Source organism: Mus caroli, unplaced genomic scaffold, assembly GCF_978045245.1.
Source record: "Mus caroli unplaced genomic scaffold, Mus_caroli_1 scaffold_3, whole genome shotgun sequence".
NCBI lineage: Eukaryota > Metazoa > Chordata > Mammalia > Rodentia > Muridae > Mus > Mus caroli.
Window position 1 is genome coordinate 151,110,048 of NW_028227258.1, and position 143,367 is coordinate 151,253,414.

General features: G+C 43.5%; 4 protein-coding genes and 1 pseudogene across 10 annotated transcripts; all 5 read left to right on the plus strand.

Moving 5' to 3' along the window:
* Positions 1–4,512: 4,512 nt before the first annotated feature.
* On the plus strand, positions 4,513–16,501 carry Zfand1 (zinc finger AN1-type containing 1). Of its 3 annotated transcripts, none has more exons than XM_021158054.3 (8): positions 4,513–4,606; positions 7,402–7,444; positions 8,224–8,263; positions 9,243–9,370; positions 9,454–9,545; positions 10,581–10,702; positions 14,244–14,399; positions 14,488–16,501. In XM_021158054.3, exons 1-8 carry the CDS (start codon positions 4,552–4,554, stop codon positions 14,656–14,658), a joined length of 807 nt encoding a protein of 268 aa, XP_021013713.1. In that variant the 5' UTR covers positions 4,513–4,551; the 3' UTR covers positions 14,659–16,501. The 3 variants fall into 3 exon arrangements, with proteins under 3 accessions (XP_021013713.1, XP_085692151.1, XP_085692150.1); XM_085836025.1 differs by having other exon boundaries at positions 14,248–14,399; XM_085836024.1 differs by lacking the exon at positions 4,513–4,606 and adding an exon at positions 6,847–7,274 and having other exon boundaries at positions 9,243–9,545.
* A 3,805-nt stretch (positions 16,502–20,306) lies between these two features.
* On the plus strand, positions 20,307–24,278 carry Slc10a5 (solute carrier family 10 member 5). Its single transcript, XM_021158182.3, has one exon. It carries the CDS (start codon positions 20,465–20,467, stop codon positions 21,767–21,769), a length of 1,305 nt encoding a protein of 434 aa, XP_021013841.1. The 5' UTR covers positions 20,307–20,464; the 3' UTR covers positions 21,770–24,278.
* A 235-nt stretch (positions 24,279–24,513) lies between these two features.
* Impa1 (inositol monophosphatase 1) lies at positions 24,514–43,504 on the plus strand. 2 transcript variants are annotated; one of them, XM_021157720.3, is made up of 9 exons: positions 24,514–24,751; positions 26,951–27,016; positions 27,468–27,601; positions 29,485–29,589; positions 31,466–31,511; positions 32,538–32,646; positions 33,792–33,900; positions 39,169–39,320; positions 40,113–43,504. In XM_021157720.3, exons 2-9 carry the CDS (start codon positions 26,954–26,956, stop codon positions 40,226–40,228), a joined length of 834 nt encoding a protein of 277 aa, XP_021013379.1. In that variant the 5' UTR covers positions 24,514–24,751; positions 26,951–26,953; the 3' UTR covers positions 40,229–43,504. The 2 variants fall into 2 exon arrangements, with proteins under 2 accessions (XP_021013379.1, XP_021013377.1); XM_021157718.3 differs by lacking the exon at positions 24,514–24,751 and adding an exon at positions 24,800–24,994.
* Positions 43,505–54,370: 10,866 nt separating this feature from the next.
* On the plus strand, positions 54,371–120,061 carry Fabp12 (fatty acid binding protein 12). Of its 4 annotated transcripts, none has more exons than XM_085835361.1 (5): positions 54,371–54,433; positions 113,447–113,567; positions 116,092–116,264; positions 118,278–118,379; positions 119,923–120,061. In XM_085835361.1, exons 2-5 carry the CDS (start codon positions 113,495–113,497, stop codon positions 119,971–119,973), a joined length of 399 nt encoding a protein of 132 aa, XP_085691487.1. In that variant the 5' UTR covers positions 54,371–54,433; positions 113,447–113,494; the 3' UTR covers positions 119,974–120,061. The 4 variants fall into 4 exon arrangements, with proteins under 4 accessions (XP_085691487.1, XP_085691488.1, XP_021014519.1 ...); XM_085835362.1 differs by lacking the exon at positions 54,371–54,433 and adding an exon at positions 104,043–104,060; XM_021158860.2 differs by lacking the exon at positions 54,371–54,433 and adding an exon at positions 111,676–111,781.
* Positions 76,639–77,121, plus strand: LOC110291750 (large ribosomal subunit protein uL23 pseudogene; annotated as a pseudogene).
* Positions 120,062–143,367: the final 23,306 nt, after the last annotated feature.

A 143,367-nucleotide genomic window follows, 5' to 3' on the forward strand; every position in this document is an offset into this window, starting at 1 on the left:
CCTCCCTCCTCAGGAATGCTATCTACCCTCCCCCCTCACCTTCCTCCTCAGGAATGCTATGCCCCCTCACTTTCCTCCTCAGGTATGCTATCCACACACCCCTCACCTCCCTCCTCAGGAATGCTATCCACCCTTCCCCCTCACCTCCCTCCTCAGGTAAGCTATCCCCCCCTCACTTTCCTCCTCAGGAATGCTATCCATACACCCCTCACCTCCCTCCTCAGGAATGCTATCCACCCTCCCCCCTCACCTCCCTCCTCAGGAATGCTATGCCCCCTCACTTTCCTCCTCAGGTATGCTATGCCCCCTCACCTCCCTCCTCAGGTATGCTATCCCCCTTAACCTCCCTCCTTACCTCCCTCCTCAGGTATGCTATGCCCCCTCACCTCCCTCCTCAGGTAAGCTATCCCCCCTTACCTCCCTCCTCAGGTATGCTATGCCCCCTCACTTCCCTCCTCAGGTATGCTATCCCCCTTAACCTCCCTCCTCAGGTACACTATTGCCTCCTCCTCACCACACTCTTTTTGTGGCATCCAGTATATCTGTTTTCTTGATCTTTCTTCATAAGGAAAATACGAGATACCAGTGCTTAACCAATGAGGCGATACCTGTTTTGGATAAGTGGAATGACATATATGCATTCTTTGGCTTTTATCTTTCCATTCATTGTTACATTTTTGTTTCATGAAAATTCTTGCATGTGGCTGTGGTTAACTAATTTTCACTGTGGTAAAAATGTCTGTATGATGAGTCATTCATATTTTCTGTTGCTAAGAAAGGTTGTTGTTTTATTTTGTTTTCTAAATTTGAACTGTTAATAACAATTCAGAATATTTTTCTTTGCCTCTCCTCTGTTTACAGTCCCTTCAGCATTACTCGTTCAGATGGTTAGGTTGTGACTTTTTTTTCTATTCTAAAACCTAAGAACAATGGCTCTACCCTCATCAGCAATAAAGAAAAATGTAAATGTCACAGGTAGAGAACAAACGTATAGTGCGTACAATACCAGATTATAACCATATTGTCTAACCTAGTAAATGATGAGAAAGTCATAAAAATAACCATAATAAACTGAAAATAACTGTAGAAGCAATAATGAAATGAATACATTTGAAAGAGGTTTGTGAAGACATTCCAAAGCAGAGGGGATAAGGCCAAAAGGAAAGGAGAGTAGGCACAGGAACCTGTGTCAAGATCACTTGGGCAGGCGCATAAAAGAGATTCAGTAATCCGCTCAATGTATTTTATTTAACTCTAAAGAATAGACGCAAGGTAATTTTAATACAATGGGCAATAAAGGGAGCCAAATCTGACTTCAGGAACCTTGTAAGTTAGAGGGAAACATTACAAACCAGTAATTACATATTAAAAATGAAAAATCAAGCCTGGGACAAAAGCTTAAGATAAGACACACAATGCGTATAAGAGCGAGACAACTGTGTATGATTAAGGAAAGATTTCCTAAACAACTGATTATGACAACTGGGAGGTAGAAATGGACCAGCCACAGCAAGATGAGTGTTCCAAGTAAAGACAATGGCTGTGCGAGGGCTGGGTGACCGGCTGCAGAGCGCTGAGGCTTCAGAAGACACCAAGGGAAAGGCAGGCTGGGCCAACATTTAAAATAAGTTAAATGACAAAGACATCCCTTAGAGATCATGAGTTCAGTGTAGTTGTGGACTATGCTGTATTTAATTCTGTATCAAATATAGAACAGTAAGTACCTCAAATGTAGGAGATGTTCAGATTGCTTGCTGAATTGACCCAAGAACAGATTTTATGATGTAAATAATAGAATCCAAAGCAGGGTTTGGGGTGGGGCAAGAGGAATGGAGAGCTGGAGTCAAGTAAATTATAATAGGATCTGGTTAGAGCTAATCAGGAACTTACATAGTGCTGCTAAAGGAGATGTCTGATGTCCCGAGGGATAGATCTATACCTGCACCTTCCTTGCAAGATGTGTATGCTGAAAGCAGAGTAGGGGACAAAGGGTTTCCTAAATGTACCAGATAAGGACCAACATATAGCCAATTACAGTTTTGTTGTTGTTGTTGTTGTTGTTGTTGTTGGTTTTTTTTTTTTTTTGGTTTTTCGAGACAGGGTTTCTCTGTATGTCCCTGGCTGTCCTGGCACTCACTCTGTAGACCAGGCTGACCTCGAACTCAGAAATCCTCCTGCTTCTGCCTCCCAAGTGCTGGGATTAAAGGTGTGCGCCACCACGCCCGGCCAATTACAGTTTCTTACAGCCATTCCCACCCTTTAATTGGACTCCAGGAGGAGGATGGCAGCTATATTTATTGACAAACATGCACATGATTCATAGTTTGAAGGAAATTTGGGAACCCTTGACATAGAAAACATTCTAGAGAAAAGAAAATGGCATCTGCCATTTAAGAGCTCAAAAGTCTATTGGACAGGAGGGAGACATTGTGAAGCTGGAGATGGGGTAGAAGAGTCGAGGATGCAACTGAAAAACTTTACTGAACAAACTACAGAATGCTGTGCCTAATGAGGAACTGAAGGGGTATCTTGGGCGAGGAAATGACTTTTTACTCGTAAAAATAATCCAGAGAATAACTAGAGAATGAAGAATGTTTCTAAAGAAGACTCCATGGTGTTTGGGGGGCATTTCCATGACACACATAAGAAAGGGCAGGTTTGGGCATGTCCATGACACAAATAAGAAAGGGCAGGTTTGGGCAAGCATTTGAGCTTCCTAGTGCAGTAGACTGCTTTAGTTAGAAAGGGAATGGTACAGAAAAAAAAAGCCTCCATTTTGCACTTAAGTTTTATTGTCAAATAACACAGAGCATGTACTCATAACAGACTGCTAGAAATGGAGAGCTCATGTTTTTAAAAAAAAAGTTGTCATGACTAAGTATGGAGGTAGAGGAGTTTCTGATTCAGATATCACTGGAATTTCACCAGTGAGGATATATTTAACAAAGGGGTTGAACACAAATAGATGGAGAGATAGATTTTTGTAAATAATATCTAAAGAAAAAAAATCAGAAAAGAAGGAGATTCAGGGATAGGAGTAGCTAAACTTTAGTCTTGGGCTGCTATGAGATCTCCAAGAGCTGAAAAAGAAATGTTCTGATTGGATTGGTGAGATATATATTTGCCATCTATTTAGAACATTCAGTCACGGTAACATTCTGGAAAATCTACTGTTGCTTGACTGTACCAACATTAATAAAACGTAAAGTTGCTGAGCCTTAGATTCAAGAAATCACAAGGGCTGGGAGTTAACTCTCTGAAAAAACTGTTTGCTGCCCAAGCTTGTGGCCTCTGTTCGAATATCCAGAATGCACTGAAAAAGTATGGTGTGTGGCAATTGTATCCACTTTACTCTCTAGGAGAGCATTTGAGGACCCTTAAGTCACACGGGAGACTATTCAGGTTCCTGTCATGAGTGCAGCTGATTGTCACTTATCCACTCTGATTGTGGCCAGTGTCTTGTCAGTAGAAAGACTTCCCTTCCTACCCCACCTACAAGGCAAGGCCTCCCCTTAGTTCTAATGAAGAGGATCGTCAGACATCAAACAGCTCCCTTCATCCTAAGTCCCAGGAGCTTGCCTCCGCAGTGTGCTCTCCTAACCGAGGAGCGATGTACACTTTAGTTGCATGTATTTTTTTTTCCTTACTAGAATTTGACAAATAATTAAAAGAAGCCTTTAAATTAAAAACAAAAGCCTAATGCTTTCGTGGTGAGGGCATTTACTTCAAACTAAAACATCAAGACAATAGTAATCAGTGTCCAGGTGCCTCTCTTGATCGCTATAACATTCTTTTTTTTTTTGCTAGCATTCTTTTTTTTTTTTTAAATTAGGTATTTTCTTCATTTACATTTCCAATGCTATCCCAAAACTCCCCCATACCCTTCCCCCACTTCCCTACCCACCCACTCCCACTTCTTGGCCCTGGCATTCCCCTGTACTGGGGCATATAAAGTTTGCAAGACCAAGGGGACTTCCCAATGATGGCCGACTAGGCCATCTTCTGATACATATGCAGCTAGAGACACGAGCTCTGGGGAGTACTGGTTAGTTCATATTGTTGTTCCACCTATAGGGTTGCAGACTCCTTTAGCTCCTTCTTGCCAGGTCTTTGTTGGCTCCTGGGAATACAGTTACTTAAGAAATCAAGAAATTTTCATGAGGGCGTTCTCAATTTTGGAGGCTCAGTGTAGAGAACAGTGAGTGCAGTTTCCAAAAGAGGAGCTGGGTTTTTCTCAATTTTGAGCCCGAGAACCTCAGCTACAAGAATTGAGTTCTACTAAGTCTCTTCTCTTTCTGGAGAGTGCTGGAACCTCCAGGGAGCGCGCAAGCGTCTTCAAGGCCCAGCTTCTCCTGTGGGCCCCGCCCCGCCTGCTCGCCTCGCCCCATCGCGGAGTCCCGCCCCACCCCACCGGGGGTCCCGCCCCCGAAAGCTCTGCCTTGTCCCACTACAGGCCCCGCCCACCTCACAGGAGCCCCGCCCCCGGTCCTGCCTGCTCCGGACTGACGTACGCAGCGCTGCCCCGCCCCCCGCCCTTGCGGCGGTGGAAAGATGGCGGAGTTGGACATTGGGCAGCACTGCCAGGTGCAGCACTGCCGGCAGCGAGGTGACGCTGGAAGCCCCATTTTCATCCGCGGGAGACCTGGGCCGGGTTCTGACGGCCGGGGCGGTGGCGGCGGGTGAGGGAGGACGCGGGGCGTGAGCGGCCTTCCAGGGTGATAGTGGTGGTGTCTTTGTTACTGTTCCTCGGTTTAGGGGCGAACTTTGTGGCTCCCTTGGTTTGCACGCAGATCCCGAAAGCACACCTTGCAGACTCCTCGGGGTATCCAGATGGCCTTGCTCAAGAAGCCTTGGTCGGCGAAGCGGCTTAGATCAGGACTCCCACTTCCCCTCGGTCCTTACCATTGCGACCGTGGAGCATCCACTTTCCCAGGCTTTTTCTTGATTGATTTTTATTTTTTTTGTCCGACAAATGAGTTGAACAGCATCAGTTTTCAGCTGTGTGTTCGTCTTGGTGTTTCTAATATTCACTTAAGCTATTAGTTGCAGATCAGTAAACCACATTTTAGGAAGGTTTAATAAATACTATGGTGATGGTAGACTTTGTCATAAACATAGGCCCTGGTGGTATGCGTCAAAGTTCAGGATGTTTAGACTCCTATAGCCGGTAAGTCCTTCAAGCGTTAGGCTCACAGTCTGCTAGATCGCACTCCAAATGTGAGGAGAGGGTTTCCTTATGCTGCAGCTTCTGTTAGTTCCCAGCAAGTTCTTGAATGCAGCTCTTGGGTTTGGCCTGGATTCCTGCAGTAGGTGATGCCTGCAGTAAGCAAAGGCAAGACAGGACGTGTTGTTGTATATGTCCTTTACCTTTCACTCAGCAGATCAATTTTGGTTTTTTTGTTTTTTTTTCCATGTAGTCTTTCCTAGGGAAGCTTGGCTATTTGGATTTGACTGTTAAGCTATATACATCTTGTCAGGTCAATTTACTAGTATGTCTAAACATATCTACCATCTGTGATATAGCTCATCCTTTCCAGTTTCACATATCTGTAGTGTTATTAAGATGAGGCCTATCTCTTGGACTAGCAGAAAGGGGGTAGAGTTAAGTAGGGATATCTGATGCTAAGGAATTATTTTAATCATAACTCCTCCTCCTGGGCTACCTTGAATGGCATATAATACTTGCTTGAACCCTCTAAGTCTCAAAATAGCAAAATTGAAAGTGACATAATGGGCCAGTGACAAAGTCTGTAATCCAAGCCTCGGCGTGTGTCTCAGACAGGAGCATGGCTGTAGGCAGGACCCTCATTCAGACAGACCCTGCCTCAAAATCACAGGGGGAAGATAGAACTGATTCCAAAAAAGTTATCCTCCACCCTCCATTTGTGTGTCAAAGTACAAGAAAACACAACACACACACAATAATAAGAAAAATAAATCTAAAAAAGTATAAAAATTCTGCAGATTATGTGTTTGAGTTTACATATTGACACATATCTCTAATTTCTTGGCATGAAATTGAAGCTCACAGTATTATGATTTATTTAATAACAATAGTGATAGTTCACTAGGCACTTCTCACTCTAAGAAAACATTCGGGCCCTTAGTCTGCAAGCATGATTACCTAGGGAGACCCTTTTGTTTACATACAACCTCTTGGCATTTTGGATTAAGATACCCTATAAGGTATCTTTTCTGGATTACTAAAGTTTTCTGTAAAGGACTGAGCTGTACTGTCTGGTTGCTATTGTGAAAGCAGTGTGACTGGGTTTGTGTAGCCTATGTGGCCACTTGCTGGAATTTATATATGAGATAGATTGAAGTCAGTTAGAAAGTGATTGAGCCAGGTATGGGGGCTCACACTGTATTTCCAGCACTCTAGAGTCTGAAAAAGGGGGAATCAGGAATTTAAAGGCCAGCATTGGCCATATGAGACCCGTGTCAAACAAAATAAACACACAAAAAAAGTAATTGTTTTTAATAATTAGTTTCTATAACTGAGGATTGATACTTGTGTGAACTTTACAAAGTATATGTATATAGACAGCATTAGTATGAATTAACTAATAATATCTATGTGAGAGATAAACATATATACAGCATATACTACATGTATATCTGCGGCTTTATTATTAAGTAAACTACTTAGTATTGCTAGATTGATGTTAAATGGAGTCAGAATTAAAACCCAGAATTTTGACACCAAATGCATACATTCTGCAACACACTGTTCTAAAAAAAAATACCTAGTAAATCTTGGAAACAAAACAATGGAGAAAAATACCACCATTGTTTTTTTTTTTTTTTTAAAGATTTATTTATTTATTATATGTAAGTACACTGTAGCTGTCTGTCTTCAGACGCACCAGAAGAGGGCATCAGATCTCATTACGGGTGGTTGTGAGCCACTATGTGGTTGCTGGAATTTGAACTTCGGACCTTTGGAAGAGCAGTCGGGTGCTTGTACCCACTGAGCCATCTCACCAGCCCCTTGTTTTGTTTTAAGAAAGTTACTAAGTAACATCTGCCTCCCATTGGTCTAGCCACTTTCCTAGAGTTGAAGATTTGGTACTTTTTGGTTAATAATGATTACATAGTAACTTGATATACAGGGTCATTGGAAAGAAAATTTTTCTTAGAGTTGGCAGCAGATGTTTTGCTTAAGAAAACTAAATCAAGCCAGGCAGTGGTGGTGCACACCTTTAATCCCAGCACTTGGGAGGCAGAGGCAGGATCTCTGGATCTCTGAGTTGGAGGCCAGCCTGGTCTACAGAGTAAGTTCCAGGACAGCCAGGATTACACAGAAATACCATGTCTCGAAAAACCAAAACAACAAACAAACAAAACTAAAATCAAAATCAGACACTGACCAGGACCTACTATTTTTTCCTCCAATTTTAGATTTTCTTCCATTTGTGTGTGATGGTTGTTCAGGAATATTTTGGTAAGTTACATTTGTATGTAGGATGTGAAAAGAATTTTGGTGATTGTCAATATGAAGTTAATTCTGACAATTATGATGTAGAAGAGCGTTGTAACTTTAGCCACTGACAGTTAATATTCAGCGTTGTAGTCACTTGTGGAAAAGACTGACTGACTAGTCACAGTTTCTAATTGGCTACACGTGTATGTCCTTAAGCATTAAGTTACCAGAAATGTATTCATAAATGTGCACTGTAAGATTATGTGTCGTAATTACAGTGAGAGAATAATACCCATACTTTAAAAAAGTAGCTTTTAAAAATCTAGCCATAATTATTCTGTGTATTTTTGTGAACATGCGTAAAGTGTCCAACCTATAATGTTCTAAAAATGGATAGTGCATGGTATTTGAACACAGACCTTGCAAATATGACCTGGGTTCCACCCAAGGATTTGGAAAGTCATGCCTTGACTTTGCATCCCTTCCTTTACTGATTCATTTCAGAAGAAACTGTGAGACCCCTTGTTTGCATGCAGTTAAAGCACTCCAATTAGACATAGCTAGAATGGTGCATTGTTTATATTCGATTGCAGGTGAACACTTACGGTGAGAACATTTGAGACTGTACACACCCCTTCATTCTGTGGCTTCTGCTTGTTCTTACATGAAAGTTACTACTGTAGTGTGCAGAATGCACCATAAGGATGTGAGAAGTTAAAACAGCCTGAGTTACTTCAGTTATCATTAAATGTATTTGCTGATTGCATGTAAATGAATTTTTTTTTTTGTAATTATTTAAGCCTTGAACACAGAAGCAAGGACTCTCATGGTTGTTCTGAGGTGCGTTTATTTTCTCTTATTACATAATTTATATGGCTTTAGAATTTGATTAGATTCACGGCTACTTGGTACACTAGATGTGACATTCAGAATCTTTTGCTGTATTTTGTTTTTTGAAGAAAATTTGCTGTCGTTGGTGTTTAGGTTTTTATTCTCATAGCTTCCGGTCCTAGCCCTCCTCTCCAGGCTGAGCTGTGTGTTCATATCCCCCTTGGCCTCCGTGCTGAGGTCCCGTCCGGCAGGGCTCGTTTTCCCTGGGGTGTGGGGATAGGATTCTGTGGCAGTAAAGTTTTCAGACTCTTCAGCCTTGGACCACCACGAGCAAGTCTAATTTTACGTTTAAGTCGTTACTGCAAATTTGGAAGACCATTTAGGTTTTGCATTATAATAGATGTTCCTGGTATTATGTGAAGGATTTTCCTGTGGTTACAGATTTTAAAGTAGTCATTTTCTTAGCTTTTCTTAACTCTAAGAATCTACCTTCTCTATGCTCAGTAATATGGTTAATCTGTTTATTTCCCCCATCCCCCATTTTAGTTCTTTATTTCCAAAAACTGGCCTAAAAAGTAGGTACAGCTCCCCATTTGAGGGTTGATGAGTTAAGTCTCTGGACATATTCCTTTAAGGGCACCTCTGTGTACCGCTGATACAAACCAGAGAGTAAAACGCTAGGCAATAAACTGGGCGCAGTGCAGTGGTCCACCCTTGTCATCCCAGCCCTCAAGAGGCAGAATAGAAACCCTGCAAATTCAGAGCCCCCGGGGTGTTACAAAGTAAGAACATGGAGAGCGAGAGGGAGGGAAGGTAGGAGAGGGAGAGAATGGTCATTCCACTTTAACTTAAGATATAATTAGAACACATTAGAAAAGTTAGAGTAATCAATTTGAACTGGAACAATATGGTTGCTGCCTTCTATTGCTGGCTTTTGTGCTGTTTTAAATGGGAACCATAGCGACATTTTCCCCTCTTGTGGTTTTAGGTGAATGTAATCAAGGAGAGACCAAAGGCAGATGAACACGAATCTTACTCATGCTCCTTCAAGGGCTGCACTGAAGTAGAGCTTGTGGCAGTGATCTGTCCTTACTGTGAGAAGAACTTTTGCCTGAGGTAATTACTGAACCATGCAAGCTTTGGGTACCGCTTAGCTGTATCTACTTCATGAGCCAGAGCCAGCTCTCTGATCCTTGTAGACACCGTCATCAGTCGGACCATGACTGCGAAAAGCTGGAGGTCCCAAAGCCTCGAATGGCTGCCACGCAGAAACTTGTCAGAGACATTGTCGGTGAGTTCCACAGGCTTCCATGGCTGCTTTCATTCCTAGAGCACATCTGTCACTCCCCAACTCCTGCCCCCTACATCTCATTCCCAGTTATGGAGGCTTTGCTCACTGCCCCGGTGTAAGAGCTTGCATTCTGTTCTAAAATGTTACTATTGATTTACCTGTAGGTTCTGTGGATGGTGTCTTGCCTGCGTGTATGTCTGTGCACCACTTGCATGCCTGATGCCCTTGGAGGCCAGAGAGGGTGTCAGATGCCCTAGGACAGCAGTTACATACGGCTATGAGCCATGTTAGTGCTAGGAGTTGAACCCAGGTCCTCTGGAAAAGCCTCTTAACAGCTGAGCCACCTCTGCAGTCCCAAGAACTTGCATTTTGATGAGTCCTTGTTAAAAGTATTTTGTACAAAGCCTTCTGACCAGTGAAAATCAGGAAATAGTAATAAGGTTCTCATGGGATAGTCTCATTTGTTGAGCAGCAGAGATGTGTTGATTGAGTGTTAACAGTTGTGGTTGGTATGTTGATGAGGCTGGCATGGTAGACTGCTTTGTTTACACAATATGTCCTATTAAGCTGTTTTATAAATGCTACTAACCATACAAGGTAGTTCCAGGACAGAGCCAGTTGCGATTTAGCTTAGCTTCTCTGGCAATGTATTACTTTAGTAGACGTTTTTATTCCATATTAAAGGTGGTGCCCTTGTTCAAACCTAAAGTGTTACATAAAAGGGTCAGTGGTTGCTTTAGATTAAATAGGTTAAATAGCATGTGCCTGTGCACTTTCTCAGGTAGATATTGTTTGGATCGACCATCAGTAATGTAGAGCTCTACTGTATAATTTGTGTATGCCAAAGGCCATAATGGTTAAGCTGGGCATGGTGTATACTTCTTTAATCCCATCAGAGACAGGTGTATCTCAGTATCAGTGTTACATAGGGAGGCCTTGTCTCAAAACAAGAGAAAAAAAAAAAAAAGAAGGAAGGATGGAAGGGAACTCTGGAAACTGATGGGGAAGCCTCACTTGCTTGCACTTCTTCCTTAGATGCCAAGACAGGAGGGGCAGCAAGTAAGGGACGGAAAGGCGCAAAAAGCAGCGGAACAGCCGCGAAGGTGGCGCTGATGAAGCTCAAGATGCACGCTGATGGGGATAAGTCCCTGCCGCAGGTGAAAAGGGCAATGTGTTAAACATCCTTCACATCTCCTCTCTTCCTCTCGTTAATTGAGTACAACTTAGCCCTCGTTTGCATCATTGCGGAAGATCATGTGCTGTCAAGTCTGTATAAGTACTACATCTTTTCCACTTTATAGAGATGGCGGCGAACCATCAATGTCGGTCTTCACTATTTATCCCACTCTGCATCATGATTTTAATATTTTTTCTGTACTCATATTTTTCTGTATGGTCTAGTTCATTCAGAATATTCATTTTTCTGTTGTATGACTGTAGCCTACTTTATTTTTCTAAATAAGCCCAGGTTATTCCGTGTATTATTTTTAACAAATGTTTCTCCAGTGAAGGTGCTTGTGTTTAGGGAGGAGAGCTTCTCTCGATAGGCTCTTTAGAATCTGACACTCAGGACACTGAGGTAGGAGATGAGGAGTTCAAGATAATGGAGCTACAGAGTGAGCGCCAGGCAGCCTGGGAAAAACTCAGAATATACAAGCATACCTAGTCACATGCCTTACTACAGATTTGTTAATTAACTTTTAGCCAACGTATGTGTCCCAGTTTGCTTCTCTGTTGCTGTGATAAAACACTGACTAAAGCCAGCTTGGGGAGGAAACTGTTTATTTCAGCTTCCACATTACAGTCCGTCATTGAGGGAAGTCAGGGCATGAACTCAGGCTGGAACCATGGAGGAACATTGCTCACTGGCTGCCTGCAAGCCTTGCTCAGCTTGCTTTCCTATATAGCTCAAAACAACATCCTGATCAGGGATGACACACCCATATGGGGCTGGGTCCTTCTCCATCAGCTAGCAATCTAGAAAATGCCATATAGACAAGCCAACAGCCCAGTCTGATGGAGGCAGTTCCTCAGTTGTGGCTTTTTTTCCCAGGTGTCTCTAGTTTGTGTAAAGTCAACAAAAACTGACCAGCATATTATATGCTCTCTCTATATTATATATGTGTGTGTGTGTGTGTGTGTGTGCGTGCATATACATATACATGTCTAGTGGTGAGGGCTATAAATTCAGATGGATAATGTCATCATCTCTCTGATTTATATCCCATTGCTTAGTAGAAAAGACCCTCCAGTGTGCCCACATTTTGCTGATGTGTCCTTGAAAGTGTGCGTCATATTCCATGGAGTATGTGACTTTTTGCCATTTTCCCATCGATGAGTGTTGATTCTGTCTCCTCTTATGGCCATTGTGGTGTTTGATTGTTTTCTTTTTTTGAGATAGGTTCTTGTGTAGTCCAGGCTGCCCAAGGAGTCTGAAGTTCTCAGTTCTGCTTTACGCTGCCCTCTAGATGATGCTCAAATTCACCATCATTAATTAAGCTTTTTTTAAAAATCGAGGATGATAGAAATTTATCTGGTTTGAGTTTCTTAGTTTAGAAGCCATGTTTTTAGCTTTTGCATTTCTTCTTGGATATTTACATCTTGTTTTACTTCCACTTGTTTTATAGTGTGTTCCTTTTTGTGGGTAATGTATCTCACTGTACATCCCAATGACATTCTGTCTTTAGATTTCTGCTGTTTGTTGCTTAATTTTGAATTTTAAGTGTATTGATTCTACAAGTTCATCTTGACTTTGAAGGGTTTGTAGCTTAGTTTCTACTTCCTTGCCTTAAGCTCTGGGCAAACCATGCTACCAGCCACCGCTCAGGTTCCCTTAGTTCCACAGATGTCCTTACCTTCCACCTCAGCTCAACACCTCTAAATCTTCTCTCAGCTGAGTTGCCCAGTTGCTCAGCATCCGAAATCTGCCCTCAGCTTAGTTGTATTTCTAATCTCCCGCCTGCTACCCCAGGCCCAGTTGAGGAAGCGGCCAATGGCCACTCCATCCGAGATCTCATATGGCTAGTGGCTCTCTTTCCCTCAGAAGCATGGCAAATCTTTCTTCCTCCTGCAACTCCTAGCCTGCGTGCTGGAACCTGGAAGTCCCGCCTCTTCCGCCCAGCCATTGGCCACTAGCATCTTTATTGATCGATCAAGAACCAATTGAGGAACAGGACCCTGATGGTTCACAGGTAGATTCCCGACCGGTCAAAGCACATCAGAACCACCCCCTACAGGGCTTCTCGTGTATTTCTCTGCCCTGACTTCCCATCCCCGCCCTCTCAGAGCATCAGCTGAGGGAGCTGAGTGGCACCTGTGTGGTTCTGAGGCTGCTGCAGTTGAGCCGGACAAGTTCGCTGTGCTTTTGTGCCTTTCTCTGTACTGATGTGCTTAGGGCAGCACTCAGCACTCAGGAACCTCCTGCTCCAGCTGCCTGTTAGTCTGTTTTTGATCCTAGACATAATTTTAGAGTCTGGGAGCTTTAGTTTTCTCTTCCTGCCTGTTCTTCCTGCTTTCCTTTTAGAACAGGAACTGCTGGTTACAGACATGGACCAAAGCTTAGGTTTACAGTGATTTTCTTTTTCTCTGAATGCTTTTTAGCTATGATTCACTGCACTGACCCTCAGCAAATCTAAATTCCTTTCTGATTAGACAGGAGTTGTTTTGACTGTATTTTTCTTAAGATAACTTCGATTATTTCCCATCATTTCCATTAGAAACACCTCACTTAGGGGATTCTTATTGTACAGGACTTGACCTGTGAAGATGCCTCCCTAACGCAGTGTTTAGGAATCAGGAAATATTCTATTCCCACTTATTTTTTATTTTATTTAATATATGTGAGTACACTGTAGCTGTCTTCAGACACACCAGAAGAGGGCATCAGATCCCATTACAGATGGTTGTGAGCCACCATGTGGTTGCTGGGAATTGAACTCAGAACCTCTGGACGAGCAGTCAGTGCTCTTAACTGCTGAGCCATCTCTCCAGCCCTCCCACTTATTGTTTAATCAAGATAGATAACAATGCAGCTGAGGAAGACAAGCGAGGCACCGCTTATGCTGGAGAAGCTGTTTCTAAACCCGTTGGGTTACTAAACTCTCTGGGGCTTTTTTGTACTTTAGTTTTTCACTTTCTTTCTCAAAAAATCTCAATACCTCTGACATGCCTTTTATGTCTTTCACATAAAATAAATGTTTTTGTATCAAGAAGCCTGTCTCTCAAGTGACAGGACTTTGATTCCAAGGAGTACAGTTGAAACAAGTTTAATTCCTCACAGAACGAAACAGAGGGAACATGTTTAGGGATTCTGGTGTTGTTGAATGAGCCGTCAGTCTTCTTGATTTCTCTCTGTTCACGTTGAACTCTTCTTAACTTGGGAATGCATGGGAGATGTGAGGGAAGACTATGGTCCAAGTCTGAGTCTCTGGAACTCAACAAAGAAAACAAAGAGTTCCTCTGCACCCAGTCCCTGGACATAAAAAGGCCGTACAACTTGGTTCCGCAGATAACCTGGCTAGGGTTTTGAGTCTTTGGGACATGCAGTTAGGTAGGTAGGCTACATGATGGGTTCTTCTGACCAGAACTGACGTCATAGGCTATTCTATGTTGACAAAAGAAGAGTTAAGGTACCGCTAGCTGAATAAGGAATTATTCTCGTGTGTGTCTGATCCCGAATGGTAACTTTTAATTACACAGACAGAAAGAACATACTTCCAGGTATACTTGCCAAAGGGGAGCAAGGAAAAAAGCAAAGCCATGTTCTTTTGCCTGCGGTGGAGCATCGGGAAGGTCGTGGACTTTGCAGCTTCTCTCGCTAATCTCAGGAATGAAAACAACAAGCTGACGGCGAAGGTAATGTCCCGTGACCCCTTTTCCTTCCAGTGTTGGGATGTGTCTGCAAGTGTGCCTTACCCTGTGCACCTTCTCTCTCTCTCACCAGAAGCTGAGGCTGTGTCACGTCCCTTCAGGAGAAGCCCTGCCATTGGATCACACATTGGAAAGGTGGATCACGAAGGAGGAGTGCCCTTTATATAATGGAGGAAATGTTATCTTGGAATATCTTAACGACGAAGAGCAGTTTTTAAAAAATGTTGACTCTTACTTGGAATAGTCATTCAAGGATTCAAGCCAGCAGAATCTTTATAAGCAGAAATCACTCTCAGTAGACAGTCAGTTGTGTTGTGTTTGTTTTGTTTGATTTACTACAGATACTTTTTAAAAACTCTCCAAGTTGCTGTCTTAGAATTTACTTCCATTAGGTCCTAATTTACACCAGTAGTTTTCTACTAGGTTCCATGTTGGTGTTTAATTATGTGTTGATAATTATTGGCAAAGCATTTTTATTAGCTGTTTCTGGGTTAGGCTGTAGAAATATCAGCAAAAGTGTCTTTCCTGGTAGACTAATGGCAGCCATTGACTGGCTGCTGTGTCACAGCCTGTACTGCCTTCCCTCCGAGATCCCGCTCACACAACACCCACCTTTTTGTGATTTTGCCATTCTACGGCAGAGGAAGCCGCAGATGGCAGACTAGCTGCAGATGGCAGACTCTTTGGAGGGGTATAAGTGGTACTTACCAACATTATTTAAAGCAAGTCCTATGATTAAGCGTGATATTACGTCCAGAATACATAGCCTTACTGGATACCTAAATCATGATGCATGAATTGCAGAATCTTGCAGATCCTCTCATTCAGTCTTCCAGAATAAGGTGTGTGATAGGACACCACATACCTAAGAAGGGAACGTAATTTTCTTGGTATCATGTAATTGCACTGGATATACTTCTGGTAAGGAGTTTTCTCTAGTAGGATTCAACTTTTTGTGGGTGTGAATGTATTACAAATGAGAAGAGCAATGGAATAGACTGATTTTGTTACAGTCTACGCTTGCTGTACCAAAGCAAGACAATTATTGCATTTTATCTATAAATTGAAATAAGTCCTCTTGGGGAATGCCTTCTGTCTATCTGAGGAGAATGAGTGTCTTCTGTCTGCACTAGATGAAGGCCTGCATACACTGTGGGAGGGAGTGGTAGGTTAATTAAAGAGTAAGCTGAGCATGCTCATTTGGTCTTTGTCAGCTCCATCTTTTCATGTGCAGACCATAAACAGTGATAATTTCTTGCTTTTATCAGACTCTAAATTCATTCCTTTATAGTTACCTGTGTGCCTACTTAAAACAAAAGTGTCTGATTGCCAATGTGGGCACAAGAAGCCACACTTAGGCAGAAGATAAACTTGGAACTAGCAGATAGAGTTGTAAGGCAAGTTGCGGATAACTGAATAGGGAGACAGGATTTCTCTGTAAAGCCTGGCTGTCCTGGAACTCACTTTGTAGACCATACTGGCCTCAAACTCAGAAATCTGCCTGCCTCTGCGCTGGGATTAAAGGCGTGTGCCACCACACCTGGCAGAAATCACCTTTTTAAAGCTCATATACAAGATTTTTTGGTTTGGGGTTTCTTTCTTTCTTTCCTTCTTTCTTTCTTTTCTTTTCTTTCTTTCTTTCTTTTTTTTTTTTTTTTTTTTTTTTTTTTTTTTGAGATACCAGAAGTTTTAATATCAAGCAGTACTTTAATCTCCATGCTTGGACCTAGTTGGTGGCCAGCACCTCTAATTGAATGAAAATTGAATATGCCAGAAAAATAATACCTACTGAGAAGATGGCAGGCGAGGCTTTGTGATGGTTTGTCTATCCTTGGACCAGGGAGTGGCACCATCTGAAGGTGTGGCCTTGTTGGAATAGGTGTGACATGGTTGGAATGGGTGTGTCACTGTGGGTGTGGGTATAAGATCCTCACCCTAGTTGCCTGGAAGTCAGTCTTCCACTAGCAGCCTTTGGATGAAGACAGAACTCCTGTGCCATGCCTGCCTGGATACTGCCATGCTCCCACCTTGATGATAATGGACTGAACCTGTAAGCCAGCCCCAATTAAATGCTGCTTTTTATAAGACTTACCTTGGTCATGGTGTCTGTTCACAGCAGTAAAACCCGAACTAAGACAGGCTTGTTTCAGGAAGTATTAAAAAATTCAATTCACACTACACCAGCAGGCCCTGGAGGGCTGGCAGGCCTGACACAGGCAGGCATGGGCGGCCTGTTCTCATCTCGTGGAGACTCTGCCTCAGAGCTCCGAAATCTCTCCACCCAGCTTGCTAAGTTCCCACTGGTGGGTTAATACCACGCCAGCCCCACACTTGAAAATTCCCATAGCCTTTTGGAGTGCACTTCTTGCAAACCCACACTTTGCTGCCATATCTTTCTCTCTGGAACCCAGTTGAGCCACCTTGTGAAGGAAAACACCACACAAACTTAGTTCAGAATCAATGCTAACTCAATCACTGGGCGCAACAACTAGCATCCTAATCTTGTAAGCCATATTCTAAATCCTCCAGGGGTCACTTGTAGCTACATCTTGCCTCCCACTCTCCCTGATCAAAAGCCCCTATCTCTCTTCTGCCTCTTCTCTTCCTCTCTCCAACCCGGAAGTCCCGCCTACTCACCCAGTGATTGGTTTCTTTATTCATTAGAAAGGTCACATGAAATCCTGAATACACGATTCACTCCTCCAGACAGCCCCTCTTAGAGTAGTTGAATTAACATCAAATTTCAAATAGCACCAGGGCTACTCACAACCGAGGGGCTGGCTGGAATTGACACCTAGAAAGGATGAAAAATGTCTTTTCTCAGTGAGCAGATGAGAGACAAGTCTATCCAGAGACGGACCTACGACAGTGAGTACACGGTCCATAAGCTAGGCCCCATCCTAGGGATGGAGCCCACGGGGCTGGAGGATGTCAGGATGAGCATCCTTGGTACTAAGGATTGGTAGGTTCATAATCTAAAGAGAACAAGGTGTGGGAGGAATCTCAGTCCCCTACCTCCCCGTGTCCAAATAAACACTCGGAAGGGCAGAAGTCTCAGGTTCACATTAAGTGTGTCTGATGAAATGGTAGGGTTACAGTGTCCCTATCTTACTTGGTGTTCACGTGCGGCATGGGAAACCATGAAGCATAGGAGAGGAGTGTGGATGAACTGTTGAAACAATACTTTGATACTATCGATCACCAGTCTAAAGAACAGAAAATACATGAGAAAACTGGATAATCGGATTCGTCTTATCTACATTTATTGGGTGTTTTGTTCTGAAGATGGGTTAGGAAACAAAAACTGATAAAGTGCTTGGGGGGAAAGGCATACACTTTATTTCTTAAGTTAGACTTAGTTTTGGTGTAGTCAGAGGACAACTTGTGGGAGTTGGTTCTTTCTTACTATGTGTTCTGGGGATCTAAGTCACGTGTTCACCTTGGCAGCAAGTGCCCCTACCCACTGAGACGTCTTCCTGTGGCTCTTAATTCATTTGACAAGCATTTACTCTGTACCCCAGGCTGGCCTTAACCATGTGGCGGTCCCACTTTAGCCTTCCCAGGCTTAGGGGTTTTGTCTCTTTAAAGCTCCTTGGGAAGCAGGCTGTGGTGCTGCACTAGGGGCAGAAGCAAGTGGAACTCTGAGTTCAGGACCAGCCTGATCTCAAGTGAGATCCAGGACAGCCGGAGCCTTATAGTCAGACTGTGTTCTAAGGGGGGGTGGGGGGGGGGTCCTGGGAATTTAACCGGTGTCACTGAGTAGTCTTATTCCCTGTTCTCTCTCACCGTTGGTAAATGTGTGTTACTCGCTTACCCTACGTGGAAGTAAATTCATGATACTGAAGTCTACCATATTTGAAAAATTAACCTACAAACACAGCCATTAAAAAAAAAAAAAAAACAAAACTGTCCAATTGTGAAAATGCCATGATGAAACTCATTACTTTTTATTCTGACACACACAGACACAGACACACAAACACAGAGGGGCGGGGGAACTAGAATAGCCATTTTAGTAGTGGTAGGTAGTAGAGGGTTTATTTTGTAGCATCCTCTCATTTCGGAAATTGCTTGCTTTCCCTCATTCATGGAAGCTGAGGCACAATCGAGTCAATTGACTGCTGCCCATGACCCAGTTGCGCACAGTGAGTCATGTTACAAAGAAAGACTGGGCCAGTACCTTTCCACCATCAAATTCCAAATGCCCAATTGCAGCAGCCACTTAGTTGGGCTAACCTTTGACAACTTTATGTTCTTTTTGTTGTTGATGTTTTTTTTTTTTTCCCCGAGACAGGGTTTCTCTGTATAGCCCTGGCTGTCCTGGTGAAAGACTCCAAAATGAGCCCCTCGCTCAGGCCTCAGGACAATAGCGGACACCCAAGAACTCACGACAGACCGAGCTTGTTGCAAACCACATGAGGCGCTTTATTCGGGGAAAGCCAGAGCTCTGGGGACGACTCATATCCCATGCAGGGGTAGAGGAGTCGACCTTGAGGGGAAAGAGGTCCCACTTTTTATAGGCCCTCAGGGGGGGGAAGGAGATGGGGGAGAGTAGGGGATTTCCAGATCTAAACAATGTCTATTCTCAAGAAATGGGTATGGGAGGGGTACAAGGAAAGAGTCTAATGAAGGTGCAGCAATGGGCACACACCTGGTCAGAACATTGGCAGACACACAGGTTCAAGGAGTGGCCAAAGCATTGCACACCTCTATTTTTCTAAATCAGTGAAGCTAGTTCTGCTAACACTGAAGTCTATCTTGCCAATTTCAGGGCTTCTGCCAGGATCTTTCACTGGAACTCACTTTGTAGACCAGGCTGGCCTAAAATTCAGAAATCCGCCTGCCTCTGCCTCCCGCACTTCATGTTCTTAAGTTACCTGGTGACCCTGCATGACATTTTCCTGCTTACAGCCACCAAGTGTTGTTTTGCCTGGGAGAATTGCTCTAGAACTCTAGAACTATTAGCATCCAGGGTGCTCTCAAGGCCAGCCAACATAGATAATGATGACAGCCACATGACTAACCTGGGTCACTGAGGCTCTTACTTTAGGGGCCCAGTGTTGTAGGTGTGAATTAGGGTACAAGGGGCACCTGCTTCAATTTTTGATTGTACCCCTGAACAAGGAAGTGGAGCAGGAGTGGACACAGAAATGCTGGTAGGAAAAGATAGTTTACTAAGAAATCAATCCCAAGGTGGAAGTGAGCTTAGACTAACTAGACAAAGGTTAGAAGTTCAGTGGTGGGGCCTGTTGAGAGCAGATTGGCACATTTGTCACTGTAGCTTGGAGATCAGGATGACTGGTCCATCAGATCAGAGTCAAAATGACCTAACCACGTGCTGATGTGACAGGAGAGAAAGTGCAGAATGTGGTGGGGAGGGGGACACATTTATTTGTTGGTTGTTGCAGGCTTTGTTACAAGACAGCCTTGGTAGGAAGGGACTTCAGTCTTTCAGCTGACTGGCTTCTTTCATATACCAATTTCACTACTTCCGTCTTGCTCCCTCTTCCTGTCCCCCTCCCCATCCCTTTCCCCCTCTCTCTGACCACACACTCTCCTGTCACACCAGCATGTAGTTAGGCCATTTGACTCTCACTTGATGGAATAATCATACTGATCCCCAAGTTATAGTATCTATCTGACTTAGGGGGGTTGTTTGTTTTGTTCCCCTGGCTGCTTTTATTTTATAATTTCCTGAGGACCAAAGAGACCCAAAAAGTAATAACTCTAAGTGTTTATCCTTAGTTAATAAGGAACTCAGGAAGAGAGATTAGGTTTTTGTTTGTGGTAAGTGACACCTGTTAAATACAAGGGTTTATTTTTATGTTTTCTTAACTACAAGTTAAACTGGTTGTGTCGCTTGCTCAGTAGACAGTTTTATACTGGTTTGAAGTACAACGGTCCCTCCTCCTCCTGGACTTTGACCGACCAAACCCAGCTGTTACCTAACTCACACTTACGTCTTCAGTGACTGAAGAACTGAAAGAAAAATAGTCTTTTGGTTTTTACTAAAACTGGGTAGGCACACATGGTTTGTTTAAACTTTCAAAATGTCTGGCAATTTTTGTATAATTCTACTTTTGTTGGTGACCCCAGGAGAAGCGAAGAAGTCATTTCTCAGTTTTCTGAATATACAAAATACAGAAACGCTGTCCTTTACAAAGACGGAAGAAAACATCGTTGTAAGGTCCAGCTATAAAGACAAACAGCCTCACTCCAGCTACCTGCTCGTGAAGTTAGGGGATCCTAAAGTGCTGCAGGTGGTGAATGTGACCAAGACCTCCCTGGGTGTCACAGACTTTACCGTCAACCTGAAGACTTTCCCAGGGGAGACCAATGTGACCCTGCAGCTCTGGGAGTCTGAAGGTAGGCAAACAACACTCATCGACGAGCTAAAGAATGTCAGAGTGAGAGTGTTCACACAGACGGACGACAGCCTCCTCCAGGCACCAATCCATGTCGATAGCTCCATCTTCCTGCTTGTCTTATTGATGATCCTTTTAAATAAATGTGCCTTTGGCTGCAAGATTGACTTCCAGGTGCTTCAAACAGTGTGGAAGAGACCTTTGCCAATACTTCTTGGAGCGGTTATACAGTTTTTTCTTATGCCATTCTGTGGCTTTCTCTTGTCTCAGATTTTGGGCTTGCCTAAGGGACAGGCTTTTGGATTTGTAATGACCTGCACATGCCCAGGAGGAGGTGGGGGCTATCTCTTTGCTCTCCTTCTGGAAGGGGATGTCACTTTGGCCATTTTGATGACTTGCACATCAACGTCCCTGGCCCTCATCATGATGCCTGTCAACTCATATTTTTACAGTCGGCTGCTGGGCTTAGCAGGTGCTTTCCACGTCCCTGTCTTAAAGATTGTGTCTACTCTTCTTTTCATACTTATGCCAATGTCGACTGGTGTCATCATTAAACACAAAATGCCTGCGAAAGCACTCTGTCTAGAGAGAGTAGTGCGGCCTCTGAGTTTGACTTTAATGTTCGTGGGCATCTACTTGGCTTTCAGGATGGGACTAGTGTTTCTGAGATTGGCTAACGTAGAGGTGTATCTTTTGGGGCTTCTGGTTCCTGCACTGGGCCTTTTGTTTGGCTATTCCTTGGCTAAAGTCTACTTGCTGCCTCTTCCTGTTTGCAAAACGGTTGCTCTCGAAACTGGGATGTTGAATAGTTTCTTAGCTCTGGCCATCATTCAGCTTTCCTTTTCCCAGCCCAAGGCACATGAAGCCTCTGTAGCCCCCTTTACAGTAGCCATGTGTTCCAGCTGTGAAATGTTACTGCTCCTTCTGGTCTACAAGGCTAAGAGAAGGCCATCCCTTAGCACAGAATATGAAAAAACTCCTCTAGTTTAAAATGTACAGCAGGTGCACTATAGTCACCTTCAAGCTGGTTAAAAGCTTGACATGGGAGGTGAGGAGATTATTTCTTCTAGTACCCGTATGTGTATGCTTTATATGTGTGTGTGTAACATACAGATGCGTATAACATGTTACATATGTGCACGTGTATGTGTTTGTGTGTGTATTATACATTACCCTAACCTAGCCTAATCCAAATGGTTTAACATTTTCCTGTCAGTGTTCTTGCCTATAGTGTTTTGGGCTGATATAACCAAATCTGTTCTTTCTTATGTCACTAAGTCCAGTGTACAAAAACCATGATTTACAAAAGACCTGATGGTGTGGTGGTGGATGTCTATCCTGATCAAAAAAGAGTGGTTACCTCCCTGGAGCATTTGACTTTTCAACAGAAATGCCCGTTCAGAGGCTCAAACTATAAATGCATTTACATAACACCAACCTATTGAGGTGCCTCTAAATGACCACCGTTTGCCAACCAAAGGCCAGGCTGCTCCCTTCTGGCTGTGCTTGATGGCACCGAGAATGTGTCATGTCAGCTTTCAAATCTGTAAAACACAGACGTCCACATAGGTTTAAGACACAGGTTAACCCGACATGTGCTTTATGGGGTAGCGTTATGCATCATTAAATGTATTAAACCAAATAAGGATTAAGTTACCCAAATACCTTGCTCTGAAGAGCAAGAGGGATGCCAGGCAGTGGGACTGCTATGAGTTTGAACCTAGCTTAGTCTAGTGAGTGAGTTCCAGGAGAGCCTACCTCGATTAATCAAACAGTAAACAAACGCAGAAAGTATTGATGGACCAGGTTTTAAATTTTGATTTTAGTTTTAAGTTTGTAGCTCTGAGGAATGATAAGTCTACTCCACTATGCATAGAATAACAATTCTATGATGATAATAATAATATATATTCTAATGATCTGGAACCTGTTAACACTACAGAGAATGTTAGCTATTTTGACCAGTGTTTGCAGCTCCTACCTTAGTTCCATCAATCATGAAACCATACTGAATAACATGGAGATAGGCTCTACTCCTGAGTAGCTCACCTGGCTTATGGAGACTCCACCATTTTAATCTCACTCAATAATTCTCCAGTGAGCTTTGGGACACCACATAGGTTTTAGCATTTGCTTAAGTGAGTGGAACAGAGCCCCTCCCACCCCAGTGTATATGTGTGTGTGTGTGCAGTCACGCACATGAGTGTACATGTTTGTGTGTGCATAGAGTTTTCTTCTTGTCATGTATGGAGGTCTCTATAGACATCAGAGCCACCTCCACACACTCAGCAACAGGGTTTTGTATTGTGTGACACCAGCCTGCAGTCAGTGCTGCTGTAACGGAATCAGAACATCAGACTCCTTTGTGCACTTGGCTTTCAGCAGGCACTTGGCAGGAGAATGGACTGTGCTGACTTACCTGACTATAGCACGGAAGAAGCAGCAGAGGCTGCAATGAGCCCCATGGAGTCCTGCTCATCTGATGGAGGAAGCTATCGATCATTTAATGTAAAGACATCTGATTCCTGGTCCCTCATCTGTCCTGCTTTGCAATGTCAGGGGAGGCACTTTCACTCATACAGCATGCATTTGATAAGATTTTTATTTTCAAACAACTGATAATAGAGGACCCCAAAACCAAGTTCTTGAAGGCCTTTTGTGGAAGAGCAAACAACCATGAGTATGTGATAGACTCGCACATCAGTGTCTTAAGGCAGCAGGCTTCAGGAGAGTAGACTCATTTTGTCTTTGTGGGTTTATCAATCCGATTTGCTGTCCCTGCCACTCATCTCTGAGACATGTTTCATGTCGTTGATAATTTCTTGTCTTGATTCCTGAGAACCAATCACTTCACAAGTAATAATGCAAGGACATTGTGGTCCTCTTGTGGGTAGGTCATCTGGATAGAGTTCCACTTAAAAGTAACATACCTACCATGGTACTGTTCCACGTGAGGAAACATTTTAAGAACCACAAACTAGCCTTTGTTGGTCATCCAGAGCAACTGGTTGAGCCATGAAGATTCTCTGTGGATTTTGGAGTCAGGGTGCTATGCTCTTGTTGTGTGAGTTTGGGACAAATCCCGACTTCTCCAAGCTTCGGTTTCCTCATCTGTATCGTGCAGGGACTCTTCATGAAACCGTTTTAACACTTATGTTTAAGCACGTAAGAGCACAAGTGCTGTCTGGTGTGGTGGCAGGTGCCTGTAGTCCGAAAGTGAAGGCAGGATACTCAAAGACTTCAGAAGCCAACCTATGCTACTTAATGGAACACTGCTAAAAATCGATGCCTCGGAAAGCGGCTCAACGACAGGGTGCTTGTATAGTATTTACAAAGCCTACAGCTTCATCCTTCGTACTGAGGGCTGCAGGTGCAGAGAGCAACTGCCTGCAGCAGTCAAGTCCACAACAAACAACCTGTATCTAAGTGAATTATGGAGAAGAGAGTTGGTGCAAAAAATAAAAATAAAAATCTCCTTTAGGCTTACAGGTTTAACAAATGAGAGTGCCCAATGACAGTCACAATTCCAATTTATCTGTAGCCGAAGAGCAGAATGGGAAATGGGAAAATATAAACTAATAAAGAAATTTAACTAATATATAATTTATATATATATAATCTAACTAATATATAATATAATATATATTTAATTTAACTAATATATAACATATATAATATAAACTAATAAAAAAATAAACTAATAAAGACAAAAGTGGAGATTTGTAAACAGGGGATTCTTAGAGAAGAAAGGGTATGCAGGAGAATGCCAGAACACGGTAATTCAACCGGACCAGCCCTTACAAAGGCAAATTCGGCCCGGCTCACACCTCCAGACTGAGCGAAGACATGAAGGCGGGGTTTTAATGGGGCGGGACTTCCTGTCGGAGCAATCCCCGTTACCTCCGGAAGAGCCGAAGAACCGAGCCCTCGGACGCCGGCGGTTGAGCATCGATCGCGGTGCGCTCGCGCGAGGTGAGTCGGTTCTGTCCCTGCCTTCCGTGCAGCGTTATTCGGTGGCCGAGGCGGGGGGCTGTGGCGGGCTGCAGACAAGCTCTCCCCATGCTGGGCCGGGGCGCCTGCCGGGCCCTCCTCCGGGCGGTGCTCTCCGTAGCGCTCCGGAAACAGCCGAGCGGGTTCGCCAGGCGGTCCTCGATCTCTGAGGTTCTGTGTCGCAGAATGAGCCCGACTCTACCCAAGCCCTCAGGGCTCTACACGGCAAGTTCCCTGGCTCACGAATTTACAGGGTTAGGGGTGAACAAGACCAGGTCCGGTGATGTCCTGCGTCGGGAGCGGGGCCTGTACAGGATAGAAACAATTTTAAGTCTGTATGATTTTGTTCCCAAAGTGAGGGTGATATAATATGACCCCGGTGAAAACAAGTCTTGAAGCAAAGGTCTTTGAAACAAAAGGGTTTATTGAACCATTAATATATAACAGCTAGGAAATGGACCAAGACTTGGGGCACATTTTGTAAACTACCAGCAGCCTCTGATGAGCTAACGCAATAATTGGATTTCAAGGCACAGGCTTTTTAAGTCTCCATTCTTGCCCCCCACCATGCTCCACAAAACCCGAACAAACCCCAGAGAACTGTTACCTAATTAACTTCCCTTGTCTCTTCCCTCTTCTGGACCTCTACATTTTAGGGCACCTCAGAAATTTTTATTTATCAGCCTCCTTTCCTCAAGGAATATTAGAACTCAAGCCATTCACACTTTACCTTGTGACAACATGAACAGAACACCTCCTGAGTGGCTTGAGGAAGCAAGTGGTGAGGAGGCAAGCCCAGCCCAAGAATGTCCAGTTGTGACAGATGAGAAGAGAGCAGTAAGAACAAGTGTGACCAAGTTTGGAAAGCATTCTTGAAGAGCTGTAAGGAGTTTATTCTATAACTCAGAGCACCTTTTATATGCTTGCTTGGATGCTTGGATCACAGGAAAAGGCGCTTAGGCATGAGGGCAAATGTCTGTAATCCCGCCAGCATTCTGAAGACTAAACCAGGATGGTCAAAGCTTGAAGCCCACCTTATATCAATAAGAAGGAAGATGAAGCCGCAGCCAGCAGCATCTGGTTGTGTCAGTCTGCTCTGTGTCCCTGCGCTTCTCCGTGTACCTGAGGGTAGAGATTTCAGACACTCTTACAGAGGAAGCACAGGGTGTGACTTGTCCTGGGAAACAGGCAGAGCAGCCACCTTTCCTGGGCATGACCACTTCCATGCTTCCCTGGGCTAGGAGCCCACGTTAGTGTTAGTGTTGTCAAGCCTGGGGTGAGTCTGGAGAGGTCAACAGAAAGCTGTCTAGCCACTTGCTCACGCTTCCCCTGCCTGAAGTCTAGGAGGTCAATGGCACCTTTGCTTTTAGACCGAGTTTTCTTCTCTCAGAACGTTGTAAGGGAAAGCAGGGAACTTTCCCATCAGAATTGAGCATTCGTTCTGTAAAATCTGCTCATATAATACGGGGCAAAGTACTTGTAATCTGTGACCCTTAGAATCTTCACCTTTATCTTATTTAATTCCATGTGCAAAGCACTGAACTCCCTGGAGTTGAGTTAACACAGGCAGCCCTTGTTCCTTTGTCTTTAAAAGTGCTTTGATTCCAGCCTTCCCACGTTCTTTATCTTGCTCCCCACCCACTCCTACACCTACCCGTTAGACCATGTCTTAACCTCATCTGAGCTTGACCTAAGCTTCGGGGGCATCCCCACGCTACCCCACCCCCACACTATGATATAGTATAGCTACAACCCAAAATGTGATATTGTGTGGTCACTTGGGAGACAACTTCATAGAGCATTGTTTGCTATGATAATAACTTCTGTTAAGTTGGTATAATAATAGCTCATGCCTGTAATCGCAGTGCTTGGAAAGTACAGACAGGGGGTCAGGAGTTCAAGGTCATCCTTCGCTTTGAGACTAGCCTGGGCTATGAGACTGGCCTGGGCTGTGAGACACTGACTCAAAACAACACTAATAACAAAAAGGTTTTACTATGAGGTGAAATATATAATATTTCAAAATGATTTTTTTACCAGGACTATATGTGGGGAAAAATTGAATTATCAACCAGGGAAAGGGTGAATCAAAATCAAACTGTTGCTAATTGAGATGCTGTGTAAGTGAATGCCTGCATGGTTCGTAACTGTTTTGTGCTGATCTCTGTTGGCTGTGTTTAGATAATGGCAGACCCTTGGCAGGAATGCATGGACTATGCAGTAATCCTCGCAAGACAAGCTGGAGAGGTATGAACTACCGTCTGGGTGCCATAGTGTGTGGTGTGTAGATATTACAGTGCAGTCTTGGTCAACAAAGCATGCTTTGAGTAATCTACATGTGCAGTTTTATTAAACTGTAAATACAGTGAAAATGACTGATTTCTTGTGTGCGTGTGTGAGGCTGGGGGTGGAGCCTAGGCCTGTGCTAATCTGAGGAAACCATGGGCATGGCGCTTCCAGCTGGATGTTTCAGTTTGTAGTGTTAACCTGTGCCACGACGGTCATGAATCTAAAATAAGATAGGAAATTACATAATATTTCTCTAAAGTGTTTTGTTTCGTAGACATTTTTGAAAGAAAACATTTAAGAACATGTTAAGAGTGGTTGAATGCTTGAAGTTATTTTTGTGATTGACTTTCTTGTTTGGTTTAAATTACTTACATCTTTTTTTACTTGCTTACCCAAAACTTCTTTTTAGATGATTCGTGAAGCTTTAAAAAATGAGATGGATGTCATGATTAAAAGTTCTCCAGCCGATTTGGTAACAGTTACTGACCAAAAAGTTGAAAAAATGCTCATGTCTTCTATAAAGGAAAAGTATCCATGTCACAGGTACCTCTTCTGCACGCTACAGTGATAAAGCCAGGTCCAGGGTGGGATAGCCTACGTGTGAGGCAAATATCTGTAGATCCAGAACTGTAATAGGTGACTCTGACTTGCAAAGGAGCTCAGTTTGAGGGTGTGGGGCTGCTCAGGCCAAGATGACGGAAGGAAGACCCCTGTGGGTGACATCTGGGCCTCTTTGGATAGTGTGTGTGTGGTCTTGGTCCTGACTGATGGCTTGGCTGTTTCCGACTAATCTTTTATATATTTTTACCTCATTGGTTAAGATTCCAAATCCTGCCAGGAGCCCCTGTGCTGACTTAGGGTGATTGCCTGTCCTGTGGTTGTAGGGTCAGGAGAGGGGTCTTTGAGAAGATAGTGTGGATAGTGGAAGAAGCTTCTACTGCCGTCAGCCCAGCTGGAGAGCTCGGTTAAACTCCCTGCGCTGCAGGTTCCGTGTGTGTGAGAGAAGTGCCAGCGTTAGGAGGGTCTGTAGACAATCCTAAATCAGACCCACAGTTAGCAAAAACATTGTTGTCAGCCAGGCAAGATGTCAGATGCCCCTAATTGTAGCACTCAGGAGAAGGAGCTAGGAGGCACGGCATATGTAGCCAGCCAGGCTGCACGGTGACACTCAGCGTCAGGAAACTGCAGGCTTGAAATGAGGTCAGCGGTAGAGCACTCTTTGCGGGTGCAAGTCCCCAGAACTCAAGAAATTAAAAGCCATCCTTTGAAAGGCTTATGCTACAGTCTGTTATGTTTTCCTCCCTGTGACATTGGCCACTGTCAGTCTTTTAGTCGATGAGATGGGAAAATATTTAAAGTTGTGACTGAACATAGGCTTAGAAATAAGAGAGAAAGGAAAAAGAGGACAACTATGTATTAAAGAGTTCAATGTCAAACAATAAAAAGTAGAAAAAAGAGAGCAGGCGAGAAGAAAACCAGGGAACTCAGACACCATTTATAAAATTGACTGTGACAGTTGTACACAGGCATTTCAGCGGGTGCTGTATATTCTCGGTAATTTACCAACTCTTCTGTTATGTACTGCCCTCTGAAGTCATTCCACATGGCAGACTAGTGTTTCCCAGTTGGCTTGGCTGTGTGGGCCTGGCTGAGCTGTCTGGGAGTTCTCGTCAGTGGGTCACCAAGGCCCCAGTAGGACTGAGGGACCCTTTACCTCTGTAGCTGCTGGCAACTCCAGCTCCCTGTGGGCCATCTGCTGGCAGTGTCCCCGTTCCTCACTTCTGCGTCATTCTCAGAGCTGCTTGGAAGCTGGCCTCTTCTAGGATCGGGAGGGAGGAACAGTGTGAACATTGGAAACTACCAGACCGGTAACAAAGCTGCACAACCCGGTCCTGCTGTATTCTTTGGACTAGAAGTCAGTTCACACTCAACGAAGTGATGTATGCGCTCTGCCTCTTGCTAGGATCTAGAGAATGTGTGGTCTTTTAGTATTTAAGTTTGCTTGATTTTAAGGCAGTCTCACTCTTGGCTAGGCCAGCCTGATTCTTGCCTCCTGTACCTCCCGAGTGCTGGGATTATGGCCTGTGCAGCCTCACCCTCCCCGCGCTTAGTTTTAAGATGGCTGTGTTTTCTTATTTTCTCATTTTAAGAATGACCTCTGCAGATGTGTATGTTTCCCCTGCATTTATGCCAGTGTTGCATTTAGAATATAGGACTCGGTACTGCTTTACACACCTTTGCTCTGAGGCAAACAGAGCTTCGTCGTGTTTGTTATTATTATCCTCTCTCTCTTTCTAGCAGAGCAACAACCTAACAGAGCAATAGTCTAGACTTGGCTTGTGCTTCATGGTAGCCCCTGGAGCTTAAAGTCCTGAATCTGAGTTAGATGTTAGATGTTAGATGGAGTTTGTGTTTCCTGCTTTCAGCTTCATTGGTGAAGAGTCTGTGGCAGCTGGGGACAAGACGGTCTTCACAGAGCAGCCCACGTGGGTCATTGACCCTATTGATGGAACGACTAACTTTGTGCATCGGTATGCATTGAATTTTAGTGTGATTCCTGTTGTGTGTTCACTGGGTGAGTCTCTGTTCAAGGCTTCCTTCTTTGAAGAAGCTGTGTATGAGATGGGTGGTGGGTTAAGTGTATTGTGCAGATCTTTTCTAAGAGGTGGAGCAAGGGACCAAATGGTAGAGAATGGACTTGGGACGTGATGTGCCTGCTCACTGTTGTTTTTCTGTCTGTGAAGACCATACAAAAATGACAGAGTAACATGGGCCCTCTGGACCAGTAAAGAAGTTGCTAAGTTCACTGGTGAGATGTTCTCTGTGTGCAGTGAGCTCACTCAGAGAGAAACAGGGATGCTAAAGGGCGTGGCATTAGGATCTGCACACAAATCTGAGATTTGAATCCCGCAGCTTGTTTATTGCCTTTGTGACATTAGACAAGCTACTCTTTTGAAAACCTTGGTTTTAAAAATACTTAAGGCCAGTCATGACTGGAGAGCTGGCTCGGGGTTAAAAGCACTGGCTGCTCTTCCATAGGATCCAGGTTCAATTCCCAGCTCACACATGGCCTCTCACAGCCGTTTGTAACTCCAGATCTGGGAGATCCAATGCCCTCTTCCACAGTCCCTGCATGAACATGGTGCATACACATGAAGGGAAAATAAAGGTTAAAAGAATGTGTAAGATTCTAGTTTTATAGTGTTCTCGCTTTCTTTCTGTTGCTGTGATAAATGATGACCACAAGCAGCCTGGGAAGGACAGGGCTGATTTTATTTCAGTCTTTACAGCATGACATTGAGGGCAGCCAAGACAGGAACTCAGGGCAGGAGCTTGATGCACAACCCATGGAGCACTGCTCACTGGACACGGAGCACTGCTCACTGGCATGCTTCCCCTGGCTCACTCTGCTCCAGTTCTTCTATAACCCAGACCTGCCTGCCCTGGATGGCACCACCCACAGTGGCTAGCTTTCTTACCTCAGTTGGTAATTAAGACAGTGCCTCACAGACATTCCCACAAGCCAAATCCTCACCTGAGATTTCCTCTTCTCAGATAGGTCTAGGTTGTTTCAAGTTCACAAAAACTATGGCACCAGGTATAAGCGTATAATGTTAGCACTTGGGAGGTAGAGGCAGGGGGATCATGGATTTGAGGCCAGCTTGGGCTACGTATTGAGCTCTCCAGGGAAGCTTAAACTACTAGTAATATCTTAAAGAAAGAAAAAAGATGTATAAAATGGCCACATATTTTTTTAGACTTATTTATTTATTATATGAAAGTACACTGTAGATGTCTTCAGACACACCAGAAGAAGGCATCAGATCTCATTACAGATGGTTGTGAACCACCATGTGGTTGCTGGGATTTGAACTCAGGACCTTTGGAAAAGCATTTGCTGCTCTTAACCGCTGAGCCATCTCTCTAGCTGTAATGGTACCTGTTTCATAGAATTATTTTTTGGTGGGCTTCACGGAGTTGTTCACTTTCATAAGAAGTTAGTATAGTACCTGACATGGTAAGGATCAGTGATCTTGTAGCCGTGTGTGTGTGTGTGTGTGTGTGTGTGTGTGTTTGTGTGTGTGTCTGTGTGTGTGTTTGTGTGTCTGTGTCTGTGTGTCTGTGTCTGTGTGTGTGTTTGTATGTGTGTGTGTTTGTGTGTGTGTGTGTGTTTGTGTGTCTGTGTCTGTGTGTGTCTGTGTGTGTGTTTGTGTGTTTGTGTGTGTTTGTGTGTGTGTGTCTGTGTTTGTGTGTGTGTGTTTGTGTGTGCGTGTGTGTGTTGATGGAGCTTCGTCCTTCCATCCATATTCCATCTTATAAAAATTGGTTTGAAAACAATTGGATACATACTTGTTGAAATTCAATTCTGTCTTGGTTAGTTTGTGGATTTTGTCTCTTTTTTTTCAGGTTTCCCTTTGTAGCTGTTTCAATTGGCTTCCTTGTGAATAAAGAGGTATGTCTTAAATATACTTTGCTTTCCTTCTCTGAGAAAGAGTTCATCTTTTGTATTTGGTTTGTGCCACCTGTAAACGTTTGCTTCAAGGCTGGGGACATGTTTACGCACATTCCCAGTGGATAAGGCTTGTTTCCTGAGAAGCCAGCGTTGGAAAAGGAAAGTGAACGCAGGGAGGAGACAGGTCCCTGTCATCCTCCTGACACACACAGCCATGTCACGAATTAGTGTGGCTTTACAGTTCCTCAGATGAAGTGGGACATTGCTAAGCATGTGTCAGGGGCCGAAGGATGGCTGGAAATGTGGCATGTACTTAGGAACATAGACATAAGTGAATGAATACATGCGAAACCCAGTAGAATAAGATCTGTAATCACTGCCGTCCCTTTTGTTGGTTCCCTGCTGTTTGGCTATTTGGCCGCTGTATTCAAGGAGCTTGAGTGCTGCATTTTGTCAGTAGGAACATAGCACTTAGACATTTCTGAAATAAAAGCCCAAGGCGAAGTGGTAGCATGTTCACCTAGCGGATGTAAACCCTAGCAACCCAGTTGAATCCCTAGCAACACAAACACATATAAAACATAGGTCACAGGCTGTACTGGTCACTTGGCATACCACCTGGTCCTAAATAAGCCTTTAACATAGTCAGCCTAAGCAGTCGAGTGCTCTCTGCTTTTGAATCCTTAGTTTCAATTCTCAGGCAGCAAAAAAGTACTGGAAGGAAAAGAAGGATCCATGGGTGCATGGATGGCAGGAACCCAGGAGGACACAGTGTACATCGTAGAAAACTCAAAAAGCCCTGTGTATCTGAGCGAGGAGAGGGACACATTCTCCCCGCCTAGACTTGAGTGGGAGCCAAGGATGGAGCCCTGATGACCTACCGTGTTTGGGCAGTAGCTCCCCACAGTTCAGCTGTTGGAATCTATCTTACAAATAAAATAGATTTTCTTGCTGCTTTGTTCATAAAGTGATACCAGTTAATGGAAGAATACCCAGGTTTGCTAAGAGACTTGCTTTCCTCTGCAGATGGAGTTTGGAATTGTGTACAGCTGTGTGGAAGATAAGATGTACACCGGCAGGAAAGGGAAAGGCGCCTTTTGTAACGGTCAGAAGCTTCAGGTCTCACAGCAGGAAGGTGAGTTTGTCTTCCAGTGCTGACACCACCTTTGGGTTAGCAAGTATTGGCTGACTCGAGATTGTCTGATTTCCTTCTTGCCCACTCTGACCCCAGTTTTTAGCATGGTGGTTGGGGCAGAAAAGCAGATACCATTGAGCAAGTGCACCCCAGAATGTCAGCAGGAGTGGGCGTGGCTGTGGGCACCCAGGCCTCGGTTCCAACAGCTCACATCTTAGTGCTTCAGTTACACCACCTCAGACTTCTTAGCATTTCTTGATCCCATTATTGGCCAGTAAACCATAAATAACGCATGTCAACGCTGAGATCAGTTGGACATGGTGCCATCTTCCTGGAATGCCAACACTCAGAAGGTGGAGGCAGAGGGATCAGGAGTTTGAGGCTAGCCTGGGTAAAGCAAGTTCTAGGGCAGTCTATGCTCCCAACAAAGAAAATCACCTGAGAATCCTTAACAAGGATACACATGGTTTCTCAGTCTCTATATGAGGGTCAAATCCCTCCTATAAAATGATGTATTTGCTTATAACCTGTCCACATACCCTTGCTTTCTCTGTCTCTAGGTTAGTTATGGCTACAGTGTCAATGCTTTATAAATTGTCTACTCTCTGGCCTTTAAACTTGCAAACAGTCTTGATTTTGGGATCTTCACAGACTTTCATAAACTAGTCAGCAAACCTACCTACCTACCTACCTACCTTCCTTCCTTCCTTCCTTTCCCTCTGGCTTTGATTTCCTTTTAATCAGGGTCTCACTGTAGCTCTTGCCTGGAACTAGCTATGTAGACCAGCTTGGCCTTGAACTGAGAGGTGCCCTGCCTCTGTCTTCTGAGTGATTAGATTAAAGATGCACAGCACTATGTCCAGCCCTAACCTTTCTCTTAAAGGTTTCATTTGAGGGCATATTTTTTGTTCATTTCCTTTGTTGTTTATTTTTAAAAATGATTTATTATTATGTTTTAATTGCAGTCTTGTGTCAAACACCACACCTATTTTTCAAGTATTTTAACATTTGAAGATTGGGAAAAAATTAGATAAAGTAGGAAAGAGGATTAAATGTCCCCTTTTATCCTGAATTGTGTGATTTGCTGTCCTAGAGTTTTGGTTGGTGAGGGCTAGTGGTTTATTTGAAATAGCGGTTTTTTCCAGACATTACCAAATCACTCTTGGTGACCGAGTTGGGCTCGTCCAGAAAGCCAGAGACTTTACGGATCATTCTCTCCAACATGGAAAAGCTGTGCTCCATTCCCATCCATGGGTAAGGCCTCTCCTTCCCACCCAGACTTCAAGAGGATTTAACTTAAAGGGATTCATTGTTATTTTTCTCTGTGTGGGAGTGGGTTGGGGCGTTTGTGTGAGGCTAGAGTTGACCTTGGGAATCTTTGTTTGAGATGAATTCTGTTTTGATTTGATTTTTCCAGCAGAGTTTTGCTATGTATCTGAGGCAGGCCTCAGGTTCATAGTACTACTGCCTTGTCTCCCCTGTGCCTCAGTGTCCCTCTGCCTTAGCCTCCTCGGGGGGTGGACTTAGAGGTCTGTGCCACAGTTCCTAACGTCCTCAGCTTTATTTTAAGTATTTCTCTCAGATAAAACAGAATATGGTATCAATTTATAAGTCAATTTGTGAATGTTTCTTAATAGATATAATTGTTAATATATTAATACTTCTGTTTTGTATTACAGCACAGTAATTTTTTTGGTTTTTGTTTTTCCTTTGAGACAGAGTTTCTCTGTGTAGCCTTGGCTGTCCTGGAACTCACTTTGTAGACCAGGCTGGCCTCGAACTCAGAAATCCACCTGCCTCTGCCTCCCAAGTGCTGGGATTAAAGGCATGTGCCACCACGCCTGGCCAGTACAATAATTTTATGTTGTGCTGTCTGTATTATTTGTAGTTACTGTGTTTATTTCATGAGTTCTTTGTTTTTGAATTTTTGTGTTTATAAATGCTTATATTTTTAGCAGATTTTTTATTAAATCTTTCTATAATGTTCTGATATGTATATGTTCATATATGCATATGTATGTGTATGTATATCTGTGGCACAGGCTGGCCTGGAACTTGAGAGCCTCCTGCCTTAGCCTGTTGATCAAGCGTTAGTGTTGCATGTTTTACACCCGTAACACTGCTCTCCAACCTCAGAGTCCCTCAGTAATGACAGGATGTAGGAGAGGATATGCCAGAAGTGAAGGCGTATGTTGGTACTGCCGCCTCCTTAGGCAGCCGAGGCAGGAGGATTGCTTGATTCCAGAAGTTAGGGTTTAGTCTAGAAAACACAGTGAGCCCCTAGCTGAAAACGCTTTGTTTGTCTTTGAAGCAAGTGTATATCTTAGAGGTTTTAGGAAAAGCTAGCAGTTTGATGTTCCTAAATTTAATACAGGTATTGGTTACATAAGTAGCATTTTTCTGACCTTTATTATGGTTGTTTCAGTAAAAATAATCCTTAAAAAGCCACTGAAGCAAAGATGGTAGAGCATACCTGTAACCTTGGCCCGTGGAGGCTGGACAAGAAGATTGTAGAGAATAGTTCAAGGACAGCCTGGCTACACAAGAAGAGCTGTCCCAAATGAACAAGAAGCCATGGGGAAGCCAGGCTCTGTAGCACTTGTCGGTCGGTCATGCCAGGTACAGACCAAGCCGAGTCAGGAAGACTGGGTGTTTTGGCCAGCCTGGGCTACACAGTGAGAACTCATGAATAACAAGAGAATTCGCTACCTTTTTTCTCCTGAAAATAACCATCAAGGATAGACTTTGATAATACTTGAAGGATCATCTAATGTAGGCTTGTTTTATGGATGAGTTCAGAGGTTCAGGCACATGAAGTAGCTACAGGAGATGTGCTGATGGAGATACAGCTACAGCCCTGGCTTCCCGGTCATTCTCTTTCTTTAATAGTTAATGTGCCTTTTAGGAGTTAAGACGTCCCAAGAACATTTGACGTGGTACAAACTGATTTGTGAATCCGTGGTCTGTGCAGTGATGAGTAAGGTGGATGAGAGTCTCTGTCACCTAGAGTCTCTGTCACCTAGCTGCTGAACCTCCCAGAACACGGAGCTCCTGAGGCCCAAGGAATAATGTCCTTGAGGCAAGAACAGGTACTTCTTAAAAGCTGCTGCTGCGGTTGGCTGTTTAAAGTTTGGACTTTAACCATGGCAGTAAAATGGCTACAGAATAGCTTCCGGTGCTTTATACTCTAGCCTTTTATTTTGCTATTAGCTGAAGGAAAAACATGGTGTTTTGGTTTTGGTTGAAAGAGGAAGGAAAGTGTTCCCAAGGAGAAGAGCTTTCGTGCTCAGCCGAGTGAGTTGTCCCTGACATTTCAGAATTGCTCATACAGAGCACCATGAGACAGCAGGTATGAGGCAAAGTCAGTAATAATTAACCAGTTGCATAGTTTGGGGGACTTAATGCAGAGGTGTCCAACATTCTGAGATTGACCCAAGAAGATTCACACTTAAGAACTGCACACCCAAGTTACAAAATAATCACATGTAGTCTCATTGTTTCCCTTAAGTCTACAGTTTTGTGTAAGTCCAAATTGGACAGGCCTAGTAAAGAACAGATTTATATAAACATGGTGCTCTTTACTAATACATCATCTTTGTAAGCATTGCACTGTGCCCTAAAGTAAGGCACCCCTCCCTCTCTTCAGTGTGAAAGTTTGAAGCAAAGCCGGAACCAGCCAAGCATGAGAACAGACCCAGATCTTTGATGTGTAGTGCAAGCTCTCTTCACTCTCAGGCATACTTGGACTCTGGAAGGATCAGGTGAAATTCCAGTTCAGAATCTGGGTCCCTGCCTTCATTGCTTGCTAGCAGAGTAGAGCACCCCAGAGGTCAGTAGAAGTCTCCCTGTAGAGATGCCTATTTGAAGGGTTCTGAGTGGCAGAGCACAAGAGCTTACTTGTGAGCAGCCTCAGTCATTCTTTCTAGAACTTGAGCTCTCAAGTACCCCATGTCCCGTATCTCACGTAAGAAGTAGGGAGATAGACTTTCTTGGGTTTGGTTTCAGTTTGCTCCCTTTCAGGCAGGGTCTTACTGTATAGCCTGGGATAGTGTCAGATTTACAGTTCTGGGATTGTCAGCATTACCGTCCTGCTCGCTGTGCCTTTCTCCATAAGCTAAAACTTGTCATGTGGAGTTAAGTAGATGGGCTGTTCTTGCTAGTGCTTCATTTGATACGACACAAAAATATAAGTTGTGAAACACATCTCAATCAAGGATGTTTTATTGGGGCAGGGTGGCAGGGGTGGGGGGAGTAAAGAAAGTGCTGATGTGACCTCTCCATTGTATAGTTAAGGTTTCTGTTCTTGATACAAGAGAAAGAACAGCCAAGGACATCTGGGGGAGTCCGGAACAGAGAGAAAGAAGAAGATGAGTGTGGCCAGGGTGGGGAAGGAAGCTGGGGTGAATAGTGATAGGAGACATGGAGAACAGAGCTTAGCGAGAACAAGAAGATAGCAAGGGGTGGGGGCAGCGATAAGAGCACAGAGCCAGATTCCTGGTGAGGAGAGCGAGTAGTAGTAGAGGGACGGCCAGGAGTCTAGTGGGAAGGCTCTGAAGTGTATATCTAACGAGTACGTTGGTGGGGACTGAGGGATCCTGGAAACTGGTACTGGCTTTGATACATAGCTACAGGTATGTGTCAATGGTGCCATGTGTCTCTTCTGCACAGGTAAGGGAAATGATGCCTTTTGGCAGATGGGAACTGGTTTTACAAGTTCCCGAGGAATTGTGGTTTTTGTCTAACCACCTGACTTCCTGTAGTCCAGGTCAAGCTGGGCCTACGCTCAGTTGTGGAGTCAGTGGGTTTGCCCTTTTGGGGGGATGTGGGACACCCTTTGAAGCTGGCTGGTGCCCTGTCATTCCTTTCCTTTTTAACACGTTGGCTTTGTGAAAGATGGTGTGCAGTCATTGTTTTTTAGATAAAGGGAATATATATATATATATATATATATATATATATATATATATATATATATATAATTCATTAATTTTCCTGTACTTTTGAAAAATATATTTTGAGGGAATGGATCTCTGCCTTATTTCCAGAGATTTAAGTATTTGACACTGAAAGAGTTTAAAGCAGATACAGTGGTACGCACGCACTGTAGCTTCAACATTAGAGGGGCTGAAGTAGGAAAACAGAGCTCCAGCCCAGTCTGCAGCATTTAGTGAAACCCATCTCAACAACAACAAGAAACGAGAAGTAAACAAATACATAGAAATGTTATAGGAAATTTGAGTGCATTGTTTGAAAGTAACTTGCAGACATTCTGTTCCCCTGCTCCTTGGCTCCTTTTTGTTGAGGTTGCTGCCGGGTGATTAATTTTTAGACAAGGTCTAATTCTGCCCAAGCTGACCTCGAGCTCTTGGTCCTCCTGGCTAGCCTTTCAAATGTGGGGTTGCAGGTGTGAGACACCACCCCTAGCCTCCCCATTCTGCCTATACTCGGTATTCATTAACATAACCACAGCCAACACAAGTGCCCATGGTTTCTCCGTATTTTTTCTTGAACTCATGAGCTTCCTGCTTTGGCCTCCTGAGTGCTGAGTTTAACGTTTGTACTGCCAAACACGGCTTGATTGTCGTCGCTCGTCTGTTTCCTGTAAGGTGGCTTCAGAGTCTTTTATTCTGTTATGTGCTTGACGCTTTCGAGCATTTTAAGGCTCCTATTAATTGTAGAAAACAATAACATTTTTAAAAATTAAAGACCAAATGTTCCTGCAGAACCCAGGTAGCCTGTGTGGTGTCAAGCAGGAGGTTTTCCAACTACTGCCCAGTAAGTAATGTGGTGTTTTCTACACCGACTACTCACACAGTACTGTCTGTGTGAAATAAAGACACTGGAGTTCTGGGGTCCAGGCACAAGAGCCTACACAAGAATCCTCCTCCTTCTTTGTTTGTCCTGGGGTGGTGGTGGTGATGGTGGTGGTGGTGGTGGTTGTAGTTGTTCTTGTTTGAAACCACAATGATACAGTGTACTCCAGGCTATCCTAGAACCCACCATCTTTTGCTTCGGCCTCTTGAACACTGTGATTACAGGTGTGTGTGTGTGACCACATTTGGCTTGCATTGGGGTGTTTTTGTTTGTTTTTTTTCTCTTAAAGTTTTTATTGTCATGTTTATCTTATTAAATGATTGCTTTGTGAAAAATTCATGAATTACATAGGATGTAGTGATTAGAGTTTTTAAAAAAATATTCATATTTTATGTGTATGAGTGTGTGCTTGCACATATGTGCGTACCACATAAGTACGGGGACTGCAGAAGATAGAAGAGGGCATGAAATGCCCTGGGACTCCATCATGTGAACCATCATATCCTTGCAAGAGCGGCAAGTGCTTTACCAGCCCTGACATTAAATGTTAGATACTTCATTTGAAAATTGGAGACCGCTTTCACTCTCAGTTGTTCTCAAGATGAAGGAAAACAGGCTTGGTCGGTATTGGAAATGAAATGACCTTAGAGAGGGAGAAATATTTCTTTTGAGAGTATTTTATTCCTCCGATCTTGTTTACCATGCTAGAATCCGGAGTGTTGGAACAGCTGCTGTTAATATGTGCCTTGTGGCAACGGGAGGAGCAGATGCCTATTATGAGATGGGAATCCACTGCTGGGACATGGCGGGAGCTGGCATCATTGTCACCGAGGCAGGCGGAGTGCTCATGGATGTCACGGGTGAGATCATGCCACCACAAAGCATGCAGGGCTCTCTCCTTGATGTGTGTGAGTCTCTGCAAAATCAGACGTTAGCAGATGGAGACGGTGGTGTGGCTAGTGCGACTACAGAGTGAGCATTGCTTGAGAATTCCTTCATGCCTTCATCGTGAATAGCGAGAGCTCCTGAGAGGCCTGGAGAACTCCGCACCACCCCTGAGGCTTGGACCATGAACTCTGGACAGGACCATAGTGATAGTGAAAAATGGGCTCTGTCCTCCCAACTATTTGGCTCTGGCCTGGGTCAGTTAAATATTAACTCTGAGCAGAAGGTGAAATTAAGGAGAATAAACTGGGGTTCAGAGAGTTCAGAAACCATGAGATATAGCACACTGAAACAGGAAGTGGGAAAAAAAGCAGTGTGGCAGTGCGTGGGGTAAGTGTAACTGTCTCGCACATGTGACAGTGCATGGTGTGAGTGTGACTGTCTCACACCTGTGACAGTGTGTGGGGTGAGTGTGACTGTCCTCAGACATCAGAGAGATGAAGTAGAAGAGCGCCCACAAGAAACAGAGGACCTGCATGTCCAATTGGAGATCGCCAGCATTGGCCTTTACTCAGAAAAGATGCTTCTGTTCTGGAGGCTGAGAGCTGACCTGGGGGGGGGGGGGGGGGGGAGGGGTGAAGCCTTTTTTTTTTTTTTTTTTTTTTTAAAGAAAATTTGAGCATTGCCAGAGGATATAACTGTGTACTATCGTTTCTGGTGATTGTTTTTGTTCAGGTATAACTTTTCTATATTTGATTTGATTTCAGGTGGACCATTCGATCTGATGTCTCGGAGAATAATTGCCGCAAATAGTATAACATTAGCCAAAAGAATAGCCAAAGAAATTGAGATAATACCTTTGCAAAGAGACGACGAAAGCTAGTCACAGAGAACAGTGTCCAGCTCCAGTGTCATCTTTGCTGTCCCTGGGATGTGTCAGATGGATGGGGTCACTGATTTAAACTGAACTTTGAGGTCCTGATTCTAAAATGGAAACTTTTTTTTTACAGATGACATATTCAAAATTAGATGGATTATCTGATTATTGAAAGAAAATTTGCATGTAGTAATATTCTTGGGGAAAATATACAAAAAGTATACTTAATGAACTAGCCATTGAAATTGTCCCTAGTCCTTATGATCCCCTTGAACTTAATATAGTGTTCATATGCATAATTCTCAATTACAAAGTTTTCTTTTTGTAAGTGGCTTTCTCTATGTTCCAAAAGCCATATTTGATTAAGTCTAAAGGCTGTAACAAGCTGGCTCTCCCTGTGCAGAGGGCCTTTGTGTTTTATTAATCACTGTAAGATAGTGCCTGGCACAGTGCCTGTCAGACAGTAGGCAGTCTGAAGTCCACACCTCACAATGCCTGCTCGAAGCTGCAGCTGCTGCTTCTAATGTGTCACAGTAAGATAACCACCCCTGTTGCTTCGTGTTTCGAGGTAGAAGTTACCTCACTGTCCTTTTTATATTTCATATTGCTATGCCATTTCACAGGATCGTGCTGCCAGAGACGACTGCCTCTAGTGGACGTCTCTGCAGTTAGTACACTGCTGTATGTTGTAGGTTCTGCTTAAAGCTCCCGTGCTGAAGAGATTTTCACAGACATCTCCCATGTACCTGGTATAGTTAGTGGCAGTGCTATGTTTTACAAAATGCAGCATTCTCATTCAGATCCACACTCTGGTGCTGGCTGTGCTGACCTGTGTACTGTGGCGTTAATGGTGGACTTTTTGATTTCCTTGCAAACTTACTGAATTTCATCACTGCTAACTCTAGATACTCTCTCTATAAGGTCTTGGGCCTCTCAAACTCAAGAAAATTTAATGGCTCCTATTCCGTTGTTAAAGGGTTAATTCATTGTCTAGCCCTTGGCATATGAACAGATGTTTTGTTCTTAGTATGTTTGACCCTTGCATTTGATACAATGAAGTGTTTTTGTAAGTTTCAAGGCAGTTATCTTGATTTGGGGGGATTTAATATATTAAATCTATATAATACTCTGATCTGGGCACTGTAATGACTATATTTGTGCTGTTAATTACATGTATTTAGAACATCACGTACCATGTAAATTCTATTACTAGACAGGTTGCTTTGCAATTAAATGTACTTTAGTTAAGACGTAGGAATACCATTTCATTTCATTGTATTCACTTGTGTATCCCAGGCTGGCCTCAGAACTGTCGCATAGCTGAGGATGAACTTGAACTTGTGACGGTTCTGCCTTTCTCTCTTAAGTTCTGGGATGCAGAGAAGATGGCCATAGCCACCACACACAGTTTCTGTGGTGCTGGAGACTGCACAGGGCCACACGCGTACTTGTTAGCGGAAGCACTCTGCTGTCTGAGCTGCACTCCAGCCCATGAATACATGTGGAACTAAAGGTGTAATTAATGATATCAAAGTTAATAGTCTCACCCTTTTTAGGGGTTTTGAGTTTAGTTACAGATATTTGAAGCTAATATTGGTTATGAATATTCACTTTTTGCATATAGATTTTCCCACTATAGATAAACACTTAATACTTTCCCTATCTGTTTGTATCTTTGTATGCTAAGTGCAGGTGAGTATTATCTGGCTAAACATTGCATCGGTGTGGAGAAAAGATGATCAGAAAGTCAGTTACTCCAAATAATTGGAAACTCCTTCCTTATGTAGCAGAACCTCTCACCCTCGCCGTAGCCCAGCGTTTATCTCGTGTTCCCGTTTTCCGAGGCTTCTTCCCGGGTCTCCTGAGGACCTTTGACTCTCACATTGATGATCCTTTGTTATGAAAATATGTTAAAGTTTGCGTGATGCCGCTTGAGGCTCTGTGTAAGGAGATCTATAAGCTTATGTGCAAGCCACTGGTTGTAGGACTAAGTCTAGTTCATGTTCCTATAAGAATGAGCAGCAGAACTCTGATGTCTCTGGAGGTATGGTGGATACCCCTGTGTGTGTAAGCGGCAGTGCACGGGATAGCTCTGCACATGCGCGCCACCTGCTCAGCGTAAGGAGGGGTCGGAGATCGGATCCTGCTAAGGAAGCTGTGGAAGAACTCTGCACAGAACAACTCTAAAGTGTTAATGAGAAAAAGTTGTATTTGTGTATGTATGGGGTCAGGCGCATGTGTGCATCACTGTGCCTGTGGCTTCCCTACCAAGCCATTCCTCCAGCTTGAAGATCTTATAAGTGCCATGTCTACTCATGCTTTGGAAGTCTTGGTGGTGTTTAGATATAATGCCTTCCTGATCAAAATCCTGATGGTATCTGGAGGAGGAAGATGTCGGCTTTCTGTCCCATTGACAGTTTGAGGGGATTAATAAGAAATGTGTTGCTTTGGTTCAGCTTGGAGTTATAATGTCATTGGTTGTCCCTGTGGCTTTGTCCTGTGGCAAGACTGTGCATCATGGGTGTCTTATAGTTTACAATGACCTCACGTAGGCCCCCCTTTTTCTCTGTCTCCCCAAACTATCACCCTAAAGCCTTTTTGATTATTTAGGGTTTGGGGTGTTTGTTTGTTTGTTTGAGTCGTGGTTTTGCTATGTAGTCCAGGCTGGCCTAGAAGTCTTCCTATATCTGCCTCTATACTGCTTACAGTATAGGAATGTACTACTGCAGTGGCTGGGCCAGCCCTTTACCACATGGGCCTTTGGGCATTAGCCAATTTTCAAACTATGAAAAGAAGTAAAGCTAGAAATGAACAACTAACACGGAATGGCAGAGAGCCCTAAGTAGCTAAAAGCATCAGAAAGCAGAAGGGAAAGTTAGAATCTGACTGTTCACCAGGTAGGAACCCAGTGCCGTAGTTAAAGCAGTGGCGTTTGCCCAAGGCCACGCAAGCAGCTCTGCGAGGTAAAGAGTCCGGGTAGACAGGCTGCTCTTTGCTGTGAGTGGCAGAGTTGGCTGCCCCCCACGGCAGGAGACATACTGACCCCATCCCGTCAGGTTCTCAGATCAAGTTGTAGAATTGGAATCGGACAGAAAGGAGGAGGCCACACAGATGAGTCAGTGAGTAAAGGTGCTCGTCTTCAAGTCTGACAACCTGAGGTTGATCCCTGGGGTTCACGAGGTAGAAGGGAAAACCTGACAGCTGGAAGCTATCCATCGATCTAAACTTGTACCATGGTTTGTGGAATGTTTTTTATTTTAAAGTAAAAGTTTCTGAAAGATAGCATGTTTTTCTCACTTTGGTCAAAAAAAAAACTTGGTCAGTAGTGCACATTCAGTCAACCTAAAGAAAAGTGGATAAACTTCATAACTTCATGACCACATCACAATTTCAGAAGGTGAGGCGTCCATGGGCCCATAACCCCGACACTCAGGAGATGCAGGGAGGAGGGTCACCAGTCTCAAAAAAAAGAAAAGCTCGTGAAGTTTGCTCTACAAATACCTGTACATTAGAAATTGTCTGTATAAAAGCTCACAGGACAGTGCATTTGCAAATGTAAGCAAATATATATATATATATATATATATATATATATATATATATATATTTTTGGTTTTTCGAGACAGGGTTTCTCTGTGTAGCCCTGGCTGTCCTGGCACTCACTTTGTAGACCAGGCTGGCCTCGAACTCAGAAATCCGCCTGCCTCTGCCTCCCGAGTGCTGGGATTAAAGGCGTGCGCCACCACGCCCGGCTGCAAATATATTCTTAAAACAAGCAAACATAACCTACTTGGTACAGACATTCACTCCAGAAATGACATGAAAACAATACCCCACCACCAGAACGGCTAAAACTGAAGCTCGGAAAAGGCATACACCATAAGTCACCTGGAAGGTAGCACAGGTGGATCCATCAGGAAGTATCCAATCAGATCATGTCCTAGGTCCCAGTCTCCGCCCCTCTGCCTCACAGACACATACCTCAGATACCTACCCTGCGTGGCCAAAGTTGCTTTACATGTAAAACAGTCTTGAGAGTCTACCAACAGAATGGCTTTAAAGGGGGTAGAAGAGTCCATTGTGAGTACTATACAGCACTGAAAAAGCAGGGGCAGAGGTGTGTGGGGGTTGATAGTTACACAGCCTGGCTCAGTCACTCCTTCTGAAAGGCATACCCTTTCTGAAATTGCCAGTGATGACCTAATTTAAAGAAGAGAAATTACAGCTGCTTTTAAGGTGATCTACATTCTGCCCCCATGTTTTCAGAATCACCTTGAAAATGTACTGTCTGCTTCTCTGTTTCTTTTTCGCCTTTCTTACCATGGCCTGATACCATCCCTAGGGTGCACCCTCGATCCTCTTGTTTCCAGCCAAGGGAGTCATACATGTCTGTGGATTTGACCTTCACACCCTTACTATGGACTCTTGAGTCGCCATGTTTACCTCCTGGAAGTTCACCCTCCGGGGCTCCCCTCCAGAAGGTCCTCTCGTTTAGTTGTTTCTTGTGTACTGGGTTTTCTCAGCTTCATGCCAGGCTGTATGTTCTCCCTCCCCACTTTCAGACTGGAACCAGTTTATTCCATCGTTACTTTCCCAAAGTCTACTTTCCAGCTGTCATTGGCACATGTCCATGGAAATTCCCGTCACACTCCACAGCCACACATAACACCACTTCCTGGACACTTCGGTCATCACTCCACCCGCCCAAACCAGTTGACTCTCCATAAGTCTTCCATGATTATAAAGACACCTATACACCACAGTGGCTCTTTTTCTTCTGGGCACTACCCCTAGCACGCAGGCTGTGCCTACATTTCCCACTCGTAGGTAGTGCATCTGTCTGTAAGAAGTCATAAAAACAGCAGACCCAGGAAGGATAAATATAATTTGCACGAGAATTGAAAGGTTAGGAATGATTGAGTGCAGTTAAGTCACAAAGTCACTGGGTCACATACTTGGATGTGGTCCTAGAATGTAGGACACTCAGGCAGGGGCATTTCCATTTCTGGGCCAGTAGGGGCAACATCAGAAGACTTAGCTCACACTATCAACAAAGCAGAAGAAATTGCTACTTCTCAAGAGTGACAAGCTGTCATCTTGGGTTGGGTCGGAACGTTCAGTCTCACGGGTCAGTCTGTTTAACAGTGGTTCCCAACCTTCTTAACGCTGCAGCCTTCAATACAGTCCCTCATTTTCTGGTGACCCCAACCATAACATTATTTTTGTTGGCACACACGTTTAAACCCAGCTTGGGGAGGGAAGATCAGGTGTATCTCTTGAGTTCAAGGTCAGCCTAGTTTACAGAGTTCTAGGACAGCCAGGGCTACATAGAGAAACATCTTCCAAACAAAAATTTAAAAATTATTTTAGTTGCTACTTCATAAAATTGTAATTTTGCTACTGTTATGAATCATAATATAAATATCTGTGTTTTCTAGTGCTCGTAGGTGACCCCTGTAAAAGGGTCATTCATCCTCTCCAAAGCGGCTGCGTACCACGGGCTGAGAACTACTGGTTTAGGGGGAACAACGTTGTGTTAGGGTTGTACTGCTGTGAAGAGACACCATGACCAAGTCAAGTCTTATAAAGGACAACATTTAATTGGGGCTGGTTTACAGGTTCAGATGTTCAGTCCATTATCATCACGGTGGGAACATGGCAGCATCCAGGCAGGCATGGTACAGGATGAACTAAGAGTTCTACATCTTCATCCAAAGGCTGCTAGCAGAATACTAGCTTTCAGGCAGCTAGGATGAGAGACTCAGAACCCACACCCACAGTGACATGCCTACTCAAACAGAGCCACAACTTCTAATCCTGCCACTCCCTGGGCCGAACATATATACACACCATCACAAACAGAAGATTAAGGATGCTCTGCCTCCACGGTTACATATATGTCCACTTGTCTTAAGTACTTTATCCTTTCAAATCTTCTCAGATCCCTTTTATTAATTCATACACAATTATTTGTATTCCAATTTGTTGAAGCAGTAAGTCAAATAATATATTTGCAGATAATATATTTGCTAATAATGTCTGTCAAAGTGGTTGGCCATGGAAACTCTAGTGTCTTGTTCGTTGTAAGGGGGCTAATCTGGCCATTTTCATGCTCTTTGGAGTATTTTAGGGAAGTGTGGTATATTCTTCCTCCACAGGGTCGTCATGAAGTCTCCACCCCCATAGAGTGGACTCTGGGATGCTGTAGTCAGCTGTCGTGATGAGGAGGATCCCTTCCTTATCTTGGACCTTGCCCTTACATCTTTTATAGTGCCTGGATGCTCAACACTGAGTGTGATGCTCTTTTCAGTGAGGGTCTTTCTGAATGAAATCTGCATCTTGGCTGTGGTTTCACTGCAGATGGTGGGTGTAGAAGGAAAACCAGCCAGGGCCCAGGGAATTTCAAGGTCAGAAGCCTTTAACTTTCAAGGTATTTTAGTTGATAATAAATGTTTTTAACATTTATTGAAGCAAGAGATTCCTATGTTCAAGCCCGCTCTTCACTTATATTCTAGGCTAGAGTCATCTAGGTGACCTTGGGCTTCCTAGAGAAACATTGTCTCTGAAGGTTTGCATTTTTTAAAGATTTATTTATTATATTTATATGAGTACACTGTAGCTACTTTTAGACACATCAGAAGAAGGCATCAGATCCCATTACAGATGGTTGTAAGCCACCATGTGGTTTCTGGGATTTGAACTCAGGACCTTTGCAAAAGCAGTCAGTGCTCTTAACCGCTGAGCCATCTCTCCAGCCCAAAGGTTTGCATTTATAGAGCACATTTGTATCATGCATTATGGGGAACGCTGCATAGTCAGCCTATTGATTACTCATAAACTGCCAGGACTAGTGGTAGTGTACACTTGTAATCCCAGCATTTGAGAAGCCAAGGTACGAGAATTGCCATGAGTTCGAGGCCAGCCTAAGATAATGAATACCCACCCAGCCAAGGCCTCCAGAGCAGGATCCATCTCAATAAACGACAACAGTAACAGCAAACAGTAATTCTAAGAGAGGCTGTGATCTCCATGGAAACAGATGCTTTTCAATTGGCAGACGTTCCCTGTGCAGGTGACCTAGCTAAGCCATGAACTCCTGAGGAAAATCCTGGCTCTCTCTCTCTCTCTCTCTCTCTCTCTCTCTCTCTCTCTCTCTCTCTCTCTCTCTCCTCTCTCTCTCTCTCTCTCTCCTCTCTCTCTCTCTCTTTCTGTAGCCCTGGCTGTCCTGGAACTCACTTTGTAGACCAGGCTGGCCTTGAACTCAGAAATCTGCCTGCCTCTGCCTCCCAAGTGCCTCCCAAGTGCTGGCTCTGATTTCTTACAAGTAGCTAGATTATGAATCCCTCTGATTCTCCCTCCACAAACCAAGAGTTGTGTGGTACCCTTTGAAACCTTCCTGTAAAAATGTTGCTGGGTCAGCTCTTTGCTTGGAGGGGAGGGGGGCAGGGGGCAGGGCGGGGGGAGGGAATCTAATTAACTTTTTTAAGTTCCAAAAATGAACACTAGATGGCAAACAACTTACAGGGAATCGTGGTATTGTTCCAGCATGCTTATTTCTGCACTGTTTTATATCTCATTCAAATAATAACAAGCCAACCTTTGACATTAATACAGTATTCAAGCCAGTAGTGCTGGTGGGTATAGTGCTGGTGGTATGGGTGCTTAGCAAATGTCAGGCCCTGGGTTTGATTCTCCATCCCTGTAAAATTAAATTAAAATTTAAAAAACAAATAACACAAGGGAAATCTTTCTGAATTGTACTCACATTCCCTTAACCAGAGCTGGAGTACCCATATATGTGATTCACTTTTTAAGGTAGTTAATTTTTCATGAACATATGCAAAATACAATAGCTGTCATTTGTTATCGTATTGAGAATGGTTTCCCCATTATATATTTTAATATCCATCCCTCCTAAGTAATCGACCCACTTTGGAAAGATTTACAGGGCTAGCTTTCTTTTCTTGGGTCTTTTGTGGCAACCCCAGCAGTATACAGCAGAGGGCGCTAGTGCACCATGCTCCACCACTTCATGGAAGAATGAGGCGGTGAATACAAAAGAATACTAAAGAATACTGGAGTAACATCATCACTTCTCTGGTCTAATAACATCCAGGCACCCCAGGTCCCACACCGCCAGATGGCTGCAGCTTGCAGAGCCACCCTAGCTGTCGTCAGGGCAGGCAGGCTGTGCAGTGCATCAGGTAGAGTGGGGGTGGGGTGGCAGCAGTGGGGGTGGTGCCTGTGGCTCTTCTACAAGCAGGGAAAGAGCTCTCCTTCCGTGTTTCTTTACTGTCTTCTGTTTTCACATCATACATCAAAATGATTTCTCACGAGGAAGGGCAAGGTCCCCCGTTCTCCTAAAATACAGTCTAAACTTACTAATGTGGACTGCACGACCATTGGAGATGGTACCTGCACCAGACAGAGGTGGGCTGGATGCTTTTAAGCTTCAGCTTTCTTTGTGAGCCCCACCTGAACTCATGTTCTACCGACTTTCCCGTGTCTAACTTCTGCTTACACATTTTATCTCAGTTTACCCGTTACTTCTTCCAGGAAGCATTACTTTCTCGTCTGAGAGGTCTGCCTTTCTCCGTCAGTTGTAGACTATGTGCTGAGCCCTCACAAGGCCCTGGGTTCAATCCCCAGAAGCCAGAAGAACAGTCAAACATGGTGAGGTATGTGTGTAATTCCAGCTGTGAGGAGGTATGCTACATCCACTCCAGTAGTGACAAGCCTGGGCGCTGTCGTGAGGCAAAAAGTTCACGGAAACTTAGTCTCCTGGAATCGTGGCATCCTGTATAATGAATGCTCCAATGTCCTTGCTTTAGTTGGTAAATGGATCTGTGTGCTTTCCCTTAATATTGCTTTATTACAAGTGCTCCTAAGGATTGGATTTTTTTTTTTTTTTTTTTTTTGACATATAGCTAAGTTAGATTCTAGGCAGTCCTTGATCTGACCCTGAGCATGGATAGCTAAGTCACTGCCCTACACAGGAATTTACCATTATCTAGGAAGAAGGAAGTTTGTGATCTAAAGAGGAACCAGAGTAGACACTTAGAACTATGGATAGCCGAGTTACACCCATAGACAAGCATTTGCAATGGCCTAGGGGGAAGGTGGACTATACAATAGCCTAGAATAGGAACTGTGGCAAGGGCATGAAGCCCTTGCCCCTGGCTTCTAAGATTAAGAGGACCTTAGGTGGGGCTGCCTTTGATTCCCAGTTGTTGACATTGAATTTTACCCCAGGTGGTTCCTGCCAGTCCTTCCCTGTTTGCATTCCTCTGTTTTGTGTAAGTATCCTCTTTGTACCTTGCCGGTGTATCACCTAACTTCTCTATTTTCTTCTGTATAAAAAGTTTGATGCTGGATTTGACACATTACATTAGATCCAGCATACTCTCTCGTTCTGTGTCTGTCAATTCCCGCTGACTCTATGCCCGGCTGTCTGAACCCCTAATTCCCACGAATTGAGGGGGGCCGACTGGGCCCGGTCCGTGGCAGAGGTCGAGGCAGGAGGAGCAGGGAGTCAGGGTTATCCTTTATCATATATGTATGTAGCAAGTGTGGGGTCACCTGGGATATAGGAAACCCTGTCTCAGAAAAAGAAAGAGCTAGGTGTGGTGGGAGGCAGAGGCAGGCAGATTTCTGAGTTCGAGGCCAGTCTGGCCTACAGAGTGAGTTCCAGGACAGCCAGGGCTACACAGAGAAACCCTGTCTCGAAAACAAAAAACAAAAAACAAAGAACAAAACAAGAAAGAAAGAAAGGGAGGGAAGGAGGGAGGGAGGGAGGGAGGGAGGGAGGGAGGGAGGGAGGGAGGGAGGGAGGGAGGGAGGGAGGGAGGGAGAAAAAAGTACAGAAGCCCATGTATAGCCTTCTGGCACTGCAATTCTGATTGTCTCTGATTTGTGACTATTTACACATTGCCACAGTTGCTTATTTGCATTCTCGTTATCTAAACACAGTTCTTGGAAAACACCAAAACTATCAGTATTTGTTGACTAGGAAGGGCTTCAGTCTTTAATGGTATCTCTTATGCATTCTAAGACTTGAGATCAGAAATTTTAAGCATGCCAGCAAACTAGTTTGCTTAGAATTCCAAATTGTCCCTCTCCCAGAAACACTAAGACCATGGTGCCATTTAGTACTCTATATGTAAAAATTCCAAAGCCAACAAAACTTTATGGGAACCTCCAGAGCCTTGCAGATCACTTCAGCTTCAAAGTGAGAGGCAGGAGATGTAAAGATTATAACGATCTTTCTCTTCTGCTACAAAACTGAACCACACTATGTGACTGTGTAACATTCATGGATACTGAGAATTTCTCTACACCAGAACTTTGGGTGATCAGGACCCTAAAACCCAGTCTTTGATCCTCCCAGGGAGCAGTCTGCATAAGCCCCATCCCATCCTGACCCTGATTCCTCCCTCAGATGCAGCTCAAGGAGGGAGGAAGAATACACTTTGAAGATAAGATTAAACTGGATTACATGCCTCCAAAACAGTCCTGAGGCTGCCCAGCTAATCCTCCCTCCGTGCTGACAGGCTCTGAAGCCTGGCTGCTTCGTTGACCTATTTACCAAGAACCTCCTCACCTTCTGTTTGATGTAAAGGCAGCCAGGTCCTTCCTGTCCTAGCTCAGGCCAAACTGAAAGCAAGATCTGGAGACTTTTTATTATGGTTTTGCTTCACTTTCACCCAGTCTCAGCAAAGCACATAACAGTCTGAAAGCCTGACCTGATGTGTGTGTGTGTGTGTGTGTGTGTGTGTGTGTGTGTGTGTGAGAGAGGGGGGGGGTGGTTGAGAGAGAGCTCTGCTGTAAAACACATTCTTGAACCTAGTCCAGAGGTCCTGTGCTGGTGACTCTGATACACTGATACACCTTCCTGGTCATTTTAAGGCAAGGATGGGGGTGGGGGGTAGAAGGGAGAGAGTCTGTCTCTCTCTCTCTGTTTGTGTGTGTGTGTGTGTGTTTGTGTGTGTGGTGTGCTTGCAACTCTTGCTGCCTTGCAGGGAGAAGGCAATTGGACATGTGAATGAATAGACTACTTATTTATTAGTTATTTTTAAATTTCCCATAGAAGGACAATGGTACTGACTGGACATGGTGTCAAACACCTGTAATGCTAGCCTTCAGGAGTCTGAGGTAGGAATGGCTTGAGTTCACAGGCAGCCTGGGTTACATAGAAAATTCTAGGCCGGTCTGAGTCATAGGGCAAGATTCTGTCTCAAAACACTAACCTCCAAAACCTATAGCAGTGGTAGGGGGATTGTATTTCCCTATTTCTCTTCACTGTGCTAATTGTACATGAAGCACCTAGAATGCTTTCACAAATAGAGGTTTAAATGTTTGGGGAGAGCATGTACCCTGTTTTGTGCCCTTTCTTAGGCCACAGACCTTTTCACCTTAATCCTGTATTATTGTTCATCCCCTGGCCACTAGTTCCACGAAAGGCATTAATTGTGGGTGCTTCATTGTGTAGCCCTCAGGTTTTAATACACTACTATGAGGGAAAATTTACTCTCCCTTCCATGGCGCTGCAATCATCCAGCCTTTGAGAATTCCAGTAAATGGACCCAAATGAGCTCAGGACAGTTCCATACAGTGTCTGTATCTGGTGTGTGTGTGTGTGTGTAAAATAAGACACAGATATCAATTACTCAACTATGAAGAAGAAGAAAACAGGGAAAGCAAGCTGGAAGTACAGTGAATAATGTAGGAGCTTGGAGGCTAATTCTCTCAAGAGACTGAAGGTGAAGTATCTAGATTCCAAGGTCAGCCTGGGCTACATAGTGAAGCCCTGCCTCAGGCACACACACACACACACACACATATATATATATATATATATATATATATATATATATATATAAGCTAGACACATTAGGTATCATCTATTTACACACATGTACAGAGTGGATTGTGAGAGCTCTGCTGTAAAACCCATTCTTGAGCCTAGTCGCTTTCTCCTTTGCTGGTGGCTCTGCCACACCTTCCTTGTCATTTTAGGGCAGAGCTATGACCTGGGCAAACATTTGTTCCAGCCAGAAGCACTACAAATGGCGAGATTACGCCTTCACAAGGACTATCCCACCACTGGCAAACGGGGCTAGAGTGTTTCAAATACAGAAAAGATGTGAGGGACACCTGCCCTGCTCTTGGGTCACCTGGCTGGTAGCAAGGGATAGGAATACCATGATGGGGAAGAAAGTAGCATCCATCCAACAAGGACAATCTTGTGGAGACTGCCTTCACCGGCCCTGGAATAGGTTCCTGGGTGCCTTGGTGCCAAATGTCAGGCACCTGAACTCTGTGGTTCCCACTGTCACCCCACAGTACCAATGCACTACGAGGGAAACCCAAGGAATTCAGGAATGACGGCAAATGAATACATGCTGAAAGAATTTGATTTTCCTCAGGAATCAGGTTGTTTCCTTTACACTCATCCTTCACATTATGAAAACAGGAGTCTCGCGCCTCTAAAGTGATGTCTTTCAACAGCTGACATTTCAAAGCCTGCTCCTTTTTTCCCCCCTTGCTTTCCAGTGCACAGCGGACTTTGTAGTCAAATACACCAGCATTTAGCTCGGCATTGATTTACTTTATTCTCTAAGGTCATTTGGGGGGATAGGGGGTGGAGAGATGACAGTGTGGGCTTTGGCTACTGGTGCTGTGGGGAAGACAAGCTTGCTGCCCCTTCTCATTACACTTGGAGGGACACAGTTCTAGAAAAGGCCATGGTGATGCTCCAAGCAGGACCCCAGCTCAGAGCGCTGGGCAGTCTCCTTGACCGAGTGACTGTGGGGAAACTCCTGATGGAATTTTTGTCTTTCTCTGCCCTGCATGGTCATCTTCCTCAGATTCCTGGCTGTTTTGCACCTAGTGTTGGTGGCTTGCTTCAACAGTAACCAGTGACATCACAGTGTGGCCAGTATCAAGCGAGGAGGATGAGGTCCTCTGATGTTTCAGGCTCCCTAGAACAGAATTTGGAATTGTTTTTCTTCACCTGCATCTCTGAACTTCATTAGAAAGACACAACTTAATTAGAGACAGAAGTAAGTACTTTAATGACAAAGAACCATCTTAGAAAAAGGACAATAATGCAAGTAAAATCAAGTCACAGAAAATTCACAAGCTGATAGGACCTCAAAAATTAAAAGCAACAAAGTAACTTTTTAAGGGAATCTAATCCATGAAACAGTCAATGCTCTGAAGTTATAATTCTATCCTCAGAGGAGGAATCAACTGTCCCGCTCCTCCTTTCTCCACGAGAGGGAGCATGGTGTTCACATGTCAGCTTTTCTCAAGTGTTTCTGAGCTCCTTTGAAGGATGAGAGCTGGGTGTGGTGGCTGACTTTGGAAATGCCAGCAAGGGGGAAACTGAAGCAGAAGTCCTGAGTTCCAGGCCAGTCTGGCTCTGAAAACCAAACAGAATGACCAAAGAGCATTACCGTCCCTGCATAGTTTTCCTTAGACAGTTTAAATCATTGGAAGCAATAGGCAAAAGAAATGATCCACACGTGAGTCCTATCGTTACCAAACTTCGTAACACAAGAATCAAAATCCAAGCAATGGGGCTGGCGAGATGGCTCAGTGGTTAAGAGTGCCAACTGCTCTTCCGAAGGTCCCAAGTTCAAATCCCAGCAACCACATGGTGGCTCACAACCATCTGTAACAAAATCTGATGCCCTTTTCTGGAGTATCTGAGGACAACTACAGTGTACTTACATATAATAAATAAATAAATCTTTTTTAAAAATCTGAGCAATGAATTTGGATTTTATTCAAAAAGAATAACATATGTCACAAGCAAGCGTCTGTGGATTTTAATCCCTCTGCTCTCAGATTATGAGATCCTGGAAATCACATAGAAGTGTTAACACTTCCCTGTCTTAGACTTCTGCAGCCAGCGGTCACTTTGCTTGGTGGCACTGGGTGAAGGGCCCAGTGCGTGGCGGCCCTGCGTGAGGAGCAATGTTTGCAGTTCACTCTGGCTTACTTCTCTCTGTCGCGTACTCCTCTTTGTACTTTGTAAGCACACTTGTCCACAGTGAAATCTGTGGGGCACCTGCTGAGATGATGAGGTGGCGCAGAAGCAGGGCAGTAATCCTCTCATAGTGCACGGAAATCCTCTAACCCCGGAGCGCCGGGACTGCCTCTGAACCAGGAGACACTGGGACCCAGGGTCCTTCCTCAGACTCTCGGGTAGGAGACACTTGTGCCTAAATGCAGATTACTTTGTCATCATGAGAGTAATTGTTGAAATGCCTGTTAACTTGATTATATAGAAACGGCAGAGTGGGTGTGGTAGCAGAAGCCTGTATCCGACACTCCGAAGGCTGGAGCATCAGGAGCTGGAGCTTGAAGCCAGCCGGGGCCACAGAACCATAGCTAGCTCTAGACCAGCCGCGGCCACAGAACCATAGCTAGCTCTAGGCCAGCCTGGGCCACAGAACGCCATAGCTAGCTCTAGACCAGCCTTGGCCACAGAATGATATTCTATCTCAAAATACAAAATAAAAAATAGGAAAGGAAAAAAGAAAGGGAGAGAGAGGAGTAAGAGATAAAAGAGAATAAAGGCAGCAGGAGGAAGAAACGATGAGGGGCAGGAAATAAGGAAGTCGTATGGAGTCCAGTTTTCCAGGTTGTTTGACACTCAGCAATCTACAGAAGTCATGCTATGGTTCAGATTGAAGGCACTCACTTCCCAAGTACCCGGATCACATCAGACCTAGATAACTTTGAAACAAATAGATGCTCCTTCTTAGTATAACATTTCAGTTTGTACATTAGCGTCTATTTTCCCATAATTCATTGTTATCATGTGTACTTATGCTTAAGATTAGCTTGAGTTTGTCACGTGGACGGGAATCTAAGTTTGGCCAACTTAGCACATCTGTTTTGACATCCTTTTCCTTGAACATATGGACCAAGTTTTCTGAGAGTTGCCTTTAACCCTGACCTCTGAGCTCTCTCTGGGCTTTTCACTCTGGTTGCTTGGCCCCTCTAATAAAATGGTTTGTAATCCCCTAGTTAACACAAGGAACACATGTGTTTCAGGTTCTGCTCTGTTGAGGAGACAGCCACTCCGAGGTAATCAGATCAAGGGTTTGCTGTGTACACCACTTATCTTTTGGATTCTTTTAGCTACTTAGTTCTCCAAAGGCTTCTCTTTCCACCAAGCCCCTTTGTAAGCTTTCTTCTCTTACATTCCACTGAAGTGTGTGTGTGTGTGTGTGTGTGTGTGTGTGTGTGTGTGTGTGTCTGTCTGTCTATATGGTGTGTGCCTGTGTGTGTGTTTGTGTCCCTGTGTGTGTTTGTATGTGTGGAGGGGGTGTCTCTGAGTGTGTCGGTGTGTCTGTCTGTATATGTGTCTCTCTGTGTGTGTCTCTGGTTTGTCTTTGTGTCTATGTGTGGGGGTGGTGTCTGTGTGTGTGTCTCTGTGTGTGTGTGTATGTGTGTGTGATGTATCTCTGTGTGTATGTCTCTGTGTGTATATCTGTGTGTGTGTGTGGTGTGTGTGTCTGTGTGTGTGGAGGGAGTGTCTCTGAGTGTGTCTGTGAGTCTGTCTGTGTGTATGTTTCTCTCTGTGTCTCTCTGTGTGTCTATGTGTGGGGTTTGTGTCTGAGTGTGTCTATGTGTGGTGTGTGTGTGTGTACAAGTTTTAATAAACATTAGATAATCTGTTTTAGTCACTTGTGGTTCCTGTAGCAAATTCTATTAAACTGTTTGAGTCAAACAGCCAAAAGTCCAATCATGTAATTCTGAAGACCAGAAAACTGAAGTGCATTATTATCACTAAAATTTAAAATAACAGTCTGGTGACTGTGTTCTCAGTGGGGCCTCCATGGGAAGCTGGTCTCTTGCCTCCTCCCACTTCCACTGGCCTCTGTCTATTCTCCTTGGCTTTGGGTTCAGTAGCCCAGCCTCTGTTTTCACATGGCCTTCTTGGTTCTGTGAAACTTTCCCTCCATCTGTCTCTCTTTTTTTGTTTGTTTTTTTGTTTGTTTGTTTTGTTTTGTTTTGTTTTTGTTTTTTCCAGACAGGGTTTCTCTGTGTAGCCCTGCTGTCCTGGAACTCACTCTGTAGACCAGGCTGGCCTCGAACTCAGAAATCCACCTGCCTCTGCCTCCTGAGTGCTGGGATTAAAGGCCTGCGCCACCACGCCCAGCTCCATCTCTCTCTTAAAGGGAGCCCGTGATGACCTTTAGTGCAGCTCAGAAAACCCAAGAGTGATTACCTCATTTAATAACAGCTTATTCTCCTGAACCCTGTGGAGTGTATGTGTGCATGCCTGTCTGTCTGTGTCTCTGTTTGTTTTGTGGTGTGTGTGTGTCTGTGCCTTTAGTGAATGTTGACTAAGTCTTGATGTGTTTATACAGTGTAGTGGCTGCTAAACCCTGTGTGCTCTGTCCCCCACCATAGGCCAGTGGACATGCCCCTCAGGTCTCTTCCTTTGAGTTGCTGTTCCCTCTGTGACCCTGAGTTCACCACGTGTTTCGTTGTTGGACTAATCACCATTGCACTGTTTGCCCAAAATACTTGACAGAAACAACCTAAGGGAGGAGAGGTTTAGTTGAATTTCAGTTTTCATCCACAGAGTTGAAGAAGACACGGTGGGCTTAGTGAGGGGGAGAACACGGTGGAGGAACCAGGGCCCAGGAAGTAACCGCCAGTGACCCACACAAAGTGACCTAATTCTCCAGCCAAGTTCTGCCTCCATTGCCTCCAAAAATAGTGACACCAGATAAGGAACAGAGTTTAAAGCAGGAGCCTGTGGAGAGGTTTTTGATCAAACTTGTAACAGCTGCTTACTTTCAAATCGGAAAACCAAACAAAAATTAATTTTTGTTGTGAAATTTTCCGAGTGCAGAGAGATCCTTTCTTATCTTACAGGGACCTGTCGAGCAGGATTTCAGTAACCGCATTCACAAGCTGCTCATGTGCCAAACCAGGTGACAAGGACTGAACTGTATTAAAATTGCAGAAGTAGAGCCACTGTGGTGGGGCATGTCTATAATCCTGGCACTGGGAAACTGAGGCAAGACAATCATGACTTGGAGTCCACACTGGCCCACAAAGTGAAACCTTGTTTCAAAAGTCTGTAAAAGAACCAGTAGCCAAGAACTCTGCAGCATGGCTTCGGGCATATGGTGACGATAAAAGATCCAACCTTCCTCAAAGGCCACTGTGTAATGAGTGCCAAAACAAACACAGTTCAGCCTAAAGTTCAGGTTATAAGTGGCCTGACCTGCACATAACTCGTGTCTGTGGCCAGCCCACACATACCTACTTCTAAAGTCCCACGTAAGGAAAATATAAGCAAGATATACTATACCACTAAGTGCCTGAGGGCTGAGAGAAGGTGAGGTAGGGCTCAGGGCCCAAGACACAGGCAGATCCAAGAAATAACCTCTTTCCAAGGTGACAGACACACGTATAAGCAACTATCTTAAGGAGTGTGTTTCTGTTCTCATGAGGCTTACATGATTTCTAGTTGCTCCACCAACTCACACCTGACATTGTCTACTTTGCTACTTGGAGAGGAATGGTAGCTTCAGAAGGAAAGCAGAAGAAAGTCACAGGCTTCATTCCAATCTCCTCTGGACATGAACGCTTCAATTCTTCCCCGGTTCCAAAATGTCTACAATTTTTTGTTTGTTTTGTTTCCTTTTTTTTTTCCCAAGATAAAATTATCTATGTAGTCTTGGAACTGGCTTTGTAAACCAGGCTAGGCTTGAACTCTGAGATCGATATATGTGTTAAAGTCAGATAAGAACAGTATTGTTTGTAAAGGGCAGAAATCATGGTTATAGATAGGCATAAGATACTCTGCTTTCAGGAAGTGAAAGTTCATTGTGAGCCAAGCATGAGTGACCACAGCCTGTAAACATGGATTTAAATTACCTTGTGTGGCATGTCCCTTCATGGAGAAGGTAACACAAACTCGATATGCACAGGACAGGAAGCAAGGACTCAGTGTGTAGATGAATATGTAGGTGGCTCATCACGGGTGTTCACATTAAGGCAGAAAACCTCTGGGATTAGAAGTCCTCTCTGTCACCTTCTACAGGGATGGTGAAGGCCAGATGAGTCAAATTTAGGGATGCCTTCTGGGAATATTATGGGAAAGCTAAGAGGATATTGCATCAGGTACACAGGTTCGTAGCAAATAGCTATTTCAAGTATTGCTATTATTCTGCACAGGCAACCTACCAGCTGCATGCATAAAAGTTGTCTAAGAAAGTCTGTATATATTCTAAATAAAACACACTGAGAATAGTATTACAATCTCATTGTAAACACAAGGAAAATGCTTAAGGGAGAAAACATGGAAACTTTACACATCTTCTAGTCACTAAAATCACATATTTAAATTTTTGTAAAGTTTTCTTCCTAAGTCCAACCATTTGTTTATCTTTGGAACATAAAAGAGAAAAATGAGTTTGCTTTTGAAATTGATACCTGCTCTATTTCTGCCTTTCCAGTAAGTAAAAAGATCAAGAGGAAAACAAAAAATCATGAGGTCTTTGTTGGATTCCAGGTATGGTGCTAGTGGCCCGTAATCCTAGTATGTAGGAGGCAGAGGCAGGAGAATCACTATGTCCATGGCAGCCTGAGCTTATAGGACCTTGGAAAGGTGTGATTTAAAACTTCTCTGGACTTCAGTTTCTTCGTATACCATATACACTAGAACAATAAAGATCGTATACAGTTAAAGTGCAAATTTGAGTCACAGAGGCGCTTAGTAATTCTTAATAACACTTTCTTTTAGTTTATAACAGTTTTCTTTGTGTTATATGAATTGTCCTTTTCATTTAATTAATTACTCAAAAAAAATTGAGACAGTATCTCCATGTAGCCTTTCTGTTATGCCTCCCAAGTGCTGGGATGTTTGTTTCACCACCCTCGACTCCCATTAAGTTCGGAGCTCCTCAAGGCAATTGGCATGGTTTCCCTGGGTCTAGCCTTGCACATGGTAGATACTTAAGAGGGATCTGTAGGGGTTTTTCTTCTGCGCCCAGAGTTGCTCTGGGAGAGAGCTGGGTTCCCAGGGGAGCAAAGGTAAGACGACCACTGCTGCTCAGAGGGACAGGCCCAGAACTCTCAGGACACAGGAACCAAGGAGTGTCCTGGGACAAGAGCCTTCTGTTTTCCCTCTGTGCCCGGAGCTGATCCTGTGCCACAGGAGAGAGCTGTGGAGTGCTAACACATCTGTGAGCACAAGTAAGACCACTACTGCTGTTCAAATTCTTGGCCACATACAAACACTCAACCACCAACATCAAAATAATAGGGAGTAACAATCATTGGTCATTAATCTCTCAGCATCAGTGGATTCAGTTTGCCAGTAAAATGACATAGGTTAGGATCCTATACCACAGAGCTCCATACCCAAATACCACCAGGAGAGAGCAGGTCTCCCAGGAGTGCCAACACATCTGTGAGCACAGGTAAAACTACCACTTCTACTCAAATTCCTGGCCCAAGAGGGACCCACCCAGAGGCACCAGGACACAGGGACCAAGAAACAGCTGGGGACAGGATCCTTCTAGTCACTCAATGTACCACCAGAACTGAACATGTGCCACAGTTCTCCATACCCAAATTCATCCAGGAGAGAACTGCCTTCCAGGAGTACTGACACACAAGCTTGTAGGAGGAACAGGCCACTGTCAGAGACAGCAAAACCAGGTAACACCAGAGAGAACCAAATGGCAAAAAGTGCAATAGCATGAGCAACAGAAACCAATACTACTTTGCATCATCAGAACCCAGTTCTCCCACCACAGTGAGCCACGGATACCGCAACACACCAGAAAATCAGGACTCTGATTTAAAATCACATCTCGTGATAATGATAGAGGACTTTAAGAAGGACATAAATAACTCCCTTAAAGAAGTACAGGAGAACACAGGTAAACAAGTAGAAGACCTCAAAGAGGAAACACAAAAACCCCTTAAAGAATTACAGGAAGACACAACCTAACAGGTGAAGGAATTGAACAAAATGACCCAGGACCTAAAAATGAAAATAGAAACAATAAAGAAATTACAAAGGGAGACAACTCTGGAGATAGAAAACCAAGGAAAGAGATCAGGAGTCATAGACACAAACATCACCAACAAAATACAAGAGATAGAATAGAGAACCTCAGAGAAGATACCATAAAGAACATATTGACACAACAGTCAAAGAAAATGCAAAATTCCAAAAGTTCATAACACAAAACATCCAGGAAATCCAGGACACAATGAGAAGGCCAAACCTAAGAATAATAGATAGGTATAGAAGAGAGTGAAGATTCTCGACTTAAAGAGACAGTAAATATCTTCAACAAAATTATAGAAGAAAACTTCCCTAACTTAAAGAAAGAGATGCCTATGAACAAACAAGAAGCCTACAGAACTCCAAATAGACTCACTCAACCAGAGAAGAAATTCCTCCTATCACATAATAATCAAAACACCAAATGCCCTAAACAAAGAATTTTAAAAGCAGTAAGGGAAAAATTTCAAGTAACATATAAAGGCAGACCTATCAGAATTACACCAGACTTCTCACCAGAGACTCTGAAAACTAGAAGATCCTGGACAGATGTCATACAGACGCTAAGAGAGCACAAATGCCAGCTGAGGCTACTATTCCAGCAAAACTCTCAATCACCATAGACAGAGAAAACAAGATATTCCATGAGAAAACCAAATTTATACAATATTTTTCCACAAATACAGCCCTACAAAGGATAATAAATGGGAAATGCCAACAGAAGGAAGGAAACTACACCCGAGAAAAAGCAAGAAAGTAATCTTCTTTCAACAAACCCAAAAGAAAATAGCCACACAAACATAAAAATAACATCAAAAATAACAGGAAGCAACAACCACTATTCCTTAATATCTCTCAACATCAGTGGACTCAATTCCCCCAATAAAAGGACAGCAGACTGGGTATGTAAACAGGACACAGCATTTTGCTGCATACAGGAAATACACCTCAGTGTCAAAAACAAACACTACCTCAGAGTAAAGGGATAGAAGTCAAATTTCTAAGCAAATGGCCCCAAGAAACAAGCTGGAGTAGCCATTCTAATATCAGATAAAATGGACTTTCAACCAAAAGTTATCAAAAAGGATAAGGAAGGACACTTCATACTCATCAAAGGAAAAATTTACCAAGAAGAACTATCAATTAAGAACATCTATGCTCTAAATGCAAGGGTAGCCACATTCATAAAAGAAACTTTACTAAAGCTCGAAGCACACATTGCACCTTACACAATAATAGTGGGAGACTTCAACACTCCACTCTCATCAATGGACAGATCATGGAAACAGAAACTAAACAGAGACACGATGAATCTAACAGAAGTTATGGACCAAATGGATTTAACAGATACCTATAGAACATTTCATCCTAAATCAAAAGAATATTCTTTCTTCTCAGCACCCCATGGTACCTTCTCCAAAATTGACCATATAATAGGTCACAAAACAGGCTTCAACAGATACAAGAAGGTTGAAATAATCCCATGCATTCTATGAGATCACTATGGATTAAAGCTGGTCTTCAGTAGTAACAAAAACAACAGAAAGCCCACATACACATGGAAGCTGAACAATGCTCTACTCAATGATAACTTGGTCAAGGAAGAAATAAAGAAAGGAATTAAAGGCAGTTTTAGAATTTAATGAGAATGAAGGTACAGCATACCAAAACTTATGGGACATAATCAAAGCAGTGCTAAGAGGAAAATGACTAGCTCTGAGTGCCTCCAAAAAGAAACTGGAGAGAGCATTACATTAGCCGCTTAACAGCACACCTGAAAGCTCTAGCTAAAAAGAAGCAAATAGACCCAAGAGGAGTAGACAGCAAGAAATTATCGAACTCAGGGATGAAATCAACCAAGTAGAAACAAAAAGAACTATACAAAGAATTAGCAAAACCAGGAAGTGGTTCTTTGAGAAAATCAGCAAGATAGATAAACCCTTAGCCAGACTAACCATAAGGCAGAGACAGTATCCAAATTAAGAAAATCATGAATGAAAAGGGAAATATAACAATATAAAATGAAATTTAAAAAATTATTAGATCCCACTACTAAAGCCTATACTCAACAAAACTGAAAAATCTGGATGAAATGGACAATTTTGTAGACAGATACCAAATACCAAAGTTAAATCAGGATCACATAAACCATCTAAACAGTCCCATAAGCCCTAAAGAAACAGAAGCAGTCATCAAAAGTCTCCCACCCCAAAAAAGCCCAGGACCAGATGGGTTTAGTGCAGAATTCTATCAGACCTTCAAAGAAGACCTAATACCAATACTCCTCAAACTATTCCACAAAATAGAAACAGAAAGAACACTACCCAATTCATTCTATGAAGGCACAGTTATGCTGATACCAAAACCACACAAAGACCCAACAAAAAAGAGAACTTTAGACCAAATTCCCTTATGAATATTGATGCAAAAATACCCAATAAAATTCTCCCAAATCGAATCCAAGAACACATCAAAATGGTCATTCATCAAGATCAAGTATGCTTTATCCCAGGGATGCAGAGATGGGTCAGTGTATGTAAGTCTATCAATATAATCCACTACATAAACAAACTCAGAGAAAAAAAAACACATGATCATTTCATTAGCTGCTGAGAATTTGACAAAATTCAACATCCCTACATGTTAAAAGTCTGGGAAAGATCAGGAATTCAAGGCCCATACCTAAGCATAGTAAAAGTAATATACAGCCAACCAATAGCCAACACCAAACTAAATAGAGAAAAACTTGAAGCAAACCCACTAAAATCAGCAACTAGACAAGGCTGACCAGTCTCTCCCTATCTATTCAATATAGTACTTGAAGTTCTAGCTAGAGCAATTAGACAACAAAAGGACACCAAAGGGATACAAATTGGAAAGGAAGAAGTCAAAATATCACTATTTTCAGATGGTATGATAGTATCCTTATGTGACCTCAAAAACTCCACCAGAAGGCAGGTGTGGTGGCACATGCCTTTAATCCCAGCACTCGGGAGGCAGAGGCAGGCAGATTTCTGAGTTCGAGGCCAGCCTGGTCTACAAAGTGAGTTCCAGGACAGCCAGGGCTATACAGAGAAAACCTGTCTCAAAAAACCAAAAAACCCAAACCAATCCAAAACAAAAAACTCCACCAGAGAACTCCTACAGCTGATAAACAACTTCAGCAATGAGGTCGAATATAAAATTAACTTAAATCAGTAGCCTTCCAATACTCAAAAGATAAACAGGCTGAGAAAGAAATTAGGGAAATGATACCCTTCACAATAGTCACAAATAATATAAAATACTTTGGTGTGACTTTAGCTAAGCAAATGAAAGATCTTTATGACAAGAACTTCTTCTCTGAAGAAAGAAATTGAAGACCTCAGAAGATGGAAAGATCGCCCATGGATTGGCTTAATATAGTAAAAATGGCCATCTTTCTGAAAGGAACCTCCAGATTCAATGCAATCCCCAGCAAAATTCCAACTCAATTCTTCATAGAGTTAGAGCAATTCTCAAATTCATTAAAAATAACAAAAAACCCAAGATAGTGAAAACTATTCTCAACAATAAAAGAACTTCTGGGGGAATAACCATCCCTGACCTCAGGTTGTACTACAGAGCAATTGTGATAAAAATTGCGTGTACAGTAACAGGCAGGTTGATCAATGGAATAGAATTGAAGGCCCAGCAGTGAACCCACGCCTATAGTCACTTGATCTTTGACAAAGTAGCTAAAACCATCCAGCGGAAAAGAGACAGCATTTTCAACAAACAGAGCTGGTTCAACTGAAGGTCAGCACATAGAAGAATGCAAATCGACCCATTCTTATCTCCTTGTACAAAGCTCAAGTCCAAGTGGATCAAGGACCTCCACATAAAGCCAGATACACTGAATCTAACAGAAGAGAAAGTGGGGAAAAGTCTCAAACACATGGGCATAGGGGTAAAGTTCCTGAACAGAACACCAATGGCTTATGCTCTAAGATCAAGAGTCGACAAATGTAACCTCATAAAATTGCAAAGCTTCTGTAAGGCAAAGGTCACTGTCAATAGGATAAAACAGCAACCAACAGATTGAGAAAAGATCTTTACCAATCCTAAATCTGATAGAGAGATAATATCCAATATATACAGAGAATTCAAGAAGTTAGGACTACAGAGAACCAAATAACCCTACTAAAAAAATGAGGAACAAAGCTAAACAGAGAATTCTCAACTGGGGAAACTCAAATGACTGAGAAGCACCTAAAGGAATATTCAACATCCTTAGTCTTCAGAGAAATGCAAAACAACCCTGAGATTCCACCTCACACCAGTCAGAATGGCTAAGATAAAAACCTCAGGTGACAGCAGATGCTGGCAAGGATATGGAGAAAGAGCAACACTCCTCCATTGTTGGTGGGATTACAAGCTGGTACAACCACTCTGGAAATTGAAAGAACCTAGTGGGGAAACCCCCACTCAATTCCCGATTCAGCATGCACCCAAAGAAACATGAGAGACCGTCTTGATACCAACACACGAGGTAGTTTAATGACAGAGCTCCTGGCCGGCCACGTGGCTCGAAAGCTAGGGGTTTTTATAGAAAAGGGTCTGGGGCTGGGGGAGGAATTGGCGTGGTTTCACATGATTGGTCCATTTAAACATCAGCGGACTGTACATGTAGATGTACATGTAGCTGTACAGCAGAGCATCTGGTTAACATTTAACTTAGGTCAGAAGGGTGGGAGATAGGGAGGTGCCGGGCCAGTCTGGACATTCTTGTATGTCTTCCCTATCTTTATGGCTAGTTGGTTCCTGGGATGACTTTACAGCCTTTGTTCTTTGCTCTAGGCCCAAAAAGCCCTCCTAACTAGCAAGCCGCATGAGTCATGGACCTTGAATTTTAATTTTCTTTCAAAATCAGTCTGGCAGTTCCTCAAAAAGTTGGACATAGTACTACCTGAGTACCCAGCAATACCATTCCAGATTCTCCAACATATAACAAGACACATGCTCCACTATGTTCATATAGCAGCCTTATTTCAAATATCCAGAAGCTGGAAACAACCCAGATGTCCCTCAACAGAAATGGATACAGAAAGTGTGGTACAATTATACAATGGAGTAAAACAATGACTTCATGAAATTCACATGCAAATGGATGGAACTTGAAAATATCCTGAGTGAGGTAACTCAGTCACAAAAGAACACACACTGTATGTACTCACTGATAATTGGATATCAGCCCCAAAAGTTTGAAATACCCAGGATTCAATACACAGGCCATATGAAGCCTAAGAAGAAGGAAAACCAAAATATGGATGCTTCAGTGATTCTCAGAAGGGTTAACAAATTACTCACAGGAGGAAATGTGGAGACAAATTGTGGAGCAGAGACTGAAGGAAAGGCATCCACAGACTGCCCCACCTGGGAATCCATCCCATATGCAGCCACCAAACCTGGATGCTATTGTGGATCCTGGGAAATGCTTGCTGACTATGGCTCTCTCCTGAGAGACTTTGCCAGTGCCTGACAAATACAGAGGTGGATGCTTGCAGTTAAGCATTGGACTGAGCCTGGGGGTCCCCGATGGAGGAGTTGGAGAAAAGACTGAAGGAGCTGAGGGGGTTTTCAGCCCCATGGATGGAGCAACAGTATCAACAAGCCAGACCCCCTAGAGCTCCTGAGGACTGGACTACCAAACAAAGAATCCACATGGAGGGACCCATGGCTCTACCAGCATATATAGCAGAGGATGGCCTTGTTGGACATAAATGGGAGGAGCAGTCCTTGGGCCTGAGGGTGTTCAATGCCCCAATATGGAAGAATGCCAGGGCGGGGGAAGATAGGAGTGGGTGGGTGGGTGGGAGAGCACTCTCATAGAGGCACTGGAATGGGGATGGGGTAGGGGTTTCTGAAGGTGAGACCTGGAAAGGGAAAAACATTTGAAATTACCAAAATAAATAAATAAATATCCATGGCAAGGGACTTTGAAAGTAGCTTCCACAGATGGAGGAACCAGGTGAACCATGGTAATCCAGGCTGGGTTTTTATATTTAACCCCCTTTCCACAGAGCCCAGAAATTGTATGACACAGTCAGCAGAAAGGACAAAACAAGATCTGTGCTTCTTTTTCAAGGATCCCAGCACAAATGTCCTGCAGATGCAAGGCAGTGGAGCGCCCCTGCTCTGAGAAGGCAGTAGGAGCATCTCTCAGTTGGGATTTCTTCTCTCTCCTCTTTAGATGCTAGTGTTGACATCACAGATCTGCATTGTGTAGTCACACTATAATCCTCACTTTTAATTACACACAATGTGCCATATCTTTAAAGGAAGAAGAAGAAGAAGAAGAAGAAGAAGAAGAAGAAGAAGAAGAAGAAGAAGAAGAAGAAGAAGAAGAAGAAGAAGAAGAAGAAGAAGAAGAAAGAAGAAAGAAGAAGAGGAGGGGAGGAAGAGGAGGAGGAAGAGGAAGAAGAGGAAGAGGAAAGGATCTGTAGGATGAAATTTTTATGGAATTCAAGAGTACTAGGAAGAACCCCAGACTCTATTGACGCTAGAATTAGGCAAATTATTAAAGCAACTAGCAGGGGCACAGTCTCTCACCCAAATCATAAATGTGTCACCCAGAAGCCAGTAAAGAAAGGACTTTTAAAGGCTGAAACCACAAGTCCTGTTTAGCTCTGCCAAAATTAGATGCTTAAGTTGACCCCCAAATCGTCCTTGAATATCTGTGTAAGCAAGTTACAGAGGCCAAAACCAGCCATCAGTCATAGCATAACAAGCTGGTCATAGCTGGATATTTCTGGAGGACTTGGGGGGTCAAGGAGTCAGGGATGAAAACTTACATTCCAGGGACTTGAGTCACGGACAAATGACTATTAGGCACCAGATGGATACCTAGCACAAAATGGAGTTTCTTTAACTATCACAAAATAATCTCAGGCTGCACATTGTAGGTAAGCACACAGAAGACCCATCACGAAATGTCTGTGAATGTCTCCTTTCTAGATGTCAAATAAAAATCACAAGCGACCACTGATTTGGGCTAAACTCCTTCAAGATACACTAGGTCTGAACTCAATTGGAGGTAGTCATATTGAAGCTGTGGGCCTTCAGCCTGAAACTAAGATGCTTGTCTGAGTTTCTGAGAAGTGAGATCTAGAGGGACAGCAGCCCAGTTTCCCAAACAGAACAGTTTCCATTGTCATAATGAGTTTCCTGTGTGTTTATCTACAAGGTATAGCCTGACGGTAGCCAGTCTGTTATTTCCCAATGGTCTGGGTCCTTGTTTTCCTCGAACATGGAAAGTAACTTCGAAATGACAACTTTGTCTTATTTCTTTTTATTTGTTTTTGCTTTCTTCTCCATCAATACTTCTGCTCATCCTACTATTTTACTTCAGGGTGTGAAACATCTGATTCAACAAGTGAAAATAAAACCAATCGATATCTTTGAACTAAATCAATGTAATTTTGCTCTTTGTCAGAAATGTTAAAGCAAGTTTAGGCCATTGCCTCAGACTGGTTGTATAGGCTGAGTATCACCTAGCAACTTGGAGTTGAATTATGTCCTCCCCCACCCACTCACAAGCCTGGTGTTAATTGAAGCTCATCCTTACTTACCACATCTAGAGTTGAGAATCTGATGACAGAGGAAGAGTCCATCAGTCCCCCAGAACTCTGGACAGACCGTGAAGCTGATTAACCCTGGAGCTTCAACCTGGTCATGTGGACATGTCATCCTGTCTGCTTACGGGACATTCCAAACCAACCTCTTGCTGTGATTCACCTAGGTGAGGTCCAGCCACACTGGATATATGCACACACACACACACACACACACACACTTTCATTGACACTCCATAACTTTAGTTTTGGTATTGTTATAAATTGTAAAGCAAATATATGATATGCAGGATATCTGGTATGTGACCCCAAAAGGCATCACGCCCAGCAGGTTGAGAACTGTTGATTTAAGGGTTTGTTAATGTCCTCTTTAAGGACCTCTATCACCTTTGTCTAGTTGGGTTTAAGGTCTTCTTTCTTGTGCTTCAGCTATGTTGAAGGACCTGCTTCAGGTAGACTATCTGGGCTCTGGTGACATATTGCTTTGTTATTAACTTCTGTTCTTAAGCTGGTGTCTAGCCATTTGGTTTAGGGGTGATTATATGTCTAGGGGCTAATGGCTGGGTTTGTCTTTGTTGGGTGGCTGTTTTGCTCCTTGGTTCCTGTTTCCTCTCTGGATTTTCAGAGGGCGTGATGGCTGCGTGTTGCCTGTTTTACTGACTGCTTAGCTGGTGTGTTCACAAGCAATTCCTGCTGATGTTGGAGGCAGGGATGCAGCCATGAGTGGGTGAGGCCAGCCAGAAGGGATCCACAGGACACATGGGCAATGGGGAAGGGAGGCTGCGGCTGATGTTCTGTTGGAGGATCCTGAGGTATTGTGGAGGCATTTCTTTTTATTGAGGTTTTCTCTTCTCAGATGACTTTAGCTTGTGTCAAGCTGACATAAAACTATCCAGCACAGGACTAGTTTCTATTTTCATCACTGTGACAGAACAGATGACTGAAACAACCTAAGGGAAGAAAGACTGATTTTTGTCTCATGGCTTAGAGGATACAGCCCACCATGGAGGAGAAGGATTGCCTGTTAGTGGCTTTTTAACAAGTGTGTTACAGATTTCCTCTTACCCAGGTAGCTCCCAAATAATTGAGACTGGACTGTGTTATTTACTTAACAACTTTAAAGCACAATGCTGAGCAGTTACTTCTCTGTTCTAGTCTTCTAAACTAATCTGGCCACTTCCCAGTCAAAATTCCTGAGATATTTGCATTTTATGTCTTTCTGGAGCAGTTTTCTCAAGGTATCTCCTGGCTTCTCTCTGGGGCTGAATCCCCTACTTTCTCTCTCTCCCACCCACTCCCCTGGCTGGCAGGAAGTCCATCCCTATTCTCTCCTCTGCTCAGACATTGGCTGTTAAGCTGTCTTTACTGACACATCAGGGACCAATTCGGGATCTGGTGTTCACCCAAGATTGAGAGAGGAGATTCTCTGGATAAGGATTGCAACCAGAAACAGGGGCGAGAGGAACCAGCACTTGAATCATCGTGCAGTGCACAAGAACATTATGCTACACCGGCCTGTGTGCGTTGCCTGTGCTTAGCCCCAGCAGAGGGGAAGTGGAATGAATGGTTACCTTGGGTTGACAGACAGTGAGCAGAGGGCTTGGAGCAAGTCCTGGCTCTATGGCAGAATGCCTGCCAGCACAGTCCCATGTACAAAGGTTCCTTCCCACACACATGAGCCTGTGAGGACATGACCCTGAAACCAAACCGCTGCAAAATGCTTGTTGTTACAAGGTTACCTTTGTGCCCGTGATACAGCTTAGAGGCAGAACAGAACACTCCCTTAGCATGTCTCCAGAACCAAAAGCGAAAAGAGTGAGCTTTGCTTAGTCTGATGGCTCCAAATCTAATTAGCTCACTGAATCATATTTGGGTATAACATGAATAAATTTCCCATTGGACTATTGGCGAATTTAGTAAAAATAAATAATGAGAGCTAAAGGCATCTCTGATATGAGCCCTCAGTTGTGACATCCTGGACTGTGATTATGATTTGACAAAATTTAAAAATAATTAGACTAAGAACTAAACCCAAAATGTGGTGAGCACTCCTAGTGCCTTCTCCATCCAGAGGAAAATGTGGTGAGCACTCACAGTCCCTTCTCCATCTCAGAGGAATGTGGTGAGCGCTCCCAGTCCCTTCTCCATCTCAGAGGAATGTGGTGAGCGCTCCCAGTCCCTTCTCCATCTCAGAGGAATGTGGTGAGCACTCCCAGTCCCTTCTCCATCTCAGAGGAAATATCACCTTTATCTTCCAAAGACTTCTGAAAGAATGGGTGTGAACAGCAAAGATACTGAAGTGGCTAACGGCCAAGAACACATGCAGGATCTATGCAGTCAAATCAAAATTACACATTACTGTTTGCGATCATGTCTCAAAAAAGCCAAATCAAACCAAACAGCACCAGATTAAGTGACCTCGACAATCCCAGTACTTGGGAGACAGACATACGGGAATCACGAGTTGATGGCCAGCCTGGGCTACATACAGAGACCTTGACTCAATCAACACAAAGCAAAATTGGGCAAATATTTAGCATCACATAGAGATTTTTTCTCCCCAAATCAAAGCAGTGAGCAGATTTTTGAAAATCCATTATGTCAGACTTGGGAATTGTTAGGCGATAACAGGAAGTAAATAGTCAATAGTCTTGGGAATTGTTGGGAGAGAGCAGGGAGTAAACTTTAAGTCAGCGGCCTTCTATAAAGCCTAGCACAAGTTACCCACACTGCCTTGGGCTTGTTAGGAGTTTCACTGAATACAAAGCAATACTTGAAGTGAGCCTGAGGTTTTGCTGGTATTTGCAAGGACCAGAGCAGCATTTTGAAGAGCAGAGCTTTGGCACCAAGCTTAGCATCTGTACATTTCCAGCTGTGTGACTTTTCCTCTTTGAAACTAAGTTGCTCCAAAAATAGGCTAGGCTCTTTGAAGACAGTTTGTAATGGTAAATTCAAAGACTAAAACTGCCGGGCGGTGGTGGCGCACGCCTTTAATCCCAGCACTGGGGAGGCAGAGGCAGGCGGATTTCTGAGCCTGGTCTACAAAGTGAGTTCCAGGGCAGCCAGAGCTATACAGAGAAACCCTGTCTCGAAAAACCAAAAACCAAAAAAAAAAAAAAAGAAAGAAAGAAAGAAAGACAAAGACTAGAACTGCCCAGAGAGAATCTGGATAGTTCTGAGACGAACGATGGGCTGTGATTTTTTTTTTTTGAATCAAGGGTTAAAAGAACCCATCAGTTTCCAGAAGTCTTTGCCGTGAGCTTGGTGCTCCACTCCCGGAAGCCCAGTAGCTGGAAGGTGTCGACAGGGGGAGCAGGAGTTCAAGCTTTTCTCTGAGAGGTCAGAGAGTTCTTGACCCTCCTGGGACACACACGACTGCCTGCCGGTAAAGACCAGATCTCCCAAATCAAGAAAATCCCAAGTGAACTCAGCCTTCTGAGTGAGCTGGTAGTCTAGGACGACTTGCCCAGAAATCTGGAAAAAGGCTGCCTGGTTCCTCCCGCCTTGCTCTGCCCATACACAGATAGATGGCAGCACCATTTCTTCACAACCAAGAAGAAATGAAGGCCCGAACTGCCCAGTCACCTGCTCTCTCCAGAACATGGCAGAGTCCCATGGCTCCTACTGTGGGTGCCAACTCCTGTGCCTCCAGGCTTAAAGCCGCATTAACCTCACCACTTTTGAATCTGGCTGCACTACAGAGCCTCACCATAAACCACAGGGTGAAAAACCTGCTTGACAACCATCTCAAAGCTACGCAAAGCCTCTTTTTATTAAATCAGCATTTTAAATACCAGTTCACTTTAGAATCTAATCTACAGTGAGTGCCAGGAGAGGGAAAGATTCTCGCTTTCCTTTTTGTCAGTAGCTCAGCCAAAACTCAAGCCTAGGCTAGTGCGGAGCATTTGCTATTTACCCAGCTCTGATCCACTTTCAGAGAAAGTTCAGAAAGAGAAATAAATCACTCTGCTTTAGAGCTTGGGAATTCAGGACAATTATGATTTGCCAAAGACAAATAGTTAAAATAGATTGGAACTTGGGAGGAAAAAAAATCTGTCAAACTCTACTAAACTTTGTGGCTTGCAATGTCTAGTGAAAGATAATAGTGTTCTCAGAAAAGACAGAGGTTGAGGTGAACAGCCCCCTGTGATGACACGTGTGACCATCCCCTTTGCCATTGTGGCCCAGTGTCACTGCAAAGGAGTTTGGCTTCACCAGGCCATGCAGATGACCTGGGGAGTTACTGTTGCGGGGGACTTGTTGGAGTTTAGCATGGATAGGGATGTCACAATGTCCTGCTCTTGGAGCCCCCATGCCCTTCCCAGCTGGGGCTCCTGTGGAAACTGACCTAGTTGAAATCTGAGTTTCTGTAAGATGGAGAGAATGGTTCTTTGTTACATTGTTGAGGTTAACCCAGACAATGACCTTGAAGCCCAGGACAGGGCCTCCTGTGGAGCTCCAGAGGCACAAGGAAGAGATAGGAAGGGGGAGGCAGGGACAATTTGGACTTGAAAAGCTGTGGCTGAAGAAAACTGCCCACACACAGATGTGTTTTGTTTGGCTGGCAGAGGATGACCCAGATGTATCAACTTTCTCCTGAGTGCCTTGAATAGGATGTGAGGATGGTGTCTTTCATTTTTTTTCTTAGCGTTTTTAAGACTGGGGCTTTGCTCCAGGATCTTCTGATGAATGTAGAAGTGAGTTTCTAAACCATGTTCCTAAACAGGCCACAGGGAAGCAGCAGAGAAAGGCAGAGAATGTTGGGGGGGCATTTTCAGTCTTTATTTGATTGTTCTAGCAGACCCTTGCTTCAACCATATATAAATACAGCTGAGGATGTGGTATGAAATTATTTGGCTGGGAAACTATCTTCCACAATTTTATTTTCACAAAATGAGAAATTGAGTCTCTCAAATGGAGAAAAAAAATCGACTGCGGTTTGGCTAGGATGAGAGTGGTGGGATGAAGAGACGAACGAGCACACTATTTCCCATACACTAGTGTCTGAGCCTTGCATTCCAACAACTGTCGGAACTCCGCAGGACTCCACTGTGCTCCTCAGTTATTGTTGGGCCATATCGCAATGAAATTCTTCTTCCTGCTGTGGCCTTTAGGAGAACCCTTCTCCTTTTCCTGTCTAGGGAGCAGGAGCGGCGGGCTCACGGGGCATCTCAGCAAGCCCGCAGCAGGCACTAAGAGGATGAACTCTGAGAGCAGGAAGGACTTCTCTGGGTTAGCTCAAGAAGGGCTGGTTAAGGCCCCTCCACCCACAGCCACTGTATGCAGAAATCAAGGTTCCTGGCAAAAGGAGAGGAGCCTCATGGGAACATGAGACAGAGTCTGTCCTGTCATGTTCCCCTAGCCTCCATCCAACCCATCCTCCTAGCATCTTGGCTGAGGGACGGAAGCAGGGCCTAGATCTATAAGAAAACTGAGCTTGGCCATGTCAGGAAACCTGGGCACAAACCAGCAAATGAACCCGTAAACTTCCTTCCCAGGGAAGAATTGCTAAGTGTCCCAAGAGATATCTAATAAAACTAACTTTGTTTAGTTTCAATTTGTAGTATTAATTTTTTACATGGTGGGTATGTAAATTCAACTCTGTGTACTGAAGTAGCAATAACTTTGCATTCCTAAAAAATCCAATGTGTGCTCTTCCAGAGGCAAAAAGTTTGGGCTTGCCTTTTAATTCCATTTATTTCAGTAGAAATAAGACATGACTAGTTACAGAATATATGTATTATATCAACCCACTTAGAAAAAAGTGTTTTTAAAATGTTATTGGTAGAGGGGCTTTGAAACTTGAAAATTGACCCCCCTTGCTTCCATATAAAACAATACCAAATTACTCTATTACAGTATTATTTCTTAGGTAAATTGTATTACAATATGTAAAAATAAAGCATGGTTTAAAAAATTAATTAAAAATATTTGGGGCCAGAGAAGGATGGAATTTAAGGTAAGAACACAAAAGAGAATGTTAAAGGCACAAGATATATTTGCTGGCTTGCCTGCTAAGGAGGAGGAGGAGGCTTCTTACATTAATAGGGGTTTTGTTGAGTGGATGGTACAAGTTTCCAGCCAATGAAATCATCAGGACAGCAGAATCCTCCTTGTACTATCCAGCTTCTTCCATTTGGAGAATCATCCTTGTACTATCCAGGTTCTTCCATTTGGAAGCACTTTTCTAGCTCACACGCCCCACCTACCTCAGCCTTGTGATCACTAAGGCTGTGGCTGACTTGACTCAGAGCAGGTACATGGCACAGGGCAGCTAGAGGGGAGAGAGAGAAGGCAGGCTCAGCTTAGAGTGGAACACACACACACCAATGGCACTTCCCAGAGTGGCAAACAGCACAGACTCCCAAGTTACCATAGTGGGAACTGGCAGAACTCTGACCCCAATTTCTCTGTAATCTCTAAGGTGTGTGCAAGACTCCCTCTGACTTCTATTTCTCCAGTGTGTGAGAGAGTTGTGTCCTCCTGTACTTTATGGCTTGGTTTTTTTTTTTTAACCCCACCCCACTCTCTTCTGGGAAGACTCTAACATTTCCCCTCCTTTCAGAACCCAAGACACCATAGAAAGGAGCCTGCCATGGGAACCAATTCTCCATTAGCCAAGAATAAAAATGCCCATGCAATTCTTGTGTCCATTTGGCCCAGAGGGAAACTTGTGCAACCTCATCCTTCTGTGCTCCCGTAGCTCCTGACCTAACTGGCTTCTCAGACCCCCCTTATCAATGTGCTCCTCCTGCCCATGGAGGCCCAAGGCCATGGGGTGCCCAGGGTATTTATCTGCTCGAGCCTATTCAGGATTTAAAGACCAAGTTAAATAATTCTGACTTTTTACTTATAATAAGTGCTTCATTTTCTATCTTCCTGCTGACTAAGAAAAAACTTCCTATAGAAAACAAAATGAAAAGCTATGATCTTATCTTTTAATTAGCATATTCAACCAAGAAGAGACTGAAACCAGTGGTTTAAAGCTTCCTCCTGAGAGCAGAGCAGTAACCCGTCCTTACAGCAGCACTTTACTCAGTGCCTTGACTTCTGTCTGGGGAGCTGTTTAGTTAAAATCAAGAGGAGGAGACTTGTGAGAATAACCAAGAGAAGAGGAAGCTAAGTGATGTGAGGGAGGTTTGAGTCTTAATTTCCTTCCATCTGGGAAACCAAACAATTACCCAAATACTTGAAGTATAAACATTAGCTGTCTTGAAACATTTGCAAGACAACTAGTAGTATCTTATCCACCTCAGAAAGCACAACAATGTCCAATAAAGGGAGAGTTAAAAAAAATATATATCAGAACACGGAATCTCCAGACACAGAAGAGGTGTCTCTGAGAGGAGTAAATTCCCTGTGCTCGAAGTCCTAGAATCAATAAAGACTGATTGCATATATAAATTAGAGGCCATGTTTTTAGTATAGAGATATTCAAGTGAAGCTGAGAAAAGGCTCAATAGCCAGTGGCTGAGGTGTTTTCCGGAATCTTTGGCTCTGAACAGGAAAGTTCTATTTCTTCCCTTGGATTTTTTTTTTTTTTTTTTTTTGGTTTTTCGAGACAGGGTTTCTCTGTATAGCCCTGGCTGTCCTGGAACTCACTTTGTAGACCAGGTTGGCCTCGAACTCAGAAATCCGCCTGCCTCTGCCTCCCGAGTGCTGGGATTAAAGGCGTGCGCCACCACGCCCGGCTGGATTTTTTTTTTTTTTCGAGACAGGGTTTCTCTGTATAGCTCTGGCTGTCCTGGAACTCACTTTGTAGACCAGGCTGGCCTCGAACTCAGAAATCCGCCTGCCTCTGCCTCCCGAGTGCTGGGATTAAAGGCGTGCGCCACCACCGCCCGGCTGGATTTTTTTTTTTAATTCTAAGAATTTATGTTTTTTATTAATTATAACTCTTCTGGAAGATTAAGACTATTTATTTCCCCTTGGCTTTATGAGAGAAGGTGTCACTGTGTAGCCCAAGGTGGCTTCGAGTACAAGATCCTCCTGCCTTAGTCCTCCAAGAATTGGGGCTATAGGAGGGTCTCAGTCACACCTAACTTTAATCAGATACTTTAAAGCTGAATTTCCTTTTCAAACATCTGAGCTTTTGCTTCACTTTCTGCACATCTGCTCACTAACCTATTTTATTAAACAATCGACTGGTTGGTTATTTATTTATTATTTCTTTTGAGGCTGGCTCTTTCTCTGTAGCCTAGGATGACCTGGCACTGGCTATGTGGCTCCAGCTGACTTCTCACAGCACCCTTCCTACCTCAGCTTCCCAGATGAGATGACAGGTGTGACTAGCCACCTCTCATCTGACAGTCAGGCATGACAGTCTACTGCATACCCGTGCATTTAATTACATGTTTCTCATACCTTCGTTCAGCTCCCTGGCAGAGAGGGCAGAAAGAACAAGAAAGCCACAAAGCATTTCTGCTGCTTTCCAATCCACACGAGTCAGTTCTCATGAAAGGGGAAGGAGAATTGTTAACTGCAGTGCTAAATATACATTTAAAAGAGCATGCACCAGTGCTCCCCTCTTATTGCAACTATTTCCACAACTCAAAACTTACGTTAGTGGGAACTAAAGGGGGCAGGGGAAAGAGTGGGGAGGGAGGATAGCCCACATCCAGCCAGAGTTCCTCCTATGCTCTGGGCAGGCAGACGTGGGAGGGCTGCCTGACGCTTTCCACTCGGCCCGGGTGGGCGTCTAAGTGGGTAGTCAAAGGACCTGATTCAATCTTTAGGACTCACCTTAAAAAGTTGGGTGTGGCCTTTTCGCCAAGATGGCGCCGAAAGCGAAGAAGGAAGCTCCTGCCCCTCCCAAAGCCGAAGCCAAAGCGAAGGCCGTGAAAACTAAGAAGGCGGTGCTGAAAGGTGTCCACAGACACAAAAAGAGGAAGATCCGAACGTCACCCACCTTCCGTCGGCCCAAGACCCTTCGGCTCCGGAGGCAGCCAAAATATCCTCGGAAGAGTGCGCCCAGGAGAAACAAACTTGACCACTGTGCTATCATCAAATTCCCACTGACCACTGAGTCAGCCATGAAGAAAATAGAGTACAAGAACACTCTTGTGCTCATTGTGGATGTCAAGGTCAACAAGCATCAGATCAAACAGGCTGTCAAGAAACTCCATGACATTGATGTGGCCAAAGTCAATACCCTGAAAAGGCCCGATGGAGAGAAGAAGGCGTATGTTCGCTTGGGTCCTGATTATGATGCCCTAGATGTTGCCAACAAGATTGGGATCATCTAAACTGAGTCCAGATGACTAATTCTAAATATACATTTTTTTTCCACCGTAAAAAAAAAAAAAAAGTTGGGTGTGCTAGCATATAGTTGTAACTCTGGCATTTGGAGGGTCGAGAAAAATCCTGTGGCTTGCTGGCCATCCAGCCTAGTCTACTTGGCAAGCTAGTCCAAAGAAAGAGCTTGTCTGTAAAGCCAAGGTAGACCATGCCTGAAAAACGACACTCGTAATTGTTTGGTCTCCACATGTATACTAGACACACTGTTATGGCTAGTCCTGTGTCAACTTGACACAAACTAGAGTATTCTGAAAAGAGGAAATTGTAACTGAAAAAAATGCCTCCATAATTTCCAAGGACATTTTCTTAATTAGTGATTGATGGGGGAGGGCCCAACCCATTGTGGTGGTGCAATCCCTGGGCTGGTGGTTGTAGTAGTGAATAGTTAATCCACATTGAGCTCCGGGCAGGTCTCGAAGTTCTGCACTCGCCCAGGAGCTCTCTGGTTTCATGAATGAAACACACACGCATACGCACACGCACAGTGATATTTTTAATATGCCTTACTAGCTCAATGGCTGGGCATTTCCACACCTCCCTGCGGCTAGCACACACTCCCCTCCAGTATTCCTGAGTTAACACTTTCTAAATCTGCATTTTATCTTTGCTGCCCTGCTTCCTTCTGGGCAGCGTTCCCGTGGGGTGGGGCCACGTTCTCTTTCTACCTGCATTTTAGCCACTTAGCCTGCTCCTTCACAGCATGGTCAGATCTACCCGTCTCTGGTGACAGAATCCCTTCTTCCCACCCCCATCCCCACCCCAAGTTTCTTGCTTGGAAATTCTAAAAGTCCTGCCTCTTTTACTCTGCCCAGCCACTGGCCATTGTCTCTTTATTGATTAATCAAAAATCAGCTGGGGACAGGGACCCTCAGCGTCTGGACATGAAAATTCCCATGTGATTTGGGGAGCTAAATTAAGATAAAGTTTTACAACCAGTGCCCTGGTTTTGGGTTCTATAAGAAAGAGGACTGAGCAAGCCAGTAAGCAGCACCTTTCCATGGCCTCTGCATCAGCTCCTGCCGCCAGGCCAGGTTCCTGTTAAGTTCCTGCCCTGATTTCCTTTGATGAAGTGCAAGATTAATAAAACTCCTCTCCAGCTCACTTATTGGCCATAGTGTCTCATCGCAGCAATAGAAACCCTAAGACACATAGACAGATGTCTAACTAAGACACAAAATACAGAAAAAAAAATATTTTAAGGTAAAGAGTAATAGAACAGCCACATTTTAACCATAGAATATGATGTTGTTTTAGTTGATACTAATTGGCAGCATCAAGTGTGATAACACATGTGTGTGACCCAAGCACTTCGGCGAGCAGAGCACAAGGGTCATGAATGTGAGGTCAAACTGAGTGACATGGTGTTGAGAGAGGGAGAGGGAGAGGGAGAGGGAGAGGGAGAGGGAGAGGGAGAGGGAGAGGGAGAGGGAGAGGGAGAGGGAGAGGGAGAGGGAGAGGGAGAGGGAGAGGGAGAGGGAGAGGGAGAGGGAGAGGAGAGGGAGAGGGAGAGGGAGAGGGAGAGGGAGAGAATGAATCAATCAGGTTTACCGGGCACATGCCAGACCCCTTCTATTGATCCGTTGTTGGCTTTACAGGCTCCCAGCCATGATCACACTGAACATGGGTTTTGTGAAAATTAAACTAAATATTCATATATTCCTAAACCAGGAATGGCTTATGAGCTCTCCCAGCTCCCTTGCATTTCCATTGAGACATTTGAGAAGGATGTAGAAGCTAGCACTTTTCTCTCTTGTTTCCTATCCCAGAAACAGCACCACAAGCCTCCTGAACCCAAGTCTGGCCAGTGTTTTCAATTCATATCATGTCCTACATCCGCATGAGTTAAAAATATTTAGGGAGAAATGTGATCCTAACGCAGGCATGGTGGTGGAGGCAGGAGTGCTGGGAATTCAAGGCCATCTTTGGCTCTTTAGTAAGTTTGATACCAACCTTCTCACCCTTGCTTTCTCTCCCTCTCCCCCTCCCCCTCTCCCCCTCCCCTCCCCTCCCCCTCCCCCTCTCCTTCTCCCTCTCCCCCTCCCCTCCCCCTCCCTCTCCCCCCTCTCCTTCTTCCTCTCCCTCTCCCCCCTCTCCTTCTCCCTCTCCCTCTTCCTCTCCCCCTCCCTCTTCCTCTCCCTTTCCCTCCCCCCCTCTCTCCTTTATTTATCTAACTATTCCATAAGATACCTAAAAGAAGTGACTATCTAATTAATCTACTCTGTGCCAGGCAATACTTGAGGTATTTATGACACCAGGGAACAAAATAGAGTAGAAAACTCGACTGTGCTTTGTGGGGTCTGACTGTAGCACTAGAAGCCACCTGGTTCACTTTTCTTTATTGTCAAGACCCTACTTCCAATATCATTTACTTTTAACTCTTCCAGCAAGCTAACAAGTGTCTTCCTTCTCCTCTGACTCATCTGCTCTGTCCAGTCGTCCCAGTAAGTGCGTTGAGGTCCAAGTCTGCAGTTTAAGTCTCTCCCACAGCCCCCCTGTGCCAGAGGAGTGCATGAACTCTGTAACGCACGCCTGTGCACTGGCCTTCTCATCCTCCTGGTGACCTCTTATAACACTTCCCAGCGTACTGAAATTCTTCCAACTGCCCCGAGGGAGCTGGCTCACTCTCACACCTGGAACTGTGATAGTCACTTTCTGATTGGAATATGCTTGCCTCATTCTCTGAGTAGCTATTGAAATGTCATGTTCTCATGGAAGCCTTTTATAAATCCCAGAGATTGAGCAAGGGCCACTGTGTTGACCATCTCTGGCATCATGAGCCAGACTTCATCTAGCCTTTGACACACATGACTCTGATGGTGCATTTGCCTGTCTGAGCTTTAAATCGAATTACAAAAGTGCTGAGAGGGGGACCTGATGGCCTTGTTTTCTGCTGTATCATGCTCTATAAAGGAAGGTACAGGAACATGCATACATGGGAAAAATGAATGCTTGGAGGGACACTATCCACATGCCACTGTGGAAATAGGAGCTTCAAAGATAGTGAGAGGAAATGCCCTTTTTCCTCTTTCTTAACAAATTAAAAATAATTGTGGAACTAAAGAATAAAAATTTAGTTGCATATTGTGTTTTTACCTAGGCATCTCCTAGGATGTGCATGATAAATTAATTTCCTTTTCATTTTGGAAGGAGAAACCAACCTTTCAGTAGCCTTTAAATGTTTAAATTACATTTTTTGTGTGTGTGTTCATGCAGGTATTTATGTACACATGTGGGTGCACACCCATGCACATAGAGGTCCGAGGACAACTTGTAGGAGTAACTTTTCTCCGTTCACATAAAGGTTCCTAGAACTGAACTCTGGTCAGTCAGGCTTGGTGGCAAGTGCCGTTATCTACTGACCTATCTTGCTAGGCTTCTTAGCGACGTTTTATCTTAAGTTTCCGATTCCCAAATATGGGTTATTCCCAAGAGAACAGCTAGAAAACACACTGAGTGCTATGAAGTGGATTGGCTTCCTCAGCACTCACAGGTTGAATTCCTATGCCCAGGCCGCAAAGTGTGATGGCATTCAGAGGCAAGGCCGGAATAGGTAAAGGATGCTCAATGAGGCCGTTCTGTGCACCTCAAAGACAGTACCCCTGTAAGAGGAGGAGGAGGATGCAGGGGATATACCACCTGGTCATGCAAGCCAAGACCATGCAAATTTGTCTCTGAACTTTTGGCCTCCAGAACTGTGAGAAAGAAATGTCATTTTGTTCTTTAAGCTAGCCAATGTACGGAGATTTCTTACATAGCTTTAGCAAACTAATATCTAAAATCAAAATAGGTCAGTCTACAGCTTGTAATTCTCCAAACTGAACTATGGGATGGGGTATTGGTACATTTTGCCGTGGGTGTCCTTCCCTGTGGGGATGTTAAGGAGTGCTTGTCCTGCTGGTTCTGAGTATGTGTTAGAAAACTGTACTTAGACTCAGGTGAATGCACAGATGCATCCTGAGCCTTCCACAGGGACCACACGTAGACTTAGTTATTGATTATCTCTGTGTTGCCACGTGGGTCTCAGGATCTTAGCAACCCACAAGGTTTTTCAGGTTTCCAGTGTATAAATCCCCCAGGCTTACAGCCCAGGAATAATTTTGACTCATCCTTTTCTTCATTACCACCTACATAATTAATAGAGAATGACAAGTTCCTGTAGATCCTTATTTCAACATGCCTCTTTCACACATGTGTCCCTTGTTCCTTTTGTAGGGTCATCGGTTCTGGGCTTGTAAGCTTCAGGTCAGCCATTGCGAAACTCCCCAGTCCTCTGCACCTGTGTCTGTGCTTCTGTCTTCCCCTTCCAGCATCTTCCAAGAAGCAGTGCTTCACAAAGCACTCCTTTCAGCTCCTTGCCGAGGAACCTGGTGCTTTCCCACATTTAGAAATTAAAACACTCTTCACCTGCAACATTTCCTAGACTCGGGAGGACAGCAGACTGTCCTGTGTGAGTGGGCAGATGACACCCGAGCCGATTAGGATAATGAATGGTTCTCCCTGTATCAATCCAGAATGTTTCCCCAGGACTTACACTACGTTTTCTAAATTCCATCTGGCCAGCTTCCTCCCTGTTTCTTAAACCTTCTGCTCACTGCCAACTCCACACCAGTTTCCTCATACTCTTTCTCCATCCCCATTCCCCTGGATAGCCCCTCCCTTCTTCACTTTCTCTCTAAGGCACTGAAGCCTGGATGCTTGCCACAGTTCAGCCTGACCTTTGTCCCCAGTCAGCTTTTCAGGCCCCCAAGCTCCTGTCTCTCAGATCAGCTCTGTGGCTTATATAATTAGAAGTGCTCATTTTTCAGTGAAGGAACTTATGTGCACGTGCATATGTGTTTCTAAGGTTGTGGGCTTTTCCTTTGTATTTCATGAGATGATGCTGACTTTAGGATATTTTTGGCCATCTCATTGAAGACTATGCACCTTGATGGGTCACAGCTGAAGCTTATTAAGCTTGAATTTAGGTAAAATCTTAAGCTTTCAACATTACAGTCCCAAATTCATACTCACTTTTGTTCTTTGCTTGTTGGGGTAATCATGCTCCCGCTGCAACCCCAGACTGAGCTGGAAGATTCAGGTCCTCCCCACCCCAGCCCCAAGATTTAATTATGCATCCCAGAATCTCCCCCTCCATACATTTCAAAAAGTTATAATCCTTGAAATATGCCTAACCAGTCACAGTAAATAACACGTGCATGGTGTAGAGGGTCTCAGATCCAGAGAAAGCTGAGACCACTCTTGGCAGAATCCAACTTGCAAAGTGTACATCCTTCACAAAAGCAGGCAATGGAATTCCACACATCAAAAGCTATGGGTAAGGGGCAGATGTGAAACCAGAGGAGTCTTTCCCAAATCACTCCTGCCTGATGTCCTTAGTTATCGATGCCCATGAAAATCGCCAGGGTGTTTCAAACCTCAAGTGAACCAGACTCTTTTGGGATGGGACTTAGCATCAGTGTTTATGCTCTCTGCTGATGCCCATGGGAGCCTCCACTGTAGCCATTAAGGCAAACTCATGGCATAGCCAAACACCACAGCTCCAAACTGTGGTGGCAGATCCTACAGAAAGGGATTACAGTCCGTTCACAACCGCTAAGCAGTGAGACCACACAATCAGAAAATCAGCCCCTCTTGGGGATGGAAATGGGAGACAGTTTGTGAAGCAGCTTGGGGAGAGAATCACAATGTTCCTAATGTTGGCTGAGACTGATGGAGTAATTGCATGATTTTCTGTAAATGGAGTAAAAGTACTTATGTTTGGTGCCTGCCTGGAGTCTAAGATTGTGTGAGCTTTCCCTGTCCTTTCTGTGTGTGTCTTTCCTTCACTGTCCTGGCTGAAGTTAGATATGGTGTGGATTTGTGTGGTTCTTGTCCCTTTGCTATACGTCTCCTAGGACGTATACTCACTCTGATATCACTTATATCTTGCCCTTAAGCACATCTGAAATTCAAATGTGCTGTTAAGTAGAAAAGAAGAGGTAGGGAGGAAAGAGGGCTCTGAACCATTCATTCCACATTGCATATCTCCTATCTGTAAGATTCTCCACTTATTGCTCAGCCACAAAGGGGATATCTGTATCATCCTGTCTCTCCAGTGCTGAGGAGACCATCTCAGAAGAAGGGGTGGAAAGATTGTAGAAGCCAGAGTTGAAGGAGGGCTGGACTGGTCTTCTGGACATGGCAAGACCACTCTATTCATCAACCCGGAGCAGCTGGCGCTCTTGCATAAGACCTGCATGAGATCAATCCAGTCAACATTCTAGCATGGAGTAGGAAGGAATTCAAGAGCCCTCATGCCAAAGTGAAGAGCTATGAATACTTTGTGGTTCCTGAGAGACAGGGAGTCTGTTTTCTTCCCTGCACCCAGAGTATATGGGCAGCACAAATGGGTGGTGATAGGTTATCCACTAAAACAAAAAGACACAAAGTTAGGGAAGGTGTGAGGGGGCGGAGTTAAGGAGAAGGCAGGGGGTGAATATGATTAAAATAGATCATATGAAATTCTTGAAAAATTAATACAAATATTTGATAAAATCTATACTCATGAAGATTCGACTCCGATGAAGCTTCTAGAAATTTGCAATAGTGCAGAAGACGTGCAGTGTGCCAGTCGGGCCAATGCAGAAGATGTGCAGTGCGCCAGTCGGGCCAATGCTGACCATCAGAAGTTGGCTCAGTGCCTGTACTAACGAGACTGGTGAAGTTGATTAAATGTCTACATCTGTATTGCTTTAAAAAAAAAAAAAGAAGTTGGCTCAGTAATTTCTGGACCATCTCCCCCTTTAGCCCCCTTTCACTGTTGGAGTATTTCACAAATTATGAGAACAGGGATCTATCTTATGCTCACCATTGCATTCCAAGCATCCCTCACAGTGTGGGACTTAGGAGGGTAGTGAATACGCACTGACTGAATGAGTGGATGACTGAAGTGGGTCTCACAGAAGGAAGAGTGTGTGGAAGAAAACCGACAGACTGCAGACAAGTTAAAAAGGCAAGCTGGACACTTTGAAGACAGGCACAATTTGCTACCAGCAGGAGGGCCACAAAGCAGGGCAATAAACATACATCACTGCAAAACCCCTTTTGAAACAAATCTGTGGTTAGCAGCTTCTTCTTCCGCTGGTAACATCTGAGCAATTGCTCATCCAGTCTCAGATATGAGCAGAGTCTTTGAAATCCAACTTAAGGCTGTACGTTGTAACTGTAGTCCCTATTCCTCCTCCCCCTCTTCTAAGTCTTTTATATAAATAGAATCTCTAGTATACACTGTTCCTGCCTTAGGCTCCTGTGTTGGGATTGCAGGAATCTATTGTTATGCTCAGCTTCTTTGTTTTAACCATTATTATTATTATTATTATTATTATTATTATTAAATACCACTATTATTGGTTATTATTTTATTTATATAACCTCATCTTATTAAGCTTTAGATTAGCATACAAAGTAATGGGTTTCATTATAGTATTTTCACATACACTAGCACACTTGCACACTCACACACGCACTACAAACTCATCACAGTTTATTTTTATTTCTTTCCTCTTCCTTGCTGGCTTCTCCCAGGGTCCCCTTCAGTCCCTCAGACATTTTCCCTCTGCTTTCCTATCATAGCTCTTCTATTACCCTTTCTCTGCTTCCTTTCTGCTTTACAGAAATGCTTATTTAGTGTTTTCATCTGTATAAGTATGTGCCTGGGAGGCTATGTGTACCGTGTGCATTTCAGGAGTCCCTGGAGGGAGAAGTGGGATTACAAGCAGTTGTGAGCCCCTGCCATGCTGTAGATGCTGGGAACCAAGCCTTGGTCCTCTGAGAGAGCAGCGAGAGCTCTCAGCCACTGAGGCTTCTGTCCAGCCCCGCCCTGCTGTTTTAATCCTTAAGTCTAAAATCCTGGACAATTTTTTATGGTTATTTCATCAGAAGACAGATCCAGAGTCTGACATGATCTCAGAACATGCAGGTGCCTTCACAAGGATCCACAGCCCCATTACTCAGCACAAAATTCCACCTTTTCTTTGTCTTCAAACTAGGATAATTTGTTGGATCTTGTTGTAACAATGAGGTAACCACGCTTAGGCACACTTCCAATTCCAACTAGTTACATGTTCCTCAATAGCTGCTTCTCAGGGTAGGGGATATCAGCTTAAAGGAAAAGGACCATAGGGGAGCTCCCAGCATACACTACTGCTGCTGCTTCCTCTTCCTCTCCCTCTTCTTCTTCTTCCTCCTCCCCCACCCTCCTTCTTGTGGAGAGTGTCCAAGGGTAAGCTTTTCGGTTTATCTGAAAACATCTACAGTTCCTGGTAGGTAAAGACTAAGTTCTTTAACCATCCCATCAGGTCTTCCTTCAGTGTATTTGGCCATCTTCCTAGCATTTCTTTCTGTGTATTTTAGATTTTAGACTTTTCTATATTAGGGAGAAGAGTTCATTTACACAATTATGAATGCATAAGACTAAAATTTGTAGCATTACATCAGCAAGCTGGAAATGCAAAACAAACTGAAAAAACAAACAAACAAAATGAAAACAAAAACCAAGTAAGACCAAACCAAACCAACCAAACAAACAAACAAAAAATGCCACCAGCAGCAACAATAACAACAACAATGGAACCTGCCTCTGAGATCAGAAGGCTGACTGACGGCCAGAATTCCTCCTTGCTTGGTGGAGGAAATCAGTGTTAGTCCCTTGCTCCATCAAGTGATTAGATGAGGTCAGGAAAAGTAATCTGACTTATGCAAAGTCCGTTCATTTCATTGTTGATGTCACCAAAGAAAACTTTTATTCTTTCAATGCTTGCTCACACAGTGAAGGAGAGCTCTTGGGTAGAGTGTAATTTCATGAGGGGAAATATTCCTGTGTGCTCCATGGGGTGACCTGTGTGCTCCATGGGATAACCTGACTGTGAATCTTCTAAGAGAAATTCCCGTACTCAGGCTTTGCTCTCAGTCTGATTTTGTTGCCATGGTGAATAATGGTCACTCATGTTTGAAAAAGCTTTCAGGCGATTCTAGCATGTTCTCTGCCAGGCCTGCAGATTGTGTTCACAGAGAAAGAAATGAAAGGAAAGCTCTTTGCTTCTTTTTGTGCCATGGTGTATCCCAGATACTGAGAGACACTGGACATGCAGACGACCCACACATATCTGAGTACATCCACCATTTCTCTACTTTGTGCACTATGGATTCTTGGAAGGCTCACTTCCTTCATTAATCTCACTTTTCCAGACTTATAAAATGGGGATAACACTAAAACTATTAATGGAGGTAGTTTTGAATTATATATGAAATGGGAGAAAAACACACACTAGATGCTCATAAAAGCAAAAACCTTCCCATTCCAAACTTTGGCTTTAGTCAGTTGCACAAGACTCAAAGCATGTCTGAAACATGTCTCCCGTGAATCCAGGATTTATGGACAATTAACCAATGGACACAGTAGTGAGTGAGCACAAGGGGTAAAACCTGACAGTTTCTGTCTTAACCACAGCTTTTGAGGTCTACTATTGCACTCTGGTGCACAGGTAGAACAGTAACTGTTAATTGCAGGAAGTGTTGCAATCAGATTTCTTAAAATGTTTCTGCCAGAACCTGCTGAATTAAACAAGAACAGTAACCTCTCCTATTAAAGAGAACACATAGTAATTAAGACGCCGGAATGAGTCAGATGAACTAGCTTGGTTTAAGCCTTGCTTGCAAGAGCATGCTTGATTTTTCACTGACATCAGGGACACTGAATTCAGTGTGTAAGGCAGGGGCTAAATGGGAGGAGGGAGAAAGAGACATACAAATAGTCCTTTCGTTTAACTATGGAGTGTGACATCTATATTTGTCTATGGAGTGCATGTGTTACACACATACTTTGGTAACATGCAATGTCGCACTTGTGATGTTAAAGAAAACCTGATCCACATGACAGGACCCTTAGCAAGTGAAAAGTTACTTCTAATTCTACATTATTGCTAATATTCAATTTTAGTTTTCTTTTGCCTTGCTAAGAAACCTGGAAGTCCCTGATTACCCTCTTTTTATTCTTCCTCATTGTATGCAGAAAACAAACACAAAGGAACAAGTGAGTTTCTCCAACGAGCACTCATACATCTGTTTGAGCAAGCAATCCCCCAGAGGGAAAATGCTGTACTCTGTGGTCTTGCTTCAAAGGAAGCCTTGGTGTTCTGTGACTCAAGGAGGGCAAGTGGAGGCAGGCAGCTGTCCAATCCAGAGGAGTTCAGTCAACAGTGAGGAGGTGGGGACATCCATCACAGAGAGAGAGCACGGGAAGGAAGGGAGGCTCTGGGCTTGCCATTTCTCAGAGGTGTCAGCCGAATGAAAAATGATGTCAGGAAATCTGGAGGCATAGCTAATAGCATGCTGGATCGTAAGCAGTTGCCTTACTGTAGACATGGCCTAAACCTGCCAGGTGAGCTGGGTGCTGTGAGAATTGGTGTCTGGATTATTTTGACATCGTCTTACAACCTGTGCACTACATACATTCTTTGCATTCATTGGAAGAGTTTTTCCCACTCCTGGGAACGTCCATGTCCGCAGACAGCCCCAGCTCATTCTCACCCCAATGCAGTTTTCAAACTGAGGTCATTACAGACTCAGATGACTTCTACCAAAGTGTGAGATGGGGAATGCAGAAAAACCTGATTTTACACATTTTTTTTTTCATGCCTGAGAAGGATAATCTAGGGCATATGCCATGTGTTGTGGTAGCAGCTGGGTCTCTGCTTTTGGTCTTTTAAATTCCATTTTATTTTAGAGGCAGAGTCTTGCCTTATAGACACAGAGTCTTGACACAATATGTCCTGGTCTGTACCTGTTGTTCCCCTTTGCCTCTGCTTTCTGAGGACTGAAACGACAGGCACAAATCACCACAACCTGTTGGGACATCTTGTAGTCAACCTATTTCCTCAAAGAAATGTGAGGCTTGGATTTATCTGTAGAGTGTTATGTGTTCAGAGGTGTTCAGAGCTGAAGTCACCGGCTGGGAAGTGGGAAGATAGCCTGTTCCTTTTGCACATCATCTCTGTACCACTCCCTGTTCATTCTCCCAAGTTCACAGGGAAGGGACATCTTTGCTTCCTTCTTCTTCTAGAACTTGTTCCCTTGTCTCACATATAGTTCATACACAAACCCTCCCCTGCTCTACCAACCTCCATTCTGACAGCTCTTCCTGTGTCTGGTCCCTGTTTTAAATGGACCCCTGCCTCTGCCTCCCCTACAGCGAATTCAGTTTGAAAGTTGCTTTGGAGGTGGTCAGAATGAAAAGGAGCTGGGTATGCACAGAGCATAGGTGTGGGCGCTAGAACATCTGCATAGCAGCCCAGTCCTCCGTTCATGGTGACCCAGCCTCAATTCCTAGAGGCTTAAGTGAGTTCTTCAATTTGACAGCACTGAACAACAGTATTTTCCAACAGATCTCTATTTTCTATCTGTGAGTATGTGAACATTTGAGCTCTCCCTTGCATGGTTTCTGGCGGCTGAACTGGTATCTCCTCACCACAATCACCTGAAAAAACAAAGCTTGTCCTTCCAGTGAGCAGCTCCCACCTACCGCAGAAGCCGACACAGCAATCTTCTATTTCCATCCCCCAAAGCAACTATGAGGAGTGCCATAGAGCTTAGCATTAACTATTCTGTGGTTCCTTGGAGAAACGATCCATTTCTTTGCCTTTTCGTTTCTAAATTCCATACAGTATATGATCAAACTTCAATGAATTTGACTGATTTCATTTTAAATATGAAACAATATTGTTATGCCTTATGACAGTTGGACACAACTGGTTCTGGATTCCACCTCTCCTCTGGGGTGTCTGAATGCCACCATTACACTAGCTCAGAGGGGACTAGAATGTGTGAGGTCCATGGTCCAGATTGTGATTCTCCCTGGGGAAAGTCAGTTGCCCCGGCACAGGTGGCGAGTGCGAGCGTGCGTGCGTGCGTGTGTGCGTGCAGCGGAGTCCTCGACAAAGGACTCAGGTCCAGCTGGGAATGCCTAAATAGTATTATAGCTCTTAGAAAAGGACTAAAGAGGTTCCTGTGCTGGGGTCCCTGGACAAGCCTTTGTAAGCTATGGGGGTTTGGTCAGGCACGTGGGTCCAAATATCCAATGAGGAGTGCTTTGGGGAAGAGACTTTCCCCAAGTGTTACAGCTCAGTAAACACAGACAGTCTCAGATGATCCTTGGTGACACAGCTTGTGCTCTTTTTTTTTTTTTTTTTAAAGATTTATTTATTTATATGTATGTAAGTACGCTGTGTACTGTGTCTTCAGACACTCCAGAAGACGGAGTCAGATCTCGTTACGGATGGTTGTGAGCCACCATGTGGTTGCTGGGATTTGAACTCTGGACCTTCGGAAGAGCAGTCGGGTGCTCTTACCCACTGAGCCATCTCTCCATTCCCCAGCTTGTGCTCTTTATTCCATGTGGCCAGGGACTCTATGAGCCTTGGGGAGTGAGATGGAACTTGGTGGGTGAACGCATTCTATTGGCTGAGGCTAAGATGCTGGTGCTATTCTATTTACTTGGGGAAGAAGTCCACGTACTGGGATATGTATCCCACGTACTGGGATACATGACTCCCCGGCCCCCCAAAATAAATAAAAGGAACATCAAGTGGAACAATTAATTAGACCTTTAATTTTCACATTTTATAGTACTGTAGACAAAAACTTAAGAGGATAATGTTCAGGAAGATAAATATAGATTTTCATTTAGTCATTATCATTTGACCAGAGTACATTACAAATATTTTGTGAGTACCTGCAGCCTGCAGATGTGAATCACGATTTCTGTGACACTTCGTTTCACAGAGTCTAGGCTCTTGTGTGGAATAGGGAGGTGCCTATTAGTCAGTCAGCAAACCTTAGTGTTGTGTGCCAAGAACATAAAATCATCTGATGTTTTTGAAAGTGACTATGGGTGGGGTATGGACGACTTATGTGTAATTCCTGAGCTTCCTGATGGGGAAAGCGTTCTAGGCAGGCTGGCTGGCCCTTCCAAGGTCTGTGAAACTTCAGACAGGGCAAACCTGCATGGCAAGGCTATGAGACTTCCAAAGGTCTTTCTCAAGATGTTTTGAGCCCTCTGCAATATTAGATGAATATATTTGCAAGGTTAGATAAAACATTCTAAACTTGCAAACACAATGGTCAACATTTCTACAGCAGGGTAGAAGTTAAACTCATGCTGTGTTTACTGTAATTGTAATTTTACAAGTAAACAAACCAGTTTTAGAAGCACCACTTTTATTTATTATCCATCTTTTCTACTTATCATTTGACAGTTTCATAGGTATATTTAAAGCATTTTGCTCATTTGCCCCATGACCTTCTCTTACTCCCCTCTTTCCACTCCTAACCAATCCTTCTCCTCCTTTCATGACTTTTTTTTTTTTAAAACAAAGATTACCCTCTGAATTTAATTAGGGTTGCTTCCTTGAGTGTGGGGTTATTCACTGAAAACTGGGAGAATTATCAGTTGAGTGAGCCTCATTACTGAACTCTACCCGCTCCCTGCCAACAGTAACCATTAACTGCTAATAGCTCCTCAACTAGAGGCGAGGCCTCATGAGTCCCGCTCCACATCACTTTGGAAACCTTGTGCAAGACTTATTCAGCTGAGCCCAGGTACTGGGGGTCCCTGGGTGTAACAGCCATATTGTGTCAGAATTCAGCACTTGCCTCCATTCCTCCCGTCTCCCAGCTCCTACATCTTTCTTCTTCTCTTCTGTGATCTTTTCTGAGCTTTGTGTGTAAAGTAGACATTCTCTTTAGGAGTGAGCGGTCAGCTGTCATGGTCTTCACCCTTTGGCTGACTATGCATTGACTGAAGTGACTGTACAAAGAAGCTTGTCTGACCAGGGTTGAGAGCAGCAATAATGTACGGATGCAAACATCAGTATTTAAAAAGCAGTTTGACAACATAGTTGCTCAGCAGAACAGCAGTGAAAGCTCCTCCCCTAGAGCCTCTGACCTCCTGAGCCCTGAGCTTTTTTTGACCTGTTTTACAGCACCAGGCATGGATATGCTGTGTGACGGGCCTCACGACCTGTCAGAAAGTGCAGTGTTGTCAGAAGTGCAGTGTCATCCTCACAACAGTCTTGCGGATGAGCGCATCTTGCTTGCCTGGTCTGTGCTGTAGCACGCAGTTCACTGATGACCTTTCTCATCTGGTGGCCTAGCTAGCTAGCCAGCAAGGAGGAAGCTTCCAGTGTGCTCCACTTTGCTTTATGTTCTATCATAAAACTGCATGGTCGTTTTAGTGATACGGCCTCACCTAAAGTGATCACCATAACGTGTGCTGTTCAGCAGCATCCGGGGGCCTCCTATTCATGAGGAAATATCCCACATCAGGACCAGGGATTTGGGCTTTATAACCTATGATTTCTGTGAGCACCATCATAAACCAATGCAGGGTGCCTCAGTTCAATCTCTCTCTCTCTCAGATTTATTTATTTATTTATTGTACATGAGTACACTGTAGCTGTCTTTCAGACATACCAGAAGACGGCATCGGATTCCATTACAGATGTTTGTGAGCCACCATGTGCGTTGCTAGGAACTGAACTCAGGATTTCTGGAAGAACAGTCAGTACTCTTAACCACTGAGCCATCTCTCTAGCCCTCAATTTCATTTTTGTTTGTTTGTTTGTTTTTTAAAAAAAAACAAAAATGAAATGAAAAACCAAACTAACCTGCCAAATACTGAGTTCACATATGCTAATTTGTCCATTCTCGGGTTTCCCTGACTACCCGGTATCCCCATCGAGGGCCTCCATCTCCCCTAAGGCCCTCAAACCACTTAGACCTTTCCATTCTCTGTATCCCTCCCTCCGTTACATGTGTTCTAATATCCTCTCTACGCTTCTTAAGGCTTCTTCTCCTTCCCCCTTTAGGGGTCTTTGTTTTAGCTTCCTAGTCTCTATAAGACATGTCAAATTAAACACATAAACTTAAAACCTTGAAATTAGGATCCACCTGTGAGAGAGAATGTGGTTCTCGTGTTTCCGTGCAGGGGTTACGTCACTCAATAGAGCAGTTTTCAGTTTCATCTACTTTCCTGAAAATTTCATAATTTCATTTTTTATAGATGAAAGTACCTCTGTCTTGCATTTGAACCACTTTTTTCATTATCCATTCATTGTTGATAGACATCTATACAGATTCAAGCCCCTCACTAGTATAACTAGAATCTGGATGCGTAGATATCTCTGTGGTAGGATATAGAATACATTGAGTATACACCCTGGCTTGTGCAGCTGGGTCATAGAGTAATTCTATTCTTTTTTTTTTTTTTCTTTTGGTTTTTCGAGACAGGGTTTCTCTGTGTAGCCCTGGCTGTCCTTGAACTCACTCTGTAGACCAGGATAGCCTCGAACTCAGAAATCCGCCTGCCTCTGCCTCCCGAGTGCTGGGATTAAAGGCGTGCGCCACCACCGCCCGGTGAGTAATTCTATTCTTAATGAGAGCATTTATTTATTTACCATTAATAAATAAATTTATTTATTTACCATTAATAATCCGGTTCATCCAAGTTCATGTTTTCTCTCTTTAAAAAGAAAAAAATGCCATTAAAAATCATAAAGTCAGCCAGGCATGTTGGTGCATGCCTTTAATCCTGCATTTGAGAGGCAGAGACTGGTGGATCTTTGAGTTCAAGGCCAGCCTGGTCTATGGGATGAGTTGCAGGACAGCCAGGGCTGTTATACAGAAACTGTCTCAAAAACAAACAATCAAACAAACAAACGAACGAACTAACAAACAACCCAAAAGTTATGGGGTCTAATTTTCTTTAGGCCCATCCTAGAGTGTAGTTGATCAATACAGTGATCAGTATCAATACAGTATCACTGATCATTGTATTAAAGAAAACTTAGTCTTCCTCCCTCATTAGATATCATTTGTGATGAGTTCCTTCTCTAGAGGTGTGTGCTAGTTAGTTTTATGATGGCAGCAGACTTGGTGCACTGATTTGAAGGCATGAAAGAGTCATGGCAAGCAGCTGAGGTTTGGCACTGTAAGAAGCCAGGAGAGGCCAGGTATAACCTCAGTAGCACTGAAGGCCCAGGACTGAAAGGGCCATGCAGAGAAGTTGAGGCTTGGCACCATGAAGAAAGCCCAGCCCAGGAGAGATTATCGGTGAAAGTGCTGTCAGTTACAGCAGAGACTCTGATTTTAGAAAAGCCAATGCCGTGGGATGACCACCAAGGACAGCAGCAGTTGTGGAGTGGAGCCAGCCTGAGCCTCGGAGATAGGTCCTGTGCTATGGGTGGTTATCCAAGTTCTTTTCAGGACCCCTTCTGGATTGATAGTGGAGCCCAGATGGTGGACAGAATTATTCACACATTGGAAATTTGGTTTTGCTTTGTTCAGATTGTGACTGTACACTAGTTTTCCTTCTTGAAGTAAGAAAGTATTTGGTTTTATTTATTTTGTTATTTTATCTTATTTTACAGGAACCCACAGTGGTAAGTAAGACTTTGAACTTTTAAAGAGATTTTAGAGTTTTAGAAGACTTTGATTTTAAAAGACACTAGATATGTTAAAGAGACTGAATTTTTAATGTGTTTGAATATATAAAGACCGGGACCTTTTAAGTTCATAATAGGTTTTATATTGTGATGTCGAATTTTTTAAAAATGATTTTGCGATGTTATAATACCAATGTGAAATCTTGGAGATGAACAAGAAAGGGCTCAACAGTGATGTTTGTGTGTCAAGTTGACAATTGGTCAATTGTGCTGACAAGAGTCATGTCAACTTTACACAAACTAAAGTCCTCGTAGAGGAAGGAGCCTTAGTTGAGAAGATGCCTCTATAAAACGAGGTGTCAGCAAGCCTGTAGGGCATTTTCTTAATTAGTGACAATGTGGGAGGGACCAGACCACTGTGGGTGGGGCAGCGCCTGGGCAGGTGGTCCTGAGTTCTATAAGAATGTAGGCTGAATAAGAGTAAGTAGCACTCCTCCATGGCTTCTGTGTCAGCCCCTGCCTCCGTGTTCCTGCCCTGCTTGAGTTCATGTCTTGATTTTCTTCGGTGATAAATAGTGATATGGAAGCCAAATAAGTCTCTCCCTCCCAAGTTGCCTTTGGTCATGGTGCTTTATCACAGCAGTGGTAATCATAACTAAGGCAGGATGGGGCTTTGTCCATCTCCTTTCCCCTGTCATGAGGTTTTGTCTGGATAACTTGATGCATACGGTCTTCTTATATGCGTCTGCCCTGTTATCTCTGGAAAGTGATATTTCATTAAAGTCTTTCATCACTTCTGGTTCTCACCATCTCTCCATCTCCTCTTCTGCATAGACCCCTGAGCCTTGAGAGGAGGGGTTTGATAAAGACATTCATCCCATTCAGGGCTCAACACTCCAATCTCTCACTATCTGCACATTGTCCAGTTCTGGATTTGTGTTAATTGCTTCTCCGATGAGGGGTGAGTGATGCGCTGCTCTATGGAAATGTAATAAATCATTAGGACTCATTTTATTGCCATGTTAATTTAGCAGAATAGTAGTAGTTTTTTCCCCAGGGCCCATTACCTATCTAGTCTCAGGTTCTTATGTGCATCAGCAGTATCAGGTATGGGCTTAATCTTAGGGAGAGGACCTTAAGTTACAAAAAGGTAGGTTGGTTACTCTTATAACATCCATGCCACTCTTGTATCCGTGGGCATATTTTACTAGTAGGTTGTTATTAAAACTTGTGAGTTTCACAGCTAAATGAGATTTATCATTGTTGGTTCCCTCCAGGAGTTTGTACAGCATCTTTTATCATTATGAAGGCAGCCAGTAGGGATGCTTTTAAAAGGCCAGACTTGATGACACAGTCCATAATCTCAGTACTCAGAGCTGAAGCACCAGGATTGAGAGTTGGTGGCCAGCCTGGCCTACATGGCATAACCTTGTCTCAAACCAAACTTGATAAAATAGGAAAACAACAAAACAACAACAAACTCCACAATCAGTTTGTTGTGTATACCTAATATTGTAGCATTCCAAAGACTGAGGCAGAAAGATCAGGCCCTCAAGGTCATGCCCAGCCACACATTGCGCTCAAGGTCACACCTGGTGAGCTCAAGGTCACACTGGGCTATATGAAACACCATATCAAAAAACAGAACAAAGCGAAACAACATCAAAAATGTTTAGGTTTTCTCTGGTTTTTAAAAATTAATTAATTTATCTTATGTATTTTTTTAATTGGCAAAAGCCATACCTGGGTGTGACTTCAGCTGTATTGATCTGTAACATGTATGGCTACCACCTACCGTAACTTGTCTTGAGTGAGTAAGGACATCAAGCCACTGGGCTGTGGCCTGGAGCCCTCGGATGCTCATGGCAGATTATGAGGTCTGGGTGCTTCACTAACAGTGCCGAAACTAAAGGGAAACTGCAGGGGCATGAGGCTGCCTGCAGGTGAGCACGGATTCGGTTTTCTTTCTAGAGGAGGTTTCAACAAACTTCACCTCTGACCAAGAAGTTTGAGGATGAATGAAGATATTGAGTCATAAAATCCCTAATATAAAGTAGTCTATCTTTATGTTCAAAAACACTTTTCAACATGATTTTGAATTTTAGGAAATAGATCACTTTCCAAAGTAATTATAACCACACCTCTAACATTTAAAGAGACAAGAAAAATAATTGAGGGTGTGGGTTTTGTTGTTGTTGTTGTTGTTGTTGTTGTTTTGGTAACAGTAAGATATAATCAAACTAACCTGTGGAAAAGCATGGTATATAAAATTTAGCAGCCTTTTGTATTAATTTGAGAAAATGCAGACTGAGCCAGTGGTGGCTCAGCGGATGAAGCCCACACATTCGAGCCTGGGGTCAAAGTTTAATTCTGGGATCCACAAGGTTGAATGAGAGAACTAAGTCCTGTCCTGTCCTCTGACCTCCACGTGCACACCACATCCCACACACACACACACACACACACACACACACACACACACACACACGGGTGGGGAGGAATCAAACAAGCAAATACAATACAATAAGTTCAGGACTTCCTGCAACAGCAGGTGCGGGGTTGCACATACCTGTGACTAAAGATCTCTCTGCTCAGTATTTCACTGATCGGATGGATTCACTTGCAACATGGCATCAGCCAACACTGGCCTTCTGTCAGACTCAAGTTTTCATTTTTATCAATCCTTCCCACAAAGTATTTTTTCTAAAATGGGAATCCAATCATATCCCTTCCTTAGAAAAATCCCTCCCTCAGCCCCAGGGCCTGCCTTTTGTTACAGCCCCAGAGGGCAGGACCCATATCCTCTGTCCCCTGAGAACAGTCCCAGCCACCCTGGCAAACTCTTGTTTGTTCTGCCAGGATCCTACATGGCCTCCAGCCTCTCTAGCTCTTCCTACACACCACAGAGCACTCTCTGGACGCTCAGCCACTGGTCACAAAGCCACTTCCTGGAAAGATTCTCCCAATCTTCCTTTTCTCTAAGTTAGAGAACACTTATTAAATTCTTGTTTGATGCCAGAGAAAAATCAGTCAGACAGAAGGCCAGTGTCAGCTGCTGCCATATCTCAAATGGATTCATCTGGTCATTGAGATGCTGCATGAAGAGATCTACAGTCACCACTGAGGAAAACCCACATCAGACGCAAGAAGATGCATTTCATTTTGTATTATATCTATTTGATTACAACCTGTGTGTGTGTGTGTGTGTGTGTTTACTTCTCTTTGGAATTTCATAATACTTTGGTCATTTTATACTTTAGCACTTTGATAGTGTTGTGAAATTCATCTGCTTATGATCTACAGCTTGGTCTCCATGTGGGTCCCCTAACAATTGGAGCAGGGACTGTCTCTGCCCTGTTGTCTGCCATTGGATTCCCTTCTCCTGGGAAGGGACTGCCTGGTCAGGCCTCAATAGGAGAGGGCGTGCTTAGTACAGCTGTGACGTGATGTCCCAGGGCCGGATGGTACCCAGGGGGGATTTCCCCATCTCTGAGGAGAAGGGAAGAGGGTAATGGAGGCAGGGAGGGATTTGTGAGAATGGGACTAAAAGGAGAGCAGGGAAGGGGGAACAGTGATCAAGATGTCAAGTGAATAAATAAATGAAAAGATCATCTGCTTACATATACCTTTCCCTCTGGACTCCGGCAGCCCTGGGGTTACAACCTACCCATCTCTCTACTTATATTGGAGAAGATTGAATCAAGAGCACCCAGGTAAAGGCACATCACCCAGAGTCCAACAGCCCTTCTTTCTCTAGTTAGCCTCCAGAGTGCTCTTCTCATGGTCTGGTGCAGACAACGAAGCCCTGTCTGCTCCTGACAGTCCTCACCAGTTCCTGACCACCTTGTCCCCAGGATGAGTTGGATGGACACACCCCGCATTGAATATGTGTCCATATCCCACTCTGAAACATGCACATGTACTGGTATTTGGAAAAAAGGTTCTTCGCAGATAGAGGTAAGAATCTCAATGTGATATGAAAGAACATGTGTTCTTTCAAAACAGTTTGCTGAAAATGTGTGTGTGTGTGTGTGTGTGTGTGTGTGATTGTCAGAGGACATTTGTGAAAGTCAGTCCTCGCCTGTCGTGTGGATATGTGATGAGGACTCACCCTATCAGGCTTAACGTCAGGTTCTTTTAGTCATTGAGCCATGTTGCCACCTTCCTAACAAAGTTTCTTATAATAAAACACACACCAAGAGAAGTTCATGTGAATGTGGGCAGATCTGGGAGGGAAATAGTCACCCATCAAGGCAAACTAAAAACTGAAAAAGGAAGGAAGGTTACTAAGTGCTCTATTCCTATGAACACACACCATGACCATGACAACTCTTACAAAGGAAAGCATGTAATTGGGGCTGGCTTGCAGTTCAGAGGTTTAGTCCATTGTCATCATGATGGAAATCATGACAGTGTGCAGGCAGACATCGAAAGGAGCTGTGAGTTCTACATCTGAATCTGAAGGCAGCAAGAAGAGAAAGTCACACTGGGCCTGGCTTGAGCTTTTGAAACCTCAAAGTCCATCCCCAGTGACTTTCTCTAACAAGGCCACGAGTTCTAATCCCTCTACAGTAGTACCACTCTCCAATGACTTACCATTCAAACAGAAGAGCCTATGGGGGCCACTTTTATTGAGACTACCATAGAAGAATCTCCCATAAAGCCTCAAAAACGTCCCTGATTACACACATTTGGAATTTCTAGAATCCCAAACTGTGAAAGCTATCTGATGTAAGAAGCCACCATGCTGGGTAGACTTGTCACAGCAGGCCCAAGAAGCTAACTGAGTTCCCATCTCAGCCTGCTTTCTAGGTTCTTCTGCCTCTCTGTGTGCTGACAGGTTTCCCAGAGTTAGTGCCCGCTGCTTCTTTCTTTCTTTCTTTCTTTCTTTCTTTCTTTCTTTCTTTCTTTCTTTCTTTCTTTCTTTCTTTCTTTCTTTTTTACAATGGTGTTTCTTTCTTTGTCTCTTTTTATTCGTGAACAATTTTTAAGAGTTACATATATAAATAGACTGTATTATAGTATTTTCAACCCTTTTTACCCACTTTCAATCCTCCCATGATCCTCTTCCCCTGCCACTTCTCAGATTCATGTCTCCTTCTTCTATGATGTATATCACAGTAATGCACTCACACATATGCACATATACATGCTATGCCTAGACACGTGCACACACACACACACACACACACACACACACACACACGAGTCCAAATAGTGTTGCCCATATGCACATGGCTTTGGGACCAGCCCACTCTTCCTGCTTCCCACCGTACCCATAGACTACTGTCATTTACTTTAGACCACTAGATCTTACTTTTCCTTTTTAAAATCTTTTTTGTTTCCTATGCTCCAGATTTATTTTTCTAGCTTTCTACCGGATACTTCTTGTTTTGGGAGCAGAATCCTACTATGTAACTCAGGTTGGCCTTGTACTCATGATCCCTTTGCTCTGCCTTCCTGGGATGGCAAACATGTCACCACAGTTTGCTTCTACTATATACATTAGTTAACTGCCCATCTGTCTATTCAAACTGTACTTCTATTTCCTTTTATTTTACAATCCTTCCCCACTCTCTGGTGCTAAGGGTTGAATCCAAGGCCTTATGCATGCCTGATAAGCACTCTGCCATAAACTCAACTTTAAATTGTTTTTTTTTTCATGTTTGTTTTCTTGGAAGAGCACTTTAAAACAGCCTCTTTTACAAGCTCTCACTTTCTATCAGTTCTTCCTGAACCTTATTGAATATAATTTCTTTTAAAGATAGAATTAATTTTTATAACTACAGTGCACTTTCAGACACAGTGAAATGATTAAAAAGTAGAAAGGGAAAAAGAAAGAAAGAGAGAGAGAGAAAGAAAGAAAGAAAGAAAGAAAGAAAGAAAGAAAGAAAGGAAGAAAGAAAGAAAGGGAGGAAGAAAGGAAGAAAGAAAGAGAAAAAAGGAAAGGCAAACTTACCCCAAACCACTTTTCTAACACAATTTCCACCAACAATTTAGTGTCATTTCTCCACAATCATTACATATATATGGTTATGATCAGAGTATTTTTGCATGGTCATAAATAAATAATGAGGGCTGGACATAAGATTAAGTGGTAGAAGAGTTCTTTGAAAGGTGTGAGGCCCTGGATTTAACTCCTATCAGCACACATAAAAGCCAAAGATGAATGAACTAGTTCCTTTTCTGTTGTGAATATTTGATTGTTAATGTTCGGATTTAGGTATCCTCAAAGACAATTCTTGATCAATCACTTGCAACATCCTAAGTTCATTTCAAAATAGTACTTGATCACCTTCAATCTGATTTGAACTGCAGCCAGCACTGACTGGTTTTCTGCCTAGTGACTTGTCACCATGAATGGAGTGTGAGACAGTTTATTCTGACCATGTATTGCCTCGACCTGCTGAAGGAGAATCCCAGGCAATCGCCCCTGACATCAGCTTCCTTTCTGATTTCTTAGTTGATGGTGATATGGGAAGGATGCATGGCTCATACAATGCCACGCCTGAAGATTTTCCAGCTCATAAACGCATTGATGATCCCAAAGCTGGGCAGAAATGTTCTCTTTCCTATGCTAGCTCCTTCTAATGCTGGATTCCTCTTCACAGTTTCTCTCAGTAAGATGGTGAAACTATTAACTTATTTTCTTAAGTGGGAGGCAATATTAAAGTATCTATAAACCTGTGGCTCCAGTTGAAGGGTTTCTCCCTAGAGTGTGTAATAAAGTCGGTGCTGGTCACTGCCATCCTTTAGCAGCTAGGGTTGGCTTCTTACTCTTTCCCAAGTTTGGCACCTTTTTCTTTCCTTTTTAAATTTTAAAAATTTTTAGATTTATTTATAGTATGTTGTAAGTGTGATGCCTGCAGGTATGTCTGTGTATCTCTTGTGTGCTGGTGCCTGAGAAGGTCAGAAGAGGAAGTCAGATACCCGGGAACTGGAGCTACAGATAGGTGTGAGCCATCACATGGGTGCTGGGAACTGAACCTGGGTCCTCTGGAAGAGCACCAAGTACTCTGAATTGCTGAAGCATCCGTCAGCCCATCTTCTCTTCTCTTCTCTTCTCTTCTCTTCTCTTCTCTTCTCTTCTCTTCTCTTCTCTTCTCTTCTCTTCTCTTCTCTTCTCTTCTCTTCTCTTCTCTTCTCTCCTGTTCTCTCTTTTCTTTCTCTTCCTTTTTTCCTTTCTTTCTCCCTTCCCTCCCTCCCTCCTTCCCTCCCTCCCTCCCTAAATCATTCCCTCCCTCCCTCCCTCCCTCCCTCCCTAAATCATTCCCTCCCTCCCTCCCTAAATCCCTCCCTCCCTTCCTTCTTTCTTTGGTTTATGTAACCAGGCTGGTATTAAACTCCGAATCCTCCTGCTCCAGCCTCTCAGATGCAAGGACTAAAGGCTCTTCTCACCACATCTAGCTTGGTGTTTTGTTGTTGCTTAATTAATTTTTTGTACTTTTGTTTTCTGTATTTTGAGTAATGTCATAAAAGCTATTAATTTTCTATATACACTGTTCATAATGTGAGAAAAATCCTTTCTCAGCTTATCAGCAACAAGATTGGAGTTTTTCAAAAGAGAAGATTAATTGAAAGTACAAACTGGCTACATCCTAGTAGGGTACACTTGTGATTCATCGCTTGCTGGCTCAGATGTAGAATCCCCCGCAACCTGAGCGACCCTGCATGTCAAAGACTTCTAGGCAGCAGCATCTGACAGGCAGGCTGGTGTCTTCCTTGCTTCTCTGTTGTTGGGATAAGACCCTAGGATTGAAGCAAGGGTGTCAGAGCATTAGGGTCCTTGACCATCACGACAGGGAGCACGGCAGCAGGCAAGCGGCACGGCTCTTGAGCAGAAGCTGGACATTTCCATCCTGATGCACAGACAAGAGGCAGGGAGCTAGTTGAGAATGGTGTGGGCTTTCAAAACCTCAAAGCCCCTTGCCAGTGAAAAACCTCTTCTAAGCAGGCCACAATTGCTAAAGTGTCCCACACAGTTCCACTAGCTGTGGGTCAAGCATCCAAGTCGTGAATGTCTGGGGCCATTCTCAGTCCAGCCATCACAGCTGGCTATGCATAAGGTGGAGTGAAATGTAAGTGCAAGGGTTCTTGGAGTCAGCTGTGCTGGGGCACAGGAGTATTGTGCAGGAATTGTGTTGTCCTGAAGTGGACACAGGTGAAAGGCTAAGGCAGACTCATGAAGGAACATTTCACTGAAGCAGACAAAGGAGATAGGCTGTTCTGCTAAAGCAAACCTGTGGAAGGACACGTGATGAAGGGTTCTCTGCTAATAACATGAATGCATTGCTCTGCCCGACATGTGTAGTTAAGCTCCATTTGTCCAGAGCCCATGGACTTTGGCTGAGGCAACGCACATAGAGGACACTTGTTGTTTGGAGGATATAAACAGGACTCCATGGAGTGACGAAGACAGAGCTTGGCTAGCTGGTACAGCTAGCTGAGCAACACCTGTGAGTCTCTCGAATCTTCACTGATCTTTGCTTCCCTGAGAGAGGCACAGCTGAAAACTTCTGGTGTTCCTCCAGGTCCATCCTGCTGACTCCAGCCAGGGTTGAGGCTGGGACATCTCTGCTAGTTCCTGTCACCACTGTTGCTAACCTGACTCTACTGAACTGGACTGCTGGTGTACTCATGAGGTGTTTGTGAGTGGATCGAGCTGCCACTGCTATCCTGTGAACTGAACTGCCGATTTTCAGACAGCATAGATGGGAGTTGCTCCAAGGAACCTTTCTAAACAGGTCCACTTCATCCATCTTTTCCACTACCTCCGGTGGGTGGTAGGCTACAAGGAAAGTTAAAGTGTTTAAGAACCATCATTAAAGATAGGATTTGAAAAAAGGGAAAGTTACAGGAAAGTCTGGGGCACAGAGCAGTAGCATTGTCTCAAACACAGATATCATCTTAAAGATCAGAGGCAAGGCAAGATTCTGTCATTTTCTGTTGTTCTGTTTTGCATGGTGGTATGGTGTAAATGGTGGTGATGTTTGCAGGCGGTGTAATCCTTAGGGCCTGGAGCCTGTGGTAGGAAGTGGGCTGTTGGAGGCAGGGCTCTGATTTATCAGCTTGGTCCTGCTTCTTGTCTACTCTCCTGTCTCCTGACTGCTGTCTCAGGCTCCTGCAGCCATGTCTTCCTCACTGTGATGGATTGTATCTGTCTTCAAGTTGTGAGCTAATAACCCCTTCCTTCCCTTTGAATGCATCTTGTAGTTATGTGGTCACAGAGTAGAAATCATGACACGACACATGATGTAGGGAATTCACTCTTGGGCTCTTTTTTTCTGGGCAAGCATTCTACCATTTTTGATAAGGGTTGACAGTGTAATTTAGGAAGGTCTTGAACCCTGGGTCCTTCTGCCTTTGCCTTGCTCAGATTTCAGATATGTGATGCCCAAATTCTAGGATTCTAGAAAAGAAAATGTTTTGTAAACACAAGATACAATTTGAGCTGCATCAAAGGAGATACTGTGCAAGGGTGGGAGCCAGAGGAAGGTACGGAATTTTGGTGAACTGAGGGAGTTTGCAATGTTCAGTAACCAGAACGGATGCTCGTTTCAAGTGCTGACAGGCTGAACTGTGCTAAATTTCGGTTTATAGTAAAGAGCAGACTTAATTTCTATCATACGTGACTCATATGGGCAGCACATTCTTAGAAAAGTGGGGGTTAGTTCTGATCACCTGCTGTGCCAACAGCTTCTGGGGGACACTAGTATTGCTGTCTATCAACCACACTTCTATTTTATTTTTAATTTTTGTCATGTTGCTTTTGGGATTTTTAAATGTTGAAATGAGTTTAGATTTACAAGAGAACTTGCAAAAACAATATAGCCTTCCTGCAGTTGCTCCGTTTGCTAACATTTCATGTTTGAGTGTGGATTTGTCAAGACGAAGGAGGCCACACAGCACTTACACAAGTAAGTACAGGCTTTCCGAACTCCTCCATTGCTGCTGCTGCTGTTGTTTTTCAATTCACGTAGTTTCCTATTCTAGATCCCAAATCAGGACCTTGCTTTGAACAGAGGCATTGAAACCAAAAAAATAAATATACCTCTAGCTTCCGCCTTGTCATGGTATAGAGACCATGGAGTTAAGCCTTACACTAACTTTGCTGAGGTTCTGGTCATAATGTGAGTGGGTGCCTGTGTGTTTGTTTTCTCTGTTTTTGAGGAAGTTGGAAGGAGTTCAAATAGGGAAAAGCCACGGATCCTTCACTTGAGCAAGTTTCTGATCGATGGCCTTTCGAATAAGAGGCCCAAACCTCCATCCTCGGGGAATGTTAATATTGCTATCTTCTGAACATTCATCTAAGAAAGAAAATGACTAAGTTCCTAACACCCTTTACCTCCAACACGTTCCAAATCTCACATCACTCCGCATCTTTACCCCACCAAAACTCCACAGAGTCAACTTGAGAGGTAGGTTTGAGACTTACAGTTCCCAGCTACATATAGACCCCATTTGGTAATATCTTTTTTGGTTTCCTCCATTTTGTAACAATTTCTCAGATTTTCTTTGTTACAACGTTGGCACTTTTCAGAAGCTCATGTGGAAATTCCCTCTATTTCCTTTATGTGTCAGCTATTACATTATGACTTAGTTTGGGTTCTGGGTAATCAGTAGAAAGACACAGAGGCCAAGCGCTTCTCATGTCACCTCTGTGTATCAGGTCAATTGGTACCAGGTCTGGATCAGATGGTAAGGTGATGGATGTCTGCTCAGTCCCTAAAGTTACTAGTTTTCTCTTTGTAAATGAGACTAAGTATGGGGAATGGGAACTCAAACTTCAGCATGCATCAGCATTACCCAGAGAACTAACTAGGAATACCAGTTTTGGGGCCCTTTCCTCAGAGTTTCTGATTTAGCAGGCCATAGTAGGGTCTTTGTCTTTGTAGATGCTGCTGTTGGACCTATAGACCAGTGCCTGAATATTTGTCCTACTATGGGATAAAATATCTGACAAAAGTATCTTACTTGATACAACTTGAGAAAGAGAGGTTTCATTTAGCTCACAGTTCTAATTTCAGTCCATCATGAGAGCAAGGCACAGTGGCACAGAGAGCTACAGATGCCTGCTTGCAGTGGCACAGCTGCCTCTCTCATTTCATGCAGCCCAGGATCTCTTGCCCAGGTAAGTAAGACAGAGATTCCCACACCAGTGACCACATTAAGATAACCCCCCACAGGTATGCCCAGAGATGGGTCTCTCAGGTGATCTTAATTGTCAAGCAACAATTAACACCAGGGTCACACCCTTAAAACCATTACACATGTTCACACCCTAATAATCCATAGTCTAGAGCAGTTGTTTAATTGTTGGACCTTAGACCTGAGTCATCTCAAGAGAGACACTAGAGGCATATCTGGGAGAAACTCTAGAAATATAATGTACATTTCCAAGCCTAACCCTAAATTGTGATTAAGAAGACAGGGCAGCTTAGAACGTTGGCATATTCATTAATGCAAGCCGTGCTGGGGAACCCTGGAGCCACTGCTGTCCTAGGACAGTTGAATGCAGAGTCACTTGGTGACAACCTGTGGAGGGTGCTTAGCCAGCTTCTGCTCCAGGAACCAGGCCAGCAAAGTGTGGGAACCCAGCAGGTCTGAATCGTAAGCCTCAGGCTCAGAGGAATGACTAGTCCTTTATTCATCCCAGCAGGAAGCCTCCACATCCCCAGTGTTGTCTGAACCATGTGATTTCCTAGAGGCACATAGCACCACGAAGCCAATTCCAGAATCAGCCTGAATTAGCTGAGAGCCTGTGACAGAAGGAAATCACAGCCGCCCAATACTGTTTACCAGCATCCACAGGCTTATTTTATTTTGTGGATTTCACATAGTTCAGTTTGCCAACACCTTCTTAAAAATACCTACTTAATCTGGGCTAACACAAGAACCATAGATCATTTAACAAAAACCCAGTACCAGGCTTGAGAAGCCCCCTTGGAGTTGTTTGCTACGGTTGTACAAAGTTTCCCCAAGCATTACAAGTTGTTGCTATTTCCCTTGGCTTCCTCCAAATGTGGAAGGTTTTCTGAAGATACCATATGCATCAGAAGTAGGCCCCTGAGCTGGAACTAACTGGAAAGCCTCCTCCCCAAAGACTATTTCTCATGGTAACAGAGGGTGCCATGCAAGCTTGAGGGAAGTAACCAAGAGTCCTACCTAGTTAGTATATGTACAAACCACATGCAGCAAGCAGCACAGCATGACAGTCCTAAGGTGTAGTAGTGATGAAGGAAGGTAAAATATTGTAAATTGTGAGTTGTTTAAGAGCCCACTGCCCAGGCCTGGGACTGGGAACAAAGCGAACAGCCTCCAGGCCTGCCAGGGCAGGGCTGTTGTTAAGGCATTCCTAAGAACATCTTAACTGTGAAGATGAAAAGAATTCAAGGATGCAGGCAAGGCTATCTTGTCTGAGTCCCCACCATTTGGCCGGAACCTCCCCCTCAGTCTATTGCCCCTTGGCGCCAGGTAAAAGTCATACATCAACTGGTTGCTATGTGAACAAGATAAGCCCCCAGCCCACAGGAACAAAGTCCTGTTGCTCTGTAATCCTTCTGTTAATGTTTGAATAAGCCAATAGTGTGTCGCTATGCTGAATTCCACACCCCTAAGCCCCTTCGCCGAATCGGGAATGGGGTGGGGGTTTCCCCACTAGGTCTAACAGTGACATGCACACCTTGGCAGTAACCAACTGCTCTCCAGTTAGATTTACTCAGACAGAGAAAGATCATGCCAGGTACTGGAAGCCTAGCCAACCACCCAGGGTTGTAAAGTCGTGAATCTTGGAGAACTTACAGTCACCACTTTCCATGTAACTAGCACAATTCCCAACTACGTTCTAAGTATTTGCTCCTATAACCACAGATTAAATGTAGTCCTCACCCCTCATCAAGGAAACTTCACCTTGCAACAAACAGATGCAGATCACTGTAGAAACCCATAACCAACCGAAATGCAGAGTTGTGGAGTCCAGTCCCAACTGATAAGCCACACGGCTCCTGCTCCTAAGACTCAGGGATCATTGTGGAGGAGGGGTAGGAAGAAAGACTGTAAGAGCTACAAGGAGGACCAGAGGATTTTCTGTGAGATCATGTCTCTAAATGTCAGAAGAAAAAAAGAAAAGAAAAGGAAAGAAATGTCAGAAGTTACACCCATATAGTCTCGCCGACATGGCTGTTTGAACAGGGTGAACAAGCACAACATGAATAAACTTGCTGGCATGGATGGGAAAAGCTCATGAGACCTTAACCCTTCACAAAAACATAGACACCCAAGGAATGCTGAAGGGAGGAGCAGTAGTCCTCCCTAGGGAGGAGCACACAAGGTGGTTATCCTATGCCAACAGGCCAGCCTTGAGATCACTCACACACAGCATCACACACACTGCGCAGTTGAGCTTATGTATCTAGGAACACGCACACCTACATTTGTAACAATGATGAACGAAACGTACAAGAAAAGGTTTGGAAAGAGGAAAAGGAAGAAGGAAATGACGTAATTATTCCCCCCCCCCATTATTTAAAGAACAGACATACATTTTTATAGAAATGGCAATGAAAATGTAGACATCTGATGTAAAATAATAATTTTCCAAATACCATTCACTGCTGATAGACCTTACAGGTGTTACATAGGATCCCTGTCTTAGTAAATAGACATCTATTCCCAACAAGAGGGAGAAAATGGTATTTTTCTCTAATTCTTTATCCTCTCTGCCCCTCTACAGTTTGATGTTATTTACTGTACTGACTAGTTTTGTGTCAACTTGACACAGCTGGAATTTTCACAGAAAAAGGAGCTTCAGTTGAGGAAATGCCTCCATGAGATCCAAATGTAAGGCATTTTCTCAATTAGTGATCAAGGGGGAAAGGCCCCTTGTGGGTGGGACCATCTCTGGGCTGGTAATCTTTGTTCTATAAGGGAGCAGGCTGAGCAAGCCAGGAGAAGCGAGCCAGTAAAGAACATCCCTCCATGGCCTCTGCATCAGCTCCTGCTTCATGACCTGCTTGAGTTCCAGTCCTGACTTCCCTGGTGATGAACAGCAGTATGAAAGTGTAAGCTGAATAAACCCTTTCCTCCCCAACTTGCTTCTTGGTCATGATGTTTGTGCAGGAATAGAAACCCTGACTAAGACAAATTGGTACCAGCAGAGTGGGGTATTCCTGTGACAACCTGACCATGTTTTGGGGAGGACTGTGGGAGGACTTTGGAACTTTGGGCTAGAAGATCCATTCGTTGTTAAGAACTCTATGGGATGTTGTGTAGGAGCTTGGAAGATAATGTTGAGAACAGTGTAGAAGATGGAGGCCTGGCTTGTGAAATTTCAGAGGGAAGATTGAAGACTCTTTTCAGGGCCATTGATATTTTGATTGTGAAGATTCTGTGGTTCTGGTTAGCTGGGGCTGAAGAATCATCTGTGATTAACAAGATACCAGAACTACTAAAGCAAAACCTTTGGATTACTGGGACTATTGATGCTGGTTAGCTGGAGCTAAGAAATTAGCAGTGATTAAGAAGAGACCAGCATCATCGAGGTGACATCTTCTGGGAAGTGTTTTCTGAGAGCACAGAGGCTGTGTTCCAGAGATAGCCAAGGTTGTACCTTGTGCTGAGTGGGACTTGGTAATGTGTAAGAGTCACCCAAGTGGTACTGGGTTTGAAGGCATGAAAGGGTCACGCAGAGCAGCTGAGGCTCAGCACTGTGAGAGGTCATGGAAGGCCATTGGTGAAGGTGCAGCCTCAGTTGAAGTTGATGGCCCAGGACTGAAGGGGTCATGCATTGTTTTGGAGATGCCAGTACCATGAGATGACCATCAAGAACAGCAGCAGTAATGGAGTACAGCCAGCTGGAGCCTAGAAGACAAGCCGGTGCTACAAAGGGGTGCTACAAAGGATAGGGCTGGAAAAGTGACCCAAGCCCTTGGAGGAGCCCAGACATTGGATAGTTGGAGATTGATTTTTGCTTTTGATTGTGACTGTGCCCTGATATTTTTCCCTCTTGAAGGAAGACAATATTTTAGTGGATCCCACAGATAAGAGACTTTTAATTGTAAAAAGACTTTAGATTTTAAAAGATATTGGACATTTTAAAGGGATTGACTTTTAATATGTAAAGACTGTGGGACTTTTAAAGTTGTTTAGATCTTGGAGATGAATAAGAAATTAAGGGTTGAGGCTTACTAGTGATGTGTTTGTGTGTCAAGTTGACAAAGGGTCGATTGTACTGACTAGTTTTGTGTCAACTTGACACAGCTGGAGTTATCACAGAAAAAGGAGCTTCAGTTGAGGAAATGCCTCCATGAGATCCAGCTGTAAGGCATTTTCTCAATTAGTGATCAAGGGGGGAAGGCCCCTTGTGGGTGGGACCATCTCTGGGCTGGTAATCTTTGTTCTATAAGGGAGCAGGCTGAGCAAGCCAGGAGAAGCGAGCCAGTAAAGAACATCCCTCCATGGCCTCTGCATCAGTTCCTGCTTCCTGACCTGCTTGAGTTCCAGTCCTGACTTCCTTTGGTGATGAACAGCAATGTGGAAGTGTAAGCTGAATAAACCCTTTCCTCCCCAACTTGCTTCTTGGTCATGATGTTTGTGCAGGAATAGAAACCCTGACTAAGACATTTACTATTTCTGAAAATGTATATGGTTTGGAAGCCTTACATCCTCTGGGATATAATAAACTGATGCTCTGCTCTTAATTCCCTCTCATAAATGTTTAAAAGAAAGAATCCAAATATGACTTGTTGAATGAACTCATGTTTCAAATATAGTTTAAAAGTTAAAAATAAAAATGTTTCATATTGATAATATTGTTTGATATTATGAATGTTACAAACGAATAATTCAATATAAATTGGGCAATAAAAATACCTATTCTACAGGTTCATGCTATGTTGTCAGGCATCCATATGAAAGCGTGGGTCATTTTAGCACAGTTTCAAATTCTTCCATAAGAATTTTGTGTGTCTCCTTCAAGTCCCCCTGTGAAAGGAAGAGCAGAGTTGGGACCTTTCATTCTGCAGGCACTAAGTGCACACGGGGCTTTCCCCGGCTCTACAGCAGTTCACCAGGATTAGATGAAATTCAGTATGACAAACAGCTGGAAACTCTTGCATGGCAATTAATCATCTTCTTTGTCGTAATTTTAAGTTCTAATGTACATCTGTATAGTGTCTGTATCTCTCTATAGAGAGTGTGTGTGTGTGTGTGTGTGTGTGTTTGTGTGTATGTATAAAATCAAATGAGTATGTTAAGTATGTTCCCTGAGTCCAGATGTTACATCATTTATGAGTGATAAGAAATGCACCAATGGGAGGGGCCACAGAGCCACTAAGTTTCAGTTGCTCTTCCAAGGTTGTGTTGAGTTTGGTCCATTACGGCAGCCCTTTACTGCCCAAAGCCAAGAATACAATTCCCTCACCAGGGGCCGCATTCCAGCATCTCCCCAAGCTCACCCGTCTTCCTGATCTGGCAATAATAGTATATCAAGTAATGTTGCCTTTGGGGGATTTGGAGTGTGGCTCAATGGTGGCATGTCTGCCTATTGTATTTAAGACCCCTTGCTTCATTCCTAGCAGAACCAAAAATAAAACTGCATTTAGTAACGGTGATGGAGACAAGTGACAGACATTCATGCTACTCTGTAACTGGCCTAAAACGCAGAAAGCAGTCTACAGCACATACCTTATTTAATCCACTGTGCTAGCTCGCCACATAAGCCACGTACATACTTGAGGGTGACCATAGGCTTCTGCAAACTCAGATTAGACCAAAACTATGGCTGGATGTGCTGGATGGGCATTCATTTCTCTAGCACAGATAGATGAACACATCCTTACTGCAGAGTTGCAGACAGTGGTTAGTGTATCCCAACCAAGAAAGGCTGGAAAAGATAATCACAATCTACATTTTCATGGAGCAGACCCTATGTGTCTGCGCCTTCATTCCAGGGCTGTGTTAACCTCGGCTGTTGTGATATAGCCAGGTGAGATGGAAGTATGTAGACCTCTGGAAAAAAAATATATCACACACACACTATATATATCAATATCAGACACACACACACACACGTCACCTTATCCATCAGAAGGAATGAGCACAGAGAGACATGTGCAATTCAGAGTGTGGGGGTTAACACTGGTGATGAGCTACGTGTGGTGTCGTATCCTTGAATTCCAGTGGGATTTCTGTGCATTCGAGGCCAGTCTGGTCTACATTGGTATTTTCAGACATCAGGGTTATATAGTGAGCCCTTGTATCAAACATAAACAAAAGCAAACCCTCATCAAAGAAAAACAAACAGCAAAACCTAATTCTGAGGCTCAAGAGATGACTCAGGGGTTCAAAAGATATACTTCTCTTTTAAAGGACCTGGGTTTGGTTCCTAGCACCTATGCTCACAACTGCTTACCCTCCAGATAGACCCAGCAACTCTGCCACAGAGGGCACTTGCAATCATGTGCACCTAAAACACACATGGACACACACACAGAGAGTTAAAAAATAAATCTCAAAATTGGTCATTATTGAGGGTTCTTCTCCTTTCGTAGACTGAGGTGTCCAGTTTAGTCAAGACCACTTAAGGTCATCTCTCCAAAATACAAATTACTGTATTTTGTCTCTACTACTAACATATCTATAGAAACCTTTAATTCAAGGTATTAATATAATCAAGTAATGTTCCCCAGACTGTGTTGCAGATGAAAGTCTTCTTGCTTTGAGTAGAGCAGCATTCATGAAGACAATCTGCGAAAGTTGGGGATACAGTAACAACTTGAGCCATGATTGACAATCCCTCTGATGCTGGGTTATAGTGACAGAAAAAACAAACAGTATTATTCACTATGTGTATGGGACAAGATAGACTTCTGATGTTTTAAGGCAAGGTCATTAGCAACAGACACATGTGCATTTTAATAAAAAAAAATTCCTGTGTTATGGAGTTAGCAGCAATGGAATTCTGAAGTAGAGGATGGAACAGGGATGGAACTATCCATTATGATCTGGGTTTCTTTAGATACACAGAGTTCTCACCCCCACAGGCTCAGCTATAGTCCACCATAAGAATTACCTGTGCAGCAGTCCCCCATAAGTTAAATGTGCACCCGAGACCAAGCTTAGTAACTTCAAAAATCACAAGGTAACCTCATAAATAAGTATCCCTGACTCCTTTGTCACCTATCACAATACCAGAAGCCCCCGCCCTCAGATGGTACCTAGGAAAATATGGTGACAGGTATAAGCCAACTAAAGGGTGTGTGTGTGTGACCATGCTTTGTGTGTTAGCTGCTCAGTGTTGCGGTGAGTTATAAAGGCCAGTAGTTTATCACTTTAGTAGTGGAAAGGGGCTTAAGAAGTAGGAAGGGAAATTGTTTCCATGGACAAAGTGGTGTATCTGTCACCTATTTCATGTGGAGGGAACAGTGGCTTGGGACAGGTATACGGATGCAGTAGCAGGTAGACTAATAACAACTTAGGCTGTTTGGGAATCTACTAGGGTCGAGATTTGCAAACAGGCATGGCTGGTGCAGAATGGAACAGAGATGTTTGACTTATCAATGAACACCAGAAAGCATCCATCACTTGACCAACCTTGCCTGTGAGGGTTAGCTCCTGCTTGAACTTCAGCTGCTGCCTCATGAATAGAGGAGTCAGGACTAGAGACAGAAGTTAGCCTGAACTCTCTGTCATGCTTAAGTCTTCCAAAAGCCTAAGTTGCCAGCCACAGAGCAACGTCATTCCCCTGTGGTGTCTTATTAGTGAGACTTCAGCACACCAGGGGCTATGTCCTTATGGTGGAGGGACAATATGCACGTAACACGGGCATGTTCTTCGTGGGTATTTTAATGCCTTCTACTTGAGAACCACCAGGTCATTTCTTACTCATGGCTACTGTATGGAGTGGTCATAAACACAGTATTTATACATTAACATAAATAAACCATGATATTAGGTTGCCTAGCTTCAGAAAGAACTAACCAAAATATTTTCTCTTTCCCACGATAGCTGGGGTATTTAGTCAGTGGTTTACATAAAGTATCTTGGTGGTCTTCTTAGGTTTGTTGAATAATTGTCATTAAAAACAGTTGACCTGGTTAATTATCTTCACAGTTGATGAGGGTTTTGGAAACTGAACATTTTAATGGGAATAATAGAAGCTGTGCTACCTTTCCTGTCTTAAGGGATTTTGTAACACCCACCTTTCTTAATGTCCATACACCAACATTAGACAACAAGCACTGCTTAGAACCCACTGGGATGGGGTAGCAGTCCACAGAGGATGGTGGCACAGAAGGATGCTGTTTGGAGTCCTGCTCTCTAGTTGCTGTGTTTCCTGTCCTATTCTAGTCACAAATTTTGAGCCAGTGGAAGTACTTGTAGATAGTAGAGGGTTACAGTCAAGGTTGAAAAGAAGAGAAGCCACTCTAAGGAGCTTACTGACAGTGTGCGCAGCAGCATATAATGGCGGTTCTGACCAGGACTACCCTCAGAGATCCTCCTGTCTGAGCTTCCCAAGTGCTGGGACTAAAGATGTTTGCTACCACTGCCTGGCTCCTGACTACAAAAATTTCAAATGTTAGGTGCTATGTATGCATACTCTGTCTTTTAGTTTAAAGTGTCAAGAAGAATATAAAGGATTATAAAACCACCAGTCAGTCATCATGGTGGCTTTTTACAAATCACGTCTGGGGAGATGAAGACCTGGGCACAGGAGGCTTGTGGAATAAGATAATTTTCCTCCTCGTCTTCTTACTGTTTTCCGTATTCAGAGTTGTATTAAAAACATGTTCCAAACCCATTTCAGGGAACAGCAGTGCACACATCCATATGAAGGGATTTTCTCTGAGATGCAATGGTGGACCAGCTTCAAGGAACATGGAAGTCTGTTTCTTGTGACAATTTTGAAAACTACATGAAGGAATTGGGTAAGCCATGTTTACATGTGTATTATGCCCAGCAGGAGCCATGTTTATGCATATATTATATCCAGCATGAATCATACTTTGGTGACATATGACGTGTGTGTGAAATAAGAGTCATCTGGTCCCTCTAATTTCACATAGAACAAAAATGTTGATTCACCACCAAAATACAGTTCTGTATAAACCAGATTGAGATTGGTATAATCTCCATGGACCCATAGAAGATAAATGCATATACACCATTTATTAAACAGAAAACTATGTTAGTAAATAACTTATAATAAAGACATACTTTAAAATCGTAACTGTTTTTATAGACACTGGCTCTAATGTTTAGGGACTTTTGTTTTTTCACCTCTGACGGCTGCTGGCTTTCCTTGGAATGTGTCCCTAGCACTACCCTTGCGGCCATGTTCCCTTTGCCTTTTTTCCTTCTATAGTCTATCTCTTTCCTTTAAAATTTATTATTATTTATTATTGTATGTGAACATGGTGTGTGTGTGTGTGTGTGTGCATATGTGTCATGGTATGGTGTCGAGGTCAGAGGATATATCTGTGAGTTTATTTCCTTCCACAGTGTGTGTGTTCTGGTGTTGAATTTAGGTCACAAGGCTTTTCTTTCCCCCTCTAAGCCATCTCTCCAATGCCTTCATTCTCTTATGGGCATACCATGACTACAGAGGGTTCTTTTTACCATCCACGATAATCTCCTTAAAATCTCTGTGCTGCACACCTCTGAGTCCCCTCAGCAGGTGAGGTAATATCCACAGGGTCTGGGAGTTAGGACATGAATAATTTGGAAGTTGTTATCCAACATGATATATGCCATGTTTATATACAATCAGGAAACAGGAGAAACACATTACAGCTCTCTTGTTTCTCTCTTGCCCTCTTGGGCTATTCACTCCCCCCCCATTCCCTATTCCCCTCCCCCTCTCTCCACATATTCATGGCCTGCCTCTATTTCTCTTCTCTTCTCTTCTCTTCTCTTCTCTTCTCTTCTCTTCTCTTCTCTTCTCTTCTCTTCTCTTCTCTTCTCTTCTCTTCTCTTCTCTTCTCTTCTCTCCTCTCCTCTCCTCTCCTCTCCTCTCCTCTCCTCTCCTCTCCTCTCCTCTCCTCTCCTCTCCCTCTCCTCTCCCTCTCCTCTCCCTCTCCTCTCCCTCTCCTCTCCCTCTCCTCTCCCTCTCCTCTCCCTCTCCTCTCCCTCTCCTCTCCCTCTCCTCTCCCTCTCCTCTCCCTCTCCTCTCCCTCTCCTCTCCCTCTCCTCTCCCTCTCCTCTCCCTCTCCTCTCCCTCTCCTCTCCCTCTCCTCTCCCTCTCCTCTCCCTCTCCTCTCCCTCTCCTCTCCCTCTCCTCTCCCTCTCCTCTCCCTCTCCTCTCCCTCTCCTCTCCCTCTCCTCTCCCTCTCCTCTCCCTCTCCTCTCCCCCTCCCCTCTCCCTCTCCTCCCCTCTCCCCCTCCCCTCTCCTCTCCTCTCCTCTCCCCTCCCCTCCCCTCCCCTCCCCTCCCCTCCCCTCCCCTCCCCTCTCCCCCTCCCCTCCTCTCCCCTCCCCTCTCCCCTTCCCCTCCCCTCCCCTCTCCCCCTCCCCCTCCCCTCCCCTCCCCTCCCCTCCCCTTCTCTCTCTCTCTCTCTCTCTCTCTCTCTGCCACTACTACCCTCTTAACTCCCCTTCCCTTGCCCTAAATAAACTCTATTCTATACTATAAAAAAACCACATTACAATATTTCCCCAAGTCACCTGCTAGACTCTACATTGTTTCCCACCCATGGAATTCTATTTCTATTGAAAGCATTCCTACATGGACTACCAAAAACTATATGCACAAGGCAGTTCACTGAACCATAATTTGTAGCAACAAAAATAGAAATGTATTAGCTTCAATGGGGATAGAAAAAAATGAACTTTGGTATATGCATCTCATAGAAGATGATGCACATGCAGAAAAAATATCTTTATGTACCGACATGAAAATCTTCAAGACACAAATATAAGAAGAAAGGAAAGGTTAATGCCAATCTATTCAATTTAATTATATGTTTAAGATCCTACCTATAGAGAGTTGACTGTATAACATTATAATGCACATAATGCCAGTTATTGCACATTTAATGGTAAATTTGTCTTATGAATATTTTGCTGCAATAAAATATGTAGTACTGAGTTGTATAAAACTTTATGTGTGGTAAGTTTTGGTGTATAATGTTTTTATTTACAATCTTTAAATAAAATATAAAACATTAAAAAGTGTAATAGAGAGCAAACAACCCAACCTCGCATACACACACACTACATACACACACACACACACACACACACTACACCACACAAATAAGTAAATACAACACAAACATACATACACACATACCACACACAAATAAGTAAATACAAGAAAAATAGATATTTAAATTCATATAGCATGAAGCCTGCCTATTGAAGAATCCTTCTCCTTGGGAAAGAATTGTACAAATAGAAAAAGTCCTTGAAATCAACAACAGATGTGACCATTTGTCCATTACCGTCCTCCCAGGAGTAGGAAGAGCCAGCAGGAAACTGGGCTGTCTGGCAAAGCCCACTGTGACCATCAGCACAGATGGAGATCTTATCACCATCAAAACCAAAAGCATCTTTAAAAACAAGGAGATTTCCTTCAAGCTGGGAGAGGATTTTGAGGAAATCACACCAAGTGGCCGCAAAAGCAAGGTGAGGCCTACAGCACACGTTCAGCGATCCTGCATATGAATGTTAATTAGAGATATTATATTAGGATGCAACAGCCAACGTACATTTCAAGAATCTCCTAGACAAACTTTTGACTAAACACTAACCTTGAAGATCTTGAAAGCAAATATACTTCACGTTCCCTTTGGAGTATTGCATTTTATCCCTCGGAAGTGTGAGATGTATTTTATTACTTGCTCTTGTTTTATTTCTGCCAAATAAACACCCAGACAAGAAGAAACTTAGAGAAGACGGGTTTATTTGAGCACAGTTCCATGTCCAGGTCCATCATTTCAGGGAGGTCAAGCAGCTGCCACATCACAGTCACAGTCAGGAGCAGAGAGAAACAAACACATCCTCACCTGCTTCCTTCCATAGTTGGTTCTTCTCAGACTGTTCAGCCTCCCCGACCCAGATATTTCTCAGCATAGAGAATGGTACCTTAAAGGGGGGATGGGGAGGCTGGGGCTTCCTTCGTCAGTTAACCATCAGGGCAACCCCTCAGACATACCAACAGGCCTACCTCATCAAGATAATTCCTCCTTAAGATTCCTCCCACGTGGCTGTAGGTCCTGTTAAGTTGGCCAGTACCTGTGCCCTGGGAGAATAAAATTCTTTGGTGGGCACTTGAAAATGCACACAAGACACTGGGTCCAGTGGTGATGCTCAGTGGACCACGTTTGGAGAGCAGTCTACCTAAGCTGGTACTCCGCTCTCTCAGAAACAACAGTGCTCCCTATCATTCTGTGGGCTTCACACATGGAATTTTACAATGAACATGATTAGTATTATCAGATATGAGATTATGACCCTGAAATAGATGAGCCTAGGGTTCTTAATGGCTAAAGACAATGGAGAATTAATTGTAACTCAGAATACATATGAAGTGTTGGGGTCAAGATGAGGAGGGTGTGTGTGTGTGTGTGTGTGTGTGTGAGAGAGAGAGAGAGAGAGAGAGAGAGAGAAAGAGAGAGTGAGTGAGAGAAACAGAGACAGAGACAGAGAGAGACAGAAAGAACACGCACACACAGAGGAGAGGGAAGTTTGTGGCTTTTAATCTCCAGGGACCCAGGCCAGAGGAGATTTGAACGCCTTGTTCTTGCAATTGCACCATTGCAAGCATGGTCTCCTTGGTGAACAAGGGAAAGAAAGAGACTCCAGAGTCTGCATTCATGCATTCATAGCCGGTACGTTACACACATAGGTTTTCCTTGTATCTCATACCTCCAGTTGAAATGCAGCATTTATTTATAATATATACTTTCCCTGTATTTTATTAATTGTGTTACCAGTTTCCCCATAGTAGACTGATCATCTCAACAATGGAGCTTGCTATTTGTTTCCCAGCACCCAGTGGTTGCTATAATAGTCTATCAATAATTCTTTGGTTTTGCTTTTAGTTTGTTTGTTTGTTTGTTGGTTTGAGTTAATGCCCTCAGTTGTGCCTCTGCTAAGGGTAATATTCTGATAAAAGGAATTATTATACCCTTTTGACAGAGGTTTAATAAACATGGGACTTGAAATGCCAGTACATGTAAATCGAAAGAATTTTGACTGAAACAATTAATAAAGGCATCTTAGATATCTGTGATAAAATTGTCAAGAGAAACTAAAGAAGCAAGAGCAGTTAGTACAGACAAAGCAACTGGGGAACGCTGTCTGGGAAGAGCAAGAGAGGGAAGCTTTTCTCCCTTCAGCCTCACTGGGAATGTGAACTAGTCTCCTGTTGTTTGAAACAGACACTTAACTTGCTGTGCATAAGAATAAGACCTTCTCTAGACTATAAAAGATAAAATTTAACTTCTTAAGTTGCTCATTTTATTCTTATAAATCTTCCTCGCCCCAGAAGAATCATCCCACAAAAGCACTGCTGGGAAGGTTTTGAAACAACAACAACAAAAACTTGTAAATACCAGCTTAAGTCTGTAGAGCCGCCTTGGAATTTAGCACATCAGGGTTTGTATGCGCCCACCTAACCTTAGTTCTGTTTTACAGAGTACAGTAATCTTAGATAATGACTCCTTGGTTCAAGTCCAGGACTGGGATGGCAAGGAAGCCACCATCTGCAGGAGACTGGTAGATGGGAAAATGGTGGTGGTAAGTGCTCTGGTGTTTCCTTGTCACTTGAACTGTCTATCAGAAAAACACCCACTTACCTGCCCTAAAGCCAGAAAAAAACTGAGCCTGGCTTCTCCTCTCTTACAAGAGCTGAAAGGAAACATTCACAGATAACCCTATCTTTGTAAGAATTTGAAACGCCTATGGATTGAGAAGTTGAAACTCTAAAAAGAATTTTTAAAATAGTTTGTTCCCTGATCTCCCACTCACACGTGAAGCAAGCGCAGGGTTGTGCAATCAGGGTTTCAACACTGACAGAAGGCGGTGTTCCTCTGGATCTGTCATTGTGCGGGAGAAAAGAAAGTTCTAAGTTAGAGCGGAGTGAAACTGAAGTGTTGAGGTGGTTCTCAGTGTACGAATAAGTACAAGCAAGTAAAGGCAAAGATGTGTTTCTACACAATCCCACGTTATTATGTCATGCTAATTCCGTGAGGTAAGGCGCACTGTCCCACCTAAGAGTCCAGGAGACAGGTTCATACACTTACTTACTTACACAGAGAAAGCTAGAAAGTGTGGAGGGTTGGGATTACCACCCTACCCCTCGTCTCCCCACCCTCCCCACCCCCTGCCTTTTTCATCCTTCCTCCTGCCCTCGGGAAGGCTCTCCACGTCACCCTTCCCACTTCTAAAGAGGGGAGAAAGCCAGGCACTGATTCTTATCCCAAACTCTACCAGCACCAAAAGGAAAAAAAGAAAGAAAGAAAAGAAAGCAAGCAAGGAAGCTAGCTAGCCCTGGTGCCCTCTGATGTGATGTAACGTAGTCCAAGTAGTTCAAGAAGCAAACCCTGCACTGAGGAAAACAGAGAGGGATTTCTGCACTCTCAAGACACAACAGTTTTCTTTCTCTAAGGAATGTTGAGGGTTTTGTTTTTTGTAAAAAATCTAATTGTTTTCCTGAAACGGCAGGATTAAGAATGAGTCTATAGCTTCTTATAAGGACATTAGCCAATAGGCCAACATGGTTCCATGGTAGCAACTAATGGGTCCTTCACTGAGAAGAATGCCAGACACCAAGGTTTTATCTCTGAAAATCAGAACTTTGGGCAAGTCATTTCACCTGCCCATGACTCCGAATTCCTTAAATGGCAGACAGTACTTCTCAGAAGGCTTCCCGAGAGAACTGGACACCATGTGAGTTTGTTCTTTGAAAACCATGCAATATTACATTTGTGTAAGTTAGTGTACTTATTTAAAAACCAGGCAGTATGTAAGATTGCAGAAATGTTTCAATGTAGAGCCTTAAAATATTTAAATAAAAGCTTCAGATTCCAAACTGTATTTCCTTCTCTTTTCATATCTCTGAATATATAATTGCAAACTCCATATATATAGACCCAATATGCATAACATATATATATATATATATATATATATATATATATATGTGTGCAGTATTTGTATAATCTAATAAAGATCTCTTTCCAAACTTGCCAGAATTGTCATATGTGGACAACACTTAGTTAATATTTTCTAGGTGTTAGTGATCAACTTTACTGAAATATTTCCATCTTCTATCCCCTAGGAAAGTGCAGTGAATAATGTCACCTGTACCCGAACATACCAGAGAGTTTAAGAACTCCATCTCAAGGTCTCGATGCTCTCAAATTGTCATCCAAACTAATGATGTTGTTTGAATAAAACTCCCAAGTAAGATCTATGAATGCTCGCACAGTATCACCATGTTACTGGCTTATTAAGTTATGGCTGTGTGATAGAGTCTAGCATTGATCCTGTGAGAGGGGATAGACTCATCGGCACAACGCACAGCTAACATCAGATCCTCAGAGAGGACCGACGCTCAGTTTTATCCACTCAATAAGCGTAGTCTATCTATCCTAAGTAAATGTAATCTTGACTGCTTAGGGCAAAGTGTTATGCTGGGGTTGAACATGAGAGACACATTTAAAACTAAGGGACACTCCAATTAAATGTTCAACTCTGTTACATAGAACTTTGCAAGTGCAGCCCCATTGTGGAAATCAGCCATGATGGACTACAAAGTCCATCTACACTTTGTAGATGGACTACAAAGGTCCCAATCAGTTCATTGTCCACTCTAATCTTGGGAAATTCATAAGCAAAAGGTTGCAAAAAAAAAGTGTTTATAACACCTGGACAGAATGCTCTGACATCACTTTAGTGAATTAATTTTGTAATTAGCGACAAGGGTTGCATTAAAATCAGTGACAGAGACTTTTGTCTGGGAAGAGAAGCAAAGGTGCAATTCTGCCTTCTCTTTTCAACACTCAATGAAGTCATCTTCCCACACCACAGCCTTGATACAATGTGTAGGATCTAGCTTATATCAATAATCATTATTTAGAATACTTAAGTGATATGGAATTATCTAAAGAAAGCATACCAGCTCTTTATAATCCAGATGGTTTCATTTCTCCTGTTAGATCATATTCTGCACATTAGATGCTCTCAACATATTAATAGAAAAGACAGGATAGATATGGTCACGTCACACAGACCTGTGATACCTTCACACAGGAAGCAGAATGATTGAGAATATAAGTTTAGGCTACATAGCAATACCCCATCTCATTAAACCAAGAATAAATAAAGAAACAAATCAATGGATACAAAGTTTATTTAAATAATTCGATTAATGTTGAATATTTTCTATCTAGTGAATCTTTGAGAAAGTAATGTCCTACTTGAATAATTGGGCTGGTAATAGCCTGAAATGAACAATAAATGTTAAGACAGATGATAGACTGTGCTTATCAATTAGTCTGGTTCACAGTCTCAGAGGCGTCAGTCCATGACTGAATGGTTCTTTTTATTTTAGGCCTGTGGCAAGCAAGGTAGGACATTGAGGAAGGGAGTGTGCACTCAGGGGCAAAGGAGCAAAGAGAAAAATGGGGAATCGAGGGGCTCAAATCCCTTGAAAAGCAAGCTCCCAGTGACCTTATGCCCTCCAGATGGATTCTAGTCCCACCCTTCCTAACAACTCTACAGCCTGGAGACTGAACCACCATAATCACATGCGAATTTGGGCCTAATTCACAATCCACACCTTAGCACGGATTGGTTTTTGAGCTGTGCTTCAGCGATAGTTACTGTATTAGACATTTTTTCTGAGTAGGTTCATCTTGGTGAGACATTTATAAAGACATAGACTAAGAGTCAGAGAACTTAAATACTTAGTGTAAACACCCTCAGCTGATCAGTACCAGGGCAGTTACAAACTAAGCTTGCATCCTGAAAATTCACGTTCTTCAGTAGTGATTCGAGATGCTTCCCCCAAAATAAAACTCATAATTATTAGAGTTCTTTTGGTGTCTTTGTGTGTAATAGCAGTAATACAGTTTAAACTGCGAGTGCTGGCAAGGCAGTTCAGCAGATAAAGACACTTGCTACCAAGCCTTAGGATCCATATGGTAAAAAGGGACAAGGGATCCCTGAAAGTCTCCCTCCGACCTCCACACACATGCTTGTTATATGCGTGTATGTGGGTGCACACACAGCCACATGTATAGAATAAATAATTGTAGCTAAACATTTTCAAACCTGAAAGTATTAACTTGGATTTGTAATGCCTGAGAAATCTAGCGTAACCTAAACTCTCATGTCCTGGAGGGATCAGGAAAACAACCCGCCTCAGCTGCAGATGCAAGAGTAGAGATAGCGAACTTTGACTCATCAGTCACCCATGTGAGACAGTTTCCAGGAACTGTTGCTCAATCCACCTCACAGAAACCACCAGATCGAAGGGTGTGAGGCATGAAATTGGGCGCAGTGAAATGAGAGAGAGAGAGAGAGAGAGAGAGAGAGAGAGAGAGAGAGAGAGAGAGAGAGAGAGAGAGCACCTAGGCGTCAGATTAGCAGTTACAGCATAGGGCTTTGTCCGTTGAAGACTGTTGGGTGTTGCGGGTATTATATATTTAGAAAGCGATTACATTGACAGAGTGTGGCATGACTTGGAAATACACTCTTAACACTGGGCAGGACTCTGGGGATCTCAGAATGGAATTCTTTAATCAACAGAGTAGAGAACTGAGGTGTCCCAGAGAGAGAGGTGCCAGGATTCCTTTTGTATTGTGAGATCTTCTCTTAGCAAACGCTATCAGCCATTTCACATCCTTATGGACAAAAGCAAAGAAAGATAGAACCACAGCTCCAGACCACTTTAAGCAGAATTGGTTTATTATTATTATTATTATTATTATTATTATTATTATTATTATTATTGACAGGGTCTTTCTATGAGGCCTCAGACTCTCAGAACCCTCATCTCCCAAGCTTCTTGTATGTGAGGACTACAGATGTGTATCACCACAGCTGGCTACCAACCACCACAGCTGGCTAGATTTGGGGGCATTTGGAGATGGAATCTCAGTATGTTGTTCCTGCTGGCCCTGAATTTCTGGATCAAGCTATTCTCCTGTCTCAGTCTCCTGACAAGCTGGTACCCACTGCCTTGACCAGAATCATTGATGACACAGTTATATAAATAATAGTCTAAAGTCAGGTACAAACAGGGGTCTTGCTGACAGCGGCTCTTTTAAGCTTTATGGCAAAAGAGCTGGGTCTTCCTCATTCAGGGGATGGGGCTTCTTTCCCTAAAACTTGTCGCTTAATTTTAATTACTAACAGTTATCACCTTTCTAGCAATGGACCTCTCATCCAGTGTATAAGGTGCAGATGCCAACAAACAAACAAACAAACAAACAAACAAACAAACGAAACAAAAAACCAAACCAAATCAAACTACAAAAACCAAGTAGAACTCCATTCTGCTGCTCCATTGCCAGTGCAGGCTCCAGAGAACACCTTGAAAATTACCTTTCTCTTACTTCCTGTCCAATAGTCCTGATTTTCTGATGGCTCTCCACCCAGACTTTTCAGACTACAATTTACCTGCCACAGTCATTGCTAGGAATTAGATGTTTTTGCATCCCATTGCTCTAACAGTGATGCAGACACGGAAGAAGATACAATTATTGTGTAAAGTTGTGGTGAAGTAAGGAAATAAAAATCACACCAAATACTTCAAATACAGGTAAGAAAGAAAGAAAGAAAGAAAGAAAGAAAGAAAGAAAGAAAGAAAGAAAGAAAGAAAGAAAGAAAGAAAGATAGATCATTACCAAGATACAGTTCATACCCAATAAAGCTCACTTGTTACAGTACACAGTGAGATGGTATATTTAGCATATTTATAAAACTGTCAATCATAATCTAATTTTAAGACATCATGATCACGCCTTCTCTGCCTGCAGAAACCTGTATTACTATGAATCGACGTGTATTGCTTTTCTTGATTTAGAGTAATAGATTTTCTGGTTCTTGAACACTGAGCACCCAGTTGTCCAGGGTGGAGCTCTGTGAAAGACTGTCCTGTGCTTGAGAGTCCTTGCTTTGTTGACTCCTTTATGGAGAGACTGAAGAATGTTTCAAAACGACGAGGTTCTGAAATGTTCAGAACTGCAAACACTGTTAATTCAGAACAGCCCAGCCAGAACTCCTTGTAGCGCCCCCTACCTCTGCGACATTGTCTTGCGCTGTCTGTTTCTTCCTAGCAGGTTAAAAGGTATGCTCATCAAGCCTATCTGGTATTAGCTCTCAAACACATCTTAATGAACAAGATTTAGGCTGGAAACAGCTCAGTGGAACACCACTTGCCTAGCAGTTCAAGGCCTTGGATTTGACCCCTAGCACCAAGTAAACATAGCATCCTGAGGATGTCATAAAGAGAGAGCCTCGCATTCCTGACATGAGTGTGTACTAGTGACGTGCCCCACACACAAATGAGGGCTCCAGGGGCTGTACCAGTCAGTAATGCGCAGGATGTGAAGATAAGAGCTTTAGGGGCTGGGGACTTGTTTTCAGTGCCATTGTGGTCACAAGGGTCAGGGTTTTCCTTGTGTCATAAACAGGAATGTTCTAACATGGGCAAAAATATTTGAAGCAGATGTTTTTGAAGATTAGATAGTAGGAAATCCAAGACCATGATGTCTTAGGAGAGGAAAACATTTGAAATGGGCCCCACCGTAGACACAGCTTTTTGCTTAGCCACAGCCTTAATGGTAGTACTGAGACCCATAGCAGTTTGAATAGAATTTTAAGGCACCCAGGAGAGGTGGGAAGGGTTCTGGAAAGGAGGGTGGCAACAGAAAGGGGAAAGCCACAGTCAGTGCTTAGGATTCCATGTGTATACACACAGTGTCAACTTCAGCGAAGCCAGGGAACAAATGGCCAAACTGCTGTGGAATGAGCCCTCAACAGACCTCAGAGAGGGCAGGGAAGAAAGCTGAGGCTGGGTAGAGCAGACAGCGCAAGCACTCAGGAAGAGCCAGAAGTGACTTGTCTTGGCAGTAGAGCTCAGAGTAAAAGCTATGCCAGAGCCAACTTAAGTAAGGTGAGTTGTGCTGGAAGAGTTAAATATGATCTAAATACAGTGCATGCTTTTATGAAAGTCTACATAACTAAAAAGGTTACAATAAAATAACTTTTAAAAGAATAAAGAAAAAGAACAATGAGCAACACTTCTTAAATGAAGACCATAAGCATGCAGGCAGCCAATAAGACCACACTTGTACCCATCGCCAATCCCAAACTGTTACACAAGACAAGAAACAGCAAACAGAGTCTATAAATGGAAAACCATCTTACTTTGAAACAGATCCAGATATGACAGCAATGATGGAATTAACAGACATGGACTTTAAGTTATAAATATTCTCAAACACTGGAGGACTTAGTGAACCTAGGCATAATGAGATTAGTGGAAGACGATAAACTATCTAGAGCTAAAGCCAATAAAGTATTAGAAAGAAACACTTGCAACATAGGTTAAAAATGGTTAGACCCTTAAGAAAGAAGTTTGTGTGTCTGAAGACATAGTAAAAGAATCTACCGAGCCTGTCACAGACTAAAGTGAAGACTGGGCAGTGCTTTGGGCTAAAGAGAGCCCCTCATTCAGGTGTAAGCATTTCCCAGGAAGCCACAGTCAATGACAATTTGATATGAAGGTGCCCTCCTTCCAGGGTGGGATTGCAGCTGTAAGTCCTCAGAAACCCCTGAAAGTGGTGGTGTATCAGATAGTGTGCCACACCAGCCAGCAAAAATTCTTGGAATAATCCAAATTTAATGATACAAAGAAACATTGATTTATACAAATCTCTTCTATAAAAGTCATTAGAAAGGAAAAATAAATATGTGACTGCTTGGTTTTACTATCTGTGACACAGAAAAGAATTCTTTAATGTTTGTCTACGTTTATAGTTTACAAATTAATTTGCATATGACCTTATGTTATTTTAAAACATCAATAAATTCCAAGGAGGAGGAGGTCGTTTGGTTTGGTTTTGGGTTCACTGAGCTCTCAGGAGGCAGAACAAGGCTCTGCCTCCGTTTAAGTGCTATGCAAATACTGGACATGTGGATCAAGAAATTTCTCCCAGGCTTTCTTAACCATGAAGTAGTATTTCCCACGCATTTCCTCAAGGTGGCGCTATGTACGGTAGTCAGGTTCGCCTGTATTGCTCATAACAGCCTTGATATCTGAACCGTTTCTCTTGTACCCTTTAATCTTTAAGGAACTTTCCCATCTCTTTACTTTTGAATCTGTCATGTTCTTGCTTTCACCCCATGCTAGAATTGAACCTTGATTATCGGCTATGCTAGATGCATTCTGCGTCTCTTTTTTCTTGGGTAAATACGTGAAACTGGAATGACTACAAACTGGTCATGAACACACTTGAGTTAACGAAAGTGCTCTCAGACACTCCCGCCAGCACTGTGTGAAATGTCAATTTTGTCGCCTCCTTGCCAACAGATGGAATAGTCTTGTCTTTGATCTGTTCTAATAGGTGTCCAGTCATGCCAGCCTTTTCTAAACATCACTTTCTTAGGTTTGATATGTTTTTCAGTTTCTTACAAATTCCCCAAAACTTAGGAGGTTTGTATATAAAGGCAAAAACATGTCAGTGAAGAAAAATAGGCTTTCTATGGGATGCATGGAGTAAAATAATAATTACTTGCTTTCCAAAAAGTTTACTCCCAATGTAAGGTTCATGTTTTTAGTGTAAGCCTTTCCTTGTTCTTTCACCTCCCTGACGGATCCTATCGCGAGTCCTCAAATGACAGTTTGTTCTGGCTCCTCCGAAGGCTCTCTGTCTTGGTATCTCTTTCAAAGCAAGGCATTGCAGGGTAAAGGTCTAGGTTAATCTTAGTAGTTTCCAAATCCTGGCTGAGCTCAGGCTCTGCTGGTCCTGGGGGATGAGATGTAGACAGCTGTAACAGGATGGGGTGGGGGGTGGGGTTGGGGTGGAGTAGGGTGGGGTGGGGCTATCAATGCAGCTGTTATTCTGGGAGGATTTTCTCTCCCACTTATAAAACTGTACAGATTTTAGGTTTTTCTTAAATTCAAACATTTGCCAGGAATGGTACTGCTCCGCTTTGAAAAAACTGCCGGCAAAGGCCTCTGCATTTTCAAACTCCTGAGTCCACACAATTGTCAATTCAAGAGGAAATTAACACAAATAAAAAAATGTGCTCACGGAGTAAATATCTCTTTTTTTTGTGACTTTCACATCATGCACTCCAATCTCACTCATCTCCCTTTTCTTTCCTATTTGCCCTCTGCCCTTGCAACTTCCACCCACCAAAGGAACTTTAAAAAATAAACAAAACAAAACCAAAAAAGGCATAGAAAACTTCTCATTGCAGAAACTGTAGTGTGTCACACTGTGTCCCGCAGAATCTTTTTCTTATGCTTAGTCATTTTTTATTGGATATTTTATTTATTTACATTTCAAATGTTATCCCCTTTTCTGATTTCTGCCCCCCCCACTCCTACCCCCTCCCCCTCCCTCTGCTTCTATGAGGGTGTGTCTCCATCCACCTACTCCTGCCTCCCTGCCCGCTCATCCCCCTACACTGGGCCATCAGGCCTTCCCGGGATCAAGGTCCTCTCCTCCACTGATGCCCGACAAGGTGTTCATACATCTTTGCTTGCAGATGTGCATTGCAGTGAGCCGTTGGCCTGGCTCAAGGCCTTGTCTTCTGCTTCACTATCAATTCTGGATGCTCAAGGGGACTCCTCTCAGATATCCTGCTGTTGCCCTGTGTCATGGAGGTCCTGCAGCTCTGGATCTGCAGGACCCGCCCCTTCATGTGCTCCAGCAGTTCTTAGATGAGGTGAGATTTTGGAGTGGCCCCACATAGTCCTGGATCCGGGTTTATGTGGTAGCTGAGTTGGTCAGCCTGCCAGCTCTCCCACACCGGCATCACCAGGGTGAGCTCTCCACACTGCCCAGGCTAGCTCACCCAACGCTGCAGCTGACAAGAGGCAGGGCCAATCTCTTTTGCTCTCATGTCTTTGGGGCTGGCTTACCAGAGCCTTTGCCATTAAGACTAGCTCTACTGTGTTGCCCAGTGAGGGCAGAGCCAGCTCTCCCAACTGCCTCAGGTGCTGTTGGGGGGCATCTCTCCTGTGCCCATGCCACCTCACAGAAGGCTCTCCCTCACTCATGTCCTCGGAGCCTGCTTAACCCCAACACCATGGCCAGCTCTACTGAGCTGCCCAGACGAGGTATAGGGCCCACTGCTCTGAGTGAGAGCTAGGGGCCAGCTCGCCAGAGTGTCACAGCAAATAAGGGACAGGGCCAGCTCTGCACAGCCCTTGGACATAGCAGCCCAGACCAGGGATGTCCACATGGACTTTAGTGGTAATATGAGCCACAGACATTGACACAGACCTCTGCTGCTGAATGGCCATGGGCCCAGACATGGGCTGGGACTTCACCATGACCTCGGGTGGCAGTGCAGGCTACTCACAACAGGCCACTCCTGTCTCCAGTTCTGCCTCTCTTCACAATGCTCTGGCTGCTCCACTTCTTTCTCTCCCACCGCATTGTAGCGGTTCCTGCTGTGGGCAGGGCACATGATTGGTGGCCTCTGGATGTCCCCACCTCATGGTATGGCTACAGGCAGGTCTCACAGTGTCCTCCTATCTAAGCATTGTGGTGTGGCTGTGGGCGAGCCTTTGTTTGTCTACACCCCACCTATGCCACCGTGTGTAGCAGGTTCCGGATGTCCATAAATATCCTTTTTTTTTTTTTTTTTTTTAAAGAAAAAAGTATATTCAACTGATTCCTTAGATACTATCGCCTGCTCCAAGGTCATAAATAATTTATTCTATTTTGGAAGTTCTCAACCTTCCTAATGCTGTGACCCTTTAATAAAGTTATACATTCCTTTAGTACAGTTTAATATATTCCAAAATGACCCTTTAATACAGTTCCTCATATTTTGGTGACTCCCAAAATTGTTTTTGTTGCTGCTTCATAACTACAATTTTTTGAGGCTAGAGACATGGCTCAGCGGGTAAGAGCACTGACTGCTCTTTTGAAGGTCCTGAGTTCAAATCTCAGCAATCACATGGTGACTCACAACCACCTGTAATGAAATCTGACACCCTCCTCTGGTGCGTCTGAAGACAGCTACAGTGTACTTATTTATAGTAATAAAGAAATCTTTGGCCTGGAGCAAGCAGGGACTGAGTGAGCAGGGCTGACCCGAGCGAGCAGAGGTCCTAAATTCAATTCCCAACAACCATATGAAGGCTCACGGCTATCTGTACATCTACAGTGTGTACTCATACACATTAAATAAATAAATAAATAAATAAATAAATAAATAAATAAATCTTTAGTAAAAACTAATTTTGCCACTATTATGAGCCATAATGTAAATATCTAATATGCAGGATACCTGCTATGTGGGTGTTTTATTTCTTTTTCGCCTAGTACTCAAATTTAGGAGATAACATGGACTCAGATTCAGGAAGCACTTAGATAAAATTTGGGCTATGAACAAATGAAATGCTACTAAGAGACATTCATTGCCTTATGAATCAGAGGTGGTCTTATGGTGTCAGAGGCGTATTGGAGGAATGACAGCAAGCATAAAGAAAGGACAGCAGGGCTGTTAATGGGGCTCTCTCAGACAGCATTGCATTGAGCTGTAGCTTAGAGTGGGCGTGTAGAGCTCAGACTCAGCTCAGACAGTGTCAAGGTTCATTGACAATGACCTTTCTTGGCCTCAGGGTATTTTGTGTAGCCTCTGAAGGTCCAAAACACCAGGTAGTCCACTTGCAAACTAGAGGGATATTTGTCACTGACACTTGTGGTAGCACAGAAACTCTGTTGCTATCTGCCTGCATCACCTGAATCAAATCCTCAAACATTTTTATGCCTCAGTAAAAATGCAGTGACAGTTATGGTGTCATAGTGTTCTGGAGAAGACTAAGACATTAACACATGTAGAATGTGTCCTGGTACTTAGGACATACTATCTCCACTTGACGTATAGCTATTACTAGACAGCAACTATGACTTATTACATCTCACCTCTAATGGAAACACAGAAACATGATGAGTGAATGAGAGAATATTCCAGACTCAAAGTGATGAAGTTAAAGTCACCCGTCCTTAAATGACCTGATACACCTAATTGTGAGCTGTGAATCGTTCCCTCCTCTACCCCTTGCTCATATTTCTAACTCTGTGGCTCTACCACTGTCGTTAGTGTGTGCTTTCTGTCTTTCATTCATTCTTGCTTGCTAATTTTCCTTTCTTTCCTTTGGTCTTTTTTTTTTTTTTTTTTTTTTTTTTCGAGGGGGCAAGAGATTGGGATAGGGTTTCTTTGTGTAGTCCTAGCTGTCTTGGAACCTGTTCTGTAGACCAACCTGGCCTTGAACTCAGAGATCCACCTGCCTCTGCCTCCTAAGTGCTGGAATTAAAGGAGTGTGCCACCACTGTCCAGCAATACCCATGCTTATGTGGGTTCTGAGGCATTGAACTTGCATCTTCACACTTCCAAGGCAATTTCTTTACCAACTGAGCTATTTTCCCTGCCCCTCTACGTTACTTTTATGAGCGTTCTTCTGCATCTTTCCTGGGACTTTGCTTCAGTTCTCTCACGCCTTTGGCCCTTTTCAGGACTCTATGGTTATGTGTTCTCCTCACCTTTTCCATCTTTCTTCCCTCCTCCCTCGCCTTCCTTTCTCTTCTCATCGGTTCTCACACACTCCAGGCTGGTTTCAAACTCACTATGTAATCAAGGATGACCTTGAAGTCCCAGTCTTCCCTTCTCTATCTCCGGAGTGTTAAGATTGCAGGTGTGGTCACCACGTCTGGCTAATAGAATGGTGGGAATTGAGCCCAAGACTTCATGCATGTTAGGCAAACACTGACTGAGCCACAATGCCAGGCCCGATGTAATCAATTCTTTCAACATGATCTTTGTTAGTTGAGGCATAGTTTAGAGCTTTCATAACATGGAAACACTGTGTTTCTATTACTTAATTCATGTTTCCAATTCTGGGATGCCTGCTAACATTAGAACTACTGAAGGAGGAGAGACTTAGGGCAACAATTGGGTCTTAAGACCCATAATTTTCAGAAGAATCTGTCATTTAGACAGATATGCCCAAGCATAGTGTTGAAATAAATATTTTATGGTTAGAGATGATAAGCTTGGTACTACGCTTGCCTAACTGCAGCATTAGAAGAGGCCTTGTCGATTTGTTACAGTATCGTCAGCAGAAGAGACTAAAAACCCCAGGTTACCACTGACCATTGTGCCATGTTTCCATTTTATTTTAATTTAATTCTGAATTTAATTTCATTATTTTAAAACTAATTTACAGCATTTCATGAAATTATAAAACATTTATAATTATTATTTTCTTTTGAGAATAGAAATAACATTGTTAAAAACTCATATGGAATGTTAAGTATATTGATCAGGGGGATGACTGAAAATTCATACACTTGTATTCTCTTTTTAATGAGTAAGCTAGTGTAAGAAAGCACAATGGCCATTGCGATCACCAACGTCATCAATTCTTACGTAGTCACTCAGTGTACTCATTCATCTTAGTCCCTGACAGTTTCATTAGGTTCCTCTGAGGCGTGAGCAAAGTGCTGGTCACATACGATGAGAACTCAGAAGCTAGCTGGACCAGAGAACACTGGGAAGTCACAGCATTGCTGTACACACAGCTTCCCACATCTGGCCGTTATTTAGTTAGTAAATGGATTCCAGACTCTCCAGTACTTAGAAGGTCAACCCTGTAAGAGAAGGAAGGTTGAAGAGAAGGTTTACTCTGACCTCTGATCTGACTTCCAGTTCTGTTACCAGGTGAAGCTGACAAGGGCTCAGACAGACATCTCCACCATTAGTCCGTGAACTGGAGGCTGTCCCCATGTCAGTGATGCAGGGCTAATGTCTTTACCAGGTACAGTAACAGTGTGTACAGCTCATAGTACATTTGAAACCTGTGTGAAGTATGTTTCTACTATTCTCTCTCAGAATATGTATTTTCCCATAATATTCTCCCCGGAAAATGTAAAATTTTGAGGCTTCTAAAAAGTCTATTAAATTTTGTTCATAATTGAAAAATATGAACATTTAAAGTTATATCAAAAGCAGTTTTTAATATGAATATTATCATGGTAGAGGGGACCTATAAAGGCAAAAATTGCTAAGACCCATTACAATTATTGCTTTATTGACCTAGAGACTGCCAATATATTCGCTATTTGATTCACTTATCACTAACCTTTGGTTCTAATATTTTAAGATGTTATGTCCTAGTAAACTCTTTAGAAAAACAAGCTGCAGGATATAACCTTGCCTTGTTTTCTAGTTACTTGCTCGGTCATGGCTAGTAGAATATTTATTTTCACGTCCCTGGCTTTCTTAGCTCCCTCTCCCCAGGCTCCACCCTTTCCTGCTTCCCTTTCTCACACAGCACATTCTGGAACACACCAACAATGTCAAATAGGTGGTCAAGAAACCTAGTTATGGGATAAAAATAGCTCTGTGCTTGTAAATTTTCTTAGTATTCAGTCTTTTGAACAATTATGGAGAATGATGAAGTTAAGATCATGGGAGACCACGGGCAGGATGGGGGAGGGGTGGTCTTTGATAGGCAAGGGGTTCCTTCTGCCTGTTCCATTTGTTTCTTGCAGTGCACACAGCACACTGGACCTCCAGAGACATGCTGGGGTTTCACTGTGTACACCCTTGACTTCCAATCTCTATGCAATTGCTCATTAAGGAGATTGATATTCTTTTTCCTGTTCCAAGCCCGAGGGCCACATGTTTTAGAAGTATGAATCCCAAATCAGAAGGCAGAGACATTTCAAACAACTGTACCAGTTAAAGCTGATAAGTAGGCGGCATTTAGTACATTCTGATCTAAATTAGTTAAGAGTAGGGACTACCTATCACAGTCTTACACCAAGGGAACTTGCCTCTGTGTGTGTGTGTGTGTGTGTGTGTGTGTGTGTGTGTGTGTTGCACATGGTTCGTGATTGTCATTGCTCCCCAGGCACCGTATACTATGTTTACTGAGGCAGGGTCTCTCACTGGCCTGAAACTCACCAAGTGAACTAGGCAGCCTGGTCATCCAGCTCTAGGACTCCCTCCACCTAATATATCTAATAGAAAAATGATCTAAAAAGCACAGCTATGCCAAAGAAGGAGGCATCAGAGCTGCTTTACAGGGTGATACCTAGTGGAATGACGTCCATTCTGGTTTGTTTTCCACTTCCTTGCTTCGTTTCATAGCAAATCCTGTAAACTTTGACCTCGCACTCATTGCATCCGGAAGGACCAGTATCTTGCATATGAACTACAAGACTCACTAGATCCTAATACTGTGAACAAGTCTCTTTTGTTGCTGGTTTCATGTGTATGTGTGTGTGTGCCTGCACATATGTTGGGGATCAAACCCAGAATCCTACACATTCAGCGGGCAAGCACTCTACATTTTTTTTTTTTTTTTAATATTTTTATTACATATTTTCCTCAATTACATTTCCAATACTATCCCAAAAGTCCCCCATAGCGCCCCCCACTTCCCTACCCACCCATTCCCATTCTTTTGGCCCTGGCATTCCCCTATATTGGGGCATATAAAGTTTGCAAGTCCAATGGGCCTCTCTTTCCATTGATGGCCGACTAGGCCATCTTTCCATACATATGCAGCTAGAGACAAGAGCTCCAGGGTTCTGGTTAGTACATCATGTTGTTCCAACAATAGGGTTGCAGATCCCTTTAGCTCCTTGGGTACTTTCTCTAGCTTCTCCATTGGGAGCCCTGTGATACATCCAATAGCTGACTGTGAACATCCACTCCTGTGTTTGCTAGGCCCCGGCATCGTCTCACAAGAGACAGCTATATTTGGGTCCTTTCAGCAAGATCTTACTAGTGTATGCAATGGTGTCAGCGTTTAGAAGCTGATTATGGGACGGATCCCTGGATACAGCAGTCTCTAAATGGTCCATCCTTTCATCACAGCTACGAACTTTGTCTCTGTACTCCTTCCCTGGGTGTTTTGTTCCCAATTCTAAGAAGGTGCACAATGTCCACACTTTGGTCTTCATTCTTCTTGAGTTTCATGCATTTATCAAATTGTATCTTATATCTTGGGTATCCTAAGTTTTGGGCTAATATCCACTTATCAATGAATACATATTGTGTGAGATCTTTTGTGATTGTGTTACTTCACTCAAGATGATGCCCTCCAAGTCCATCCATTTGGCTAGGAATTTCATAAATTCATTCTTTTTAATAGCTGAGTAGTACTCCATTGTGTAAATGTACCATAATTTCTGTATCCATTCCTCTGTTGAGGGACATCTGGGTTCTTTCCAGCTTCTGGCTATTATAAATAGGGCTGCTATGAACATAGTGGAGCATGTGTCCTTTTTACCGGTTGGGACATCTTCTGGATATATGCCCAGGAGAGGTATTGCTGGATCCTCCGGTAGTACTATGTCCAATTTTCTGAGGAACCGCCAGACTGATTTCCAGAGTGGTTGTACAAGCTTGCAATCCCACCAACAATGGAGGAGTGTTCCACTTTCTCCACATCCTCGCCAGCATCTGCTGTCACCTGAATTTTTGATCTTAGCCATTCTGACTGGTGTGAGGTGGAATCTCAGGGTTGTTTTGATTTGCATTTCCCTGATGATTAAGGATGTTGAACATTTTTTCAGGTGCTTCTCTGCCATTCGGTATTCCTCAGGTGAGAATTCTTTGTTCAGTTCTGAGCCCCATTTTTTAATGGGGTTATTTGACTTTCTGGAGTCCACCTTCTTGAGTTCTTTATATATATTGGATATTAGTCCCTTATCTGATTTAGGATAGGTGAAGATCCTTTCCCAATCTGTTGGTGGTTTTTTTGTCTTATTGATGGTGTCTTTAGCCTTGCAGAAGCTTTGTAGTTTCATGAGGTCCCACTTGTCAATTCTCGATCTTACAGCACAAGCCATTACTGTTCGATTCAGGAATTTTTCCCCTGTGCCCATATCTTCAAGGCTTTTCCCCACTTTCTCCTCTATAAGTTTCAGTGTCTCTGGTTTTATGTGAAGTTCCTTGATCCACTTAGACTTGACCTTAGTACAAGGAGATAGGAATGGATCGATTCGCATTCTTCTACATGTTAACAACCAGTTGTGCCAGCACCATTTGTTGAAAATGCTGTCTTTCTTCCACTGGATGTTTTTAGCTCCCTTGTCGAAGATCAAGTGACCATAGGTGTGTGGATTCATTTCTGGGTCTTCAATTCTATTCCATTGGTCTATTTGTCTGTCACTATACCAGTACCATGCAGTTTTTATCACAATTGCTCTGTAGTAGAGCTTTAGGTCCGGCATGGTGATTCCACCAGAGGTTCTTTTATCCTTGAGAAGAGTTTTTGCTATCCTAGGTTTTTTGTTATTCCAGATGAATTTGCAGATTGCACTTTCTAATTCGTTGAAGAATTGATTTGGAATTTTGATGGGGATTGCATTGAATCTGTAGATTGCTTTTGGCAAGATAGCCATTTTTACAATGTTGATCCTGCCAATCCATGAGCATGGGAGATCTTTCCATCTTCTGAGATCTTCTATAATTTCTTTCTTCAGAGACTTGAAGTTTTTATTATACAGATCTTTCACTTCCTTAGTTAGAGTCACGCCAAGATATTTTATATTATTTGTGACTATTGAGAAGGGTGTTGTTTCCCTAATTTCTTTCTCAGCCTGTTTATTCTTTGTGTAGAGAAAGGCCATTGATTTGTTTGAGTTAATTTTATATCCAGCTACTTCACCGAAGCTGTTTATCAGGCTTAGGAGTTCTCTGGTGGAATTTTTAGGGTCACTTATATATACTATCATATCATCTGCAAAAAGTGATATTTTGACTTCATCTTTTCCAATTTGTATCCCTTTGATCTCCTTTTGTTGTCGAATTGCTCTGGCTAGGACTTCAAGTACAATGTTGAATAGGTATGGAGAAAGTGGACAGCCTTGTCTAGTCCCTGATTTTAGAGGGATTGCTTCAAGCTTCTGACCATTTACTTTGATGTTGGCTACTGGTTTGCTGTAGATTGCTTTTATCATGTTTAGGTATGGGCCTTGAATTCCTGATCTTTCCAAGACTTTTATCATGAATGGGTGTTGGATCTTGTCAAATGCTTTTTCCGCATCTAAGGAGATGACCATGTGGTTTTTGTCTTTGAGTTTGTTTATATACTGGATTACGTTGATGGATTTCCGTATATTGAACCATCCCTGCATGCCTGGGATGAAACCTACTTGGTCAGGATGGATGATTGTTTTGATGTGTTCTTGGATTCGGTTAGCAAGAACTTTATTGAGGATTTTTGCATCAATATTCATAAGGGAAATTGGTCTGAAGTTTTCTATATTTGTTGGGTCTTTAAGTGGTTTAGGTATCAGAGTAATTGTGGCTTCATAGAATGAGTTGGGTAGAGTACCTTCTGTTTCTATTTTGTGGAATAGTTTGTGAAGAACTGGGATTAGATCTTCTTTGAAGGTCTGATAGAACTCTGCACTAAACCCATCTGGTCCTGGGCTTTTTTTAGTTGGGAGACTATTAATGACTGCTTCTATTTCTTTGGGGGATATAGGGCTGTTTAGATCATTAACCTGATCTTGATTCAGCTTTGGTACCTGGTATCTGTCTAGGAACTTGTCCATTTCATCCAGGTTCTCCAGTTTTGTTGAGTATAGCCTTTGGTAGAAGGATCTGATGGTGTTTTGGATGTCTTCAGGATCTGTTGTTATGTCTCCTTTTTCATTTCTGATTTTGTTAATTAGGATGCTTTCCCTGTGCCCTCTAGTGAGTCTGGCTAAGGGTTTATCTATCTTGTTGATTTTCTCAAAGAACCAGCTCCTTGATTGGTTGATTCTTTGAATAGTTTTTCTTGTTTCCACTTGGTTGATTTCACCCCTGAGTTTGATTATTTCCTGCCGTCTACTCCTCTTGGGTGAATTTGCTTCCTTTTGTTCTAGTGCTTTTAGGTGTGTTGTCAAGCTGCTAATGTGTGCTCTCTCTAGTTTCCTTTTGGAGGCACTCAGAGCTATGAGTTTTCCTCTTAAAAATGCTTTCATTGCGTCCCATAAGTTTGGGTATGTTGTGGCTTCATTTTCATTGAACTCTAAAAAGTCCTTAATTTCTTTCTTTATTCCTTCCTTGACCAAGGTATCATTGAGAAGAGTGTTGTTCAGTTTCCACGTGAAGGTTGGCTGTCTATTATTTATTTTGTTATTGAAGATCAGCCTTAGTCCATGGTGATCTGATAGGATGCATGGGACAATTTCAATATTTTTATATCTGTTGAGGCCTGTTTTGTGACCAATTATGTGGTCAATTTTGGAGAAGGTACCATGAGGTGCTGAGAAGAAGGTATATCCTTTTGTTTTAGGATAGAATGTTCTGTAGATATCTGCCAGATCCATTTGATTCATAATTTCTGTTAGTTTCACTGTGTCCCTGTTTAGTTTCTGTTTCCATGATCTGTCCATTGGTGAAAGTGGTGTGTTGAAGTCTCCCACTATTATTGTATGAGGTGCAATGTGTGCTTTGAGCTTTACTAAAGTTTCTTTAATGAATGTGGCTGCCTTTGTATTTGGAGCATAGATATTCAGGATTGATAGTTCCTCTTGGAGGATTTTACCTTTGATGAGTATGAAGTGTCCCTCCCTGTCTTTTTTAATGACTTTGGGTTGGAAGTCAATCTTATCAGATATTAGAATGGCTACTCCAGCTTGTTTCTTCATGCCATTTGCTTGGAAAATTGTTTTCCAGCCTTTCATTCTGAGGTAGTGTCTATCCTTTTCTCTGAGATGAGTTTCCTGTAAGCAGCAAAATGTTGGGTCTTGTTTGTGTAGCCAGTTTGTTAGTCTATGTCTTTTTATCGGGGAGTTGAGTCCATTGATATTAAGAGATATTAAGGAAAAGTAATTGTTGTTTCCTGTTATTTTTGATGTTAAAGTTGGCATTTTGTTCTTGTGGCTGTCTTCTTTTAGGTTTGTTGAGGGATTACCTTCTTGTTGTTTCTAGGGCGTGGTTCCTGTCCTTGTATTGGTTTTTTTCTGTTATTATCCTTTGAAGGGCTGGATTCGTGGAGAGATAATGTGTGAATTTGGTTTTGTCGTGGAATACTTTGGTTTCTCCATCTATGTTAATTGAGAGTTTGGCTGGGTATAGTAGCCTGGGCTGGAATTTGTGTTCTTTTAGTGTCTGTATAACATCCGTCCAGGATCTTCTGGCTTTCATAGTCTCTGGTGAAAAGTCTGGTGTAATTCTGATAGGCTTGCCTTTATATGTTACTTGGCCTTTTTCTCTTACTGCTTTTAGTATTCTATCTTTATTTAGAGCATTTGTTGCTCTGATTATTATGTGTCGGGAGGTATTTCTTTTCTGGTCCAGTCTATTTGGAGTCCTGTAGGCTTCTTGTATGTTCATGGGCATCTCTTTCTTTAGATTTGGGAAGTTTTCTTCTATAATTTTGTTGAAGATGTTTGCTGGTCCTTTGAGTTGAAAATCTTCATTCTCATCCACTCCTATTATCCGTAGGTTTGGTCTTCTCATTATGTCCTGTATTTCTTGGATGTTTTGAGTTAGGATCTTTTTGCATTTTACATTTTCCTTGATTGTTGTGCCGATGTTCTCTATGGAATCTTCTGCACCTGAGATTCTCTCTTCCATCTCTTGTATTCTGTTGCTGATGCTCGTATCTATGGTTCCAGATTTCTTTCCTAGGGTTTCTATCTCCAGTGTTGCCTCATTTTGGGTTTTCTTTATTGTGTCTACTTCCCTTTTTAGGTCTAGTATGGTTTTGTTCATTTCCATCATCTGTTTGGATGTGTTTTCCTGTTTTTCTGTAAGGACTTCTACCTGTTTGATTATGTTATCATGTTTTTCTTTAAGGATTTGTAACTCTTTAGCAGTGTTCTCCTGCAATTCTTTAAGGGATTTTTGTGCTTCCTCTTTATTGTCTTCTGCCTTTTTATCAGTGTTCTCCTGCATTTCTTTAAGTGTGTTATTAAAGTCCTTCTTGAAGTCCTCTATCATCATCAGGAGATATGCTTTTAAATCCGTGTCTAGCTTTTCCGGTGTGTTGGGGTGCCCTGGACTGGGCGAAGTGGGGGTGCTGGGTTCTGATGATGGTGAGTGGTCTTGGTTCCTGTTAGTAAGATTATTACGTTTACCTTTCGCCATCTGGTAATCTCTGGGGTTAGTTGTTATCGTTGTCACTATTTAAAGATTGGAGCAGAAGCTGTGTTCCACTCACCAGCAGTCTCTAAATCCTGCAGCGGGGGTCGTGGGTAGCTGACGGTACCCCGGTGCTGGTTCAGCCGGAAGAGGCCTGTGGTCCTACTCAGGCCGTTTTTCTGCTTCCCTAACTAATGCAGTCTCTGGTCCCGCGTGCAATTGGATTGGAGCAGAAGCTGTGTTCCACTCTCCAGAAGTCTTAAGATCCTGTGGTGGGTGTTGTGGGTAGCTGGTGAGTGTCAGCTGACCCTGCGCCCCAGCTGCACAGGTGCTTTTCTGAACGGAAGAGGGTTGTGGCCCTATGTAGGCCGGATTTCTCTCTCCCCAACCAGAGCAGTCTCAGGTCCCGCGTGATTGGACTGGAGCAGAAGCTGTGTTCCACTCAACAGCAGTCCCAAAATCCTGCGGCGGGGGTCTTGGGTAGCTGGCGGGTGTCAGGCAACCCTGCGCTCCAGCTACCCTGGCGCTGATCCGGCCGGGTGAGGCCTGTGGCCCTACTCAGGCCGGTTTCTGCTTCCCTAACTAATGCAGTCTCAGGTCCCGCGCAATTGGATTGGATCAGAAGCTGTGTTCCACTCACCAGCAGTCCCAAAATCCTGCGGCGGGGGTCGTGGGTAGCTGGCGGGTGTCAGGCAACCCTGCGCTCCCGCTACCCCGGCGCTGATCCAGCCGGATGAGCAGCACTCTACATTTGAGCTGTACTCCCCACCCTGACTTTCTTCATGTTTAATTTGTGAAAATATTGTTGATACAGAGTGAAGAGCACCAGAGAATGAGAGCTTCACCTGCATACTCGGCTTCATTGGGAATATTTCTTTCTTTTTCTTCTTTTCTTTTTTTCTTTTTCTTTTTCCTTTTTTTTTTAACCATGCAACAAAACCTTTATTGACATTTTTAACAGAGGTTCAGCTATTATTGAAACTTGTAATTTCTAAACGTAAATTGGGGCAAATGGCTAGAGTGCAGAGTAATGCCATCACTGCCCACTGGGAATGCAGACTGAATAATTAATAGCCACCCCTCAGACGGAGGACCAGGTGCAGGGTTGACTCTTTCTGGATGTTGTAATCAGAGAGGGTGCGGCCATCTTGAAGCTGCTTGCCTGCAAAGATGAGGCTCTGCTGGTCAGGGGGGTGCCCTCTCTTCTGCCCTCTGATCCCCCAACCCCACCAATCTCTGTACAAAGATGAGATTCTTTTCAGCTTGATCAACCTTTAGCACCCTGGCAGATGAGCAGGAGGAGATGATGACCCTCTTTCAAACTGGAAACGCAGGCATTACCTGGGCAAAGGGAGTTCCCTAAATTTCTGGGGCCAGTGAGGGAGGAGAGAGAAAAACATTCTGATGCAATTGATTAGATGAAAGGTAATTCTTTGTCTTGTGTCAGGAGGTTCTCTGCATAATGTCTACCTTGTTAGACACCAAGTTATTAAGTGTTGTGGTCATCTTGACTGTTCCGTCCCAAGGCCATCAGTTACTGGCAGCAAAATATGAGAGGGACCATCTTTCATCTTAGCTTTTTTGTTTTCCAAGATCTTTCTGTGGTTCATGGCATGAAATTACAACCTTACCATCCCTGTGTAATTACACTAGGAAAGGTCAGAGGACTAATTATTTCATTTATTCAAGCAGCAGAAGCATAATTCACCAGGAAGACAATCTTAGGCAATGGTTTCTAAATCTGAGTAAGCCTCCAGCCCCTGAGGGTGCCCTTGCTGTGTCAGGCCTTTGCCCAACTGTGGGCTGTCAACATCTGCAGAGGGATGGAGCCTCCAAGACTATTCTTAAAAAGTCCCAAAGCTAGTTAAAAGATGAGTTCTTAGTAACAACCAGTTAGTGGTCTCTTACGAGGTCCCTAAAATTTCCTATTGTGATGGAGGGTTGTAAAAGTGAGTTTTTATGTCCAGCTCCAAGGGATTCTAGTTGCTGGCTAAGCTCCAAGAGTGGACATTCCTAACGATCTAGAAGGTGCTGCTCAGGCAGATGGCCAGAGTAGCACACTGCTCTGTGTGACCCAAAGGAGAGGAAAGGGAGAAGAACATGGACCATTTATGGGTTCAGCAGTCACCTGATGTCGCACCTTCAAGCTGCTGTGCTTTCCTAGCAGACATCCTCGTGACAACGGCAGACAGACATCCCCGTGACAACGTGACTTTTCATGACCCTGCGCCATCTCTGCTTCCGGTTTAGTTCTGACTTTTGGTGTTATCGCCAACTTTTATATTTTTGCTGGGATTAATTTTCATGAGTTTTTGCTTTTCCACTATGCATTGTTTTCAAGAATGCACTGTAATTTTCCCATGTCAAACCAAGATTGTTGGGGTCCAGCTCGGCACAGGATCTGGGCTCTCAGCTGGAATCAGGGACATCTGGAAGGCACATAGTAAACACGCACAGACAGCTTCTCTGGTACAAGTGGACAGGCAATTTTTTTCAAGGATTAAATTCTCTCTCTCTCTCTCTCTCTCTCTCTCTCTCTCTCTCTCTCTCTCTCTCTCTCCCTCCCTCCCTCCCTCCCTCCCTCTCTCTCTCCCTCTCCTTCCCTCTCTCCCTCTCCCTCCCGAGACAACGGCAGACATCCCCATGACAACAGCAGACAGATGATCCTTATTCCACGATTGTGTCTCTCACACTAATGCTTTTTCATAATTCCAGCAAATGGTATGCTGTCCCCAGCACAAGATTACTGTGCAAAAGATATGAAAGTTTTGGGTTTTTTTATTATTAAATTATTAAATTGAAAATATTGACTCCCTTCCTGGTTCCCCCTCCAAGAGTTCTTCACCCCATCTCCTCTCTTCTCTGCCTCTGAGAGGGTGCTTCTCACATACCCACCCACCCACTCCCCTCACCCCACTCACCCTACTCACCTCACCCCATGCACAGCATTCCTCTTCCTTGGGCCATCAAATCTCTATAGGATTAGGTGCATCCTCTCGTACTGAGGCCAGGCAAGACAGGTACATATGTGCCAGGGACCATGGACCAGCCCATGTATGCTCTTTGATTGGTGGCTTAGTTACTTGGAGCTCTGAGGGGTTGATACTGTTGTTCTTCCTATGGGGTTGCAATCACTTGCAACTTCTTCAATCCTTCCCCTAACTCTTCCACAGGGATGGGGCCACCCACCCATCTTCAGAATTTTTTGACCCAGAATCGCTTGTGTCTAAAGAAATTGCAGGGACAAAGAGTGGAGCAGAAACTGAAGGAAAGACTATCCAGAGACTGCCCCACCTAGGGATCCATCCCACTTGCAGGCACCAATCCCTGACACTATTGCTGATGCCATGTTGTGCTTGCAGACTGGAGCCTAGGATGAGAAGACTTTATCATCGAAGCCGCTCCTTCTGTGCTGACTCACGGATGATCAGAGGGCAGCATGAGGAAACGCCTCTGCCTGCAGCATCCTCTCAGTGACCACTGCACTCTTCAATTCCCGACCTTACCCTAGGGTGTGGCATCCTGTGCAGGATCACCTGCCCTCTCCAGTAGAGTGTCAGTCCCCTAACCCTTGGGTTCTGAGAGTATTGCTCTATAGTAAATTTGTTTATTTAAACTATATCCTCCACAACGAAGGGGCACCAAGTTTTGTTATTGTCCCTAATAGCATCAAGAGTAAAAGTCACAGTGGGGGCTGGTGAGATGGCTCAGTGGGTAAGAGCACCCGACTGCTCTTCCAAAGGTCCAGAGTTCAAGTCCCAGCAACCACATGGTGGCTCACAACCATCCGTAACGAGATCTGGCGCCCTCTTCTGGAGTGTCTGAAGACAGCTACAGTGTACTTACATATAATAAATAAATAAATCTTAAAAAAAAAAAAGTCACAGTGGTAGCCATTCTATGTCACGAGAAGGAGCTCTGCTTTATAGTATATATGCATTAATTCACTGAATGTGAACCAACACATCTGTACTTTTTATTTTTTATCGGTTATTTTATTTATTTACATTTCTTTTTTATTTTGTTTTTTTTTTTAATTAGGTATTTAGTTCATTTACATTTCCAATGCTATTCCCAAAGTCCCCCACCCGCTCCCCCACCCACCCACTTCCACTTCTTGGCCCTGGCATTCCCCTGTACTGAGGCAGATAAAGTTTGCAGGACCAATGGGCCTCTCAATTTATTTACATTTCAAATGTTATTGACCTTCCTAGTTTCCACAAGATCCCTAGCTCCTCCTCCCTCCTCTGCCTCTATGAGTGTGCTCCCACACCCACCTAACCACTCCTGCCTCAGTGGCATAGCATTCTGCTATCCTGGGTCATCAAGCCTCCACAGGACCAAGTGGCTCCCCTCCCATTGAAGGCAGTCCTCTGCTACATATCCAGCTGGACCCATTGGTACCTTTGTGTACTCTTTGGTTGGTGGTTTA

Coding starts and splice junctions, on each gene's coding strand:
- Zfand1 (XM_021158054.3), top strand. CDS start 4,552: ATGGCGGAGTTGGACATTGGGCAGCACTGCCAGGTGCAGCACTGCCGG. Junction 9,546..10,580: donor ACTTGTCAGAGACATTGTCG/GTGAGTTCCACA, acceptor CTTCTTCCTTAG/ATGCCAAGACAGGAGGGGCA. Junction 10,703..14,243: donor GGGATAAGTCCCTGCCGCAG/GTGAAAAGGGCA, acceptor TTAATTACACAG/ACAGAAAGAACATACTTCCA.
- Slc10a5 (XM_021158182.3), top strand. CDS start 20,465: ATGTCTGGCAATTTTTGTATAATTCTACTTTTGTTGGTGACCCCAGGA.
- Impa1 (XM_021157718.3), top strand. CDS start 24,839: ATGCTGGGCCGGGGCGCCTGCCGGGCCCTCCTCCGGGCGGTGCTCTCC. Junction 24,995..26,950: donor AGCCCTCAGGGCTCTACACG/GCAAGTTCCCTG, acceptor GGCTGTGTTTAG/ATAATGGCAGACCCTTGGCA. Junction 32,647..33,791: donor TCAGGTCTCACAGCAGGAAG/GTGAGTTTGTCT, acceptor GGTTTTTTCCAG/ACATTACCAAATCACTCTTG.
- Fabp12 (XM_085835361.1), top strand. CDS start 113,495: ATGGTGGACCAGCTTCAAGGAACATGGAAGTCTGTTTCTTGTGACAAT. Junction 113,568..116,091: donor AAACTACATGAAGGAATTGG/GTAAGCCATGTT, acceptor CCGTCCTCCCAG/GAGTAGGAAGAGCCAGCAGG. Junction 116,265..118,277: donor CAAGTGGCCGCAAAAGCAAG/GTGAGGCCTACA, acceptor TCTGTTTTACAG/AGTACAGTAATCTTAGATAA.